This window comes from Podarcis tiliguerta (genome assembly GCF_965153285.1).
Source record: "Podarcis tiliguerta genome assembly, chromosome: 2".
NCBI classification, from domain to species: domain Eukaryota; kingdom Metazoa; phylum Chordata; class Lepidosauria; order Squamata; family Lacertidae; genus Podarcis; species Podarcis tiliguerta.
This window is the reverse complement of record NC_139535.1, coordinates 47,377,550-47,493,825: the sequence shown is the minus strand read 5'-3', so window position 1 is coordinate 47,493,825 and position 116,276 is coordinate 47,377,550. Positions and strand designations below refer to the sequence as shown.

Sequence of the window (116,276 nt, the reverse complement as noted above, 5' to 3'; positions counted from 1 at the left end):
GCTTTGGGGGACAGTTTCTGAAAAATACAATTTGAAGTGCGCAGCAGCAAACTCTCTTTCTTCTGCCACCTATGCCACATTGGGAGGTAGGCTGCCAATTGAACTCCCTGCTCCTTTTGAAGCACATCACTGCTACGCTTGTATCAACTCCATCATTTGCTCCTGTTGTACACAGTGCTGTCTCCTCATGGGAGTTTCAGTGTCAGTGAAGAGAGGTAAAACGAGCTATTGGATCACACCAAAAGTCCTTCAAAATTCCACAGAATTTGGTGAGCAAAGAATATAATTGTTAGAAGAAGTCAGACAGATATTAGCAAGATACTTGTATGCAGGAAGAAAAGAGAAGCAAATTCTAGTTTTAAATTATGGCATGATAAAACTACTTTAACAAAATATGAGCACATACAGTTTTAAAGCATTTGGGGTGCAATCCTAGACACGCTTACCAGGGAGTAATCCCCATTGAACCCAATGTTCAATGGATATACTTAGAACGGTCCTCTTAATATAGTCTTTTTGCCTTCATCTTCAGCCTAAGCTGAGAAAAAGTTCACATTTCAGGGTTTTCTGACAAAACCTGGTGTGAGCCTCTGGTCCTAATATAACTACATATTTGGGTTCATTGAACACATTAAACCATATGTCTTATTTTGTGCATTTGGTTATAAATTTAGCTAAGCCTTGGCAATGCCGATACAAATCTAAAGAAGTGGGGGTATGTTTTTGTAAAAGCTGGATTTGGTGGCATTTTTATTACTACTTTATTTAAATGACAGACATGCTAACAAGAACAGAAGCTTCCAAACTAATCGTGGAGTAAATTATATTTGGTTCTCTTCCTGTGGAAATAAAGTAGATCTTTGGTTTGTTCAAACTAACTCCTTCTATTCTACTAGTCAGAAAATATTTCAGAGGTCCTTTCCACCTGAAATGGTTTCTATCTAATTTATCAGACGCTGACAGACAATTGTATGGTTATTAGGTTTAGGGGGTTTGGGGGGAAAGGGCCTGCAACCAATTCACAGGCAAAAAACTAGAGATGCTCAAAACTGCCCTCCAAACAGGCACAAATTCTGAGTGGTGATTGGACTTTTGTCATCTTGCCAAGAGAGTATTGCTCTGACACCCTTGGTGAACTGCTGTAACAACTTTGCAAGGCACATTAGGGACCAAACCACTCAGATTCAGACAGAGCTGGATGCAGCAATTAGAGAAAGCCCAATAGAGGTGTCTAGAGCACTGTCTGTTCCATCTATACTGGATCAGTTTAGATTATTGTAGCCTGAGGATGTGAACAAGCTGATTGAAGAAGTACAGCCAACCACCTGCCCCCTTGACCATTGCCCATCTTGGCTTCTTAGAGTTAGCCATAAAGAGTTGATGGGGTGGGCCCTGGAAATGACCAGTGCTTCATTGTAGGAGGGGGAATACCACCTGCCTTGAAGGAGGTGGCAAGGTGTTCCCTCCTGGCCCAAGACACGTTATGAAACTATTGTCCAATGGCAAATATCGCCTTTAGGGGCAAGATACTTGAGAAGGTGGTAGCAGTGAAGCTTCAGGGATGATTGGAAACTAATTACCTGGATCAATTCTAGTCCTGCTTCAGACTTGTCCATGGCACTGTAACCACCTTGGTCGCCCTGGTAGAAAACATTTTGGCAAAATGTGACCCTGCTTATTTCTCCTTGATTGCTCAGCAGCTTTCAATACAGTTGCCCATAGTATTGTTCTGACATATGATAATTTAGATCTCGTATAACCCATGTTTTAAAACAGCTGCACTGGTTGCAACTTTGTTTTCAGGCTTAATTTAAGGTGCTTAAAGTCATCAATGATCCAGGCCCAAATGTTTGAAAGACCACTTCCATACCTACAGACCCCCATGTGTGTTAAGATCAGCAGAGGGGGCTTTCTTGGTACTTTTGTTGCCCTCAAAAGCTTGGGTGGTGGCGCTGGCCAGGGAGAGGGCATTATCTGTGGCAGCTGGTAACAATACAGTTTTTGGCAGATGTTGGAGACACACATCTTTACCTGGGCCTTTGACAACTGAGATGCATATTTTCAGGACAAACACCCCCCCCCCCATTTTTTGTGATTACATTTTTGTAATGATAAGGTTTACTATTTTTAAGAAACCTATTTTTAACATTGTATTTTAAATTGCAACCCACCCTGGGACCTTAGAGTGAAGTATGGGTAATAAATTAAAATAACAGTAATAGTAATACTCAGAAGTAAGCCCTAATGCATTCTTCCAAGTATGTAAAGTTAGGGTTGTAGATTATGTGTCTCATAAATATTACAGTATAACCTTATTAACTATTTTGTTGCTGACCAGGGCAATAAGTATCCAAGCTAAGCTCTTGTCAATTGAGCCCTGTTTTTTGCCATTACACTTGCCTAGATTTGCAAGGCACATGAATTGTGCTCAGATCCAGAGCTCTTTCTTTTTCAGATGAAAATACCCTTCTCATCTTGCATCACTTGCTATGAAGGAGTTGTGTAGGTTCCCTTCAAAGCATGGTGCCATACTGAGACTATGGAGTCAGCATAAAATAAATTGACTTTGACACTCAAATAAATTAAATGAAAGGAACTATGTTTCATTGTACTAATTTTCTTATCTAGGCATTTCAGCTGAGCTCTGCGAAGTTTATTACGAATTTTCTCATGCTAGTACAAGACAGACGGAAAGATCATCCTCACCACTTTGCACATTTAGCAAGATTCTGGTAAAATGCACATTTAAAAATAAATATCAGAATTTAAAAAGAGCTCTGAACAGCTGCCTAGGGGAATAAATTGTAGCTCTATTCCTAGAAGAATAAGCAGAATTAGTAGAATAAGGCCTGCTATAGATTTATGAACTAATTCTTAATAGTTTTGGTATTTTAGTACTACAATAAGTTCATGAAAATGTATAATCTGTTTTATTTGTTTTATTATGCTGGACGAATTCTCTTAAATTACTTAGAGCAAAATTGTCTACTTCCTGATGTCATCCATTCTTATGATTGCATCCCCCCTCATTTCTGTTGTCGTTGGCATGTGGTCCAAAGGAAAGCAGAGCTATACATTTGGCAACAACTTGGCTGCAGGGGTTGCCAGCAGAAGACCCATAATATGTCATCCAACTGTCTTACGGACCCCACTCCAGATATGTTTACTCCTTAACCTCCTTAGGCAGGGGGTATGGATTATTCCTCGGGGTTTACTGCTGAAGCTTTCTCACAAATGATAGCATGCGTGCGCACACACATTCACCACGCCTACACACACATGCAGACAGACAGCTGCATATTCAGACAGCCCTTCCACTAGACTACCAATCAGCAGAAGGAGTAGAGTTATTCCCCATCACAGCACTTTGATGGGGTGGAAACAAAGGACGGACAGAGAAGCCCTCTTCTCACTGCAAGGAGGTCTTAGGAATCAGGAAGGGGCCCTCATTCCTGTTTCCTGAGTTTTAAAATCCTGTAGTAGTGATAGCTCTTTTAAAACACTAAGAAGAGATGGCCAATTTGGACACTGAATGCATTTTAGACACCCCAAAATGCCTTAAAAAGCTAGAAAAAAATTGCATGGACAAGGAGCAAACGGAAAAGGGGTTTGTTTGGTTTTAAATGAAAGACATTTTTCTATTTTGGAGAGGTGTGTCTTTGAGGCAACCAAAATGACCTATGGTTATGGACTGTGAGCCTCAGTTTAGCCATCCCTGAACAACCGCAATTCCAGTCTTCCTTCTCAGATGTGAGTCCAATTAAATAACATTATTTTTTGACTTTTTGAAATAAAGTCAAGAATCCCAGTAGTTTTTTTTTAAAGTGTATTTCAGTATTAATTGTTTTAATTGTTCAGCCAGTATTGTTTCTAAGAAATTCTAGGATGTAAAATATGATGGAATGTTATGAATGTACATTTATGCTATAGAAACTGCTGTAATGATCTCATTAATTTGTTTGTTAATCTCTTATTAAGGCTAAATCCTGACTTGCATTCAGCCCATTATGGCTAGACTCCAGTGCCATATTCATTTGGACACTAATCCAAACGTCCATCAGAGTCCTCAATTAGGTCTTCTTTTCTATCTAAAAATATTACTCAGTGCCTAGTAAAGCCAAATTTCTGCTCCAGCCAGGCTTTACTTTTGCAAAAGTTTCTGCAACTTCTGGTAAAAAGACAGTCATAGCAGCATCAGCCCAGTATCCTCAGAATCACCCTGAAGTTTCACCCTTTGCTTGATGTTACCTTTATAAATTTATTACCAGGAAACATGGAGTGGATACAGAGGATCATTTTACCACATGTGCTATACAACATTTGGCCCCATGTCTGCACATGAAGCATAGTAATACATCCTTAGCACTTGGCACGAGGAGACAGATTATCAAGTTATCCTGGAGTGTGAGAAACAGTGGATAATGTCATCATACCTACATGGGATTCCTGCCTAACCCTTATGAAGGAAAACATTGCATTGTGCACCTGAGGGTTTGAAAGGTACTTATTCATCCAATTTATACTTCATTTTTTAATCTAGCTGTCATAAATATATGTCTTATATCATCTATATCTTATACTATTTTCTAAAAATGAAGTTGATGCCAGATCTCAAATACCTTGATGTTTAATACTAAAGGCAAAATAAATTTAACTCTTCTTACCAGAGAGCTATGGTTGAAAACTTGGCAGAGGAGGGGTTATACAGCAACAAGGAATTTGCACTCTAACATTAATAGAAAAACTAAACATCCCAGTTCAAAAACAAAACTGATTTGCTATAAAGCCTTTTCTTTAAGTATTATAATTTATGTATATTATTACTTCTGAAGTGGCAAGACAAACTTCAATGGTGACCTATATTCATCATTTCTTAATCATAAGGAAATTAATCACAAAATAAATAGTGTCTTATCTCTAGGGATCCCCAAACCTTTTTTTAAAAAAATATAATTCAGGCCAAATGCTGCCTTTCATTATATTCTACCAAATGCCAAATTAAAAGTTACCCAAAAACACACAAACTAAGTTTTTGCTTCGTGTTACTATGATGCATCAGCATTTAGGCATTAGTGTATGAGATAATTCTGGGTTACAGTATGTCCCACCCTGAATAAAAATGGATGATGCTTAGGAAATGACTGAAAATACTCTTATTCTGCAACTTTATTTATGTGTCAAGAACTATCTGATCACACTGAAAGTTAGGGGAATTATCCTTAGATTCTTCAACAATGCCTTGGTGCCTTGAGGGTAAGCCTGCAATCCTATATACCAGAGGTGAGACATCTTTGGCACTTCAGAGGTTGCTGGACTCGCATCTACCACAGCAGCATGGCTAATGGTCATGGATGATGGAAGCTGTAGTACAACAACATCTGGAGGGTTTCCTAGTTCTGTTGTGAACCATATATATTCTACATGAATAAAGCTTAATGTTCTGAGTAGACCAATATATGATTGGATTATTAAATGATGCATACTGTGCTCTGTTTGGGGCTGCCTGTGGAAACTCTAGCTACTCTAGAATGTGGCAGACATATTATTAATAAGATCTGGTCCAATGATATCAGGAAAGATGTTGATTTGATCTTTAAAGGCCTGTAGGACCTCAATAAGTGCCTCATCCCAAATGTGTGCTTTCTCCAAATTGTGAGATTTTCAGATGAAGTGACGCTCTCTGGGCACTACTGCCAGCAAAGATAATGAGTAGTGTGCCTTCTATACAATGGTATACATCCTCATGGTTGCATTCCTATTTAGGAATTGGCCCATATGACCAATTCATAGGGGATATTTTAAAATGTTGTTAGCTGCCACAAAACCTATATTTTTGGCCAGATAATGAGAATAAACAAGTGTCAGGTATGCTGCACACAACCTATTCCATGTGGGAAACATGTTTTATTTGTTTAATACATTTATATACCCTACCTTGCATCCATCATGGAACTCAAGGTGACATATAGGAGCATAAATATAGTGTTGAACGTCTCCCAGTATACTGCAAACATGAAATTGCTCTTGAACGTCATAAACGTGTGGCAAGCTTTTAAGATCTCCAGAATTTGTCACTAGGCTGACAAGATGTTATTTTAAAAAATGGGGTGAGTGGTAAGAGGAAGAATTAAAAAAACAACAACAACTAGAGCACTGGTCCTGTTACCTAGGGATGATGGGAGTTGAAGTCCCAAAACATCTGGAGGGCCAAGTTTGCCTATGCCTGAATTAGACTGAAACAGTAGCCATGAGTTCAGTTTGTAGACTCAGTTCCAGGATGGAGATTTCAGGTTAAGATCCTTGCAGGTGCTACAGATAGCAGGTTACACACCTAGGACTCTGAGATGAAAGCACAATGACTTACCTACACCATCAGATGTTCAAACAAGCTGGAAGTATACAACACATGTTCTTTTTTCCTTATCAACTTAGAACAGCTAGGCTGGTATTATCTCTCTTATATGAACACATGCACCTGCCTGTGAAGGGTCAAGGACAATGCATACACCTCCTCTAGCAACTAGTTATGTCTCATTAGGAAGGCATTAACAATTTTGTGAGCCATTGCAATAATTTTTAGCACCCAAAATACTTTGTGCTTTGTAAATGGCAATGACCTCACAGTACAATCTCAAAAAAAGGGTTGCCATTCACTAAATGATAGCTCCTCAAAATGGACAGAACATGGTCCATTACTATTTATCAGTCTGGGGGACAACAGAATTTTTGGGGGGATCATGTATTGCATCACATGCCCTTACCTTCTGAAATCAATGAAATTGGATATGCAAATATGATGTCTATAACCCAAGGTACTATTTTGGCTAGTGGAACAGAACATATTCCTCTGAAATCTCAAATGATGACCAAATTATGATGATGCTTATAAGGTCCATTTAGTATTTACGAAAGCAACATTCTCAGGGTTAAGTTGGTTACTAATCTTATGACTAATTATCAAAAGCTGTAACACCAATTCTGTCCATAGTGCTATCTTCTGATGGACTGTAATGGTTTGGAGTGATAATGCAGGCCAGCTTCATGGATAATCTGTGTCTGTATTGTTGAGAACTGTGTTAGAAAACTGATTTTGTAGCCAGCAGTACTGAAATGCTATGAAAAGCTGGTGTGAATGTAATGACATCAATTGTGCCAACACATATCAAAGCAAGTATTAATATTTGCTTTACACTTAATGCAACAGCTGACTTTTTGCCTCCAGGCCTCCAAAAAGCAGCCTGTTTTTAGATTGTTCACTTGGATATCACATATCTTGAATGTAACAAAAGTGTCAGCCAAAAACGAATTTCTCTGACATACAGTATTTCCTTCCTCTTACCTCTTTGGCATAAAAAGGAGTAAAGCTTTAAAATGAACATATGATTATACAACACATGCTCATTCATTTTCTAGTTTGAATGCCAATTTACCATGAGCAGCGTTCACAATTTAGAGGTCCAGTGTTCAAGCAGATAGGTATTCAGTCCATATTTTCAGCAATGGGGAAAGCACAGGCAGTCAATGTTGGGTTTGGGGTACAGCAATTTCTGCATCCAGGAAGATGCAGGTCTGGGTAGACGTCACAAGGCAAGGCATCTTAACTGTGTTGAAACTTAGGCTGTGGTTCATGTGCCTGTTAACTCTGCATCTAATGTGCTCCCCTGCTGGTTTAGGAAGCGGTGTACACATGACGTTAAACAAAATCCACATATATTCTATTATGTGTCTATCCTGTCATTTCATATGAAATGCTGCATTTTGATGCATTTCTCCCCAACCTAGTTTCTGTATCAACTGAGAAAAAGAACAAATAAATAAAAGCCATGGGTGGTATCTTTACACTGTTGCTATAATGGAAAAGGAGGGGAGGAGATTATTGCCAATTTGGGGAAAGCCGTGGGCTTACAAGCATGGTATATATGCAGTCATTTACTTGGAAATAGGTCACAGTGAATTCAATGGAACTTCCTCAGCTAAGGGTTGCAGCTTTAGACTAAGAGTATGTCCCACAGTTCTTCTACGCAGGATTTATGTATGTATGTGTTTGAATGATTGGGTTGCAATCTATGCAGCCCTATCAAACACAGTAGGAAGTAGCTTCTAGTAAACAAGCAGTTATTTCCAACAAAAATATCATCCTCAGCACTCCACTGCCTAGAAACTGTGCCCAGGGAAGAGATGGGAGTAGCAGATACTACCACTTCTTCCCTGCTATCTTTGACCAAGCACAATCAAAAGGACTGGGCAAGCAATGGTTGCAAAGAGAGGCCACTGCTGCTTCTGATTGCTCACTTGCCACCTTGTTCGCAGAAGTTCTCTCTGCTCACTTACCCTTTCTCTTTCCACGGCATGGGTGGGAATGACTGGGAAGGATTTGCTGTGCACAGAGGAAGAGTGCAGAAGGCGACTAAATGTAATAGTTGCTCCTTGCGCAAGCAGCTGCCTTTACTTACTTGTACACCTGTTTTCTCCCTGTGGACAGAGGTGGCATCTCTCTCTTTTTCGAGGCCAGAGGTGGCCAATGTGATGCCCTCAGCATCCTTCTTGGGGGCTTCGCATTGCTTGGCCACTGTGGAAACAGGATACATGGGCCTTTGATCCAGCAGGGCTCTTCTGATGTTCTTATGTCCTCCAGAGGTTGCTGAATTTCAGCTCCCATGGGATAGCTCAGTTGGTAGAGCACGAGACTCTTAGTCTGAGGGTTGCGGGTTTGAGCCCCACATTGGACCGGAAGATTCCTGCATTGCAGGGATTTGGACTAGATGGTCCTCACAGTCCCTTCCAACTCCATAATTCGATGATTCAATTACCATTGGCCATGCTGGCTGCTGCCAACAGAAGCTGGAGACCATGTTAGCCAGGCCCAACCTTCTCTCCAAGCTACCCAGAGAAACAGCAAGAAATCAGTTGATCTCTACCCACTGCCTCACCTCTTTCTTGGTAGCACTGTGAGGCGAGCTGCCCTAGCTGGAGAAACTTTCTGGCCAAAGCATTTTTTATTTTATTTTTAGGGCGCAATTGGCGAACCTAATAGGCCGAGGAGACCCTTCCCTCAGGTTGACTCATGGCCAACCTTCTCTCCCGCCTAAAACACTCCTTGTCATTGGCGTCGCCTGGCTGCACAGGAAGCTGCCTCAGAAAGAGGAGGGGCGGCCGGGGCAGGTCCTCAGCCAAGCGCCGCGTGCCAGACTTCCCACGCCGCCTCCCCGACCAGGGTCAGCAGCACCACCAGCCCCGCTAGCGCCGCCCAGCTCTCTCTCGGCGGCTGGACGCGGCGGGCTCGGCTGCGCCTTAACTTTACCCCGGCGCGGGGCGGGCTTTGGCTACTTTGGCGGGAGAGGCGGAGTGGGGGGTACGGAGCCGCCCGGCGGCAGGTGCGGGTCTCTTCTGGCGGGGGCGGGGCCGCTTCGCCGGGCTCCTCGGAGCGGGCTCGCGAGCGCCTTTGTGTTGTGAGGGGAGAAAGGAAGAAGCCAGAGCCGGGAGACTACAGCGGAGCAGCAGCCACTGAGCAGCGGGCGCCGAGCTTTAAATGAGCATTCACACCGCGCGGGGAGAGCAGCGCGGGCTGGCTCGGACGGAGCGCGTGTGGAGGCAGCGAGCGCGTCCCCTCGGCTCCAGCAGGTAGGTCGGGCGCCAGGAGGAACGCGAGGCTGGGGAAGAAGAAGAAGAAGCAGAAGCAGAAGCAGAAGAAGAGGGGGCAAAGCGGGAGGTTGTCTGAAGCAAGACAGCGAAGAAGAAAGGCTCTTTGGCGGGCAAGGGAGGAGGGGGGAGGCTCCGAAGAGCCAAAGGGAAACGCTGCTAGCGGGACAAGGCGACAAGGAAAGGAGGACACGGAGCCGAAGGGACCGCTATGGGAGTTGCTCGGAGGCTTGGGGAGATGAGGGTCCAGCCTGGGATGTCAGTGGTCAGGGTAGAATGAGAGGAACCAGAGGGGCTGGATCGGACGCCAAATGGTGATTCTGATCTGGAATCCTCTGTTTAGTGTGCTCTGGACCATGTTTTGGAAAGGGTGGTTCTGCCCTGGTCACTATTTTGCATTGCCCCCTCCCCATCCACACCGTTTCTAATTTTCCACAGAGGGGGTGGAGAATACTAATGATTTGGTTTGCGTTTCTGGTGCGCGTCTTTGGCGCCTCGAAAGGATGGGCAGGTAAACCCAGGCGCGCAGCTGTGGACACTTTCGTCCAAACGGAAGCAAGCGTTTTGCTGCCCACCCATATTTTTGTTTTATCTAGGTCGCCGTCTTTCTACCTGTGGAATCTACCTGTCCTGGACAGATACACTGTGCTGTGCTTTAGTGTGCAAAGACTATCTCAGCAGCTCACAGTTCTGAACTTAACGATGTAAACTAAACTAGATGCCACAATTCCACGTTGTGGAAATGTATGTGGTGAAACAACCATTGGTGTCTACTGACACAGTTTGCTACTGTGTACATAGAGCTTTCTGAAACAGCAACAAAACGATGTTTGAGGTTGTGTGTGTTTTTTTTAAAAAAAGTCTTGCACGAAACATTCACATTTATATAGTTTGAGCAGATGGAAAAGCCTGGTTAATACAAGAGGCTATATAATGTGAAGAAGGTGGATAATATGCACAGGTACCCAAGTGTAGGCTGTTAAAGCGTAGTAAGACTGTTGTAAACCATGTCTGCAATCCTATACACATTGTCCAGATAGTAAGCCCTATGGAACTGAATGGAGCACACTCTGGAGTAGGACCTATAGAATTGTACTATAGATGGAGCCAGCCTTTTCAAAATATAATTGGATCTGGCATTACCCTTCATCAAATACCATTTTGATGACTATGTCTTAAGTTTAAACAAAATTAGGTTTTCTTAGCATGCAAAACTCTTTTATTCTTGTGCTTGCCCTAGTATAAAAAATTATCAGACACACACTGATATTGTGTTGCCAGCTGTGCCCAAAGATTTGCCTTTTCTCTGTGCTGATTGTTGGCCACTTTGTGTTTGCTTCTCATTTGCACCCTGTCATGTTGCCTTCTGCACAGTGATATCAGCAGTGACACAGAATGCTTGAGATGCTCCTGAAAGCCAAGAGCTTTAGTAATGAAGGTCACTGAGCAGGCATTTACCTAATGTCAGCAGAGTCATTCTTGTTCCCAACTTATCCCTAGAGGCAGAGTTCTTTAAGGTACTGAACTCCAGCCTAACCTAAATTTACCTGTAGATTACTGAATTGCAGAACTCTCTGGACATAAACATACAAGCCCCTCAGCGAAACTGATGTACTGCATTTCCCCCTTTTCGTATAGGCTGCATTTATTCAATAGTCCTATGCTTAGTTGGGGCTACCTATCTAATTAAATTCAGTCAGAGTTCAGTGAGTAAACATGCAAAGAATTGCAGTGAATTGCAACTAAATAAAGCATTTTAAAAAACATTTAGCTTGAAACCTTTCTTTTCTGTTGAAGTAGCCAGTCTGGGCAGATAAAAGCAACATTAATAAAATGGCAGCGTCAACTGGAGCCATTAAATTTATATTCGAATGAGTTGATAAATGCATTTTAATGAACCTAGTCAATAAATCATTATAAACATCTGGCAATGATTCAGACAGCTCCACATTATTTCTGTTTGAATTTGGGACAGAAGAATGAGATAAGAAGTCAATGAAAATGTAATTACCAGTGGCATTAATATTTTTCTTAAATGGAATGTCAGGAATGTTAAAACGTTTTATGCATTGATTCAGAAATTATCAGTGAAACAATAATGGATGTTGCATTGCATTTGTAAATGGAGTGGTGTGTGTTTCTTTCATTCAGTGGAATATATTCATTATTTTTTCCCATTGATGTTGCCAGTCTTCCAAAATAAATGGAAATTTCAAATAGAATTGAATAAAAGTCAAATTTAGAACTTACATTAACCTTTGCTTTTATGTAATGTCTAATTGAAATAAGCAACTAATTTCAATTTCAACAGTGAAAGGGCAGTGGAACTTGCTTCTCAGTAGACATGTATAGGATTGTATTGCCAATAGGTGAAACATCACATATATTACCAATGTAACAAATGTTATAGGGAGTACAGAGACCTTTATTCCAATCTTTTCTGATAATTTTTCATTAAAGCAGTCCATGTCATCTTCACCAATGAAGACTTAAATAGGATGATGTGAAATTTAAAAAATAACTTTTTCAAAGAATTGAGATGTTTCAAACCAACGTGGTTGAAGTTTGATGCAGAATTAGAATTCTGAATGATAAAATAAATATATAAAGCATTTATAAACCAGTTCATATTGTAGTTAAGAAGCTATAATTTCTGTTCACTTTACATATTTGCTCTGCTGCAGTGAAATTTATTTAAACATCCTCATAAGATGCAAGCAAACTTTAAAGGAAACCAGGTCAGGAATAGATTGCGGGCATACAATCTATGCAATTTATGTCCAGAAATAGCTACCAGATACAATATGACAAACTTCTTTTCCATGCACAGTTTTCTTTAGGGAAATATATCTTTAAATTTTGCTGTTGCAAGAGTTAATTGCAATATGGTTTGGGACCATTTTATATAGAGTATATAGCTGTCTAGAGACCAATATTGATCTAGCCAGAGTTGAGCACTTTTGAATTCCACTTATTTCATTGGCAGAGATTTAGGAAGACATACTTTTAATTAATGGATCTTAAAACTGCTTAACTGTAGATTGATCGTGCTAATAGCTCATTAATTTTATAAGGCTTATTTCCAGTACAGAGCTCATATGTGAGTGAAAATATGATCCTGAGCACAGATTGGTGCTTAAATAATACTGACTTCTGGATCCAAGCATACTGTTGATGGGATTACAACCAAAACAGTTTAGAAGATTAGTTTTCGGCAAATAAATCTATTGCTGTTTTTATCATAGACAGCAAAGTAACTTGCCTTTGGATTGAAATGACATACAAAACAAATATCTGAAACTGCATAATAAACTTCAATGAGATAGTCATTGAAAATGTTGAATAAGACCATGGTATGTCTTCAAAGACCGGAAAAAGACAAAAGATCTGAAAGAAATCTTTACCATAAAGTTAATAAGAACAGAACCTTTTCCCCTGGCTTTCTTTTATTCTTATTGGGTGGCTTCTGATAGCTAGAGGCAATGAATTACTAATCTTAAAGCAGATGATGTCATCACATTCTTCCACTTGATTGATCATCAAAATAGGACAATAATGGGTTCTGAAGTATATGCCCCATCCCCTTAAAATTACTCATTCCTTGCAGGGACTGCCTGTCCTGTAGTGCTAAATTTCAAGTAAAAAAGTCAACCTAATATGTAAATAAATGTATACATTCATACATTTAAGAATAAAAGACACAATGGGATTTAAACGGACAGAAAACTGCATGATCATCCCCCTATGTGTGTGTGCTGTAGATATGGCTTTCGGAGAATGAATTTTAAGCTCTAATTGAAAGAGGTATGAATGCATTGGGCATTCTCGTTACATTTTGAACCTGTTTTTCAATAAATTATTTTAAACTGGTAGTTTTCACAAATGGTAAGCAATTCATTCTTGATCTTGTTAGCGCACCTAGGCTAACAGGAGATGACTAATTTTCTTATTGACAAAGCTAAATTAGTTTACAAAAATGATATATACTCTTCAGAAAGGTTGAATGGTGAGCTGAATTAACATCCAAATACAATTATAAATAATATAAAATTACATCAGTTGTCTATTATGACATCTATAATTTCAAAAATAATGTTAATAGTATTTTAAGGCTGTGGCCTTAACCCATTTTGCTTACTTGGGTGTAGATTTCAGTAAAAACTAGTGCTGGGTGATGATAACATTTTAGGTGTTATATTATGGGAGAATTAAAATGGGCCTTATTTTACGGATACAATATTAATTTGCAGAGTTTACAATGCATGGTAGCTGTTGATCTGATCCTTCCATATTGAAACAGTATCAGCAAATGTGGGATTATTCTGGAATGGAAAGAGAAAGGAAGGAGACTCAAAGTATGTAAGAGAGGAAATTTAAAGGCTCATTAGAAAATTATATTGTGGTGGTAGACTCTATTCTGGCCTGTCTATGAAATGGCTGGGACTGATTTGGCTTTTGCAATTCTCCATTTGAACGTTCCTGTTTTAATTTAAATTTTCATACTTTATGAGCATTCTATTGTACAGCAAAACAGAAGATTATCAGGGGTTCATTTACCAAAATAAGCATAATGAGTAGACAATGATTGTAATGTAAATATTACCTTTTGAACTCAAGGAGGGTATATGAGAAGGAGGGGTCTATGAGAGAGAGAATAATGAGGAGGGTGTCCTATAGACTCCTCCCACAGGCAATGGTCACAGTGACCAATAAATAGGTTTTTACTAAAGTAATACACATAGGCCTCTTTTCAGTTCAGTCATTTTTAGCAGAGATCATTGAAACACATGACGTCTCCAATGATCATTTGATGTTGTATGCACAAAGATAGCAGATTAGATGCAAGTTAAAGACATCTTAAATTGGAACTGACACAGTATAAACAACTAGTACAGACATGTTCTTAGGCTCTGCTCTGGATGCTCTCTGCAACATCACCTCAGTTCACTTCACTGGAACTTGTGTTGAAGAGGGCTATGCATTTACAGTGAAACAGGATGACAACCTAGCACCCAGATTCAAAGCACTATGCATTGCACAAAGCAATTCTGAAATATGAACCTATTTTTGTACGACATTTTCCTTTGAGTCGAATTGGTAGCAAAAGGTCATTGTATTTCAGAACGGAATGATAAGCCAATAGCTTCACAGTATTTTTTGAGATACGTCTTCCAGATAGATGACTATTTTAAAATAGATCTGCATTTAAATTATTTTATGTCTCAGCAGACCTTGTTTGTTTAGAGGAATCCTTTAAAATCATAGAAAAGCAAAATACATTTTTTTCAGGCTCTTTTAGTAATGATAATTATTTAGTTATGAGCATTAATAATATTAGAGGATTAAAATGGTTTGAAGGTGTGATCATTAAAGCTTGTGAATATTTTCATATGGTAAATTGGTAAGACTTTTTAGATTTTATTTGATTCATTCAAGATGATTAGAGACAGAAAACTCAGATGGCATAAAACTGGTGCAAGCACCATTTGCAGAAAGGAGGATTGGTGTTCACATCCAATAAGATCAGGGTTAGGGTCAATATTTTGCATTCTTTAAATCTGATAAATGGCATGGTTTGTTGACGCAACATTTTAATTGAAGCCAATAATTTGAACCCTGTGGAGATTTACAGAAGAGATAGTCAGCTGAACTGAGAGCGTTGTCTCTTGTTAGTAGGTTCCTCAATCTGTAATTGTTATAATCTAGGAGAATTTGACAAGCACGCTTAACAAGCAGTGGGTAATAGTGATACATGCTTGACCCAATACATGTAAACACTTACAAGCTGCACATAGTAAATTCTTAATATAGTAATATTAAAGCCCCTCTGGAGCTAACATTTGTATGCCGTCATATATACTCTAAAACATAATTCTTCATGGAAAAAAATCTCTTAAATATTGAGTTAGTATTTAATTGAAATGCTCATTTAAATTTTTTTCCTTGGAGTTATTTTTTTGTTCAGTTATTGAATTTAATAAGTGGTATAATTTTCTGGCTCTTGTCTGCATAATGCATTACGAAAATGCAAGTTGAAGGCAAAATGTGAATTTGAGTTCTGGGCCTTCTGGTGAATTTTAGGCAAGCACCAATGATATTGCTATAGTTAGTTATTCCTCAGTCACATAGGCATATCTGGTTGAATTTTAGAATCCCTAGTATGGTGAGAGTAATTCTGAGCCTGATTAATAAGCATTAATTCAGTTGTGGCTTCTTGACCTGGCAATGACTGCTTGAAGAATGACAATGAAAAAGTCATTATTGTGACAGAATTCATTTTGGAAATGCAAGGTCAGTTGTAGCCATGATTTAAGAAGCCAAAAGATGAGGTAATAATATCTTGTGGCACTGTAGTGATCTAATGATGGGAGACAAGACACACTGCTATTATATTATATAAACCTTTCAATATTCTAAGGAAGGCATACATGCAAAACTTGCTACAACTTTTTTAACCAAAAGAATACAACCTGTATTAGTAGATATAAAAAAAATATATGTCCAAACTGTCTTAAATGTATGCTTCTGCCATACAGTTACGAAAGCAAGAGATAAAACAAATCTGATTTCAGGTTAGTTGAGTAGGCTGAATGTCAAAATACAACTAAAATAAGTTAATAGGTCACCTAACATCTAGGGAAATGCTTATTATATCAGAATTCATTGCATCGGGTAAAAAATTCCAAGCTATTTATGATCTATTGCTTTTCTGTTGATTGAATTTAAATGAAAACTTGCAGTTTCAAAGTGTTAGGTGTTTTTAAAATCTTGATAAATCAAATATGCATTTATTTCATTGGAAATCAGAAGCAAAACTATACAATGGCTACATGAGTAAAGTTGTATCCAGAGCCAGGAATGCCTTGAGTTAGTATAGTAAATTTCAGCTCCATACTATTAACTAATGTCATGTTAATTTCCTTTTTAAATATATGTATGTCAAACATAAGGTTAATTAAAGTTAATGGAGTTTTAATACTTACTTTTATGGGCCAGTAATTTAACATGAGTGCAAATATATTTATAAGTAGACTGGGGGGTCTATATACTGTAACAAACCATGGGGACCAAGAGCTGTCAGATGCTACTCTGCGGAGTAATGGCATCAGGTTGAGGGTATTTTGGAAATACTAAATTTAAGGATAAACTATAGACATTCGTTTTTATGCTACATGCTTGATTATACTACAATCTTATAATCTCTTCATGGGGAGCATGTTCTATTGAACTTAATTGTATTACTTTGGAGTAAAAAACTGAAGTACACATACTTTAATGTCCTTCCCACTGAAATCAGTTGGATATTGTAAAATAACATTTTTCTTTATTAAGGTATGGTCTTTCCTCTTGATCCTTTTTGATTTTAATTACCAGCTTTTGATATGAAGGGAAGTGCTGGTGTTCAATATGTACCAACACTGTTGAGAACAGATATGGTGCATTATTTCCTCGGACAACTCTACTGGCAGTATCTGTTGAGAGAAATATTTTTGTTTTCCTTAGCAATTTAAGATGCTGAGAAGGCCTCCATTCATATGTAGAATGAACATGAAACACTATATACCTTTGTTGCTTTTATTGGCAAATGCATTGTTCAGCTTTGCAGCTGAATTTTACTTTCACTAACAGTTTAATAATTTTAGTTCAAAGTAAGTTTTCTTAATGTATTTTCATTATCTCTACAGCTGTAAAAATAGAAAAACTAAAAAATAGAGCAAAATACAACTCAAAAGGACTTGAAATTCATTCTTATAGAAATTTAAACATGCCATTTATAACTCTATTCTCTTTATATTTAATTTTTAAAATAAAAAGGATAAATGTATAAAAGTGTTTTATAATATGTGCATTTATATGTAATGGAATATTTTAAAGAGGGGGAAAACATGAGTTTTCCCTTTAAAGTGGCCAGTATGTTTTTGCTCTGGCAATGCTTATATCTTCTTCGTAGTCTTTTCAAATGAAAATGTAGCAGGATTGGTGTATCTGTTCCATATTTTTTCAGCTGATAATAAAGCGAAGTCGCTAGTTTGTGAAATCACAGAAGTCTATTGCAATTTTAATGCTGAAATATAAGAACTGATTGAGGAGCATATTTTAAAGCAGTCACAAGTATGCAGTGACTTCCTTGCTAGTCCATCATTTTTTCAATTATAATACACCAACTCAATTTTCTTTCGACACAACTTGCAAAGAAGCATGTAATGAGTAGATATTGTTGTTTTTATTACCAGAACAGTCTCCATTTGATTGAATGCTATTTTGCCACCAGTTTACTTTATCGTCTTTCCTTGCCCATCAAGTGAGGCTGAGAATAAAATGTTGTTACTCAGAACATTGGGATTTTGATGGGTTTATATAGCAAATGGACACCCTTTAACATTTCTGCTTCTCCTGAGTTCTTTAAGTCATTTTGAGATATTTTTGGGTGACACCATATTCTTCTGGATCCACTACTGTCACGTGAGGCATCAGTAGTACAGAGTGCTTTCCAGCAGTTGGTGGCCCAACTACAATCCTATCTGGACTGGGATAACTTGGCTACTCTAACCTATGCTCTGGAAACCTTAATACTGAACTATGGCAATGCACTTTACCCAGCTGCCTTTGAAAACAGGTTGGGAACTTTAATGCGGAAAGCAGCTGCCCAGCTGTTGACAGATTTGAGACAAATAGATCACCAATTCTGTTCCCGTTACACAGGCTGCCCCTGTTCTTCTGAGCCCAGTTCAAAGTCCTGGTCTTGATAGCTCAGGACCCCAGTATCTTATGGGGTGCCTCTTCCAATATGAATCTACCCAGATCCTTAGATTGGCATTTGAGACTCTGCTTCTCTGAATGAGGCTTGGAGGGTGATGACAAGGGAGAGGGTCTTTTCCATTGTGGTCCTCTCTGTGAAATGCTCTGCACAGATTGGGCTGCCTACTACCTTCCCAGGCTTTTGAAAGACAAGAGTGGAGTTTGTATCATTGTTATTGTGTTGTGAAAGTTTCCTATTGCTGTTATGGGGACGATGTGTGCTTTTTTATGTTGTATATGGTGTAATATATCTATCTTTTTACATGTAAATTGCTTGGAGACTTTTAGGTAACAAGTAACTATTAAATAGATAATCATAATATTGTTACAGTGTTGTGTGGGGAAGAAGTGGATAAAACACAACAACCATTTATCCATGTATTACGTAAATATCATCAAAAGATAGATGTTGCTTCAATATGTTGAAATGATCATGAGGTTTGCTTTGCTGAAGAGGCTAGTACCAAATGAACTTTAAATTATATAAATGGTTTGAGTTACTGGAAGAACAATGGACAAGTATGCATTTTTTATAATATTGTGCATTCCTCCTTTCCAGTTGCTCATAATTGTTGTTTTCCTGTTGTTATGAATACGTATCTGCATTTTTCTGTGTTCTGTTCATAATGCACAGTGAAGGGCTCCCATTGTACACCCTGACACCGTAGTAAATTAAAATCATCATCAAAATGAACGACAAAGAGTTATATATTCAAAAAGAAATGTAAATAGTAAAAACATTCCCTCCTTGTCTGCAAGGCTGATACATTTAATGGGTCGTTTTCAAATAGTTCAGCATTACAAAGAGCACACTACTGAGAAGGAACTGGATTCGAACCAGATGCTATCCCCCCTAAAAGGTGCTTCACAATCTATGATGTTCTTTCCTCTGTGTTCTTTCTAGGAATACAAATTAATTCTCCTTTGTTCAGGTGCCCGCTTAATCTGATTGGTTTGGCAGACAAAGGAAGTGGAGGTGTTGCCATTTCTTCAAGATCCTTAGTGGGATTCTCAGCCTCAACTGGGAACAGGGACAAAAAGAGAGAGGCTCAAAGCCTTCCCTTGTGTAGAGCAACTGGATTTTCCCTTTCACATTCTCTCTTCCTCTCTGTTCTTTCACATAAAGATCAAGCATGTGTATCCGAATGTTCATGAGGCCCAGTTCTTGATTTAAACAGAGAGAGAAGCTTGGCAAGATACAATGTTGAAAAACAGGGTCAAAATCTGAAGTGACTTACTGCTTCTATTTTTAAATAACTCAGTACACTTAAGTTCATGTGAGATAAGAAGTAAGATCCACATTTTCAGAAAACAACCTCCACTTGATCCAGTTGGTGCTTAAAATGCATGCCATTTGGTCAGTTGTGGTTAAGAGTGCCATGATATTCAGCATTTCACGGATGAAAACATGGACACTGATATGACCCACTGTCCCATTCTCATACCAAGGATCATTGCCTATGGCAGCCCTCTCCTCCATACTGAAGGCTTTCCCCCATCAACTAAATACTGTATTTATCTATTCCCCACAAGCTCCTGAAGGAGGTATTTTACTAACCTGGTCATAACACTTTCCCTTTACTATCAGAGTAGCCATTAGAAGGGGACGCGGGTGGCACTGTGGGTTAAACCACAGAGCCTAGGGCTAGCCGATCAGAAGGTTGGCAGTTCGAATCCCCATGATGGGGTGAGCTCCCGTTGCTTGGTCCCAGCTCCTGCCAACCTAGCAGTTCGAAAGCACCTCAAAGTGCAAGTAGATAAATAGGTACCGCTCTGGCGGGAAGGTAAACGGCGTTTCTGTGCACTGCTCTGGTTCACCAGAAGCGGCTTAGTCATGCTGCCCACATGACCCGGAAGCTGTATGCCGGCGCCCTTGGCCAATAAAGTGAGATGAGTGCCGCAACCCCAGAGTCGGTCACGACTGGACCTAATGGTCAGGAGTCCCTTTACCTTTACCTTAGCCATTAGAAGGAGAACAAGAGAATGGCAGTTCACATACTTTTAGACTCTACACACGTAAGAATTCTAAATCACTATGTTACTCCAGGAAGTAGTTGGAATGTAGAATTTTCAAATGTCCTCCCCTACATAAACATTTGCTGCAAGAAAAGAACTAACATACCAGCAAGAAAGTCTACAGAGCCCAACTCCTGCTATTCTTGTTTCTGCTTACAAGAAGCTTTTGGGTCGGATTCAGCATCACACATTGCAGTTTGCCAGAGAAAACAATTCCCCTTCTCCTCCTATGTACTGTTCTAGGGTTCTTTCAACCCCCCACAGAGCCAATTTGTTCTGCAAGTGGAAGCCTTCACAGAGTGCTTGTGCTGACAGGAATCATTAGGTGAATCCCACCCTTTGTTTCTTTATTTTCAATTTTTTTTTTTTTAAAAAAAAGGTAACCCCCCCCCCCACCCTCTGAAGCGGTACTGGCCATCTTCCCACTTCATTCTGTTGCATGGGGAATTGTATATTCATTTCACGCTCTCCCCAGATGTAATATGTGACAAAGCAGGGCTGAAACCAGAGAAACTCTTAGTGCATGTATATGCACACCAATGACATTTTTAAAAGTTATCCCCAGCATCTCCCCCAAAAGGCAAAATTGAGACAAAATGGGTAAGGGGACTAGAGAGAGGTACCAGATATTGAGGATGGTTGCAGAGCATGTTACACTAACATTTTAATAATTTGAGAAATAGTACAAATTACGTTTGCACATGGTTGTTGATTTGAAAAAAAAGATCACATATGCAATTACTGCCAACATGGCATAAGCATATAAAATGTGAAACTTGAGGACTTCTTTACACAATATGGCTGTAAATGCCAAACCTTATCAGCAACACATTTTTTCACATCATAGAGACAAAAGTTCTTTGGGGTTGTGGATGTGTAAGAATTAGAACAAGTCGAGCAAGTTCACGGCGTGTTGTTTGAACTGCTGCCTTTATATAGCAGCTATATCAGATGAAGCAGCCCTGAGGATGAGTTTGTAACCCATTCATAGCAGTTGCAACAGCTGATACTCTTTGATGAATCTACCTTTGCATGGCTACTCTGAATTTTATCTCCACTGTTTCTGAGGCTGCGCAGGGCCTACTGGATTCAAAGGCAAAACACTGGTGTTTTGGAACTGTGTATGCTTCATAGGATAATCCAATACACATAAATTCTAGTGGGTTGGATCCAGACTTAGTAACAGTTAAAGAAGACTTAGTGAAGTGACTTAAGTTATAATAACTAACCCGAATCGTCTATTTCAATGGCTCTATGCTAAGTATGCAATCCACAACCCGACTAGGTAGTGGGGTTCTTAACAGCAGTGGGGCCACATCAGTTGTCTTGCTGGTCATGCTGTAACGGAATTGGGATAACAGTTGGACCCAGTGTCGTCATGTGAAAGCAAGAGCTAGCTTGGGTCAGCTTAGCTCCTTGTCCTACCTGCTGAGTTCAGTGAAGCTTACTTCTAGGGAAATGGATATGCAGTTAAAGTAGAGCTGAAGTATCAGAGTACCCATACTATAGCAGCTTAGGTATGTTTCGGAAACAGACATTTGAAATGTGACATTTTGAATTTTATACATTTACTGACAATTTTTAAATGTTCAAGGGATAATATAATACTTTTTGGTTCCACCCCACCTCTCACTTGATTCTTTCCTGTCCATACTGTGACAGCATTTCACTGGATAACTGTGAAAATGCCATGGAGTCTGGCAGTAGCTGCATACCAGCAAGAGTGCTATCACACAGAAATGGCCCAGGCATTTTTAATATCGGGCACTGCTGCTGGATTTGCTGTTGCCAAAACACAGTATGGGGAAATTCTAACATACCTCTTCCCATCTCAGTCATCCACATCCTAGGTGGTTATTTCACAATGCAATTAGCTCCTCCAAGACATTATCCACCTTCCCCTACCTGTCCGAGAGAAGAGGCAGAGATTTTGCAACATGCAACGGCATGTTGTTGTCAGCCTTATTGAATTCCATAATGGATTGAGGGTGGGGGCCTTGAAAAGTATTTCAAAATCATGTTTTCAAAAAAGGTTAAAATGGGTGTTTGGACCCAATGTCACTACAACATTGGGTTCAGCCATGGCCACCAACACTTACTGTGAGCCATTAATCTACTCCAAGCTGGACTACCACCTTATGCAACATAGGAGTGCCACACAAACTCTTGCACAGCAAAGAAGCACCATGCAGGTAGGCTTTCTTCAAGGTCGGGGAAAATTAGAGAGGATGGGGGGATGCTGTTAGTTCTGAGCCTCATCCTTAAGCCTTACTGAGTAGGCTGAACTGCACAAGGTGGTGCTCAGAATGGCAGCTGCTGCTGTGCAAGCTTTTATTGTACTACAAAGCACCAGGAGTGGGCTGTTAGTTCCTAAATCCTATTTAGTGTACAAAAATTGTTTTCCTTATAAAACATCCATCATTCTGCCTTCCCCATAACACTGAGTGCACTTGCAAGTGCGAGGATAAATCTAGTTCAGAAACCACTGGATGATTTGTCAACGGGTGCTTTTAAAAAAATAAATTGCACTATTTATTTTCTGCTTGAAATTCCCTAGTTGGTGGCTAAAGGAAATTCTCTGTTGATCCATATGGTGCATAATGAGTTTGTTGTAGTGCTTTGATGTGTGAATGCTTAGATATAACAGAAGGATAAGGGCACTTACTGACTGGGAAAGCTTTCCGCAAATGTTAAAAGGATGGCTTGTGTCAGACAAATACAGATTGAATTGTAATGATTTTTAATTTAATAATGGCAACATCCACTTTCACAATTTGAGAGATAACATTAAAAAGGTAGAAATCTATCATTTCCTAGTTGTATCTTTTATGAATATATTCATCATTTACCTCTCAGAAAATACAATCTGATAGCTGCAGCAGTGGCTAATTAATTTTTCACTGCAATAGGTGTGCAATGAGATTTTTTCTTCCAGATAATTAGTAAGTACTGTAGCCCTGCTCTGCTATTAGATTCACTCAGACAGTTATTCATCACAGGAACTCAAGGTCTGCAGTGAACTGTCACTACACTTATCTGGCTTAATAAAGATAGTTATATAACAGTTGCTTCCCTCTAGCTGATTGAATTTAATTTCCCAAGCCGCCACTGGCTTATAATGCTGAGTGTCGATCTGCAAAAGTGTTTCTCCCCTCTCCTCTGTGCTTTTCTACTTGCATCTGTATTTGAGGGTTATTAGCACAAACCAGCTCAGACTGATGGCTTGGACACCAGAGAGTCTAAAAGCCTCTAATAGCCATAATAATAGAGTTGGTTGAAGGATACTGGTTGCCTTGGCAACTGTGCACGTGCCATACAAGATAATATAACTGCGCTGGTAGCGAAATCTGCACTGCATTTCTATTCCAGGAGTTTTCTGCCATGTTATGTTTTACACAGCATCCTAAATTTCTGAACAGACAAATAATGTAGTTAGCTAAGTTAATAGATTCCTTTTTACGTAAACAAGAAGCCTTGTGTTGTTTTCGTGAGTCCATAATATTTGCCAGTGTGGTGCACAATCCAAAAGCTCGTATCGGTGTCTGCTTATGTGTCAGGAGAAGTTTCTTATTTTTCACCATAGCGTCCACACCTCAATACGTTAAACAAGGTGTTTTTAAAGCTCCCTAAATATTAGGCATGGGACTAAGAGAAATGGTGTTTTGTCAAGCGCGTGCACACACACACACACACACGTGACGTGCAATCTGTGCATGCAAATGAATTTGCTGAATTGTGGCCTCTAGATCTCATAGATTCCTGTTAAAATTATATTCTGTATAAGTCACCGCTTTGGCACAAAGTCACAGAGACAAATAAGAATGGTAAAATTCTTCATACACCAGAAATGGTAAAAAAAATGTATTAAAATTCCTGTTTAAATAATTGCAATAATAAACACTCAGTGCCTTTTGAATGCTCAAATTTCATATTACAATAATCTTTGAAATATGACTCTATAAAAGGGGTGCCAACTCTTTTCTGCCCGTGGGTACGTTTGCATTCCAGAGAAATCGTCATGTTCCCCTGACGTGTTCTGCAAATCTCCTGTCTCCAGCTGTAACCCCATGCACTTTGATTTGGCTTGGGAGAAAGTATTTTATTGGCTTCTCTCAAGACTAATGTCAGTGGTGGGGATAGGACACTCAAAGAAAGGCCTCTGTGTGCAGTAATACATTGGTGCCGTGTGCTCTGTAAGGTAGTATTTATTTGAAGACGATGGGAGAATTAAGGTAAAGAGATAGTGGCTTGCCGAAGGCAAAATTGTGACTTTGTCACTCAGGTGAGTTTTGAAGTAGTTACTTCACAGCTCATTCTCTTAACCACATTACAACAACAGCTTTAAAAATGATCTTAGATGCTACTTCACAACTCTATAAGACAGTTTAAAGACTGTGAGCTTAAAGACAGTGACTTGAAAGGCCGATTATAGCTGTTTTCCGCCCTCCTGGTGAGTGGCGGTTGCGGCCTGACGCGGCACCTCCTCTTTTGCCCAGACGCGCCACCCCATCTTACCCTTTCCCCTTGGCCACCACAAAGGCTCACAGGTTCCAGCCAAACCCATCCATTCAAATAGACCAATCCGTGGCAGCTCCCCCGGGGGGGGGGGGGGGGCTGACGGAATTCTAATCTGGATCTCATTGCTGACATTCAAATCCAGCATATCAGCGACTGTATAATTTGCTTGTTGGGCATTTCTATCGGTACCAAGATAACAGAATTATGAGACTGTATAGCTACAAGTGTCGTGTAGGTGATGTGATAGACTGAAGTTGGCATGTGCATACTCTGTACCCCATTCAGATGCCTGGATCATACCCATACCTGAGGTATCTCTAGGAAAAATAATAGGCACATGTTTTAAACAAGTCAACTGAGTCTGTGAGGCTGCACACCTTAAGAGTTGGGGATAATGTAGGAGCAGAACTGATGATTACCTAGTTCTTAGTTCACACTCTTACAGCCACAATGCTTTCATTCTGATGGTACTCTTTGATGCAGCACCTTTCCTTTTTAGAGCAACATTACAGTCCCATCTCTGTAATCACTCTTCAGCCATCCTCACTACTATGTATGGGAGCTGAATTACTCCCATTCCGAAGGACCAACACAGCTGCCTTTCTGTACACACCAGTAGTTCCCTTCTGCTGTTATTATTTCCATGTGGTTGATTTGCTGATTATATTGTCTCTTTCCCCCTCAAGACCATATCATCATCATCACCATTCTCCTCCTCCTCCTCATTATATGCATGCACTCTTCCTCTGTGTGTTGAGAGTCTTGCATTGCATGGGGTTGGACTAGATGACCCTAAGGATCCATTCCAACTCTACAATTCTATGATGGTGGCAATGGCGCTCAAACTCTGCATGGAATATCTTTATCTATAACTGCATGAAACATATATGACTTATTTGGCACTACAGAAAGGATGACGTGCGTCCACCAACTAAGGCCTCATGATTTTTGATGCAAACTGATTTGTATATGTATATATTATTTAAAAGCAGCCACCCACCTTAGTTTGTGGCACATTTTCCATGCTTCCTTGGTGCTGCCCACATCTTCCATTCCTTCTCTAGAAGGAGAAATGTAGGAATTGCAGTGGTTTTGACTTCAGTAGAGAATATGACTCTTCCTATCATTTCCAGATGAATAGCAAAGTTTCATAATATGCTTGGTAACAGATTAAAAGCAACTGAGCATTGGTTTGGATCCTGACCAAGTTAGTTGAACTTAATTCCCATTAAAATCAAGTAATTGCTAAGTTGTCTCATGATTGCAGTGGGGACAGAGTTCAACTAACTTAATTTATGTTCAACCCACTGGATTTATATATGATTGCTGGCTGCAGATGCCAATTTTGGGGGGGTTTAGCCACTGCACGTTACTTGATTCTCAAACATTTGGTGAAGGATGAGCAAAAAAAGGCAATCTGTGAATCAGCAGGTGTATCTGCTTAGCTTCAAAATGTTGATAAATAGCAATGCCTCGCATGCTTTTCAAGTTCAGTTTTCAGATATATTTTATGCCACTTTTTAACTCTCAGATTAAGAAGAATTGGAAACAGCAACATGGAAAAATGGGCTGAGAATAAAACTTCACTGAGGGAGTGTCACAGTCTTACAATGCGCTTGTTTATCCCCATTCTGTTCTGGGGTCCATGGTTTCCCAGGGCAGCCACTAGTTGAGCAGGAAGTAGGAAGTAGGCCACTGTCCAGTTCACAGCATGCTTGACAATGCATTGCAAACCATGACGAGGGGGATAAAAGAAACACTAGCTGCTGCCAGTTCTCCAGAGGAGACAACTGCTTACTATTTTGAAGGTCTCTAACATACTTCTGGCATTTCAGAACCTGTGTTTCCATGTCAGAATCTGGAATGGAATTCGTATTATCCTGTAAAGTATCCATCTAGCATTGGTTTGTGTATGTCTTGTTTGTGAGATGTTTCCTGCTGAAGATGAACGCTTATGAAAGGAAAGATTTAGAAATGCTTGTTCCTAACACTGTTATCTTCAGTGATTACCTGCAGGTTCCTTTTACTCTAGTCATCAGCTGTGGGTAATTTGGAATGCCATTTTCATATTCCCAGTGAGTTCTGTTCTTCTTCAGCTTATTATCCTTCTTAAATCATCTTGTTGCAATTCAGAAAAGCATCTGGTTAATTTAATGGCAACCCATAACTCCCTTATATTATAACTTCCTTTTCGCTGCCCTGTCTCTTGATATCATTATTTTTTATTTTATTTTTTTGCATCCTTGGAGAGGAGGGTGTGCTTCATTCTGGCTGATTAAAGCTAATTGGGGGAAAGAGTTGTAAGGTCTCCTTTCATTCAGAAACAAACTCATTTTCCATTAAAAAAAATCTTACTGAAGGAGCTGTTATTTGAGCCTGTGTGGTGCTGTATTATTTTTATGAGAATTTTAGTTTTCTTCAAGCTTCTATGGTGAATGGGACTAGTGAATTTTTATCTTTTTTATTGTGGAATTTACAACCCTAAAATTATGAGTGTTAAGCACCCTGCTAGGCATGCTCATCCCTTTGATGCCCTTACACAGGGTCCAGTTTTAACAGCCTAAGCATATTATCTGGATATGTCCCACTAATTTTAACAGACAGTGCTACCACACCAATTCAGGTACTTAATGTGGATCGCGGTATAAAGCACATTACAGAAAAATTGCGCCAGAATATAAGTGCTTAGGACTGAATGTGCCACTAGTGCCTTACCATAACTTGGCCTTCCATTTTCTGAAATTTTTCTTCCACTGTGAAAGAAGCTTCTGTTTTTCTTCCTCATTCTTAGGGCATTTTAGAATGTCTTTATAATTTCAGTGGATTTGGAACTTACTTTCATCATGATGGTATGGCTGAGGGTGGTGTGTATGTTTTGCTTTCCATTAAAATTTATCCAGTACTGAGTTGCCTTCCTAGCTACCCATGCTTCCTCATCTGAAGAAGCCCCATGGGAGGAATAATGGCATGATGTCATCTCCTGGGCTTTACCTGAAGCACTGGGCACCCTGGGAGGCTGCAGAATACACCCCAGAGGTGTGGTTTGTAGAATGAAAAAAAGGACCCAGGCGGTCATTTATTTTAGCATGCCCTGTTTACTATTCTACAGTACTGTCTGACTCCATCAGTAACTTAGAGAACTACAAGGACAGAACCACTAGATAAAGACTGCTTATTCTTGGTGACAGCAGCGGTTTCAGCCTGGCATGGCCTTGGGTGAGCTGGGAGAAGAGATAGCCTCTCGTGCAGTTGGCTGGCTGGTGTTATCAGCCCTAGCCAGCCACGGGGAGCGATGGGGCTTCCCTACTTTAAACTGGCCAATTGGAGGCCAGATAGCAGGATGGGAATTTGGAGACAGACCTGGGTAAACCTGTCTTCTCGGGTCCACCTCCAAAATTCAAAAGCAGGCTGTGCTACTTTCCTGCAATCCATCCACCCCCCTGGTAGATATCTGGCCCTGCCTGAAGGTAAGCAAGCAGTGCATCCATATGACCTTGCTGTGGAGTGAATCTGTCCCTGTATTTGGGGCCAGGGAAGAATTTTCTTTGCAGACCAATCAGGCCGGTCTGGGTTTTTTTCCTACCTTGCAGCAATTGTCAAATCTTTTTGTCACAAAAAGGCATTGGGCTGGATCCTTTTTCTAATGGGGGGGGGGAGGAACCTTATTTTCCCTCTCCTATGGATGAAAGTATCAGGGTACCCTGGTAAGGGGGTCCCAAGGGGAAGGATTCTGTTCACATGGCCAGATGGGGGCTAATGGGCCATAGAACTCCAAACTTGTCCTGGAGGGATCGTCCATATCTGAAGTGTGTCAAATGGGAAGCCCAACTGGCTGATTCAGAGCAATAAACTGGAAGGAAAAAAATCCCAAAGGGGTTGCAACCTGCACCCTATCAAACACAAATCCTCCTGAAGGGATTTGGGTCATCTTAAAAATTTCATAGAGCTTTATCAGCTCCCAGTGAAAGCTCTGAAATGGTGCTGCCTAGCTCTGCCTCATTGAGATCCTAGTTCAAGTTTTCACACATTACCCAGTATGGGCTGGGGGAGTCTGTGAAATTTGAAGGGGCTTGCATGCTGTTGCTTGGGGGGGATTAGCATCCCACTTAACCCCCCACTTAACTTCAGCACCAAGCAGCCTCCTTGGATCTTTACCTTACAGGGAGAAACTGTTTTTCTCCTTCCGCCATAAGGAGATACACCTCCCATGAAAGAGAAGGAGAGAACTTTCTGACCTTCTGTGCCATTTTTTCAAGAAGAGAAGGCATTTTATTTTTGAAAACCTCCATGCTGTGTGTGTTGCAGAGAGCGGTCTCTTCCTTTTCTCTTCATCTACCACTCCCCACGAGTGAGGCATCATCTTGTGAATGGAGGAAGAAAAAATAAACACTTCTCAGCTCACTTTTATTCTTCCCTGAAATGAGCTGGGGAGGAAATTTAGGGATTTTCTTTTTCAAATTTGTAGCCTTTCATCCTCAAAATAAATTTTAAAAATAGGCTGATGATGGGGGGGGGCAAAAAGGCTGCCATTTATCTGAAATATTGAGTGCCTAACTTTATTTTTGTTACTTTTTGTTTTCTAGGTATTTTGAGCTCCCTTATTTATTTTACAAAGTGTTTACCAGTATCATACAGAACATTTTTATATGTGGCTAAACTACAAAGGGTTCAAATGCAAGGGACAAATTAAGGAAATTAGCACAAACAAGGTTTATAATTAGAAAATGGGGTACCTTGGAATACAAAACATAAATATAAGATGCATTTCTAGAACAATCTGTATCCCATGGGAGTAGGGCATATAATTTCTTGAGCTATCATTCGAAGATCAAAAATCTGTTTTCCAAAGGTTGTGATGACATTGACATATTGGCTATGACCAGGGCTTTAAAAAAAAACAAAAAACAGAACTCACCGGTACTCAGTTCTGGCACCTCTCAGGTGGGCACCATTTCCATTCTAAGAGAACGAGGGAGTCATCACAACCTAGGACCATAATATTTTGCCGGTTTCAATTTGTACTTGCAAAATTAATTGTCACAAAATGATTGAAACCTAACACAGTAAACCACAATTTCAGGAAAAGAAAACTACTCAGTAGAAAAGCATGTTAATATATAGTGGGCCAGCTGAAGGTATTCTTGGATGACGTAGACTATCTGAACCCATTCTAATCTGAGTTTAGGCATGACTGCCAAAGTCAGTTTTTGGCCTTGGTTGCCTTTACTGAGAGTGGGACAAGTGTGACCTTGCTCCTGCTTCTTATCTCTCAGCTGCTTTTGACCATGGTATCTTCCTGCTCTATAGGATGGAAATTGGGGGCCCTGTGCTAATGCAGTGTGAGTCCTATCTACATGGCCAAATTCAGCCAAATTCAGAGAGTAGCATTTGGAGAGTTATACTATGGGGTGCCTCAGTGCACTTGTTGTATCCCCAGTGCTGTTTAATATCTATAAGATGCCACTGGGAGCAGTCATTAGATGATTTGAGGCAAAGCACCAAGGGTATTACAGCACTCAGCTCTATTACTGCATAGCATCTGCATCAGGTGAGGGCCTCCAAGCCCTGGACTGCTGTCAGGATGAAGAGGTGGGAGGAATGAGGGAAGATAGGCTGATCTTGAATCCAAGGAAGTCAGAGGGGTTTTGGGTGAGTGGTTCCCATTTCTGAGAAATTGGACAGGATGAAGTTCTGGACAGGATGTGGTTTGGGGGTGCTTCAGGATCCAAATTTGTCACCGATAGGAGAGCATAAGCACAGCAGTGTGGGTATTAGTGACTTCCAAGATTGTCTGGAAACTGCAGTTAGTGCAGAAATTTCCAGCATGGTTGTTGACAGGGATAAGATCCTGCCAGCACATAACACTACTGTTTAAAGGTCTGCACTGGTTACCAATTCATCACTGGCCAGGTTCAAGGTGTTAGGATTAGTACATAAAGCCTTTAGCATCTTGGGACCAGTTTACTTGCAGGATTGCCTTAGCCCATATATGCCCACTCAACCACTTTGTTTTATGGAACTTACACTTTTGCAGGTGCCATGCAATGCACATTCTGCGTTTGTAAGGATCCAGTATTTTAGTGAGGCAGCTCCTACATTCTGGAACTCCCTGCCCATTGACATTAGGTAGGAGATTCACTGTATTCTTTTTCATATCTGCTAACACCTTTTTGTTGTTGTTTAGGCAAGCCTGCCCTGGCATATATGTTTGATATGTATTTTAATCTGTAATTTTAGCATACAATGCATGCATTTAATAGTTGGTTTTATTCATTTTGCTTTTTAAACCTTTCATATTCTTCCTAATCCACTTAGATGTTTTATTTGCAATTAAGGCGCATACACATTTTGTTAAATAAATAAATGCTAGTTCACAACCCAAATTTCAGCGTAAAGAGGAAAATTTTCACATGCCTTCTAAGGGCAAAGAGTCAAGCCTCAACTGCAAGAAAATTCCAGAGGGTAGAAGCCCTGATGGAAAAGGCTTTTCCCTGTGCTCCATCAAGCTTACATCATGGAAACATGAAATTCAAAGCCGCACCTCCTTGACGATCTAAAATGGGATCTGAGGTGTGTATCTAAAGGATACACTCTTCTCCAGGCTGGTGTAAGGCTTTGTAGGTAACAATCAGGCTAAAACAAACACATGTGGTAATTAATGTCACATATTTATGGGCTGTATGCTCTTATTAGTATTTTGCCCTGGCTGGAACTTTTGGAGACTTGTCAAGGGCAGCCTACAATACACTCAGTGTCCTGGTGAGCTAGGCGATGCTAATTAAAGACATTACAATTCTTAGAATTGAACAGCTAAGCTAGGCTGAAGCCAGGAGCACCCTCGGGTTAATAATAATATTCTAATAATAATTTATTATTTATACCCTTCGCATCTGTCTGGGTTTCCCCAACCACTCTGGGTGGCTCCTAACAGAATATATTTAAAAAGTGATAAAATATCAAATATTAAAAACTTCCCTAAACAGGGCTGCCTTCAGATGTCTTCTAAACGTCAGGTAGTTGTTTATTTCCCTGATATCTGATGGAGGGGGGCATTCCACAGGGTGAACGCCACTATGAGAATGCCCTGGTTCCCTGTAACTTGGCTTCTTGCAGTGAGGGAACCACCAGAAGGCCCTCAGTGCTGGATCTCAGTGTCCGGGCTGAACAATGGGGGTAGAGATGCTCCTTCAGGTATACTGGGCCAAGGCAATTTAGGGCTTTAAATCTCAGCACCAACACTTTGAATTATGCTGTAAAACGTGCTGGGAGCCAATGTAGGTCTTTCAGGACCAGTGTTATATGGTCTTGGCAGCCTGTGCAAACCTGTGCCTTCCGGGAGAGTGTGATCCTGTGAAGAACATGCAAGATCATCAAACGACTCACCATCACCAATCCTATCTTATATGGACAGTTCATTTTCTCCTATTTGTCTAATAGCACCAATAGACTGCAGCCAAAGGTTGCTCTGAACAATTTAGGACTTACACTGGTACCTCATTTATGAACTTAATCCGTACTGGAAGTCCATTCTTAAACCCAAACCATTCTTAAACCAAGGTGCGCTTTCCCTAATGAGGCCTCCCGCCGCCGGTGCTCTTCCACCAATCGGATTCCGTTCTTAGACCAAGGTAAAGTTCTCAAACCGGAACACTATTTCCAGTTTTGCGGAGTTTGTAAACTGAATCGTTCTTAAACCAGACGGTTCTTAAACCGATGTACCACTCTGTGTGTGTGTGTGTGTGTGTGTGTGTCAATTATTTGGAAGTTTATGTTATGCATATAATGCTTTGACTTCAGAATGAACAAGACAGACATGTTTTTAAAAACATCTCAAAGTTCTACCAGCTAAAGTCTTTAAATAATAACCAGTTCCTAATAATTCATTCTCTCTGTGTCATGCCCTAAAATGCCTGTTTCCATTGCACTCTAACATTCCCAGGATTCCACCCCATTCTGGAACCAGACCAAGAAACTGAGCAGGTAGAGCAGTGCCAACCCCCACCCCCCAAACAAACTCTTCATATTCATATTTGTTGCTTCATTTAGGTAGGCTCTTTATCTTGGTACTTCGGTGGCATATCTTGCTTTATTTTGTTCCCAATTCCTGGGGCCACTTTTATTTTTAAAGGAAAAGCTTCATTTGCATTTCTCATTGATTTAAGCGAGGAAGTCACAATGTACCCATAATGGTTACTTTTCTTCCCCAACAGAAGTGCATGAAATTTGCAAAAAATCCTGCAGAGATGAAGCTGGCCGAATGTCAGATAGGCACAGAGCGGTTTGTGCTAGGCACCTTTAAAGCTGTTGGAGGTTTAAAGGTTTATGCCAACCTGCTACCTTTTTTTTGTAGCAACAGTAGTCTCTCCCCCCTGACATGAATCCAGAAAATGGATCCCACCAGTTTCTACTTTCTACTCTGTTATCTTTGCATTTTTTATTTTTTATAAAAAAAAATCGGTTGGTTAAGAGAAACAAAGTGATTGTTACTATACGTAATGTTTCTTTGTATACAGGTTGTCATTTCAGGAAATAATACACATTGTAACAGAATTGGTTACTGTATGTGTTCACACAACCCATATTGTTCTCTGCAGCTTAAAACTTTGCTGATAATTATATAACCAGCTGAGTCCCCTATGGGAGTCTGTATGTAGTAGGTAATCAGTCTTTTCTTCTATTAGTCCTTAGGTGCTTATTTATGCAAACACTGTTTTATAGACAATATCCTATGTTTCCTCGTTATTCCGCAATTAGGGTTTTTTGCACATGGTTGCTTATCGATGAAATATAATCAAGCTGATAAAATAATCTCCCGGGCTTAATAGGCAAGATAAAGCAACTAAGTGATCAGCAAGAGAACTAAATTCACAAAGGACTGGTGCCTAAGTCCTTTACGTGTGTATAGTTGTGATTCTATAATGCATGGTACCTTGGGTTAAGAACTTAATTCGTTCTGGAGGTCCGTTCTTAACCTGAAACTGTTCTTAACCTGAGGTACCACTTTAGCTAATGGGGCCTCCCGCTGATGCTGCGCAGCCGTCGTGCAATTTCTGTTCTCATCCTGAAGCAAAGTTCTTAACCCGAGGTAATATTTCTGGGTTAGTGGAGTCTGAACCTGAAGCGTCTGTAACCTGAAGTGTCTGTAACCCGAGGTACCTCTGTATTGATTATTATAATGCATTTAATAACTATATCCCACCCTTCCGTGAATGATGCCCAAGTCGGCTCACAACAACAATACAATTAAAATAATTAAAACAGAAATACATCAAATTTAAAACAAAAAGATGAATAAATAAGTGGGGGTTAAACATGATAAAAGGGCAGTCAAATTACTGTTCTGTATAAACAGTAGCCATAACATAGAGCCTGTGTGGTGGGGTGACTTGAGTGGTGGGCTAGGGCCTGGGAGACCATGGTTCAAAGTCCCACTCATCCATGAAGCTCACTGGGTGGCCAGTCACTCACTCTCAGCCTAACCTACCTCATAGTCCTGTTGTGAGGATGAAATGGAGAGGAGGAGAACTATCTATGCCAATGAATGAATGAATCTTTATTTGCGTCAGCCATAGCAATGAAACAAAAATACAGTGGTACCTCTGGTTATGTACTTAATTCATTCCGGAGGTCCGTTCTTAACCTGAAACTGTTCTTAACCTGAGGTACCACTTTAGCTAATGGGGCTTCCCAATGCTGTTGCGCCACCGCCGTGTGATTTCTGTTCTCATCCTGAAGCAAAATTCTTAACCCGAGGTATTCTGGGTTAGTGGAGTCTGTAACCTGAAGTGTATGTAACCGGAAGCGTATGTAACCCGAGGTACCACTGTTCAATATACAAAGAACAGAAATAAAAAGTCAGTTATATAAAGTAAATTTTAGGGTTTTGAATCAGTAGTCAAATGGTGGATCTTATTCTGCTCATCTTGATCTGCCAAGAGAAAGGACACGGTGGCAGTGGTTGGGCGACGCATAATGACAATAAAAGAGGGGTGGTAATCTCATTCCTCAAGTCTTTATAAAAAGTGAAAGCCAAGTGGCCATCTATGCCTCTTTGAGCTCTTTGGATGAAAGGTGGGATATAAATGTGTAAAGAGGATGGAGTAAATGGGGCAGCTGGCTTTTTGGATATCCCATGTTTTAGGCCTCTCCATGCCCATTTCTGTACCACGTAAAAGTTTTGAACAGGCAGGATGTTGCCGGTAGAGTAACATTAACACATGCTGCTATACTCCTGCTGGGTTGGACTTGCTGTGTCACATCCACACCACAGATTTAAAACTATTTTAAAGCACATGACTTTTATCCCCCAAATTCCTGAGAACTGTCATTTGTTAAGGGTGCCAGGAATTAAAGCTCTGTGGTGGGTAAACTACAGTTCCCATACAGTTAAATGTATGGTGTGGTTTGCACCGAGTCCTCTTTGCTTATTTGGCTACACAGTGCCTCATTTACATCAAATCATAAGCTTTTTACTACTTTAGTTATCTGTTACATTTATATCCTGCTTTTTCCAGGAGGAGCCTCTGAGCAGTGTTTTTAGCTTTAAGACAGTCACATGTAAGAACTGAGAGATAGTGCTTTCACAAAGCCACCTAAGTCAGTTTAACATCTACTGTCAATGTAACAATGATATACTTGCGTTAATTTAGGAAATACAAGAGGTTGCTGGGGAAGGGATCTGATCTATCTAGGAACACGTTGGGAAGCATTAAAATTTTAAATCAGAAAGTGCCACAGATCCAACAATGTTACTCACATGTGGGGGAAATCTGATGATGTAGCCCTTTTTGCTTCCAAACTGAATTAAGTATTTGAAATTTGGTTAGAGAATAAATCACTGAATAGTCCACTTTGAATATCTGGTACCGGAATTTGCTGTACAAAGGTTAAACCAGGTGTCCCATCTCAGACAAGGTCTCTGAGTTCAGGACAACAATTTTATCTCTATCTAGCAAAACACTGAATGTTTACTTCTTGCTTCATTGCTTAAAAGCAATCTCTTTTTTTATTCCAGTCAATTTCATATTCAGCTAGCAATGTATCTTATTAAATTGTTTCCTTTAATAATACTTAACTGACTATTTAATAAAATTACATCTCTTTCTATAACAGATAAGCAAATTTGATCCAGTCTACTGTTGAGATGACTGCTCCTCACCAGAGGATTTTCTTTTGAAACATTTCTACAGTTTGGCACCAGGTGTAAACATTTTTCATAATTCTATAATGGAGTCCACTCTTTATTTCATCCTTTCAGTTTTATATCATTCCTTAGATCACGCTCATATATATATATATAGTTATATATAGATATAGATTAGATATAGATAGATAGATAGATAGATAGATATAGATATATAGATATAGATATATAGATATAGATATATAGATATATAGATCCATGATGATCAGATCCAGTCAAGCAAGCAAATGCTGCTTCACAAATCTATTCAGATAAATAAGGTACTAAAGAATTAAGTAAATAAATAGTTAGGGAGGATAAAGCAGTTTGTGGCTACCTCTTTTGGGCTGTCGACATCGACTGGTTCTGTATTTTCACCTACTTTGTAAACTGGTATCCCTGAATTTAAACCAGGCATAGGCAAACTTGGCCCTCCAGATGTTTTGAGACTACAATTCCCATCATCCCTGACCACTGGTCCTGTTAGCTAGGGATCATGGGAGTTGTGGACCCAAAACATCTGGAGGGCCAAGTTTGCCTATGCCTGATTCAAACCCTATATCCTCATCCTGTGATGATTGGTTTTGCCATCTCCTGCACTTCATGACTTAATTTCAGTTTTATGCCGAGGGTCTCTTAAGGATCATTACCTTCTGCCATTGTTGAAAGGGCTCGTTTCATGTCCAACCACCACTGGCAGGAGGACCCCCAACACTATCTCCTTGCTGCTCCTGCTCATCTTCTCCTCCAGCCATGATACCACAGCACTATACCTCTCCTTTTTGCATGTAAGGGGGCTCCTTTTCATCTGTCTGTCCACCAATAACAGACCTCTATAAAGGAGAAGTAATGGAGAATATGAGAAGAGCTGGGGGTTTTGGTAATTTATCATGGGAAGAGTAAACAGAAAGATTTGTTGGGGTGGAGGCTTAGTGGTGGCCACAGCAGTTTCAGTCCTTTATCTTAAAACACAGTTGTGTTGAGATTTAGAGCTCCTCTTGGCAGCCACTGGCTGACAGCTACATTTTCCTCTTTCACGATGACACATACATAGCTTTTTTCCCCCTAAAGCATTTTTGGAAGGGAGCAGGGCAGTCACCACAATTTTTTTGTGGTTGGTGCCATTTTCTCCCAAAACGCCTCCAATATTGCTACATCCAGGGCATTCATGAGAAAGAAAATATCAGAAGCCAAACAGAGGATGGCAGCAGCAGAGCTTTATTATTATTATTATTATTATTATTATTATTATTATTATTATTATTGAAAAAGTGAAAGTGACAGAATGTGCATCTTTTTGCAATTGTTACCAAATATGTGTGCCTGTACATACATACTTGCAAACCTGAATCTTCTTACACATGTGCTCATGGACCTGTTGTTATGGGGATCTTGACTAGGCTCAAGTGTACATCACAGAGCTTGTTGCAGTTGACCCAATTGTTTTAAATTGCCCGTGTTGTCTTGCCTATTGGAGGGAATGAACAAGGACCAGAAAATTTACTGTGATTAAAACAATCTTGAAACAACACCTAAGGCTGTCAGGTCTCAGTCCTTTCTATGAATGCCCCAGCTGTGTGATGTGGAACAGATAGCAATAAGCGAAAGGGGCTTCTCAGTAGTGGCCTCACACTTGCTTGGCTCCTGTATCAATGTCAGTTTAGCATCAGACAAGCACCTTTTTAATTTCCCCAAATTATGGAGTGATTCTAAAATTTGCTTTAACACAGTGGGTTTTACTGTTCTGCTCTCTCTCACATTAGTTTTGTCCTGCACACATACTTCTTGCTTTTTAGGGATGCATTTTGATCACTTGTGTGTTTTTCTTTAATTTGTTGGCTTATATTGTTGCTGTAATTTTTGCTCTAGGGAACTTGTTCTTAGGAGGACATAAATGAATAAATAAATTTTGCAGTAAACTATAAGTGGCTGAAAGCAGGACATAAAACAAGGCGAGTAGTTTCAGTAGTTCAGTCCTAAAACCATTGGTTGCCAAACTATTGCAGGCATAGGCAAACTTGGTCCTCCAAATGTTTTGAGACTACAATTCCCATCATCCCTGACCACTGATCCTGTTAGCTAGGGATCATGGGGGTTGTAGTCCCAAAACATCTGGAGGGCCGAGTTTGCCTATGCCTGAGCTATTGACTGTCAATCTATTTACAAGGAGGAAAGCAAGGACTTATGTAGTCATTCTCATATGGCCCTGGACAGTTCTCTGAATGGAGAGGTATAGAACGTGGAGCCCCCTAAGGGGCCTGTGGTTTTTTTAACTTTTAACTTATAAACACTCCAGAGTTAGGGATGAGCAGTGAAGTGGCCAGGTTTGCTCAGGGACATTAAAATACACAGATATTGTGAAGGGCTTGAAAAGGACCTCTTCAGATTCAGTTGAATGAGCAATCAGATGCCAAATTCAGTTGAAACATAAAGTGATGCATGTCATGGAAAAATAATCTGAATCACACATTTACAATCATGGGGTCTAAACTAGCTGTGACTGACCACGGGTGAAATATTGGGGTCAGAGTTGGTAGCTTGCTGAAGATGTTGTCCCTGTGTGCAGCAGCTGTGAAAAAGACAAATTCCATGCTAGAAATCATTAATAAAGGAGTTGAAAATAAAACTGCTGATATCATAATGTTGTTATGCAAATATACAATGCAGCCACATTTAGAACACTGTGTACAGTTTTGGTTGCCTCATCTCAAAAAAAGATTATTGTAGAGTTGGAAAGGGTTCAGAAAAGGCAGCCAAAAGGATAAGGGGATGGGGAAACTCCCCTAGGAGGAAAGGTTACAGCATTTGGGACTTTTTAGTTAGAGAAAAAGTGAAAGGAGACCTGACAGAAGTTCACAGCATAGAGGAAGTATATAAAACCTCTACCCCCCCCCCCATAACACTAGAATTCATGGACATTTAGTGAAGCTGAATGTGGAAATATTCAAGACAGACAAAAGGAAGCAATTCTTCATGCACCACATAGTTGAACTGTGGAACTCACTGCCACAGGATGCACTGATGGCCACCAACTTAGATGGCGTTACAAAAGGATTAGACAAATTCATGGAGGACAATGCTATCTATCTCTGTTATATATGATGGCTGTGCTCTGCCTTCACAATCACAGGCAGTTGCCAGACACTGCAGTGCTGTTGTGCCCAGGCCCTGCTTGTGGGTTTCCCACAGGCATCAGCTTGGCTACTGTCGGGACAGAATGTTGTTGGACTAGATGGACCACTGGCCTGATCCAGCAGGCTCTCCTCAAATTCTTAGAACAATTTAGCTTTGCTGAAACGTTTGTTACCATCTGAAATAAATTTGTGCATGCTGATGTTCCCTTAATATTATTGGCTGCTAATGTGTTAATATACAGGTGCCATAACGCGTTGGGTCTTTACTGCTGTAGTGAAAATGGATTTGACTACTTATCTGGCTGCAGTGCACCTACTGCTAAAGGAAGCTACGTCTGCTTATTCTTAGTGACATGTATGCAGGGCCAGGCAATTTAAAGAAAATAACCTCTTATTATCCAAAGAGGAACTGTCTTCAAGCTACAATAAAGCTTTTTTCTTTTAAAAGCAAACCAATAGCAGTTTGTCTTTAAAAAGTGAGCTGTAACTCTAGGGTAATCACAGGTTTGAAAGCCAGAAGAAGAATGCAATTCATACAGAAATCTGAAAGGTAATTATATGGTTGTAGGCAATGGATGGATATAACAAACCAATTCCGCTTCACTAAGTCCTGGAGGAGGTCATTCTACTCCAACCAAAAAAAGAGAGTGGGTGGACCCAGAATGGCTTTTACTGCCCATTTCAGACATTCCCACAGAAACTTAACATGGCTGAGCATCTCTGCACACCACAAAGCCATTACGTTGTTGTTGTTGTTTAGTCGTTTAGTCGTGTCCGACTCTTTGTGACCCCATGGACCAGAGCACGCCACGCACTTCTGTCTTGCACTACCTCCCGCAGTTTGGTCAAACTCATGTTTGTAGCTTCGAGAACACTATCCAACCATCTCGTCCTCTGTCATCCCCTTCTCCTTGTGCCCTCAATCTTTCCAAACATCAGGGTCTTTTCCAGGAAGTCTTGTCTTCTCATGAGGTGGCCAAAGTATTGGAGCCTCAGCTTCACGATCTGTCCTTCCAGTGAACACTCAGGGCTGATTTCCTTAAGAATGGATAGGTTTGATCTTCTTGCAGTCCATGGGACTCTCAAGAGTCTCTCTCAAGAGCCATTAAGTTAGAGAGTGGTTAAAATATTGGCCCCTTGTGGTATAGAGGAAGGCCATGAGGATGTGATATGGGGACCTAGTCCCACATCCCGATAGTCTGGTATACAAGAAGAGCGTGCTATTCTTACAGACCCCTGGCCAGGATCCAAAGCCCTAGTGTTAAGACACATCATCCCAGCCCCATGGCATCTGATGTGGAAAGGCTACATGGATACAGCAAAGATATCACACCTGGGAACAAGGGGGCGCATTAATCTAAATTTTCTAACTGCACGAACTCCCCATCAGATATCCCACACTGAAAAATTAAGCCAAATGAACCAAAGCATGCTTTGCTTCTTGCTTACGCCCAGTGTAAGCAGCAGTTTCTCCATAAGAGTCAGTGGGTTTTTTTATCTAATTAACAGGAAAATCAATGTAAATCCCAAGTCAGTGACACTAACACTGGTACAACAACCACTGGATCATCCTGAGAGTTCTCTGTCTATTCCTGTTGCCTCATCAAACTTGTGTTGGCACAGCTAGTACCTCTCAAACACTGGGCTTCTCCCTTTCTCACCAAGATTGCCTGTTCAGCACAACTCAGCTGGTGGCTTAAACTGATCCATTTATGGTGGAGAGAAGGTTTGGCATGGTGCCACACAGCATCATCATTATTCAGCTAGTATTCCACAATAATATACTTGAAAAACCACATTTTCATCTACTGCAAAACAAAAACAAAAACAAAGTTTGTAAAAGATCTGGAATTGATCCTCAGCATCTTAATTTGTGTGATATGTGCACCATCCAAGTTTCTGAGTGGAAGGGTTGGAGGTTGGTGGGTGAGGTTTAGGAGAAGTCTCTTTTATGCCACTTCCCTCTGACTGCCCATGACAGCAATCATTAGCTGCAGACAAAATTTCATCGCAATAACCAGGTTTTTCCATAGCTCAGGCAGACACGTAGTTCCTCTTCTAATTTCCTACACATCCACAACATCAAAATTTCAGAATATTTGGCTTTAAATAGAAGAAAAGCTGCAAAAGGGCTATCCCTGTGCACATGCTAATAACTCTGACAATTACTTGATGGAGGAGCACAAGTGTCTGTAAGGGGTGTGACTACAGCCACATAGCTTTTCTTAATTTGGGCATAAACCATCATTAGTGTGGAAAGGAAATTGTACATCTGTGATGTTAAGTATCCTTAACAAACTAATGTTCCCAAGATTTGGGGGTGGGGGACACCTTGATTGTAGGGAAAATGTATGCTATGGGTGTGATCTATGATACGTAGCCAAGCAAGAGATATATTTTTTTATGCTGTACAAGAAATATGCTCCCAAAAGATGGTAATTTGCTCCAAAGCAGCAGTGGGAAACTGTGGCTTTGGCCTAATTTCATGCTGTTGGCAGAGTACCTGGAGGGAAAGAAGGGTGGAAGAAGAGCCAAAACAGAGGGAACATAGGAGGGAGGAGATGGGAAGCCATCTGCAAGTCATCAGTTCAGACCTATGGCAAGAGTGATATGTCCCTCCCACAACAGAGAGGAAAGACAGACAGAACCAGAAAGAAAGGACCCAACATTTAGCTCGGACCCCACCTACCACAAGCTTTAGTTCAGCCCTAGCTACTGCAGCTACACACCTCCTGCTGGATTACGCCTCTGTAGGATGCAGCTCTCTCCAGAGAAAGAGAGTTCTTCACCTATGCATTAAAGAGAAGAAAGCCCTGCAAAGTCAGAGAAGACTAGAAGAGAACGGGAAAGCAAGTCGCAACTAGGATAGAGAACAACTATGGTCAGTTCCTCACCATACATTTAAAGCACATTCAATGTACACTTAGAGCACATGACTCTCCCCCCTCCCCACCAAAGATCCCGAGAGCTAGTTTCCCCTTCTACAGAGCTACAATTCCCAGCACCCGTAGCAAGTTACATTTGTATTCCTCTGTTTTTGAAGACTCCTCTCCCTTTATTTTTGGATTTCTGCAAATGTGGGGATTTCACCAAACCCTCTGATACCTGCCTCTTGTGCCATTTTGATTATGAGCAAAGATGCCTAAAGACTGAAAATAAGAGGAAATGTGTAAATCCTTGAGTTCCATCTGTAGAAGGCCTTTCACATAACCCTGAAATGTCATTTGTAGAGGTCCGGGGGGGTGGCAACACAAGAACAGGCCTTTTCTGCAGTGGCTCCCCACTTGTGGAATGCTCTACCCAGGGAGTCTTGCCTGGCACCATCATTATATTTGTTTAGACTCCAGGCAAAAGCTTTCCTCTGTAGCCAGGCTTTTGGCCTTTTAACTGTCTGGGGCCTTTTAGAAGTGGGTGGGATGTTCTCATTCCTCTTGGTTTTAATATACCTATGTGGTGCGGCATGTGTGTGGTTTGTGTTTTTTGTCTGTTTATTTGTTTGGTTGTTTGTAAGTTGCTTTGGGTTGCCCTGGGCAAGATAAAACAACTAACAAATTTAGTAAATAATAAATGATAATATATATTGTAAACATCTACCATGAAAGTTATTTAGCTGTCATAACAGGGAAAGCAAAGCTAAAGGTATTTGATAGACAGCATAGATGCTACAATTCACCTAAAAACATGAAACATTTTATTTATTAAATGTGTTAGTCACTTTTTATCTAAAAGGTGTTTTACGTTTAAAAACATAGACACAAATTCATTGTGCTAAAGAGAAAAAAGATCATATAAACATTAGCATTTCATGAACCAAAGTGTTATGGGCAAAAGTCCAAAGCTGGATAACAAAAAGGTTCATATTTAAAAAAAAAAAATACTGAAAGCATTTATAAAACAAAAATATCAACAACAGCAACAGTAAACAGATTCAACAGATTTAAACTCTGATAGGTTAATAACCTATTAATGCTTATGTTCTTAGATAATCCTCTGCCCCCTCTATCAACTAACGTTTTCACCTCCCAACATAACCATGAAAGACACTCACCCAGCTTTCTTAAAAATCTTCAGTGATTGAGGTTCCAAAATTTTCTCTGGCTTTACACTTAGAAGATTAAGCTGCTTGCTAAAGAAGCTTACCTTTGGTGAGAGAAAGTACATCTAAAATTAGTCCACCTCAGGCTATTGAGCTCCAGTGAATGTTTTTATAAGTGGAAAAAATCACAAAATCCATGACCAGCCACGGCAGCTTATTTCCTCCCCCCCCCCCTTTAAAGCCCCAAACTTTTAATGTACGGCAATTTTGTAGGATCAGAATGGAGAGCATTTATTTATTTATTTGTAGTTCCAGGTTTGGGCAGACATGGGGCAAATTGCAACCTTTCTGGTTTGGTTCTCAAATTCGGCTGATGCCCTGACATATAGGCCAACATCAGTCCCCCATAGCTGGCAGAACACAATGGATTGTGAAGTTGTGATGCTGCAAGCATCACATACCTTTGGGCAAAATAATGTTGTGTTGGGTCAAAGGACTAGTCACAAGGTTCATGCTTTGTGAAATTTCTTTGAATTATACTATACAGAAGCCCAGTCAGAGCTCAGATTGGAAAACGGTAGCAACACAATGAAACAACAACAGAGCAATAAATTACTTGTGTGTAGGCAAAATTATATTAGATCTGAACCAACAGGTTTTCTCCTGAGAACCTTTAGCAAAACGGGACCTAAAATTGCAGTGATGAAAGTTTGTAGGGATGATTTACCAATTGTGCAGCAATGTACTTCCTCCTTGGTTACTTAAACAGGGTGGAGTGATACCGAAATTGTGGAACTGGGGATGTGAAAGCATTTTTAAAAACACAAAAACCAGAATATCCCTCAGAATGTTACATTGTGATGTTCATTCCAGGGACATGATGCCCAACTGACTCCATAAACCCACTACAGTACTACCAAAGGTCAATTTAAAAAGCCATGGTTCTATTAATTGTCAAGAGTTCGAAAGCACATCAAAGTGCAAGTAGATAAATAGGTACCACTCCGGCGGGAAGGTAAACGGCGTTTCCGTGTGCTGCTCTGATTCACCAGAAGCGGCTTAGTCATGCTGGCCACATGACCCGGAAGCTGTACGCTGGCTCCCTCGGCCAATAAAGCGAGATGAGTGCCGCAACCCCAGAGTCGGTCATGACTGGACCTAATGGTTAGGGGTCTCTTTACCTTTTTTTAACCTGTGCTTGATAACACCTCCAAGCACAATGGTCTTGGGAGGCCAACACCAGGTACATACACTTGAAACTAGCTGACTGCTGGGACAGGATGCTTGGAAAATGAGATGCTCAAAACCCATCTATTGGTGACATGGCAAACAAGGTGCCTGGGATGGGAGAAATGTAAGGCCACTGTGAGCTACTTAATTCTACTTCCTCTCATAGACTCCCAATGCAATATTTCCCACCCAAACGCATGACAAGCACACACTAAAAGTAAACATCAAAAAGTTTCTACAAATATATATATGAAAATGTGTTTTTCAGGGGCTATATACTTGCTATTTTACAGTCCAACCCATGCTTTTACCATAAATCTGGATATTTTTCCATATAGCTTAGAAATTAGGAGCTAAATAACTCGGGGCAAGATCTTAGCTCTAGAGATGATTACCATGAACTCCACCCTCGTCTTGGCAATGGATGCCAAGGATGCTATCACTCTCTTCTGACCCTGTGTAAAGCCCAGCCAGCTCTTGCATCATGGCCTTGCAATTCTCTTTCACCGGCATCTTGATTTAAATGTTAGGCTCTTGTCAAAATGTTTAGCAGGTTGGTCCACTCAAAGGTTCCATATAATTTGAGAATCTTCCATATTTCAGATTTCTGTCTGAGTTTAAAGAAAGTGTGTTCAGTTACTTTGCTGTTCAGAGGTTCTTTGTTTTAGAAGGTCTACATTTTAAAAATAAAATAAAATTTTTAATTAGACACTAAATGGTTTTAAGATTTTAAGTTCTCTTATGATCCAATACTGATTTGTGTCTTTATGGAATAAACATAGAAGCAAACACTGTGCTTATGGTTTATATGTTGCTAACGCTAGAATGTCCTTTAATTTCTTCATGACATCCCATTTGTTTATTTTGGACAGTTCCTTTAAGATGGAATGCAAGGAATGGTATCCTTAATTGCCATTTAATCAGGGAGCCTAATTAAGTCTTAGCACAAAACATTTCCATGGGAAAGCATCTACATATGGTTAATTGCAGCTGGAATAGCAATTATAGGCAGTCATGTTGCCCCTCACTGCAGAAACACGAATAGTTCATAAAAATTAGGAATGCTTAAAAAGAGAGCTTAGTTTTCTCAAAGCTCAGAAATTTCTGAAAAATTATCCTTAGTATGAACATAACATTGCTATGGGCTTTTCCTGACAAATAGTTTATGAAATTATTTTTTTTAAAACCTGATTTTTCACTAGATCTTGTTTTTTATATTTTAATGTTAGACTGATATACAGTGTGAACAATCACAAATTACTGCTTATCTTTCAGTAGGATCAGTGTGTAACTACTGGGGAAATATTATTATACTATACTGGAAATTTGAATAAATATTGCATGATAAGGCACAAACCACAAAGGACTTTCCCCCATGCTAATGTGTAAAAAAATTATATCCTAATTTTACTAATGGAGGAGGAATAATAATATAATAATTATAATAATTTATTATTTATACCCTGCCCATCTAGCTGAGTTTCCCCAGCCACTCTGGGTGGCTCCCAATCGAGTGTTAAAAACAATACAGCATTAAATATAAAAAACTTCCCTAAACAGGGCTGCCTTCAGATTTCTTTTAAAAATAGGATAGCTGCTTATTTCCTTGACATCTGATGGGAGGGCATCCCACTACCGAGAAGGCCCTCTGTCTGGTTCCCTGTAACCTCACATCTCGTAATGAGGGAACTGCCAGAAGGCACTGGATCTCAATGTCTGGGCTGAACGATGGGGGTGGGGACGCTCCTTCAAGTATATAGGACCGAGGCCGTTTAGGGCTTTAAAGGTCAGCACCAACACTTTGAATTGTACTCGGAAATTTTAAACAGATTTATACCGTGAATTTGGCAGTTCTAACCCAATTGACCCTGGCCTGCATCTGACCACGTCTTGTCTCAAGTTTGACCAAGCCACTCATGCATTGCTGAGTCCTCTTTTTTAAAATGTTGAACTAATTATACACAAGATTATATACAAAACAGATGTGTACATTTATTATACATTTAAGATTAGTATTTTATGCAGCTATATGCATTGGTGCAGGTATCTGTTTATGTGCTGATTACTTTGAGAAACATGAGGTATAATATCTGTATAATACATGTAAGATACAAGAAGAGTTTTTAGAGGAACAGGTAAAAAATGACAGAATTGGGGGGGGGGTGGATCTGTCCAAGTAAGCTCAGTGCTAAGATATTCAAAAAATCCCTATCTAGAATCACAGAATTCTAGGGTGGGAAGTATACTGAAACATATTTTACTATGTTCTATATATGCTGCAACCTGCCCAGAGTGGCTGGCAAAACCCAGTCAGATGGGTGGTGTATAAATATTATCAATTAATTAATTAATTAATCCCAATCCACAAGCCTGGAATGACCATCATCCAATCTTCCCCACTTCTAAAAGATTATATATTTGTATTGCACCACAAAGAGAGAATATGAGGCATGGGGAGAAGCATTGCATAGACCAAAAATTGGGAGGTGCAAACCAAAGCAGTAATACTTTTAAGATAAAGAGCAAAGTTTAATTAGGACTGAAATAATCAAAGCAACTGGTCATTTAGTTATATGCTGGGGTATATGTTTCCCATTGCAGTTCTGATTTCCAAGTTGGAATTAGATGCATTTATTCACAGGCTAATTTATTATGCTAATTAGTTCATTCACAATTACTGCACCATAACAACCAAAGGCAACTGTCCTCCTCCAGAGAAAGCGCAAAATAATCCCTTTTTGAAAAATGCATTCAGTAATTTTCCGTGTGAATTTCTAGAGTGTAGGGAAAGGGCACCGATGAAAAAGGGTAAAAGGGATTAGAAAAAATATTATGCAAGTCCATTCTACCAAAGCTGGCCAAGTAATCTTCAGAAATACTATGGAAGAATCCAAAAAGAGGCAGAGTTGGAGAGTCTAGTGAAAATTCCTCTGATTTAAGATCTTGTCATCTTCAAAGAAAAAGTATCCATTCTCTATCCCAGTGTTCATTAATTCAGTGGGGCATACTCCCATCGAAGTGGGTATAGGATTGCTGCTTTTTTGTGGCCTGTCTCTGAATTGCATGTGTTAATTGAAAAATCCTTCCTAATGCCATGTTAAACTCTAGTCTGTTGTTGTTGTTTTAAATGTATCTTTAAATTCATATTTTATCCCCAAAATACATATTCAGTGTGTATTTTATATCAACATACACATCTCTAAATTTATTTTACCCTGAAATTGTGAAAGCTTTTGCACATTCTTGTACTGTTTTTGAGCCAAGAACTTTATTGCAAAATTCGGTGAAATGCAAAATCCTAAAGAAAATTACATGTGAATTAGTGAATTACTTCAGGACGTGTAAATTAGGTTAAACCACTTAAAGTGAGATTCTTCTCCATGTCTTCTAACAGCACCATCTTAGACATATCTGTTTAGAATGGGGTTTATTCCAAGGGAAACTATGTATAGGGTTATACCCTAAATGCATGTATATTAAAGAAAGAAAGGGTGTTGGGAGAATACAATCCAGATGAAGTTAAGTGCTTTTAAACCAGGGCAGTCCAACTTTTCATACCAAATGGGCTGCAAGAGTACACAGAACCCAAGGGCTGCACACAACTTTGTTGCATGGGAGGCAGAGTGAGAGAAGAATTTGACACACACACACACACCCTTCATGCTGCCTTCCCAAAGCTGGCTAAGCTTTGAGTAGGAGCTGCAAGCACCTGGCAGAGTCCTAGAGCCTTCCTATCTCCTTTCCAAATCTGGGAAAGTGCTAACTAGATTTGAGGAAGGAGACAGGAGGCCTTTAGGACCTTATCAGAGCCCCCATACCTCCTTCCCAAAGCCCAGCACCTTGCTTACCAGCACAAGGGCTGCAGGGAGCATCAAATGTTGCTGAGAGCCATCAAAATAGGCCTTGAGGGCTGCATGTCGCCATTGGACTACCTGCTGGACCACTCTGCTTTTGAATCCATTGATTCCAATGTAAGACATTCAAATACAGGTATATGCTTAATGTTTCTGTAGAAATCAGTGGGACTTACAGTATTTTAAATCTGGAGTGGCATTCAAGTATTTCCATTATGTACAGAGAACCAACAACAAATAAACTCTGCCCTCTGCCTGTTGCTTGTTTTCACTAAAATTGAGAGTAGGAAAACATCATATAGACTGGTTTTGAACCATCATAAGGGCTGTGCAGCATTCCAACCATAGGAATGCAGAATCTACTGCATATGAAGGAAAATAATGATAACACCTTAGGGCTCACTTGTGAATCTCCAAATAAAATTCAGTGCAAGACATGATCCCAAGGAGAATGCACTGAAATTATCTGTAAGGTGTGCCAACCTCAGCTATTCCTTTTTGGAAGGGAAATGTAAATAGTTAATTGCAGAAAGTATCAGCTGCTTGCTAGCATTAGCTACACCATCAAAGCTTTTATTTTTAAGTTATACTGAAATAATCAGAATTGTTCTAAACATACTGGTAATAGCTTCCCTTCTAGTTAGTGGCCTATGGAGCTTGTGTTTTCTGTCGCGACTGCTCTGCTATCAAATGGTAGAATACAGCCTTACCTCTAGTATTGTCTTATTCATTTCAACAAGGTTATTTTGGAGAAAGGCGTTTCAGAACTGCCATATTCAGTAATACATGTTTTATTTAAAATACCCTTTTATTACAGCAGCTTCATGGAGAAATTGTGGCAGCTGAAAGCTCTGTGAAAAATGGACGTAGTGTTGAAATAAATGGAGAAAAAAGGAACGTGTGTTGCTTTGTCAATATATTAATGAAATTCAATCAGCATGCAAAGCAAAAGAAGGCCAGTTTTCACCTATTGACCTCTTGCAAAATATATAAAAACTTATCTTGAGCTCCTACTTTTTGAAGTGAGATGAAAGGCACTGCTTCGGTTTATCTCTTACCTTCAGAGCAAGCTTACTGATTGTTTGTCCTTATCACTTCAAGCCAGAAACTTACCAAGATTGCTAGACACTTCAGCAGCACACAGTTTTAAATTCCCAATTTGGCAGGAGGTGGAGATTTCTTGTTTCCATTTAAACTGCTTTCATTTCAAAATGAAATCCCATTTAAACCCAAAGGTTTGGATTGAAGCCTGAGGATCAAAAGAAAAGGGGAGAGAAAAAAGAAATTTGGGTTTAACTTGAATTGGTAGCTGAAAAGGTAACAGTCACATTCAATTGCTTTTCAGCTCCAATTTCTTGCACTCAGGCCAAACAAAATCGTCCTCCCTCCCCTGTGTTTATAATAGGACTGTCATATGTTTTTAATTTATTGTCATAGCCTTGAGCCATCATAAAAGATTATACAAAACATATGAACAGACCACTCCCCGCCAGCAAATTGGATCGTATTAGTCCAATGTATCAAATAACAATCACAATCATTATGAAATTGTTGGTCTTACCTTAGCAGCTAGAAAAGGGATATGACATACAGTATATTGTTATGAATTCAGGGATGCCAAACCCCTCTCAACTCCCGAATCCAGTAAGCGTTAGGATTTAATCAAGACTTGGGGTGTTAACCAGAGTGCTAGATACATCTAATCTCTGGAGCCAGCAAGTGTTAAAAGATAACCAAGTCAGGTTAGCCTCCTGGCAAAGTGTAAGGAGTAAGGAGAACAAAGGAATCGGCTCTGTGGGAGATGCAAATGGGGGGTTCCCTTCTCCCTCACTTTACTTGCAGCTAGTGAGAAGGACCAAAACCAGAGTTTATAGCTGAAAGTGTGTGTAGTGTGACCTAGAAGGGGGGAAAGCAGCAAACTGGAGAAAGTGTCAGAGAACAACATTTGAGTATGTGGCACAATGAGTCAGTGTGTCTGGCTGTTAACCAGTAGGTTGGAGGTTCAAACCTGCCCAGGGATAGCTGTGGGCAGAATTCCTGCACTGCAGGGCATTGGACTAGATGAAATCACCAAAGGAAACTTCTGCCAAATATTTTCAAATTTATCTGGAGTCACCATTTTTAGATAGCTATTATTAGTTATGAGGGTCAAGAGGTCATGAGTGTTGGGATACTGCCAGGGAGACAAAGTCCATCATGACTCCATGTCGTCTCCGTTGCGATCCATCGATGTCCCGTAAATACAGTATCAGCAATTAGCGACACGAGCTCCAGAAATAGCTTGCCACATTCCAGAGCTGATGCACGCTCTATCAGCAGAATTCACACAGCGAAAGATGCACGCAGGAGAGCATTATTTACAAGTTTATTCAGCGTTGGTCAGAACAAAGAAACATGACTGCCTGCTTCGGTGTCTCAGGCACAGAGAGAGAAATGAAGCATAGACACAACAGAAACATCCTGTGAACAGGAAATACGCAGGCTGTGACACAAACTTAAAAGGTGGAACGGAAATATCCTAACAATGAGACCATGATTGTGTGTGTGTGTCCTTTTTATGGTTTTCATATATATATATATATCCCAAACCCTATTTCCAGAATGATGTTACATCCCCAAAGCATATGGCAAAGGCCCTCTCCTGTAGCACTGGATCTCCAGCAAATGTGGCAGGAGGCTAGGCCTTGAGTACACAAGCAGGCTGGTGTCCAATGCATTTGAAATGTTTATTTGTTTGATTAACTTAAGTCTGAGACCCAGAGGAAACCTTCCCTGCTGACAATGCAGCCTTCCATTTGAGTGGCTGCATAAGCGAAGGAAGCTCCCCATTCTCTTGCTACCTAGGATGATCTATTGCAGGCTTCCTCAGCCTCAGCCCTCCAGATGCTTTGGGTCCACAACTCCCATGATCCCTTCCTAGCAGGACAGTGGTCAGGGGTGATGGGAACTGTGGTCTCCAAACATCTGGAGGGCCGAGTTTGAGGAAGCCTGATCTAATGTCTGCATCACACAAGCACTAGCAAATATATTGGTGAACATACATGGTTTTCTAAGGATCGCAATAGTTCAGAGAAACTGGGGGGGGGGTGACCCCAAACCAGAGGCAGTCGTTATTTCCAAGCATCTGTGCCAAATTAAGTCATGCTGCTTTTGCACCATTGCATATATTGCCACACTGCCATACTGAGCAAACCAGTTTCATTCTGTAATTCAGCAAAGAGCTTAAAGGGCAAGACTTCTACTCTCTGTCCTGGAGCAGAGATATATTTGCTGAAATGGCATTAGTCTCCTCTGACTAATCATAAACACTCCTATATCTGGTTAACAAGGGCCAAGTTGCATGTTATGTTAGACACAACTATTAAAAACCATGTTTAAATTGGTCACTTTTATTTGGAAAAGAAGTCAGCTATGCATCTGGATCACTCTCCCAGGCCAGACTGGGGGGCTCACACCCATTTTCCATCCCAAAACTATGGCTCTTATTTTACCTTGAAGGGTGCTGTTCAAAATAAAACTGGCCAGCTTAATCATGCCTTTTTAAAAAAGGATGGTTAATTTAGCATGTAGTTTGGCTCCTAGTGCAAGCTTTCCCTTAAAGTATGAACAGAAAGTTTCTGCTCTCAACCTTCCTGATCGGACTGGAACATATTTTGCCAGTGTGAGAAGTGAGCTACACTCTTCCAAGGTTTAGGTTTTTTTTAGGCCTCAGAGTCTGAACTTTGATTTCAGCATTGGCAGTGCTGCTCCAAAAGCAGTTCTCAAAACTCTTCTAGTGGCTAGAAATGGAGCACAGCATCACAGTGCAGACAGGATAGCATGACTTCCCCAAATAGCAACTGCTAGCAGCAATGCTAGATATGCTACAGTCTCCTCATTGTCAGAAGCAAAACATTTTGGTCTCCTTCGTATCTCTTCATTAAATACGACTTATTGGATATTCACTCAGTTCAAAGTGTTAATTGACTTCGGTAGACTTGAAGACAATCGGTTATATGCTAGAAATCAGAGAATTCAGTGATTAAAGAGCAATGTAAAATGTATAAATTTACACTCATGCACATCCTTTAATCTTGAATATACAACCCACCACAACAGATTTTTCAGTACATTTTCTCCTCATACTCAACTTAAGCCAAATTTTCCAGATAAAACATTATTTCTTTTATTTGGAAAATTCGACTTAAGTTGAGACACGGGTAATCAGCTGACTAGCAATACAATCTTATTACCCAGAATCTTGCTGACACCAAGGCATCTAAGAAAAGCTTCATCTTCAGTAGGCATCTTGATCCTCATCCCACTATCTTCCTCGGTTTTCAGAACCATGGAGTAATGGATAGAGAGAACCCCTTAATCTTCACCCAACCACCCACACTTGGAAGTCAATGTTAAATATTCATTCCTATCTTGGGTATAAGGTAGCTGAACAGTTAGTTGGCCAAGGGCAGTATGTTCAGTGGTAGATAGGAGCACTACAGCTGGAAAACTATTTGAGAGATGGAAATTAAGAGGAAATGTGTATTTTCAGGATCCCTAAACATTAAATGTTAAAGCTGTTTGCTAAATAACTGTATATGAAACAAACTATCATTTCTGTACTATAGAAGAAAATTTGGCCCATTAATTCCCAGAAGAACCTGCAGTTTACAATCTGAGAATGTACTTTAACAGCATGTGGATCATTTCACAGGTCAAAAAAACTGAATTCTTTTGTATAATTAACTTGCATTACCCCTTTTTACAAAGCAACTTCAGTTAAATTCCCTGAATTCTCATGTACCTATTTAAATCTCTGTACAACACCAGATTGTAATTCTGGAAGTCGTCTTCTTCTTCTTCTTCTTCTTCTTCTTCTTCTTCTTCTGTTGTATTCTGCAAAGGATTGCTGACACAAAACGAATGCATTCACATCTGAATGCTGGGTAGATTGTATGTGCACTTTGGGACCACTTAGCAAGCACTTGCCAGCCTGATAGCTCAGCTTGTGTTTAAAGCACTGTTCATAGCATCCAGCAAGCAACATCTGCAGAGTGCCTTGCAAGTTATACTGTCATCTGCATATAAATTAAACTGAGAATTTAAAGTGGAGTGTTAGAAACTTCCTTAGGATACAGGCAGGGACTAATGGCAATCAAAGGTTCACACACATTTCAAATTCAAAGTTCCTTCTCTGATGCAATTAAATGTAGCTGATTAGCAATTATCAGGAAAATAATTCACATTAAATATGATATTTATGCTCAAGCTGATAGCTAGATTTCACTCTCCACTTACCATATCATTATTAATAGGATATGTATTATCAACATGGAAAATATACGGAAGATTCCCCAAATCAATATATATATACAGTGGTACCTCGGGTTACAGCCACTTCAGGTTACAGACTCCGCTAACCCAGAAATATTACCTCGAGTTAAGAACTTTGCTTCAGGATGAGAACAGAAATTGTGCAGCAGCAGCGCAGCAGCAATGGGAGGCCCCATTAGCTAAATTGGTGTTTCGGGTTAAGAACAGTTTCAGGTTAAGAACGGACCTCCAGAACGAATTAAGTTCTTAACCCGAGGTACCACTGTACAGGAATGTACACAGGAAGCTTTGAACCTTTCTTCAGTCTCTAAAAAGCATGGGTAGCATTCAACTAAGTTTTACTCAGAGTAGGTCTACTGATATAGGTTCATTAATTTCAGTGGGTCTTCTCTGAATAAAACTTAGTTGAATACTGCCACATGTAGAAGAAGGAGAGGAGGAAACAGAGTTAGAAGGAAACATGTTTTGCTTGCTTGCTTCCAGTAGTAACATCACACAACAAAGTTGGGTGAGGATCATTATATTCATTCAAGTTGTTTATATCCTGTTTTTCAGGTGAACATTCTAAAGCAGTTTACACAGAACTTCATATATTAAAGCTATAATAAAAAGGCAGGAGACAAGCTACAGGGGGGGGGGAGGGGAAGGCCTTGTGTGGTGTAGTGGTTGAGAGCGGTAGTCTTGTAATCTGGGGAACCGGGTTCGCGTCTCTGCTCCTCCACATGCAGCTGCTGGGTGACCTTGGGCCAGTCACACTTCTCTGAAGTCTCTCAGCCCCACTCACCTCACAGAGTGTTTGTTGTGGGGGAGGAAGGGAAAGGAGAATGTTAACCGCTTTGAGACTCCTTAAAGGGAGTGAAAGGCGGGATATCAAATCCAAACTCTTCTTCTTCTTCTTCTTTTGAAAAGCTTTGGCGATTTTAAATTTGGAGTTTTAAGTATAATATGTTGGTATGGGAAACTGTCGTGTAACGGGCCAATGGCCGTAATAAAGATCAATCAATCAATCTTTTGAAAACTCTTTCCCTCAGGCAAAAATGGTTTGTGAGTAAACCTGTGATGGCAAATTAGGGTGCCAATAAAAAGTTGGCCAAAGAAAGAGGAGGGATGGCTAGGCCAGGCCACTTTTTAGGAGATAAATAATGGCCTGCCTGTTCTGTCTTCTCTCTCTCATTCCTCGGGGCAATGTTAGGCAGCTCTGTGGTGGCAGTTGGGAGAGGGGAAGCATTCCATCTGAAACACAGGGAGCTAAAGGGTGGACAGCTGTTCAAGCTTGTAAGATCTTTCCCCCTCAAAAACACGCCTGTTGCTGTTGCAGTTCAAGCTGGTGTGCAGCAGGAGCCCTGTACAGTATTAAGGACACAAAACTCTTCTTAGCACTTCAAATTCTCTTTGCCCTCCTACAAACCAGACTGGGCCAAAGGGCAACCGTTAGGCAGGCTCCATCCACATGCTGCAAGCCTGTCCCCATTTTACATCTGCCAGACTCTGCAGGCTGCTGCATCCCCGCAGCCATAAAAGAGAGGAAGTTATCTTTTTAGTGCTTTGTACTCACCAGAGGGGATGCTCTGTACTATGGTCTAATTTTATTACGGCAATGTTGCCTCTGGAAGTACTGACTTTCTAACATGCTGTTAGGCTACAGGGTGCCATGTCTTGATACAACTTCTTTTGGGGGGGGGGCGAAGCCTAAGGTTTTGTCTTCCTCTTATAGGTGGTCAGCCAAGAATGAGCAGCTGCTTTATGACTCATTAATTCTCTCTTATCTCTCCTATGTATTGGAGGGACAGAAATTATAAGCTCTGGTTTCCTCTTATTTCAGTAGAACAGTCTATCTGTGATTCCAGGCACTGTACATACATTATTGGCCACGGAGCTCTGCATCTTGGATGCCCATATGGGTGAGCCAGTGTCCTTCAAGGAACCACCCCAGGGAAAACAGTTCTTAATCCCCATCTTCCAGCAGACACTAGTCATGAAATACAAGCTAAGCAATGTCTCTGTTGAGCTAGCCTTGTAAAAGCTGAATAACTTCATTAAGAAAGCATCTAAAGACGTACTAAAATATTATTATTATTTAAATTTGTTAGTCACCCCCCCCCCAGAAAAAGTGATCCAAAAGAACTAAGTGTTGGGGGGCATTAAATCCAAGCATAATTAAAAGGTACCTGGCTCTTTGATGACAGATAAAGTTGTTCCTCTGTAATCTCCTGTTTTCCTAACACAGGGAGGATGTGTAAGTGGATTGAATGATGGGGAGGGTAGAAGAAACTGTAACCACCATCCTTTGGGGTGGGGGCAGGACATTAAACTAAAGGAAGGTTCTTCGGGCTGCAAGCTGGCAATCCTAAACAGACTGAGGGTAGAAAGAGTCACTTACGGTAATTTTAAAGGCAACGAATGCCTTTGTATCTCTAACTTACGAAGTGTTTCCTCCGTATTTGTGAGAGACTGGACTAGCCGTTCCCATTTAAAAAGACAGGACAATATTAATCTAATATTGACAATAGTATTCCTCTGCGGATGCAAAGATGACCTTAATATGAAGAAAACATACAGGCTTTGACTCTTCGTCTTTATGCAAAGTCTTTGCCATTGCTACTTCCCGACTGTGCCTTTAGGCACCAGCTAGCCCAGCTGCAGCTAATATAAAGAGTCACTCGTGTAGCAGTAAAGCAGCCAACGGGAGTGGAAGCAGTAATTGAATTGCTGTAGAGAGACATGACAGTGAAGCCTGGGGTTTATTTCTGCTAGGAGCTGGAGAGAATCAGGGCAGTCTGAGACAAAGCGTTCATGTAGCCTCAGGAACTAAAGGCCTAGTTTTTCATGGTTCTCAAGACATGCAAAGGTATAGACCATGTACATTTTTCTAATTCAGGATCTTCCTCATTTCCAACCTAAGATATTAAAACAAAAATTCTCATGGCTGTCACTAAAGTCTGAAATATAATCATTTGTAGTTCTTTTTAATCAGTTCCTAGCACCTTGAGTGCTTCAGGTGGCCACAAGCTTTTATGTTTGACTTGACTAATAAAAGAGTTCAGCTTTCAATGGAATTCCGAAAACAAATTATACCATTTAAGAAGCCAGTGTTTTGAGTATCTTCCACTTCTGTGCAATGGGTAGATGTGCTGCAGTTATCAGAAATTTTAGTAATTCCTTAAATTTCACTTCTGAATTGTTACCTTCAAACACATTTCTAAGAAGCAACTGAGGGGTAAATTAATTCACTTAAGATTGTCAGCATTTCTGGTCAGCATTTCTTCTGTTAACAGTCAAGCACTCCCAACAAATATATACATGAGTTCTCCTACTCCTGCAATTTCTTCAGTTTCTTGAGAAAAGCCTGCTTCCATATAACAAAACTGTACTAGGTTTCTGAACTACCACTGCATTGTTTTAAGAGCATGGACCCTGACGTGTGGACATGTTTGTTTCAGTGGTGCAAGTCTTTTCCCAAGCATGTCCATCTAATGTATGACCTAAGTCTGTCTTTCACTGCATCTAATGTTTCCATAGAAAGTCCTAGCAACATAATGAGTATATTCAACCCCATCTCTGTATGACACTGTTCTGTGTCCAAAATTAAGTGTTTGGAGGCTGTTGGATATGAGGGGAGACCGCAGAAGATGAAACAACTGGTCTTCTGTAAGCAACACAACAGGGAAGCAATTTCCATGCAGCTGAGGAAGTGTATTAAAGCTGACCGTTGTATAGTAACATCTTTGCTTATACTGGTCAACAGTAAACTACTATTTTAGTTACATTTTCCATCTTACCTTGACTTTTCATCATATCATTATAGACTGGGTTGTTTTAAGGTTTGGCAGCAGTGAATTTCTCAATTTTGTGGCCAATGTAGTTTCAAGCTATTTCACTTCCTGCACACTGGGTTGCTGGTTATTATTTATAAATGATTATTAACACATATCGTGCCAACAAAGGCCCATATAGGAGAAGCATTTTAAAAAGCAGAGATATCACCTTGCCAACAAAGGCCCGTATAGTTAAAGCTATGGTTTTCCCAGTACTGATGTATGGAAGTGAGAGCTGGACCATAAAGAAGGCTGATCGCCGAAGAATTGATGCTTTTGAATTATGGTGCTGGAGGAGACTCTTGAGAGTCCCATGGACTGCAAGAAGATCAAATGTATCCATTCTTAATGAAATCAGCCCTGAGTGCTCACTGGAAGGACAGATCGTGAAGCTGAGGCTCCAGTACTTTGGCCACCTCATGAGAAGAGAAGACTCCCTGGAAAAGACCCTGATGTTGGGAAAGATGGAAGGCACAAGGAGAAGGGGACGACAGAGGATGAGATGGTTGGACAGTGTTCCCGAAGCTACCAGCATGAGTTTGACCAAACTGCGGGAGGCAGTGGAAGACAGGAGTGCCTGGCGTGCTCTGGTCCATGGGGTCACGAAGAGTCAGACACGACTAAATGACTAAACAACAACAACAACATTAACACATATATTACTACATGTGTTTCCAGGGTGCCTCAAATAATAAAATAAATAAATAAAAAACATGAAAATAGTACAGTTCAGAAGAGCAGCATAAAGAAGTAGAAGGGCGTATTAGATTTTTTTTTTTAATGGAGCTAAGTTCGTAAATGCTAATCTATTATTTGGCTGTGCCTGCCTCTTAAATACATGAATGTGATGACATAATTTATTTATTAAAGTTTCCCCTAACCTTGACAGGATTGTATGCCATTCATTCCTCCTTTTTAGAGCTTTCTGGTGCTTATTTTTCAAGCCCAGCATTATTTTAACATTGTATACAGGGCTGAGTCAATACTAAATGTCCTGTTTTAGTTCTTTCTAGTTGTTGAAAAAGCTTGTGTTGTGAGTTTCAACAACTCTAACCAAAATTTCACTGTTTTTGTCTAAATCCTGAATACAAAGTGGTGGAACTGTGGTGGAAGCCCCAATAAATAACATCTTGGTTTGGTTAAAGATTTTGGTAATTGTGCCATTCTGGACCTAGAGCATTATGCAAAGGAGTTGGACAGAGTTATGCAAAGGTTTTCACATAATTCTCACACCTAATCAATTAAAAATATGATTTTGCATGCTAAAAAATTGTGATTTGGGAAATCTGAGCAAATATTGCGATTATTGCACTTATTTTAAACTGGAAAACAAAACTGGAAATCTTGAAAACAATGTAGTGATAAAAAGAAAAAAGAAACACTTCATTTGTGCTTCTAATTTTCATCAGTAGGTGGTGCTAGAAATTTGTGCACTGGCTATTTCAGCCACATTTCTATTATTCAGTGATGCCATTAATCTTTCTCCTAGATAAAGAAACTCACATTCATTGTGGGTATTTTTTACAGGTGTCTCAATATTCTGCACACACAAATCTACACTCCTTTTTGAATTAGATTGTTAGGTTTAAAAAAAATGAATTGGGGGCAGGACAGAACATTCTGAACTCAAATTTGAAAGAATGGCCCTTAGGGTGAATTTGGGAATGCAAATAATGTGTCATTGCCCCTGAGAATAGGGTAACGCTATTAGCAAATGTTGGTGCTCATGTGGAATCTGAGTACTATAACCCCTTTCCAACAACCCCTCTTTTTTCACATTTACAATTACAATCAAAAAAGTTAAGGAAGGTTATCTTCCCATGCCCTTTACTTCATCAGCATACATAGAGAAATATAACAGTTCCCAAAGAACTGATTCCTACTTGAACTTGTGAATCAGCAATGTTTACAAACCCAGATGACTGCAAGGCAAGTGATGCTCTTTGGAAGGAAAAAAGAAAGAAATTATTCCATTTCATCAGCTCATCTTTTCATTTCCATCTTAATTGGCTCATCCTTCCATTTTTCTTTTTTGTCTGCTGTGTGATCAAATGGAATAAAGGCAAGAAATATCAATTTTTACAAGACAATAAAATAAAGTGGAAGTTCACCACAGTAAAGTGAAAATTTAATCTAGTGTGGATTATGATGAGCAAAGGAAGCCCAACACATTGAGGACTACAGAGACCCATGAAAATCTCATAAAATTTGAGCTGGTCCCAGTAAAATGCATGACTTGTCTTTACAAAGTCTTACTCTACCAGATTCTGTGTATAAAATGGATTTGATTGTGTAATATAATCACAACAAGCAGAGGGGCTTGCACTTCAAATGGAGGTACACACATTTCTAAAAATGCTGGATGCCAGTGACTGAATGCAATGGTGGACAAAGTGCAGGCACGCTAAATTGTTCTTTACCCAGCAGATTCAAAAAGATTGGTCTAAATACAATGCTGCTTCTCTGAGATGCAACTGTAGAATAAAGGGGAGAACAGTTTAGCTAAGGGTTTATAGAAAAGAGTTCTGATTACTGACATTTTGATTGGAAATAATGGCCAGAAGGCTGTAATTGAAAAGCTAATATATTTGGATTATAATTTATCACTGATGGGTTCCTCATCAGTCATACTGACAGTGCAACAATTGTCCATTAGGCATTCGCTGAGATATTTTTTTAAACCAAAGCTTGCATTCATTATATGCTTAATACTAAATATTCCTTTTATCTTCTAACTCTTTCAAATAATGAAAGTTGAAATGCATGGGTTACATCCAATGCTGGTCCACTCAGAGTAGACCCATTGAAATTAATGGACAGAACTAACAAGTCTATTAAGTCCAACAGGTCTACTTTGAGGAGAGCTTAGTTGGATACTATCCTATGGGTCCGTGTTCTATTTAAAAAATTTTAGTTTCATTGCTATAAGCATAGGCAGCTACTGTGCAGTTCATTGTAAAATATAACTACTTTGTGGTTTGGTTTATTTATTTATTTATTTTTGCATGGAAGTTATCTGAAAGGGCAACAAAGTAAAATACCTTGGGAGGACTCTCCTCTGATGGAGGTTTCTAAGCAGACATTAGATGGCCATTTGCCAGGGATGCTTTAGTTGAGATTCCTGCATTGTATGAGGTTGGACTACATGACCCTTGGGCTCCCTTCCAACTCAACGATTCTGTGATTCCATTAGTACACAGTGTGACAAAGGTATCATAAAAAATAATGTGATCATTATAAACCGCTAGCTGAAATGATCACAACATTTGTGATCATTTCAGCTTCTGATTATGATGGTTCTCTCTGCCTTGTCTTGGTTCATTTACCTGAAATGTGTACTACAAAAGCAATTATTAATGCCATTAAACAATATTGTATTATCGTAACCATAAAGTATACTTGTTGGCATGCATATTGCCTATTTGTTTTTCTTCAAAGAAATCCAGCAGCGATCAAGGGAACATGCAAGTTAAGGTGCAAAGTTAGACCTGAATCCTAAGAAGGTTTCCCTTTGTTTCTTATGTTGTTCAAGTAAGAATAGCATTATGACCAATTCGCAGAGCAAAATAATTGCACCCTGCATTCAGATACTTGAGACACACCTGAATGGTGTCCTAGCGGTATGGGAGCAGCTTTGCAGGGAGCGGTTCCCACAACCCCAAAAGGAGAACAGTCATAGTTCAGTGGCAGAGCACAAGCTCTGCATGCAAAGGATCCCAGGCTCAGTCCTTGGCATCTTCAGGTAGGCCCCAAAAAGACTTGATTTAAATCCTATTGAGCCAATGTCATTCATAGTAGATAATACTGATCTAAATCGGTCAAAGTTCTGACTCAGTATAAGACAGCTTCCTATGTTTAAATGCCTTAAACAGTCCATAAAGTGTAATGATTTGCTAACCCTTTAAAATCCAACCTTTGAGAAAAGATTAAAGGTTTTATTGTTGATTTATTTTTTGTTTATATGGTTAAACCACCTAATTCATAAGATAGATATTGTGATGGTGTTGGTGGGCACTAAAAAAGTATAATAGCCATTGATAAAATCATAACTAGAACCAAATGACTAACAATAAACAGAAATAATTATCTAAAACCATTTGAGAAATTAAAATGTTTTCAACAGATGACAAAACATCAGAATTGTAGGTGTCCATCTAATTTCAATAAGATCAGTGCCACTACGCTGAAACCCTTGAATCAAGTAGAAGATAAAGGAATGTGTGGCTTCTCTAGATGATCACAGTGATCTGGCTGGTGTATAAGGCAGTCTTTCAGGTAACCTGTTCTTTTAAACACAAATAATAATACCTTGAGCTTAGCCTCTGCAGTTTCCAGTAATATGCTGACACCGAGCTATTTCAGGTGCAGCATTCAGCACCATCTGTAATTTCTGAACCAGCCTCAAGGGTAGGTCCATGTAGAGCACACAACAGTAGTCCCATCTAGAGGTTACTAAGGCCTGCAACACTATGGCCAAACTCTCCCTGCCCAGAAACAGCCATAGCTGGATTACCAGCCAATGCTGGAAGGAAGCATTCCTGACCACTGAGGATACATCTACCTCCCAAGCTATGTACATGCTCCTTCAGGAAGGGAGCAACCCCATTAAGAACAGGCAACTGGTCTATTTCTTGAACCTGGGAGCCCCTCACCCACAAGGCTTCTGTCTTTCGTCTTCATTTTATGATTGCTACTTCCTCATGTGTTTTTTCTTAATAACTTAAAAAAAACCTGAGTGTAATTTTGAAAAACATGGTGTTGTGCATTTATCCGTGCATCATTTGTTTTGTGAATTGTTGGGTCTTGACAAATGTCATGAGTTAAACTCTCACTCATTCCAAGAAGGACTCCTATATTTAGATAAAAAGTACACTTTCATGGCTGGTTGAAAATACCTTCAAGTTACTGGAAGGATTTGAATTTAACTGTGATCATTTCTGTGTAAGGCCCAATTTAAAAAGTCTCCTGTTCTTGTTTTGCAGAGCAATACGGACACCTATTACAAGATACCTGTTTGGATTTTAACACACTCAAGCATCACCTCCACTGATATTTTAACAACCCCATCAAGCTTTGGTTGGGTAGTCAACAGCCGCAAAGCTGCTGTCCACGTGGACTGGTGCTGACATTTCTCGTCCAGCTGCGAGAGCCTCTCCATCTAAGCCTAGAGACATGGCAACAAATGGAACAAAAGTAGCTGATGGACAAATCTCCACAGAACTCAGTGATGCCTCAATCACCAATGACAAGCCTAAGACACTGGTGGTCAAGGTGCAGAAGAAAAAAGGAGATATTCCAGACAGAGACACCTGGAAGGGGAAATTTGACTTTCTTATGTCCTGTGTTGGCTATGCGATTGGCTTAGGAAATGTTTGGCGGTTTCCATACCTTTGTGGAAAAAATGGAGGAGGTACTGAGTTCAGTTTATGTAATTAAGTGCTAAATAATTTTGATCAGAATCCACTACTTCCTGTTAATCTTACAAGACCAGCAGCAGAGAAGGGAGAGCAGGCTGAAGTTCTTAACACAGGTCTTTCAAACTGCATGATAATGCTTTTTGGAAAGGCGCGCTAAACAGATTTTACTACTTGCACACTGGATTCCTTGGCCATGATAGGCTATCACTTCAGTGAAGGATGACAATTGATGTATTTCGAGTTCCCATCTGGTTGGTTTGGAAGGCAGCAGAATACTTTCCCTATTATCCATTTGGAGGAGAGCAAAGAGGCTCACAGGGACTGCTCTGCTTATTCTTTGCCTTGTCCCATTCAGAGTGCCACCATGATATACTATTACATTTGGCGGCAGCCACAGCAGCTAGGTTTTAGAAAAAGGATATGCCTTGTGTACTATGAGAACATCTGCTTTTGGCCTTAACGGAAAGCAGTCTCTTCCAGACTAAGTATGGCACCAAAAAGCCAGGTTCTGCAGCCAGGTCAAGGTTATGTCAGGATGCTCAGTAGCAAGAGTAGCTCATTCTTGCTGTGACACAAAGCAAGACCTTCCTGGTGGTATTAACTGTTGGTAAAGACCGTCTGCTCCTATAAAAAACCATGAGGCAGAAACTCTTCTTCAAGTATTCTTTGTAACATGTGACTCAGCTCACACTGCAAAACAGCAAAGCATATCCCTAACCATGCATACGATTAGGGCAATAGTATCAGAGGAGACCTAGAGCAACTAGGTCACAAATAGTGTACATTTGCTTTCTGCTGCAATTAAAGGAAAAATGAATGTTGAATTCTTGCTTAATGATACATATGTTGGTTTTCAGTATAATTGCTCATTTTTTTGTATCCTTTCAGGAGCATTCCTGATTCCATATTTCCTTACTTTAATTTTTGCTGGAGTTCCCCTGTTTCTTTTGGAATGTTCGCTTGGGCAATACACATCCATAGGAGGTCTTGGAGTTTGGAAGCTTGCTCCAATGTTCAAAGGTACAGTGTGGAGTTAAATACATTGCTATTAATACCATAGTAGGTGTTCACATTCAGGTCATTCTTTGATCAATTTAATACTGGCCCACTTTTTCTAGACTAAGAATTCAAAGTTATTTAAGCATATTAAAAGATGCACCAAACCAATAAATATTTATTGCAAAAGAAATAATAAAATTATGTTTACAGAACTCTGAAATTGCACTTTTACAACAAGCCAGTGTAAACTCTGTCTATATGAGATAATTGACCAAATAACCAGGTAGTTCTGCAATTTAATCCCAGGCATCTCCACCCTTTATCCTGTTTTTATTTCCATACACATCTCTTGAATATGGCCAGTGTTGCAATGTATTATCCTCAGTCTCAATTTCTCAGTATATTGTTTTCCAGCTGTAGACTGGCTAAACATTCAGAACCCTTATTTCATTTGGCAACAGAACACTGCTTTCTAAAGATGCACTCTCTTTCCTTTGCCCAACAACCTTAATTTGCTTACTTGTAGTGCACATAGAGACATTTCTTGTGATATCTCTTCCCCCTTCACGTGGTTGCTCCCTGCCCATAGCAAAAGGGTTATCTGACTTTGTAGAAACATAAACAGAAAGTGTAGGGGTTTTTTGTGCTACTCTTCAACCCTCATTAAGAAGACTGGTACCTCAAACTGCAGTTCACGTAACCACTACTTTCTCATAACCATTTTCATCTTAGTATAAGTGCGCAAAAACACAAAGCAATTTTATCTCATTTAGGTTTACATCCCTCCAAATGTACTTATTGTTGTTATATTCTGAAACTCTACTGCTATGAATATGAGTCCTAAAATGCTCTGATGTGCTTTTCTCCCTATAGGTGTGGGATTAGCTGCTGCTGTCTTGTCCTTCTGGCTTAATATTTACTACATTGTGATTATTTCCTGGGCCATATATTACTTATACAACTCTTTCACCACAGTAAGTGATCTTTCTTCTCATGTTTAAAAAACCTTCATTACAGCTCAGCTTGATTAGCTGACCTACTTTAAAATAATAATAATCATTTTATTTATTTTATTTATTTACATAGGGGAGTTTTGCCCCCCTGCTCACTCCTCTCATCAATCCCTCACCAACTTCTTCACAAGTTACTTTACTTGCTGAATTGTCTACCTAATGGACAAATCATTTCAGCTTCTCCTTTCTGTTGCATAGGGAAATGATTTAAATTGGATGAACTTGAAAACTGGAGAACAACAGTTGTGTATGGACATAGATTAGGACCTAATAACGTTGCTAGGAAGTCATGCTGGTTCCTTGACCACTAAAAGTTCCACCCATAGCATTTTGAGATTCTATTATTCCGACAGGTATTATAATGTTTTGGTCCATAAAACACATCATGGCAACATGCTGGCGTAATATATAGCTTTAATTTCCAGAGGCAGCCAGAAGTTCATATAGCAATGGCCTTCCTCTATTCCACAGGTCCATGTATTTATTTTTAACTATTTCTTTACTGTCTCTCACATCAACCTTGAGGTGGAATACAACTATTTCAAAACTTTAGGGCATGTTCACATATAACCAACCACACCATCCTGCCTACCGAATGATGGTGGCAAAGAAATCTTACTTCTCCACTACCATCACATCTGCAAGGAGTCACCCAAAAGAATTGTTTCAAGTAGTGAATGGTGTTGTGGTTTTGTGTGTGTGTGTGTGTGTGTGTGTTTTGCTTAATCTGGACAAGCTTCTTGAAGAACTGCCCCCTTGACTCTTGCACATCTTATCTTCTTAGAGTGAGCCATAGAAGGCTAATTAGGTGGGCCTAGGGAGTGATTAATGCTTTACTGAAAGAGGCATTGGTGAATTCCCTCTTTAAGACCTCCCTGCACCCAGGGACCATACCCTTGATATGCTTGAGAAGGTAGTGGTGGTCCAACTTCAGGCATTCTAGGAGGAAACCGATTCCTTGGATCCATTCCAATCTGGCCTCAGTCCTGACCATGGCACTATAACTGCCTCAATTGCCCTAGTTTATCACATTTTTGGAGAGAAAGATAGAGCGTGTGTGGCCCTGCTAATTCTCAATCTTTCAGCAGCTTTTGATACTGTTGGTCACAGTATCACTCTGGAGCATCTCAGGGAGGTTGGGGGCACTGTACGTCAGTGGTTCCACTCCTACCTCCAGGACCATTATGAGAGGCTACTATTTGGTGTCATGGAAGTTTTCTGTGGTTTCCCACAGGGTCCCATCTTGTCTCCCATGTTATTTAATGTCTAAATGAAGTCTCTGGAAGTTGTCATCAGGAGATTTGGAGTGAAGTGTCCTTAATGTGTAGATGACATCCAGCACTATCTCTTTGTTCTAACTGAATCAGGAGAGACAGTTGGAGATGTTAAACCTGTGCTTGGAGACAGTGACGGGCTGGATGTGAGCCAATAAATTGAAGCTGAATTCAGAAACTACAGAGTTATTATGCACCCTGAGTTCTCACATCCAAGAGCTGGGAAGGACAGCCTGTTTTGGATGGGTTGCACTTCCATGGAAGGAGCAGGTCCACAGTTTAAGGTTCTTCTGGATTCTACTTGTCAATGGAGGCTCAACTGGCATAAGAGGCTAGGAGTGCCTTTTTCCAGCTCTGGCTGGACCACAAGCTACAGCTCCTTTTGGACAGAGATGATTTGGCTATCGTATTCCAGGTTCTGGTAATTTTCAAACTGGATTATTACAAGGAACTCTATATGCGGCTGCCTTTGATGATGACTTGGAAACTTCAATTGGTCCAAAAATGCAGCAGCCAGATGGCTGGCTGGGGTTCCATTTAGATTTCACACAACCCATGTTTTAAAACAGCTGCATAAGTCCAGTACAGCCATAGCCCAGCTGCATGGGCAGCAGGAATGGATGTGTCGGTCTTGTTCTGGTTAATTTGTCTTTTGCATGTGTTCACCAATACATGTATTCTATCCAGTATCTGTGTGCATTTCCCCCTGCACAGATTTAATATTTTAACAATTAAAAGTGCCTCAAGTGCTGGCTTTAACACATTTTCTCCCTCTTTCTTTTTTAAACAGGTACTAGCTGTCTGCAGCAGCTAGAAAGCTTAGCTGCTGCCATACCCATTGAAAATTTGGCCAGAGCTGTCCCTGGGATTGACAGCACATGATTGATGGCTTCCTCCATGGGTTCATAGGGGCAGCCATACATTTTTCATATGAAGTCCCTGGAATGGATGACACATAATCACATCCTGTCAGCCCAAGGGGCTTTTCTGACCCCCGTCTTCAATGCAAGTGGTGTGAGTTGTGCTTTCCAGAGGCTCCAGGTGGCTAGCAGGCTAGCACCTGCTGTTATAAAGTGTGTTAAAGTCAGGCCTCAATCAACCTCACACAAATTGGTTGTGGTGCAGAATTCCTACAGAGACCTGCAATCTGATTGTTTCAGGATGCGCTTGCCTAGGAATTCACACTCAATGCAAGTTAAATTTTTGTTTCAGCTTAAAAAAATAAAATAAAAAAGCATGTTTAGTTCTTCCTAATTGTGAAGAGTAAATCAGAAATGCTGGAAAAAGATTAGATCAGTGCCACTCTTCATGTCCAATAATGTACTGTGTGTCTTCAGAAGTATGCATATATAATAATGTCAAGTAAGTCAAGAACATTTAAGAGACAAAAGTTACAACAGAATATAATTCTTGACAGGCATGAACCCTGTGGAAGCTTAATGCCCTGAAAGATTGAAACCAGCTTAGTGTTAACATTGGCTATCATTTCTAAGCAAGCATGGTATACTAGCTGTTAGCTCTTAAGATGACTATAAAAACACTGATGTTTTTATTCTTCTCTCCCCATTCTTTATCCTTGCCTTTTTAATTAGAATCTTCCATGGAGACACTGTAACAACCCCTGGAACACAGACCACTGTTTCTCAAATTATAGTATAGCAAATACCACCAACATGACAAGTGCTGTTTTGGAATTCTGGGAGTAAGTTGAGAAAAATATTTTCCTCATCCCAATGAATATGTTCAGTTAATTTCTTACTAGATGTATAAGGTCAGCTAAGTTCAAGAAATTTATACATTTCCTCTTTGATTTTAGACGTAACATGCACCAAATGACAGATGGATTGGAAAAACCAGGCCAGATCCGTTGGCCATTAGCAATTACTCTAGCAATTGCCTGGATTTTAGTGTATTTCTGCATCTGGAAGGGGGTAGGCTGGACAGGAAAGGTAAGAACATGTTCTAAAAGCCTGTACATTGCATGTGAGTCAGCACAGAATTCTAAAGCTTCAAAATAGACTAGTCTTGCTGATACATCCTTCCATGAGATATGAATGTTAATGCCCTTTTTAAAACTCTTTGGATACCCCCGTAAATTACTAGAGGGATAGTGGTGCTAGTCTGTTGCAGCAGAAAACATAAAGACACTTCCAACACCATAAATATTAACCAATTTTATTATGGCACAAACTTTCATAAACTTGGATAAAACATGCAAGCTTTAAAGGCGCCACAAGATTATTTCTTTTCTACTGTAAATTGTATTTCAAGCATGTATATATATATATATATATATTCAATTACTGTACAAATTGAACTTTTTAAAAAGTTTTTAAAAGTGAGTAACAGGTAAAGGTAAAGGACCCCTGGATGGTTAAGTCCAGTCAAAGGCGACTATGGGGTTGTGGCGCTCATGTCGCTTTCAGGCTGAGGGAGCCAGCATTTGTCCCACAGACAGCTTTCTGGGTCATGTGGCCAGCATGACTAAAATGTTTCTGGCACAACGGAACACCATGACATAAGCCAGAGCACATGAAAACACTGTTTACCTTCCCGCCAACCTAGCGGTTCGAAAGCACCCCGGGGCTAGTAGGTGGGAAAAGAGCAGACTTAACTATAAAAGGTGGAGGGCGGCAATCCATACAAGAGAACCAAGCATGGGCATGTCTAGCAAGGAGAAGATTCTGTAGCCTGTGCTTAACATGCAAGAAGAAAGAGCAGAGTACTGTTGCCTCTGGCTCAGACGGGGGGCAGTGGAAACTTTTTCAGTTTGAGGGCCACATTTCCTTCTTAGTAACCTTTTTGGTGGGTGGCCACATGCTAATCGTGGGTGAGGCCAGAGGCAAAAGTAGGCAGAGCAACTAATATGAATTTTACCTTCTCTCAGTAAGCTAGTTTCTACACACACTGTTGCACACCTCCTCTGTCCCCCAACAAGGCAAGCAGTAAGTACTGCAGCCAGGCAAAAACACTTAAGGAGGGTGCAAAGCAGGGCTTACAAGAGGAGTGGCTGGGATGGGGGCGTGGCCTAGGAAGAGTCATGGGGGCCTAGTATGAAAGGACAGCACTTGGTCCCTAGGCCTGAACTTCCCATCCCTAGTCTTAGATTCAGAAGTGTACAGCATCAGCACATTTATTTCCCCTGTATTTCTTAAACCTCAGTGTTAAACTCATTGCTTCTAACGCTACGCACCCCATTCTTTGTTTCAGGTAGTGTACTTCTCTGCCACGTACCCATACGTCATGTTGATTATCTTGTTCTTCCGTGGAGTAACATTACCTGGAGCAAGAGAAGGCATTTTATTCTATGTAACTCCTAAGTTTGAGAAGCTCTCTGACTCTGAGGTAAGCATTCAGGCCTGGTAACCTAATAATCCTATGGGGAGCAGTTCAAGTGATGTACTCTTCTGATCATTCTGTTGGAGCAAGTGTTTCTGCATTCCAGATTAAATCAAACCCCCTCTGCTCTCCCCTCCATGTGGTGTTCTGGGCTTTCTCCTGTCCCACCAAAGCCTGTCCCACCAGGCATGTTGCACTAGCAGGAGCCCTTGTGCTGATTTCTGGGCCATTTGTAGTAGTATTGCTCATATTGTCATTGCACGTTCATTATTTATTATCACCTGTTTGTAACTATATATAAACTACCAATCGTAGCCATGTGGACCTGTCTTTGTCCTTTATGACTAGGTATGGCTGGACGCTGCAACACAGATCTTTTTCTCCTATGGTCTGGGTCTTGGCTCATTGATTGCTCTTGGAAGTTACAACCCTTTCAACAACAATGTTTACAGGTAAAGCAGTTACCATTCTTTAGTAACCTAGATTCCTAGATATTGCAGATAGGGAATATTTGATGCAATTCACAGGGCACAAACATAATCCCTCAGAAGCTGAAAGGGAACGATTCTCTCCTGCTGCACACAGAGCACATGGTGTTTCCAGATTCCTCCCATACTGGAGGAGCAGCTGTATTGTTCCCTATTGTTCATGAGATGCAAAGTGGGCAACATCATTCCTTCTAATACTTTATTTGGATGTTTTGGTCCCTATCTGTTTGGGCAGCAAAATGGAGCCACTCAAAAGTATTAGTAGTGGTTTCTACATTTTACAAAAAAGGTTCTCAGCCAGGACCTACATTCAGTGTGGCTTCCACCAAGACCTATGCTTCATTTGGTTAGAGAGGAATATGAAGAAATATCTTATTGAGACCCTATATTGATCTGCTTCCAACTCTCAGCATTTATATGAGAGGATGACTAAACTATGTAACAATAAAGCAATTCAGATGGATCTGGCAACTTTTAGCATTATATAGCATAGCAGGTGAATAAGATAGATTTAAAGTTTATCTTTTCCTTTTTCCCCTCATCCTGACATCTTCCCTTCTTTCTGTGAGTCCTGAACAGCCCTATAAGAATTTCTAGAACTCTGAACAGGACCACTTTTGTTAGGTGCTGCAACATATTGCTGCAGAACCCCACTTTTAATGTCAGAATATCAAACTTCCCCTCTTTGCAGGCTCTTGGGAACTGGGACATCTAGGGCAGTAAGGCTACCTTTGCATGTCCCAATATTCCTGAGCAAAATTCATTCAGCCAGCTCATATCAATGTAATGTGAATTAGTACATTCCCCTGCAAAACAGACACAGTCCTTAATAAGAGACAGACCAATGAAAGGCTTCTTTGTCAAATGAAGAAACTAGCTAGAGTTCACTGATAATTTTTGTATTTAAAAAGTTAATCCTACATATACAGAGTTATAATACAGTATCATAAGCCTTAAACAACTTGCCCTGTCAACAGGAATGTTGCTTGAAATCCTGACTTTGGACAGTTTTACTACCCTCTTCTCTCTCTGTCTCTTTTTTCAGGGATTCCATCATAGTCTGCTGCATAAATTCTTGCACAAGCATGTTTGCTGGTTTTGTTATCTTCTCCATTGTGGGATTCATGGCTCATGTCACCAAGCGTCCTATTGAAGAAGTTGCAAAATCAGGTGTGCAACATCTTAACAGTTTGCAGTGTCTTATTGTTTCATAAGATAGCAGGGAAGACAAGTTACACTATAATTGGGGAATCTGCACTTGAGAGAATACCCCCCCCCCCAAAGTTCATTAGTCCTAATGGTTGTCTAGGAAACTAGAGCGGCATTCACTTGCATAAACAAGGCACTAATACGCTTGTGAGATCGGTAGACATTACCCCAAAGTAATCTGAGAAGTGTCTGCAAGCCTAGTGGCCAACACACCTCACGCCAAGGGTTCAAAAATCAATGTAGACATGCATAAACAAGTAACTACCAGCACAGTTACTTGTTGGAAAGACATAGCAGCTTCATATGTTTATACGAGATAACTTCATAATGCTTTTAGAGTGCAGAAGCTATTGTGTATATAGAAAAAATATATTGTAATTGTTTTTCACAAAAATATAGTTGTTTCTATATCCATAGATATATAGAGATATACATTCATGTGCATATTTAAACCTACACTTTCTAAGCTCCATTTCGTATCTGTCTCAGTTTTTCCAGCTTTGTTATTATACAGTAGTATGAAATGAGATATTAGTAGTAAAATGCCTAAATTAGTTTATAATTAATAAATTGAGCTGTTAGATATTGCGTTAATGGTAAGTGACAATAAATACATTTCCCCCATTGCCAGGTCCTGGGCTTGCATTTTTAGCCTATCCAGAAGCAGTAACACAACTTCCTGTCTCACCTTTGTGGGCAATACTGTTCTTCTCCATGTTGCTTATGCTTGGAATTGACAGTCAGGTAAAATGAAGTGTTATTGTTGTTTTTAAAAACGCTATTACTGAAGACAAATGTCCAACAGTTCATTATATGTTTCTATCAATGCTAGCTGTATCTCTGTATCAATCTTCACTGATACCAGCCAACTTCACGAACCACAGTTCGAAGCTGGCTTGTTTCTCTCTCTAAAAAAAAAAAGTACCGGTAATTAAGACCAGCCCATTTCTTGAGTTTCAAGCATAATACTGAACAAGTTAGTTTAAAAAGGAAGTAAAGACTCCTGATCTCCTGGTTGTAGATGCAGAGGAGAAAAGGGAGGAGAGCACACAGGTCCAAGGCTCATTATGTCAGAATGAGGTCTATGGCTGAACTGGGCCATTAACACTAGTGAACAGTTTCTATAATGGGTGACTATTTAAATTTGTATGCCATCTTTCATCCAGTGATTCTAGGGTAGTTTACAGACAATAAAACAATACAAAAGAACCCAACTAATAAAACAGTAGATTGCAGAACTTTAACAAGTATTTAAATAAGCAAAATGTTAAACAATATACCTAGAATTTTTAAAAAGTTTGCCTGGCTTCAAAAGCATTACATCAAAGAAGTTTCTTTGGAGAAGGCGATGGGACACCACAGCCAATTAATTTTTCCTTTAAAATATGTCTGTGCACTGTGGCTTAGAATATGGAATCCCATAAAGTGAGCCTCCCCGTTTTCTTGGTTCCTATAAGTGGTTCCCTTGGTTCATGAAAGCAGCAGCCTTTGCTGATATTTTTCTCAGTCGCTGAGAGCAGGACTGAAGGCTCTCCACTCCTTGTGTCAAAGGAGAATTGGCAGAAGCATGCTAAACTATGCATTAAAAATGCCTCGTAAAACTTTTTTCCTATAATGTTTAATTCTAACTTTTGTGAATTTGTGAGTTGTGTGTGTGTGTACAACTCACTTTCAATACAATTTAGGCCCCCAAACAATTGTGCCTGTTTTCTTAAACTAAGCAGCCAATTATTATCCTGTCTCATGAGATGATGCCTTTATAGTAGCATAAATTTCCTCACTCTGACTACTTTCAGGATATTGATCTTACCAAACATTGTGAAGGTTTGACCCCCATGTCCCCCATTTACTGTTTCCTCAGAGGACACATTCCTGGTTTGGCTACATCCCTTGAGTGCCCTGGGTTCTCTCCCCCAATGTCCTATGCAAGAAGGGAAGGTACTCACCACATCATCAGCATCAGTTCCATTGGTCTACAGAGTCCTCACTCCTCCCTATTAGTAGTTCAGGTACTGGGCCCATTACATGGATGTTCCCTCAAGCCAGGCTATTATTGACATCAGCAGAGGCAGCTTCTTCACTAGTGGAAGCTCAGCTACCATCTTCGGGTCCACGACCAAGTGTTTCCACGTCTCCATTTCCCTCTGGAATAAGCTTTTGGAGGGGATGCCAGCGTGTTGTCAGGATGTCCATGTGCCAGTGCCAGTGCCAGACCACTTTACTTCTGCCTGGGCAATTCACAAATTCTAAAATTCTAAACTGAGGTCTAGACTCTCGGTAGGAACAAGTTAGCTTAATTATGATTAGTCCAGACAACCTGTCCCACAGATTTTAAAAAGCGTGAGTTTCCTATTTTTAATTTCCGGTGTATTTTAATAGATTCAGAAATGTTGCCCTATAAATAATCCACAACTCATGAAATGAGTCAACATTAGTCTGATCAAAGTATATCAGAACTGGGCATATCAGTTTGCCCTGTTCCAGATGTATCTTGACTATTGATCTGCATCACAACAGAATAGTTTGGGAGAAGAGAAATTGGAGAAGAGATAGGATAAAGCTGGATGTTGCTTTAGCTCAATCTAATGTTGCTGGTTTGGTTTGTGTGTAACCTCTCATTCCACTTTCAGTTCTGTACTGTTGAAGGATTCATAACAGCACTAGTGGATGAATTTCCAAGACTGTTACGCAGTCGGAGAGAAATTTTTATTGCTGGTGTGTGTGTCGTTTCCTATCTGATAGGACTGTCGAATATTACTCAGGTAAATACTATATTGGGAACTTCTTATCTCTAATTTGCTGTGGTCACATTTTCTACTAAACAGAATTATGAAGTAAGAGTCCTCTGTGGATTGCCTATTAATTTAAGAAGGTGGGGAGACAGGAGAGATTCAGCTTTTCCTAATCCTTCAAATGTCAATATCCTCTAAGGATTTGAGATTAGTATAATGCATATATAATATACAATACCTATATTTACTGGCATGTTGTCAGGCTTAATGCTACTCTTAAAATTTTCAGCTTGTTCTATTAAATTGATTTACAACCACTGAGATTCCATCTGTTTTGGCAACTCTTAGATACCCTTGGATAGGAAAAACACATAAAGGCTTGGTTATCATCAGCCAATGACATTGCTGCATACAGGAACAATATTCTATATAGTATGGAATGTAAATAATGCTAAAGCCATGGCAACATTTAAAACCAATACACAAATGGTATATTTAAGGAATCTTTCTTTGTACAAGAGCAAGACATCAACATATTTATTATTCCTTCCCTATCCAATTGTGTGTCTGCTTTGAATTACAGAATTGTAGAATTGCAGCTAACCCAATCCCCTGCAATGCAGGAATCTCAATGAAAGCATCCCTGAGAGATGGTCACCCAACCAGTGTGGTGTAGTGGTTAAGAGCGGTAGTCTCATAATCGGGGGAACCGGGTTCGCGTCTCCGCTCCTCCACATGCAGCTGCTGGGTGACCTTGGGCTAGTCACACTTCTCTGAAGTCTCTCAGCCCCACTCACCTCACAGAGTGTTTGTTGGGGGGGGGAGGAAGGGAAAGGAGAATGTTAGCCGCTTTGAGACTCCTGAAGGGGAGTGAAAGGCGGGAGATCAAATCCAAATCCTCTGCTTAAAAACCTCCAAGGAAGGCGAGTCCACCACCTTACAAGGGAGTTCATTCCGCTGTCGAACAGCTCTTACCATCAGCATATTCTTCCTGATGTTGAGTTGGAATCTCCTTTCTTGTAACTTGACTCCATTGGTTCAGGTCCTACCCTCTGGATCTGGAGAACATCTTCCATGTGACAGAACCTCTAGCTCAACTATTTACTCTTATCAATAAATATGGAATTATCCCTATACCACCCTTCATCTGTGGATCACAGGGCAGTTTACAAAATAAAAATATTACACACCAAATTTATTGATACTGATACATAGTTGGGCAATTTACTGATTATTTGCAGTTGTATGGTCCAAAGGTCACAGTTATCCAGGGTAAGTGATCAATGAATACTCATAAACCTAGAGAATCTTTCCAAGTAATAAAAACAGAACTGAAATAGGAAAGTAAAGGTAAAGTAAAGGTAATATAAAGGTTAAACAAAACAGGAAAGGAAATCTCAGAAGTGTGATGAACTTAACACATTTTATATATTGCAGGGTGGACTATATGTGTTCAAGCTTTTCGACTATTATTCTGCAAGTGGAATGAGTCTCTTGTTTCTTGTGTTCTTTGAGTGTATCTCCATATCCTGGTGCTATGGTATGTGATGCTATAGTATTTTGAAATTTATGAAAACAAGCCAAAAGAATGTAAAATTTTTGTAAAGCAGTCCCCAGATGAAACAAAGTAATAATTTAAAATGTTATGTGTACTTAAAACTGAAATTGTTTTCTATAATTGCCACATTTATATTAACAAAGTAATGCCATCCCTAGAGGTAATTTGAGGCCATCCGAACTGTTTAAGTGAGGGAGATGTGCTAGCTCACTGCATGTATATTGCACTTAGGAGGGAGGAGAGAATTGGGGTTGTTTGATAGCATGTTAACATTTTCAACTGGAATTTAAGCATTTTTGGAAAAAGTAAGTAAGAACTCTAGCACTCGTCAAAGTACTACCATTCATCTACGGTGTTATGGAAGAACTTTTCCTTGATTTGTTTTGTTTTAAACGTTTTATGAGCACTGCATTGCTTATGAAAAGCAGTATCACTTTATAAATGTACAAATTATTAAATCCTTGAAAAGTTTTAAAGTATCAACAAAATGATGGCTTGTCATTTGTGATGTTACTGGCACTATCCAATAGGTGCTTAAAATATCAATGTAAGCACATTCCACATAATATTTCCAATCTCCATAGATGTGCTAGCTGGCAGAAGGCTTTAGAAAATGTTTCCATCAGGTAATGCAGTCAGGAAATTTCCATGCCTAGAAAGGGTATAAGGACTAGAAAAAGACCAATAGAGTGAAATCATATGCACAAAACGTTTAGTGAAGGTTAGATTCCCATTTCACCATTATTTTGCGGATCAGAAATGTTTCACCTATGCAAAGGGGGGGGGGAGAGTAAGTTTCTATCCAGGAAGTTAACAGAATTTGAAGATGCAATCAAACTACCAAAGAAAAATACATTTTCCAGATTATAAATGAATAACAACATAATACCTATATATTTAGGATGAACTAGAACCATGGTTGCAGTCCTGTATATGAAACGCTTAAATCCTATTGATGCAGCTTAGCTGTGCACACAAATTGCAACCCAAATAATAATAATATTATGCTACAAAGAGGCAATAAATTAGTCAAGATTCTGTGGGATGCCCCTCAGATCCAGAGTTCCTATACACACGTATTGCAGCTCCCTAACTTAATGCTTTCAAATGAGCTTTTTCACACCAACCCTGTAAGACCTTAATAAATCTCTTCCATTTTAATGACTCTTTTGTTGACTTCTCTGATTTATTCTCTTCTTTGTTGAAGCATCTTACTGGAGATTATCGATTATCTAAATCTAAGCATAAATTACTTCAAAATCTAGGCTTTTCCCTTAGGGGATTGGCATTTTCCTTCCTCTGCGCATTGTTTCTGCACAAGGAATGCAAATCTGATAACAGTGCCTACTGCTAATGGTCCTGTTCCTGGGAAGTTACATTTTCTTTGCACTCAACCCATAATGTTGAATCATGGGAGAAACAGCTTTCTCATGACACATGTACCCCTTGTAACCAGAACTAATGAAGTACAGTGGTGCCTCGCAAAACGAAAAGAATCCGTTCCGTGAGTCTCTTCGTCTAGCGGTTTTTTTCGTCTTGCGAAGCAAGCCCATTAGCAGATTAGCGGATTAGCGCTATTAGCAGTTTAGCGGCTATTAGCGGCTATTAAAGGCTTAAGGGATTAGCGGATTAGCTGCTAAAAGGCTATTAGCAGCTTAGTGCCTTAGAAAAAGGGGGTGGGGAGCGGGAAAAAAACCCCAGGAATCACAAGACATTTTCGTCTTGCGAAGCAAGCCCATAGGAAATTCGTCCTGCGAAGCACCTCAAAACGGAAAACCCTTTCGTCTAGCGGGTTTTCCGTCTTGCGAGGCATTCGTCTTGCGGGGCACCACTGTATTGGCTGTTGTTTGGATTGTTGTTCATTTCCTCCCTTCCCCATAGACTGTGGGCTCCATTTTTCCAGCGCTAAAACCTCCCCCACTTGGGTCTGATTATTTCCCTGCAGCGAGGCTAGCCCCTGGCTTCAAGGCCTTTTTGGAGCCACCAGTTCTGTAGAACCACCAACACTGGATTGTTAATGGGTTTGGTAGGTTATCTGGCAAGACTCTGATATATTTAAAAGCTTTTCTTTCTCCTAGCCATTCATTATTGGTTTCAACCAACTAACAATTTGTTTGTTTGTTTATTTAGGTGTAAACAGATTTTACGACAATATCCAGGAGATGGTTGGATATAGGCCCTGCATTTGGTGGAAGCTCTGCTGGTCTTTCTTTACTCCAATCATTGTGGCAGTAAGAAACTAAAATGTTAAAGATGTTAAATGCAATTAATGCAAGTCTACATTTTTTTAAAAAGTTCAAATGAGCACAAATAATCAAGAATGCACAGTGATAAGGATGTTGTGCTTTATTTGGATATAACAATGTACAATAATTTATAGAACTTACAATTCAAGCAAAATATTCACAAACTTTTTAAAAGACTACAATGTAAGCTGTGTTTTTTCTGTTCTCTAAATACTTTGGTCTACTTCCATGCCTTCTGGAGAAATAGTAACTAAAATAATTTTAATTAAAGTATACTTAATGAAATTCTAATCTTCCAAGAGTTAATGGAAGGACAACTGCCGACTCGCCCCAAGACACATTATTTTAGAGAATCCAGTGTTTATTTTTAGTGCACAGGTGATGATAATCTAATATAAAAGCTGCCATCTTCTATTTTCTTCTTTCCAAAAACTTTCTACTTTTGTCTTTCTTAGCTGATTCCACTAGCAAAAATAGCTTTGGGCTATTTCTAGCAAAGGGCTAGAGCAATGGTCATAGTGGTGAATGCACATATCATTTTATGATACTGAGAAGCAAAAAGAAAACTACGTAAAGCAGGCTCAAACCTCAGTATAAATATTTGTTTTATTCTGTACATGAAAAATAAAATGTTTGAAAGAAGAAGCAACATGAGAAAATTAAAAATCTATGAAACTACGATTTCAAAATTTATAAATATATATGGTTCAAAATATCCTTTTGTATATCAAAATGCATGTCACACTGCTTAGGGCTATTTGCCAATTCAATTACAAGACAGGTCAGATGATTTAACATGCAGTTAGAGTTTACGAGCCAAATCTTGCAGGGCTCTTGGAAACAGACGCAACAAGTTGGAGGCCTATGAGGGATCATAGTGGTATAGGAATAAATTAATGAGAAATGCTCACATCCCCATCTCACAAGACTAGGATACCAGTGAGCTCTGGGCTGGCTTCCATAAACATCCAGTCCTGAACCAGCATTTTGGAACTATTGCATTAGCACATAACACTCACATTGCCACAGAATTAAGCAAGGAAGAATAAAAAAATAAAAAATACAAATACAAATTAGCTCGCAGGGTGGAAGGACTTTGGAGGAAAGAAAGGAAAAAGGGCACCATCTTCTCTCAGTCTTCTGAAGCCTTTCTCTGTTGCTATATAACACTAAAGGGCTATGCATCCAGCAGATGGGGGAATGTCTTTTAGAGAAAGGGGAAAGGAAGGTTGTTCTTTCCTTCCACCTGAAAACTCCATACACAGCGGAGAGAAATGAGATTTTCAGCTTCGTGGTGGACATCTCCCTCACCTTAATCACCACTGCTAAGAACCCCACCTTTAAGATTCTTTAAACCTCTAGGAGCTTAAACAAGCCTGTCTCCTCCCTACCCCCTGCTCCAATTTCCTCCACAACCCTTTGAACTGTCGCCAACATGTTGTGGCTCCTGGTGGACAGGATGGATACTGAATCTTTGCATTGCATTGCTTTGTACAAAAGTTGTGCATTCCAGAGAATCTCCTGAATATGCAGAAATTACTCCTTTGTCTATGAGGGACAAGTTCAGTATAATTCCTATAAATCTTATATCCGATGAGGGGGAACTAACTAAATGTCTGAAAATACCTAATACCCATAGTGTTACATAGTAATACCTACAGTGGCTCTCTCCAGGTGCACGTCATCCCTATCTCTGAGCATTGCGAGATTCCAGGGTTCCCAAGCACTTTTGGAAATGAGGCACAGCGGAGACTGTGGTGTCTTTATGAGATATGGTTTATTTACACAGATATACAACTGAGCCTGCAATGGAGGGGTTCACAGCATTAACACCCCGAAAGTGTCTTGTTTCTCCCGTAGCCGCAGCCTTGGGCTCAAATAGACATCAAACATGTTCTGACTGTCTCTCCAGCTCGCTTCTTTTTCTCCCAGCTTCTGGCTTACATAACTCAACTCTCTACTGTGGCCTTTTGTCTTTCAAACTAGCCGCAAGCTAGGTGAGGGGTCCAACTCATTTGCCCCTTTCCTTTGTATCCCTTAATGGCTCATTGGCCAGGCTATCACCTCAATGGCTTATATTTTAACACTTGCTGGATCCAGGGCTTAGAGGGGTCTTTGTATACAATCTACTTCCCCACCCTCACCCCAAACTCATAACAGTACCATCAAAAATTGCATAGGTAAAACGGAAGATGTCTGGAATTTTAAAAAGGAAAATAATTTTTCACTTTTATTTTCCTATCCAAGCAAAGAACTACCTGCAAAAACAGCAGCAGCAACTACAACAAACCATAGCTGACTTTTTTTAATGCTTTTACTTCCCCAGGGTGTATTTATCTTCAGTGCCGTGCAAATGACTCCTCTCACTTTGGGCGATTACGTATTCCCGGCATGGGGCCAAGGTGTTGGCTGGTTTATGGCTCTATCATCCATGGTGCTGATTCCAGGCTACATGGCATACATGTTCCTTACATTAAAAGGCTCCTTGAAACAGGTAAATTATGTCTTTAGAACTGTGCCTACACTTGGCAATATGCCCGTTTCAGCAAGCACAATCTGCTGTTGCATTCTTATTTACAATATCAAAGTATACCTCTTGCTACAGTAAATTATCCCTGGGTCAGTCTTTTCTTATGATTTGTCCAAATGTAAATCAGTAGCAATGGCACATATCTCTATATCTACTATATATCAATATGATAGTGATCCCCTAGAGAACTTTCTAGCTCAAGGGTGGACTATAAAACATTTAAATGAAATAAAGATAGGCAGCTAAGCTTCCAGAATATTGCAGCATAGGAAGGCCTCTCCGCACCAGTTGCCCTTAAAAAATGTGACAGGAATACTCAGGTTCTCACCTTCCTTTCTCCTTTCCAAGTAAAAACATGGCTAAATGATTTTCCCACTTTGTGACTGTAAATGTGAGTTCTAGCTGTATGAGTGGGCTTCTCAGTTTCCTCTGCCCCAATTTCATTTCCCTTTGTCCTGTTTCCTCCCAACTTCCACAATCTCTGGTCACTGCTTATGCTGCTTAGAACTAATGTCAGCGAAGACCCTAGCCCAGCAGGCTTCACCAGCATCTCAGCTCAAATCTTTGTATAGAATCTCAGCTGTTACACAGTGCATCAACTGAGAATGGCCACTTACTCAGTCTCTGGGTGGTGGTGGTGGCCCATTGTGGAAGCATCTCGGCTCCATGGAGAAAAGGGCCTCTTCATCATAGCCTGGCCTGTTGGGGAATTTCCCCGGCTGGCCGCAAAGCAGGGTGGGATAGCTCACCATGCACTGGAATTCAAATTGGCCAATCATTGGCCCAAGAGGGCAGTGCTTGGGCGATGGACCGGTATGAAGTAATAAAGTAGGCTGTCTGCAAATCTCAGTTGTTACACAGTGCATGGACTGATAATAGGACAAACATTTTGATTAGGCAAGATTCACTGCTAGTTTACTATTTACTTATCTAAAAATTGTGTTATTGTCCCAAAAATTATTGATACCATACATTGGAAAGTCATTCAGGAACTGTGGCCTCCTTCCCTCCCCCCTTCCTTCCTTCCTATTGCACCTTTCATGAATGACAACTACAGAACTGGAATATAAATTTAATGTAAGGGAAGCCATTCAGATTAAGAACAATGAAATGATTCTCTCTCTCTCTCTCTCTCTCTCTCTGTCTGTCTCCTGTAGCGAATCCAGGTAATGATTCAGCCAAGTGAAGACATTACTCATCCTGAAAACGGACCTGAACAAGCCCAGCAGAGCAACTCTGCAAACAAAGAAGCATATATATAGTCTGGGTCATTGAAATGATACAAAGCTTCCTTTAGGGGGGCAAAAAAAGAAAAAAAGAAAAACCATACACAAATGAAACATGGTTGAATATGACCACAAATTTATGTCTGAGAATAAAATTACCTACCTCTAGTGGCACAAAAGACCATCACCACTATAAGGGAAGCAATGTGGATACGATCAAACCATTTTGTGGGCTTAGTTGTTGACAATGTTTTGTGTTTCCTGGCAATCCATAGACTGTTAACATTTTTATTCTCTTTCAGTAAGAGCTGGATATCTTTGGGAATTTATAAAGACATGTAGGCCATTTTTAATCTACCTTTTAACACAACAATTTGAAGTTTTGTGCAGCTGATTTTTATTAATATATTTCATACTGTTTGAATCCCAAGACTGTTATTTCTGAGAACAGTTAAAACAGAAAGCTGTTTTGTATTCACCAGCAAAGTATTTTTTACCAAGAAAATTTACCAGTGAAAATACTGCCCTTAAAAATGTTGACCAACTTTATTCTGGAGTTGGTTTTTCTAATTTTCGTGGAAATCTTCTGATATACTACAATATACTGGATCATTCATATACAAATGCCATTAACAAGCTATTTTGGGATATACAGTATAGACTAAATTGCACCACTCCCTAACCCAACCTATTGAGATGCCAACATTTAATGTATTATTTTATAGCAATATATCTTTTAGAATATTTTCCATGTTGGCATCTTTCAAAGTATTGGGGTGGTTTTTTAAACAAAAAACAAAAAGCCAGCCGCACAAGTGATAATATGACTACATACTTCAAACTGTGAAGAGTCCCTCCCAAAGGCTGCCATATTTAAAGCTGTACACGTTATCTTTCATTTAATCCAGGTTGTGCTACACTTTTAAGTTGTGTCATTGGCAGGTATAGCACTTTCCCACAAATAGAGAACCAAACAAATAGCTTCTACATCGAGATGCTCCCCGCAGAATATAATTTAGGGCTTTAAAATTAGCACTGCTCTAGTCAGTCTGTTGAAGGTCTTATCAACAATAGAGGTTTTTGACTAGCAAGCATATTATAAAGCACTTTGAAGAAAGAATTTTATTTTTATGGTTTTATTTAGGTATGTATTTTTCATGGGAAAGATGGAGAAGTGAGGGAACGGTCTTGCCATAAACAGCTCCATTCTAGGCTCTCGCTTGCATTTTCCACACAGGCACCTAAAGCTAATGGATTTCTTCCTGTGTGGAAAATGGCAAGACTCAAGAGTCCATAAAGGCAACTCTTGTTTGGCAGCTATGAGACAGAAAGTGAGAATCGTAAGAAAAGTGGTATGTGATGTTTGATTCTAAATGACTGTGACAGAACTGTGCAATGAAACATGCTTTTCAGCGAAACCTTGTGCAACGTACAATGTTAGATAGCACACACTTTATGTAGAACTACTATGTGAACAACATGTTAACTGTGAATGTTGGTTTTTTTGTTGTTTTTGTCTGAAGGTGACAAACATATGTTCTTGCAATAAGGTATTATTCTCAGAATGTCAAGCACATTATTGTAGAAAATATATATATACATATATTTCAACTTAACAAATAAAAAAAACTCATAAAAAGAGTATTGTTTAGTAGGTTCTAAACCGTTTCATACAGTAGATCAACTGTAAAATATTCAGATATCTATGATACATGCTGAATATCTATAGATGAACTCACAAATAAATCCAAATGTCTTGTAGATTTTCAGGGTTTAGGGGGGGAAAGAAAAGAAAACATGTCATACTTCACTTGCTTCATATACATTATAACTGTGAATTTCATTAGACTTAAGATACAAAATTCAGACTTTCTCTTTATTGTTTATGTAACCAAGTCCCATGTTGTTCTAAGAAAAATGCAGTATTCAATGTTTGATTGTAAAACAATTATGACAGATGTTTGACAGATTTGCTCTTTAGCAGAATCCTGTACAAACGTATCATATATAGCACAAAAATAGTGTCGTAGAACTACTGTGTGTAAGCTGTGAATAGCTGTATCTTTTTGTAGTATTTGCCCTTAAAAAAGAAAGAATATATGATCATATATGCTTTTTGCAATAATTAATTATTCTCTAAACACCAAGCAAATTTATCTCTATATAAAAATATATATGTAATATATACATATTCTAAAATATATATAGAGCCTGTTTTAAAAAGAGAGAGTACAGTATAATTTAGAAAACTGCAATGTTCTATGGACCAAATGTAAAATATTTATAAAGATGCATTTTAAATGTCTATAAATGGTGTCCTAACTAAAGCACGGTTGTTATGTAACTTTCCAAGAGCTTAGAAAAAAGAATAAAAGTTATATTATACATTCTATGAAGTGGCTTTAATTTAATTCTTCAAGCAGAAGATTTTGAATGACTCTTACAAAACAATTTTCAGTATTTGAGAGATATCACCCAATTTAGGCATCATATTCCCATTCCCACAATCCATGGTTTTTTGGACTTGGAAATATATGACCAGTTGCACATCCCCTAGCCCTTATCCCTTCTCTTATCAAGTTTCCTTTAGTAGAAACTTCCTGGTTTGTCAAATCACAGTTTCTCCATTGCATCTAAAACCTAAGGCTGGGTCAAATCCCACCTCCACCCCTGCCATTCACAATCCTTATACCACTATTCTTATCCCTCCATGATCAGCAGCATTGTCACCTCCTTGGTCACACTGCCCCAATTGGCCTCATGCACTGCCTCCTTAGTAAATACTTAGGTCACCAGCAACACGACTCATTGGCAGCCAGGAGGAAAGAAGGAAGGAAGTGGTTTATGGGAACTAGAATGGGACTGGGTTATATTCTAGACATTAAGATACATATTTTTAAAAAATAAATAAATTGGGAATTAGCATATTTGAGCCAAATCTTTGCTTTCAGGGGCTTGCAACCTTAAATTAGTGAGTTATCTCTAAGCTGCTGCTCTTTCTCAAGAGAGAAGAAACAGAGTCCCAAGTCTTCAGTTCTGGATTCAGTGCCAATCAATGCATCTCTATCTGCATGCATGAATTTACAATTGCAGCCAAGTATGCATATTCTAATCAGCACAGGAGATATATAGATACACACACACACTTACTTTTCCCACTTTATATAGATACATCATTTGTCACTAGTTCAGAACTATTAATCATTAATGCTTTGAAGCACTGATTTTACATTACAGATGCAAATATAATTCAGTGTAATCTGAAAACGGCTTGTTAATTTTTTCACATTGTGCTTGCAGCCAACTGTAAATATATCTCATACATGCTTGTAATATATTTTATAATAGATATTAATCAGTTCAAAACCTACATAAATTATTGTGAAATAGAACGTTGATATTCCACTAAAGGAGGAATAATGATTTCTGCCAGCATGCCTTATCTCAATGACGGTGGTGAGCAGAATCTAACCTTGGCTTGACATTTTAAGAGGTTTTTTCTTCCTGAGAGGAGCAAAGTTAGGTTCATTTATTTTGAAATTTTCTCTTTTTTTGAATGTGATTTCCTCTGCACAAATATCCTCTTGCTAAATCACGTCCCCTGCATGCAAAAGGGTGCTGCATGTTAGATCTCTGCATCCAGAATCTAGGTATACATGCATGTCTGAAAATAATGTTGGCACAATCATCCTTGGCACTGGTCACCTTTCAGGGAAGCAGGAGTGCATTCAGACTCTTCTTCCCTTCTTCCTTGTCCTACCAGCAACTGATGGTTGGGGCTGCCAAAAGCTAAACATAAGATTGTTAATTAAAAACAATTAAAACATTCCAAAATTTAAAACCTACAAGCAGCTAAAAACACATCAGCATTCTACATGTCTGGGTAGGCTTCTCTAACAAAAAATATTTATAGCAGCCACCAAAAAGAGTACAGTAAAGATGGCTGCCTGATGTCAGGAGCAGAGCTGCATACTGCCTAAGCAGCCTTTCTCAACCTTGGGTCCCCAGATGTTATTGGACTACAACTCCCATCATCCCTGACCACTTGTCTTGCTAGCTAGGGATGATGAGAGTTGTAGTCCAACAACATCTGGGGACCCAAGGTTGAGAAAGGCTGGCTAATGCCAACATCATTTGTAAATAAATGTGAAAATGCCACATGTATCAAAGAAGCTGGATACAATATGTCCGCTTAGTGTCTGTGGAAGGAGCAAAATCAGCAGGGTGAGCCAGCCCACATCTGGTCTCTCACCTTGTGTTGCTTCATTTATCCTACTGCTTCCAAAGTTTCCCATGAAAACTTTCTAAACCCACCCCTACTAACAGTGAGTTTTTATGTGTCTGGAACACATCAACATTGACTACGTTGGAGCTAAGACAGAATGACTGTGTTAGGATTGTGGTTTGTATACATTTTCTGTTTCCTTAGATGATACTCTTGCCCACTCAGCACACTGCATCAGACAAGAGATGGGTTGCTTTAATCTTACTCTTCCAGTCTTTCTGCTGAGATCATCATCTGTCTGTGCACTCACGCTCTGCAAAACAGTAGGTGGCCATGTCACTACATTTAATTTTCTTTCCGTTTGGCAACAGCAACTCAGCAACAAAAGTAAGCCAAGATAAGTTGGTGGCAAGCTTTTTTCAGCACAGACAGTGGGGTGGTGGTGGCGAACGGAAACTCAGTCTTCATATTGTCATATCCATTCCCTGGCTGGTGAGTAGATAGAATAGTGCAGGCATAGACAAACTCGGCCCTCCAGATGTTTTGAGACTACAATTCCCATCATCCCTGACCACTGGTCCTGTTAGCTAGGGATGATGGGAGTTGTAGTCCCAGTTTGCCTATGCCTGGAATAGTGGTTAGAGAAGTCAGTGGGCCCTTGGATTCAACTACCAGTATTATTTAGTGATGGTTGAATGCTATTATGCTTCAGTGAAGCATGACCAAGAAAAGAAAGTGTAGATGAATTAGAGCTAGTTAGCACTATGATATTTCATACTTTTCTGGAGAACTGTCCTCCCTGTCTTGGAGACATCCTGATAGCAAATGGATGTGAAAACACAAAGTGGGAGATTTCCCTGAAGGAATGTATGTTCTCACTTATGTGGAACGTTAGTGGAGCTACTTGAGCCTTAATTCCAATATAATGATGACTCAAGATGAGGGGCAACACAGAAACCTCTAGGAGTGATGACATTTTTTCTGCCTTCAGTTGAATGGGAGCATAACAATATACCCACTTGGTGGTGTCCTAGTGTCCAATATAAAAAGCCTCTATGCATTGTGCTTCTGCTGCCCAGGGTACTTTCTGTCTACAGCCAATACTTTACAGCCTTCAACAACTTTCTCTGAGTTTGGCACCCAGTGCTGTATGGGTTTTTGGAAAGATCCTATGGTGGACCAACCCATTGGATCCACATTTGAAGTTGAACTTTGCAACCAATGTCCGTGCAACTGGTTGCTGTTGACATCTGCCTGTCTAGAGAGACAATGGAGTGTGCCTCGGGGGGTGAAGCCAAACCGCTGTGTCAGCAGCACCGAAGCAGTGACCTGTTCAGAGTGCAAGCCTGGGAAGGATGTATGGAGGTCCTGGGCTGCCCAGAGAAGACTCCCCTCTTGGTCTCACTCATGTGGTCCAAGCCAAAGCAGAGCAACACGTTTGGCACCAACTTGGCTGCAGGAGTTGCTGAAAGAAGACATACAAGGCGCCGCCCAACCATCTTAGGGACTCCAGATTTATGTAGGGTTTTATCTCTCAAAGCTATCCTGGAAGGCGGCAGAGGTTTAGGACCAAAGTTTTCCTTCTCCTAGGTGGTCTGCCTTCCAGGTTGATGAGCCCCATTTGCCCCTAACTTCCCTCTACAGCATGTGCAGAAACCACCTTCTTGACCATTGGACTCACTATTGGTCTCGTCCTCTCAATCCACTGGAGTCTGTTTTCACATGCAGGGGAAGTCCAAACCTCACTGGAGGTTTGAGACCCATTGGCTACACTCACCCGTGAGATTTGGCCTTCAGGTGCTGCATGCTGCTTTCTATATACATTCTTGAGGTCCATTTGGTATTTCTCATTTGACCCACGCTGCATGCAATGTCAGACTCTCCCTATAATTAGCGGGAACAACCTGCCATTATAAGCTGACTTCGTTGCTCTCTCATATAATGTTGTAAGTCCCCTCTCCTCTCCTCTTCCTCTTTATTTGCATCTTTTTATAGCTATGATTTTGGGCTGGGTGGAAGGATATTTGCCTACAGGTCTTTAGTCATGAAATGATTCAGATACGCTCCCTTGGTCTCTAATGAAGAGGTCTGTGAATCTGAGCAGAGAGTGCACACAAAGTTCCTAACAATGTCAATCAATTAAGGGCGATTATGCTGAATAAGAAATCATCCGGAAGAATTTCGCAAAAGAGAGTTTGGCATGCATTCCTTCATGATCAAACACGTTTATAGTACCGCATAAATCATGATGTTTGAGAAGATAGTGGCCACTGATGTAACTAAACACATAATTAATTTTGTACTGTCCAGTTCACTTGTTCCTAGAGGAAGAAATTACCATTCTGCCCAAGCAAGACGGGTCCTTGTGAGTCAGTGACAAAATGACAAACTAGCATTTTGATTTGAAGCCAAGTGTCCTCTAAGCATAAATTTCTCCAGAGGGCTTGTAGTGACTGTCTTAATTACTATAGGTCAAGAAACACAGTTATTAAGCTCAGTTTGGATCTATCAAGATTTGCCTCATGCATGCAGCTGTCCAATGCTTAATATTCTTTTGATCGTGTAATTTTGATAACTTATTTCCTCCTAGAAATATTAAGAAGGCTGCTTCTTTTAGCTAGGGAGGAGCAATTAACAATCAAGGAAAAGTAAATCAAATTAGTCTAATGAATGAGGAGATATTTCTCCTTCTGTTCATCTCTATGCGGTTCCTTAGAAAGGGGAGATATCAAATAACTAGGAGAAATTAAAGTACTAAGGCCGCAGAGATTTAAGCATGTTTCTCTCTGTTGTAGTCCATGAAAGGTCTTCATTTTTGTGACCAGTAAGGCTCCCTTAACATGTTAGCCATTACTAAAATACACCCCACTGTTCTCAAGAGGGTTTATTCACATGTAAGTGCATACAGGGTTGCTGTCTTAGACTGCAATTCTATAAACACATATCACTCCCAGATAGCAGAATTTCTGCTAAAAATGGGACTCACTTCTGAGTAAACAGGCTTCAGATTGCACTGCATATTTGGAAAATAGGGCTTTTGCAGAGGGAATTCACAGGAACTCAGTTCCGGCACCTCTCAGCTGGGTTCTGACACCTCTCAGGTGAGTGCTGTTGCCATTCTAAAAGAACAAGGAAGGTGTTCAAGATGAGTTCCAGCACCTTTATTTCTAGGAAAATAGCAGTGAAAAAGAGTGTGTGCCAACTCGCCATAGCTTTTACCAAGTTTACCCTCACTTTGTGAAATCTCCCATTATGAGAATTCCAGGTGTGCCTTACAACTTTTTTTGCAAAAAAGCAAAAAGATTAGGTCCCCCCGCCCACATTTCTAACATCTTGAAAACTCCTAGACTCCCAGCCTCCTTTCCCCTTCCATTCTTCAAAACTGCACTGTTGACTGCTTTATGTTTGTTTGCTTGCTTGCTTGTTTTTTTTAAGGTAATATATAAAAAAGCAACAAAGTAATAAGCACTTATTTACAAAAATGTATTTCATTAATACAGTACTTTCTTTCCCCAATGGCTTGTGGTGTGTATAAAGTTCTTATTCATGCCCTGAAACTGGTGAATGCAGCTGTTACAGCCAGACTGTGTAATATAACATCACACTTTCTGAGGTGTTATCTAATGGGGCATGCAAAGTTTGAGAGCCAAAGGCAAAGGCCACTCTGGAAAATTGAATCCTGTTGCGTACATCTTGAGCAATGGCAATTTTTGTGTGTTTAGTCACTTACCAAGCCTAGAAATGTTCACGCATATATTATCTTTAAAGACAAATGATTAAGATCTTGGAGTATGACCAAACAAACCCTACTGACAAAACAGATTAACTTCTAGTTTCTCTGCCAGGACCTCCTCTATTCCGTCCTCTTCCTCTAAGGCAGTTTTGGACACATTTAGCACCATCATCATCTTATGACTCACAAATAACTTTCCAAATTACCTCACAATAATAAGAACATGAATTTGTGATTAACCCAACAGATTTTGATAAACATGGCAGACACATTGTAGTCTGAGAATCTACAGAAAACATATCCCCCCCCCCACAAAAAATCTAACATGCAGCTGAATATGAAAAGCTTTTCCAAAGAAGAACATTTTACTTTTCTACTTAACATCTCAATGGCCTGATCCGATGCCTGTTTACTCAGAATTAAGTCCAACCACTGTTCATTGGGGTTTACTCCCAAGTAAGTAGCTATGGGTGGGATTGTGACTTTTAATATCCATGGTTGTCAGTGGAGAGAGAATTCCATAAGGTCAAAGCACCATCTGAAAAGCCGGCTTCTATCCTTTTTAGAAGATAGGTTTCTTACATGGGATTCTGAACAACCTCTTATCTATTTTTATGAATTTATTTAAGGCATTTGTGCACTTCCCCCAATCCACTCAACATCTTGATTGCTGATTATTTCAAATGACAGGAAGACTCATAAAGGGGAAAATGTTTCTTCCTGTAGACTGGATTTAAAAGTGAAAATCAGTAACCTGAAATGTACTCAGAAGCCAGTCAGTAGTCAGTTCAAATCTCAGAATTAATGCTAAGAATGGCAACCGTGACCTAGAATCCTGATTGGGAAGGGAAAGGGAGTTAATAAAAGCCCTGTTCCAGGCTAGAATTATGTCCTGGAATTAAGTGTCTGGAATGGTAATGCACATGCTCATGTTGTGGTTTTTAAATTTTCAGAGCCAAGAGGTGGCAATGCCATCACCCAAGATGGTTGTCTAATTTGAATTACCAAATTCCAACCCATAGGAATTTTAAAACAAAAAGCCAGTGTGAAACTGAAAGGCAGTCTGAAAAATAACTAAGAAGCAGAAAGGCAGTGCTGCAGAGTTCTCAAAGACTGAATGAGAAAAGCTGACTCCACAACAGGACCGGCTGGAGTCAACGAAGTTCTCACTCACAAGGCCACCAAAACAGATAACAAGAAGCAAGGAGGAAGAGGAGGCAATGGACAAGGTAGCTAGCCAGTGACTAATGCTTAGAAAAGAACTAGGGGAAAATGAACTCTGATCATTTAATTACTTAAGGGAGAGACAGGATTGGTAGAGAAATTGACAAATCGTAATGACCCCCACAGAAGCCCTGGATTCAGAGTCCTGTACTTAATGCATGTTGTGTTCCATCATTGCTTGGGAGATCTGGAAGGCAGGAAAGGTGCATGGGATGCCAGATTTGGCATGTGACCAGGATGCGATCATTTATTTCATCCCTGTTCAGATGCCCTACAAACAATAGCCATCTTCAGTTGGTTCCTTTCTCCTCATCATAGTAACATTATATGGAGGAAGTAGGAATGAGTGCACTTACTCTGGCCACTCCATTCCTCTCCATGAGTTGGAGAATGATTGTCTGCAGGAGAAAGTCTGCTCTGCTCAGGTAGACCCATACCCTGAAAACCCAGGCCCTAAAGCACACAGGAAGAGCAGGCTTCCCACTACTGTAGACAATCAACCTCTAACTTACAGAGGGCTATGGTGATGGAGGGGAATTTCCCTACTTCCTCCTCTATAAGATATTGATCAAATGGGGGAAGAAATGCCTCAAGAACCCCTATGGTAAAAGAGGAAGGAAACACGTTTAATGAATAGAGGCGCAGTAAAGAATGGTGCTTTTGGTCAAGAATGGATCTGAGGAAGAAACTGAAATGAACCAATGTACGCAATGGTCACCCTGCCAGAAGGACAGGAATGGAAGGAGATAATGAGCAGAAGACTCAGTTCTCACAGACAGGTGAGGAGAAAAGCATTATCACTTTGGCCTAAGGGCCCGGCTTGGATAAGGAAAATAATACAAAATAATTATGCGCACATGGAAAACTAAATGTCAGGGACAAAACATATAGCTTTGAATAGTCAGGTATTTACAACAATTATTGAGGATCGTTCAGTCATGCAAGTCCTCACCTGGCATCTGAAATGACATTGCTCCAGCTCAGCCTTCTCCCTGGTATGCTATGTATGCTTTTGTGTGCATCATTCCATCAAGTCAATCTCCCTTTGCAGTCTGATATTGTTGCACTGAATCACAGGTTTAGCACTGCACCTTTGATTAGTATCGGGACCTTATACAGTAGCAGAAGGAAAAACAAAAGGAGATTATAGCTGATCTGATGGTAGAGAGACTTCAACATTTTCACTCATGCCCTTAGGAATCCAGCACAAAGTGGCAAATTTTACAGATTACCACAAGATATTTAAAACAGTTAAAAGCAGCAAATTATTCTGTGAATAATCATAAACTTGTTCCATTTCAGGATGGATGAAAAAAATATTATTTAGAGTTAGAAGGAATGCCATTTAAATTTTAGAAACCAAGAAATACTGAAGAGGCTATGGTTATTTTTTACAAGCAAAACAGAGCCCAGAATTGGTTTTCTATTACTAGGAAGGAGAGTGTGTGTTTGGTCTGTAACAATTCCTGAAAAGCTTTACGTCTTTGCTTATACCACTCTCTGTTGCTAGGCAACACTGGGTTATTGATTTTTGTAAGCAAGAATTCATGCCCAGCCCCTGGAGGCTCTTGTTGAAAAGGTGATTGAATGTTACTGCATCTATCAGGCGCGGTATGTAATCATACTCAAAGGTGACTCAGGTGCTTCGATATAAAAATCTACTATAACTAAAATAATAAATATCTATCTGGAGTTAAACAGAAGTGTCAGGTTCTGCTAGGGAATTATTTCTAGGACATTACCATTCCCTGTACTCTGTCAAATATGTTTGCATGAATTAATGACCAAAATAATTAGTCAAAATACCAAGAAGGAATAGCAGCTCACAGGAGAGGTAATATACCATTTTTGGCTCTGGAAATCTTCAGAATAGTTCTTAGTGGACACAATCCATAATTCATTAACCTACAGAGTAGTCCTATTATAGTCAAAGGAATTAATATGAAGGCTCCAGACTGAAATGTTTCAGCAAATAGTAATATATTAACAGGAGGAAGCAGCTTAAATCTTTCTATGCAGATGCATATATTTAGAATTATGCCTGGCATTTCCTGCATGTTTTCACCTCTGCTCATAAAATTATTGTGCAGTGGAAACACCACAGGCTAATGCTTTTCAATGTCCCACAAGAACATGATGATTAAATCTCTATTTCAGATGGTAGCATGAGTTGAGGCAATCCTAAACCCTCCTGAAAATACATGGGCTGGTCTTAAAACTCTTGTCCTCCGGAATTTGAATTCGCAAAAGTGCAATCCAATCCTGTTGTAGCACCACACACTCATGCAAATCCTCACAGATATTGCTGAACTAAGGGTTTTCCTGAACTAAAGACACTCAGGAAGGTTTGGTGGTATTCATTTAAATTAAGGCTACTTTACTTGGGAGCTGGAAACTATTCCAATGGACCCATTTATTTTACTTCCTGGAAACATTTATGGGACTCAAACTGATAGAAAACTGTGTGGAAATAACAAGCTGGCATAAATTCTTGAGCTGTTCCTGACGTCCCTAGAGCACTGAGCTGGGGGGGGGGGCACTTTACCGCAATAGCCACATTTGAAATTACTACATTTATATCACCCATCCAGAGTGAGGGCAAGGAGGGCGGGCAAAAACATTCACACGCTTGTGAGATGGATGGGAAGCTTCTCCCGTGTTTGATCTGCAGCAGCAGTGGGGGCCAATTTTGCTAACCCTAGATACATCTCTGAAGAAAGACCATCTGCTCAGTTGTGGGGAAAGAAGGTGGTTTGGTGAGCAGAAACACTTTACATTTTTATGCATAGAGATATTGTCCATCATCCAAGAATTGGGAGGGCAGATTCTCATGACTTACAGTAGTAAAAACCAGGACACCCCAAAAGTTGTTGAGGTGTTTTTTTAGGAGGACCCCAAAACAGCTGAGCTTTCTTTCAGGAAGCCATTTTCAACTGACTTGTCAATTGTTCAATTGACTTGTCTGAGATCCAGGACAAAGCACTACCTTTCAAAAATCCTCCCACCCCAGATGTCAATTCCCCCTTTGAAATCCCAGTAATGTCTGGGAAAATCCAGACGCATGGCAGCCATTCTAGTGTGGTTTATTTTGTTAGCTTTTGTGCCACAAGATTTGACTCTAGGGAGAAACCCATAAACCCATACACACGTCCTGATCCTCTGATATGCTCTTCCTTTGATTAGTCACTATGCATTATTTTAATCCAGTGTGCATGATTTGCTCTTGACTTCTTAAAGCACTCCCTCCACAAAGTCTTCCTTTTGTAACGTTAATGACATTTGACTTAAATACCTGAGCACAATTGCCAAACAGGAGCACAGCAGCATGGTGTGTGCGTGGAGGGGAGTTATACTGCTCGTTTGTGCCTAGATCTTAGTTTCAGAGCTCCCACTTAGGATACATTTAATTGAAAATGTCCCTTGTTAGATTAGTACATTAGAGACATTCAAAGACACCCCCAATTAGCATCAGAATTAACATAAACATGCAAATTAACACAAAGCAAACAGAATCCTCTTATTTTCTTAGCATGTTACCCCTGAAAGTAAGCCATTCAAATCAAGGATATAAATTCCCAAATTAATCTGCATTTTTTCCTTGGTACTTTTATCTATTTTTTTTATTAGAATCTTTATTATATGTGAATTGAATAGAAGGATGTGCTTATCTCTGAGCAGGGAATATGTGGTGAAGGGGTTTCTTCCTTTGGAGGGGCTAAATGAATGTGGAACAAGAGCACTCGATGGTTCCTGTGGAGAGGATTGCTCCAGGAGGGGAGGGGCACATCTTAGAGAGCAGCGACATCACCAAAAGGAGGCAGAAGGAGAAACAGCAACACCCCCCATGGCACATTAACCAGAAGAGTTTGAAGAACTAAGACTCTGTGACGTGCCACAACACCCTCTCCATACTGTCTTTTGTGCAGATGCCAGAAATGGTTGAGACTTCAGATAAACAATGTATGCAGCGGATGTTCAGTTTGCCTACTTTTCTAAGAAAAACAAAAGGTGTATGTCTTGAGAACTGGATTTGACTTAGACGATGCTCAGTTTAGCTTTAACGCCTTGTTTACATTTAGAACCTTTTCAAAACAGCTTGGCAAAACAGTCCGCTGTTTGTGGGCTGGTGAACTTCTGAACAGAACAGCAGTTCCACCAGAAAGCAATTCAAGAAGTGGGGCAGTGTTGCCAGGTGGGGTGTCCATTTTCAATGTTCCAGCCAGCTAGCCATCTCCTCCACCTAAACAATCCAATCCCCCTCTCCCAATATTCCATTTCTCTTGCTCCTCAGAACAGCCAGTCTACATTCCATGTTGGTCTTCATTGGGCTATAATGGGGGAGGGGCTTTCATTTGCATTTGGAAGCAGATTTGATTGTGTCTATATACACTTTTTGCTTCGCTTTGTTTCTTACTGTACTGAGGGGAGTAAGGTAAGGTAAAGGTAAAGGTACCCCTGCCCGTACGGGCCAGTCGTGTCCGACTCTAGGGTTGCGTGCTCATCTCGCTCTAGAGGCCGTGAGCCGGCGCCGTCCGAGGACACTTCTGGGTCACGTGGCCAGCGTGACGAAGCTGCAGCTGGCGAGCCAGCACCAGCGCAGCACAGGGAAACACCGTTTACCTTCCCGCTATAAAGCGGTACCTATTTATCTACTTGCACTTAAGAGTGCTTTCGAACTGCTAGGTGGGCAGGAGCTGGGACCGAAAGACGGGAGCTCACCCCACCACGGGGATTCGAACCGCCGACCATACGATCGGCAAGTCCTAGGAACTGAAGTTTTACCCACAGTGCCACCCGCGTCCCTTCTGAGGGGAGTACAGTACATTAAATTAAAAAATCTTCCATGTTCTCTCAAACGATATTGAAATAGATTCAACAAAAGATGTTCCCCCAGTGTTGCCTGATAAATATATTTTTATAATCCTCTAGAATTGACAAGGAAGTCACTCTGTGAGCTGAATTGTTCAGCTAAAATATTTTGGTTTCCTTCATTCTGTATTACACTAAATGTCAAATGGATAACTTGTCATAAGACGCTCTTTCCACAAAAGGAGATTCAACAAAATAAGACAGTAGAAACAAATGCAAATATGAAATTATGTGCCTTCTAGCCATATGTAACCTTTATTTAGTCCTTTAGCTTCTCCAAATGACCCTGTGATATTTTCTGCTGTTTCATCATCTCTTGTTTGTACCAAGCCAACCACATAACTCAGGCTTCATCGGGGAAATTGGCATAATTTAGTTTAGCACGTTAAAAGTGGCATCTTAACCTTTCTACAGCCACTCCTGCCCCATTATTGAAAATGATTTCAGAATAAGATGAAATGGCTGACCAAGAGTTTAAATAATCCCATGTGAAGAATGCTGAACACGAAGCCACTAATTTCTACCCCCCTCAAAGACATATTCTACACTGAGTTTCAGAAATGATGGTGCACCTGCTCACCTGAAAATGCCTGCAAAAGGAACCTTTAGTTCTATAGCCTTTGTCCCTCCAGATGCTGCTGAAGAACAACTCCCATCAGCACGAGCAAGCATGGTCTATGGCCAGGGATAAGAGTTGTTCCCCATGCCAGGTGCAAAGGACAGGGCTTCTCCACCAATAATGCCACAAAATGAGTTTTCTCCATTTCTGCGCAACAGTTTGTAACTAGGGCTGGGAGATATATCGATATATCATCCAAAACTAGTCTGAAGTTCACATCGTGATAATTGCTTCATAATATTTGAGCTGGCAATATATTGCGAATCACAATGTGTATAAGGGCTAGGCAATATCTGGTTTTTCAACATCGTGGTAGCTCACCAGCTAAATGTTATCACTAACTAAAGCTCACATCACCAGCTAAACATTGCAATGTTATCACAAGCTAAAGCTCACAGTATCACAATATTGCTAAACATTGCAATCTACCAGAATGCCTGAAAGGATAGAACTATACAGAGGCGAACAGGACATACCACCACGCACTGGAACTTTCCATTATTGTACTGGTATGACAGTCATATTATACAATGAGGAAATGATGTAACTCAAAGTGAAATAGTTGGCATGTTTCTTTCTCAAATCAAGGGTATTTTTTTTAATAGGCAAAGACTGGACAATAATTCTTTTTAAAACAATGTAAATGTGTTTTCATCATATTTGGCACTTCTACATGTTTATATTACGTTTTGATGAGCTAGCCCCCACAATGACAAAATACCTTCTGGGAAAGCAAAAAGCTTTTTCAAGTGACATGTGGCATACTTTCACCGCATAAGTGGATGCTACAGCTGTATCGTGCCACGGGGTAAGTAACAGAATTCCCCCAGTATAACAGTCCTCAAAGACATCTGATTGTGTTTAATACAGCTATACTATTCTGCTGATCTGAGGGCAAATTTAAACATGACAGCTTCCACTCAGAGGCAAAAGAAAACCACTTGTCCATGTTGACACTCCACAGTGGTGGGGATGTCTAAAAGGCACTGTGCTAGCCAATGTGTTCACAAAATCATTTATCCCAGATAATGCATACATTTGAGTATGGAAATTTTGGATACTAACATTTTTAACATCATTCTCATTGCATGAAGCACTACTGCATGGCTAAGTGTTGTTGATTTTTAAATCATCTACAAATATCATTATTTATTCAATCCTTTCCATCTATGAATGGAATACTCTTCAGGCGCTGCATGCTTTAAAATAATAAGCAAGACAAGGAAGGCCCCAGAAAGCACAGCACAAACCATATGGGCCAAGCTGGTGCCATTCTGACTGCACAGAGGAAAAAGGAAAAAATATCCCTGTAAAAGGATTGAGATCAGGGGCACCCAAACTCAAGCGGACCAGGTTGGATGAAGTGTACATGCATGAGGACCGACCAAACTTGTTGAGCTTTTCTTAGGATTGAAGTTGTTGAGAGGTTTTTTTTTACAATTTTACTCCAAAGTTGCTGAGCTTTTTTTAGGATTTTACCCCAGGATATACTGCCATGGGGATCGGATTAAATCGACCAGCGGGCCCAATTAGGGCCTCGAAACAGACTTTGGACATGCCTGGATTGAGATAAATATACCAAATTATATATAAAAGAACTGGTAAGAACTGGTAAGAAATTAACTGGTAAGAAATTAACATAACCACCATATGAAATCACTCTAAAAGAGCCCCAAAGTAGGATAATTATGTAATTGCAAGGTGATTTATAAAGTGTTCCACTTCCACTGCCAAATGAAGTGAGCTATGTCAATAACAATTCTAAAGAGCAAGATGATTCTATAACAGCAAAACAAATTATGAAGTATTCTATCGTGGGCTGGTTCTTTGGCCCATTTTGCTAAATAAAACACAGTTGGATTAAACTCCACTCCAAAGTTCTATACTGGGTTAATTTTCATTACATAAATGAAATACTGAGCCACTACAATTAGATGCACATCTCTCCCTCTGCAAATACATCTAAAGACCTTCTCTGTCTTCAAGTACTGAATCCAAACTGTTTGAATTCAGACTTTGAAGACAGAGGTCTTTTTGCCCCACCCCCCTTTCTCCACTGAGATTGTAAAATGAATATTTAAGATATGATGTACCTATCTCTAACTACAGAGGCTCTGACTGTTCAGTGGTTCGGACAGCCCAGCAGCACATACCAGAACCCAGGAAAAAACATTAAGGAGCCATTTTCATTGGGAAAGTGGAGGGCAGAAAAATGCTCAAGTGCCTCTCCTCGAGACCAGTCAAAACTGCAGTTTCTGAAGACATCTTCTCATTTTAAAAAAGAAAAACACAACCAGGACTCTGCTCCATGTACTCACATGTTACATAGCAGTATATTTACATGCAATGCATAGTTCACCCCGAGGTGCTCTTCAGGACTTGATTTTCTAAAAACAGTTCAATGTAATTGCTTTCCCCTCAGGCAGCTTATTTGATTTTATGTAATCACAGCTTCTAAGCAGGGATTTTGTACTGAAAAAAGTAAATTATTCTGACAACGATCATTTTACCTTTAAACAATCTGGATCTGTTGTCTGTCTAAAACACAATATATGTTTGGATGTGCTTTAATGATACCTGACAGTGAACTGGAAAGGGGAAATTATAAAGGAAAAGAAATGTTTTCAACAGAGTAGGGGAGCAGTACACATTTAGCAATGTTCGTTCTTATTTCAAACAGGTGTTTTCTATCTAAAACTAATGGTGAAAACCTATACAGATGTATTTGGGAATAGGTACTATTGATTTTTAAATTTTGTATTCCACACTATCTGTAACTGAAAATAGTTAACAACAAAATCAATAAAGCCATAAATGACCAACTACAAACATGTGGGACGCGGGTGGCGCTGTGGGTAAAACCTCAGCGTCTAGGACTTGCCGATTGCATGGTCGGCGGTTCGAATCCCCGCGGCGGGGTGCACTCCCGTCGTTCGGTCCCAGCGCCTGCCAACCTAGCAGTTTGAAAGCACCCCCGGGTGCAAGTAGATAAATAGGGACCGCTTACTAGCGGGAAGGTAAACGGTGTTCCGTGTGCTGCTCTGGCTCGCCAGATGCAGCTTGTCACGCTGGCCACGTGACCCGGAAGTGTCTCCGGACAGCGCTGGCCCCCGGCCTCTTAAGTGAGATGGGCGCACAACCCTAGAGTCGGACACGACTGGCCCGTACGGGCAGGGGTACCTTTACCTTTACCTTACAAACATATTAACAGCAAAAGCAGAATAATCAAATAACAGAATAACCACAGCGGAATAAAAGTTAAAATTGGCAGTAAAAGCTTGGGCTTGTCAGAAGTGAAGGAAATGGAAGGGAAGCAACATAGAAATTAAGAGTGTGAACCAGCCACAAACTTCAGTTTGGACCCAGCTTCATAAAACATCCTGTCTTAGTACAAGGTGCTTCATAGGCTGAAAAACTTGGCACAGGTCCATCTGGGTCTGCTTCATTCTCCTGACCTTAACTATTGGGAAATTAAAAAAACAAAAAACCCAACCTTTTGACAAAGTAAATTCTCCAGAGTGGCTAAACCTGCTAAATCACAGGCAAATAGGTCCAGAAACTTTTGATCTAGGTATCTTTAAAGGTTGTTTTCTTTTTGAATGAAACATCTATATGTTTGGGGGCAGAATTGAATCACATTTACAGGCAAGGCCACCCCCTTCTGAAGCCAAGAAATCCCTCAGATTACAAAAGTAACGATTCAGTTGTTTTACCCAGAAAGATGGGTAAAGTTTGCATAATCTCCTCTAGTGCTTGGGAGCAACTGATCTGAAACTTGCACATATGAGAAAGGTGCTACTGGATAAGAACCCTGTAAAGCTGCAAGCAGGGAATTTTCTTCTAAGCACCTTTACATTTGATTTTTTTGTGTGTGTGGTGGGAAAGCTGAAAGAGATTCACTTTCCAGGTAAAATACTCACCTCTGATTACAAGCTTGACCTGTCAATCACAATGGAGTTCACCCTCTCCTTTCTCTAATGTTTGCTTTCCATCAGTCCACCCTGGTGCCATTCCTTATAATATGGTAAACTTAGAGACATTACTTTTAGTGGACACTTGTTTGCAGCATTTTTTTAAATTTCTGGATTGCCAAGGCACTTTGGGGTTCCTGCTCTGAAACATAAAGATCCTGTTTCACCTCTGACAAGCACAAAACCCCTTCAAGGTATCCACTTCAGCTGAAATCTGTTCCTCATTTTCATGAGAGTGGAAATGTTTGCATTAAAATTTTTTTTTTAATTATTTGGATTTCCAGGATCTAGACATTTAAGCCAACAACCCAAACCATGTTATTTGGGTATGGAGAAACGTAGACATTCTGGGATATTTGGTCAATGAAAAAGTAGGCTATGGTCCTCAATTTGCCAAGTCTGCTCTTGCATATTTGCCAATGACAAGACAGCATTGTAAATGTCAAGGTCAGGATGATGATTATTCAGTCTGACATATTACATGCACATCCCAGGAAAATTAGATGGCTCTGAAGACGAATATTACTGCAGATGCCATTCCCCCACATTAGAGTTCACTAGTGAGTTGATCTCCTTTGAGGAAACTCAGTCCTGTGTCAATAGCAATATTGCCACAATGTGCACCAGGCACTGCCATACCTAGCAAAGCAGAGAAGTCCCCCTCAAACCACAAAATATTATCAATAGAAAAAAGAAGCAATACATTTTAGAGTAGAGCCTGCAAACGGAAATCTAATAAATCATCATCATTGTCTCTTTCTGTTTGCTTTGCTACCTTATAGCCATGTGTAAGCTAGCGTACCATAGCTGAAGATGTTGACTGTGCAAGAAACAGGTGATAAATCCATGGAACTAACTGACATGGGCTATCATCGCCTTTTCACTTTATTCAGGAACTTGAAAAGTTAAAGTGAAACCTCTGCTCTAATGGTGCTTTATGTTCTGGTCTGTTGGTTGAGTTTATATTCTTTGTCCATTTTCTACTCTATGTACTATCTCCATTGGCGGAGGCAGTAAGCCTCTGAATACCAGTTGCCGTGAATCACAAGGTTTTGCTTGCAGGCTTCCCAGAGGCATCTGGCTAGCCACTATGAAAACAGGACATGGAACTAAATGGGCCTTTGGTCTGATCCAGCAGGGCTGTTCTTCTATTTTATTTTTGTAAGGCACTTAAGAAACACTGAAATATTTAGAAAACATCTTAACTACCGTAAATCAGATCCAGAGGAACTTCCCCAATGAATGTATTATTAGAGACTTCTCTTCTGGGCTCACTTCCTTCTAGCTTTAAAATATATTGCCAACTCTTAAACCAATCTGTAATTATTTTTCTTCTCCAAGAAGCCTTTTTGTAAATTACCAGGAAAGGTAATCAAAAGATGAATACATTAACAGAACTGTCTTTTATTGCCAAAAAGTAAGGATATTTAGATAAATGGGTCTTGCTTTGTTGATTTTACATTAATGGTGTTGTAATGTGAAGCATTGATTATTATAGCATTACTAGATCATGTATATGTATCTTCCTGCTATATACCTGCTATAAAAAAAATAAAGGGACCCCTGACCATTAGATCCAGTCGTGACCGACTCTAGGGTTGCGGCACTCATCTCACTTTATTGGCTGAGGGAGCCGGCATACAGCTTCTGGGTCATGTGGCCAGCATGACTAAGCTGCTTCTGGCGAACCAGAGCAGCACACGGAAACGGCGTTTACCTTCCCGCCGGAGTGGTACCTATTTATCTACTTGTATTTTGATGTGCTTTTGAACTGCTAGGATGGCAGGAGCAGGGACCAAGCAACAGTAGCTCACCCCGTCATGGGGATTCGAACCGCTGACCTTCTGATCGGCAAGCCCTAGACTCTGTGGTTTAACCCACAGTGCCACCCGCATCCCCCCCCCCTTTTTTTTAACCTGCTATAGATAACGTTAAATCTCGAAGACAGCTGTGAATGCATTACAAATTGCACAGTGTTTGCAGTGCAAGCAACTATAATAATCCTGCAATGTGTGATTCACATGTTTATTATAATTGGTCTATATCCTGGAAGCAAATTGAATTTGGCCTTTGGTGTTTCACAACTATGATAGGAGCCCGAAAATAACAGGCTTATTGCTTTCATTAAATGTAATTTAAATCATAGGCAGGGGAAATGCTATATTGCTCTGCCTTCAAGAGTTTCAAACCTGGTGTGTGTCAATAATGCAGAAGCAGCCTAGGAGAAAGGGCCATGAGAAAATACAGACCTGTGTATTGTTGAACATCCCAGTCTACTTCTGTACAAATAGCATCCGCCAATGCATGACATTATCAAGATATGAAGCAGCAAGGGAAACATTGTGAAAGCATAATTAAATCATGGATAATTATCTTAACCTCACACTGGATAATTATCAACCCTTTGTAAACATATGAGTGGAGTGAAGGTAAATATCATATAGTGCCTGTTTTTCCTTATAGTAGCACCAAAAATGTCACTCTTTTAATTCTATGGTCACTGTTTGGGTGGCCTGTTTCGGTTTCGCTGCATGCCTATATTAGAAAGCGTCATGTAAAATATAGCCATTGTAACAAAATGAATGACAGGGTATGGGATTCAAATGAAAAGTCCTGTTACAAAGGTATGACCCTTCAGTCAAATTGCATTCTTGGATCATTTGTTTTATTGATTTTATTTATTCAATTTATATACCATCCTTTAGTCAAAGATCCCAGGGTGGTGTACAAAATTAAGAATAATAATTTATGCAGCGTTATAATAAAAACATAATTCACAGCATACAGAGCATAATAATAAAATCACTGGCAGAAGAAGAGGAGTGGGGGGGGAGCGCACCAACCCTGGCAGCGCGATCCCGGCGGGATGCCATCACGCCACGCCCCCAGGACGCACCCCAGGACCCCTTGGTGCCGGAGCATGAAGCTCCGCCACTGAATAAAATAACATAATAAGAGTCCCCACATATATAATAAGAGTCCCCACATAGGCCACAGGTTATTTAATGGCCATAGGCCTGGGTAAAGAGAAATGTTTTCATCTGGCACCTAAAGACATGTAATGATGGTGCCAGGTGAGCTTTTCTGGGGAGAGCATTCCACAGATGGGGAGCCACCACAAAAAAGGCCTGTTCCCTTGTTGCCAACTTCTGAACCTCTCAGGGTCCTGAGTCACCCCAGAGCCAATCACCTTGGCATAGATGTTGAAGTCCCCCAGAACCAGCAGTCTGGGGAAATACTGTGACATAAAACCGAGAAAAAAATAAGAAAGGGGGGAAATCAGAATACATAGTGGAAAAGAAAGTAACAAAATGAACCAAGGTAGAGGTGTAAGTGGAGTCAATATCAACTGTGTGTTTTGTATTTGCAGTATTGTTATTGTTTCAAGTGGAAAAATGAAAATGAATTTAAAAAAAATTTTTTTTTAAAGAACTAGCAGTCTAGGAGAACCCTCAACACCATCACTGAGACCAGGTCTGCCAGTTTGGGCAGGGAGACTGCTGGGTATCAAGACAAGTAATAAGTGATTGGCCATGCAAAACCTGGTTGGTCTGAGAAAGGAAGGCGAAAACAACAAAGGCCTTGTGACACACATATTGCTTGTAAATCTGATGACTGAGAGCAGTTAATTAGGAAAAATGTGTTTTGAATAAATTATACTGGATGACAGGCATTCCTTTTAATGTGTTAATGACTTAAACCGTACATGCTTTTCTTGAAGAAATGGATTAAATAATGTTTTAATCCACATAAATTAAGTTGGGAAGTTAAAAGCAACTTCGCTTACAAACAAACCTCTTTCATTGTTGAACTTATTATAATGTCTAGTGGCCTGTGACATTGCTTTGCCATCAATTTTCCTGCTTTGCTGCTAGAATGGGTGCTAACAGTTAACTGCTTTTCCTTTTAATTAAATGAAAATCTTAAGATTGAAGTGCCTATTACAGAAGTCCCATTGTAAATGTAACTTGGCAACCGTCTGGTACCCTTAGAATAAACTATAGCTGCAGAGCATACCTGGTCACACATAACACTAAGCCAAGGTTTTTAAATAAAAACAAACCATAGCTTATGTCTGTGGCTTGTGTTTAATAAACCATTGCTAAGCTGGCTGAGTTTGGATGATCAAATTAAACCGTGGTTGATGAACTAAGGCTTAGTGTCATGTTTGAACCAGGTCTACGTGTCCAACTGGCCCAGTATATGCTGCCAAGAGACATCAGGAATTGGACCTGAGATCTTCTACACACAAACTCCCTTCCAGTTATGCTATCAGGTTGTATACCTAAAATGCATTGGCAGCTCAAGAGCAAGACTGGGACTGAACAGGATCAGTGAAATACGAGTTTCTGAAAAGGTGAACCAGAGTCTGCAGGGACCCTACCACTCAACTGAGCAGCAGGATGCAGGAATTCTCCATTCAACATGTCACTCATCTTCCTTCTCCCATCTGTCTGCTCAGCTTTTTCAGTAGATGCAACCCTACTCACCAGTTGTGTTTACGTCATCACTTTCATATATGAAGAGTATGATGAATATGCAAAGGACGGCACAATTGCCTAGCCTCCGATCTGCATTTAGGGGAAGGAGAATTTACATTGAGGAAAGGCCACAGGAGAAAATGGATTAAACACCCGCTCCTGCAGTCCTTGATCTAAGTTAGCCCTGTAGGAGTGCTAATTTATAGACATACACACACACAGGATATCACCTTCATTTCTCCCTCCACTGGGGTGCTATTTTGATGAAGGGTGGTATATTAGAGGGGGTGGTCCTGGTGAAACATGTTTCCCAAGTCATCTTGCACCTGATATATTGGTGTTGAAGCTTTCGTCTAGTCTATGACAATCTTCAATGCATCTCCCATCAAATCCAGTTAGTTCTTCATGTCCTGCTCATGAAATAATGCTTCAGCTTTTGATTGCACCAGCTTTTTCAGACTTGATGCCCTCCATATGTTGTTGGACTACAACATCCATCATATCGGGTAATTGGCGACACTGGAGTTCAACAACATCTGGAGGGCACCAAGGTGGGGGAGATGAGGATACACCTTCTATATGCTGAGTTCTTCCCACTTACAGAGACAATGGAATTTTCCAGTTCCTTTTACGCATCTTTTTGAATAAATAAAAAAAACAGATTCTTGAGTGTAACAATCTCAGCAACCAGAAACTAACAGGAACTATGGCTAAGTACATTCTGGAAACCAATCTGGAAAGGAGGTTATTTATCATAGTGGCCCTTTTCAGAGCTCCATAAACATTTGTTTCGCTCAAAAGTATTTTTAAACTCAGCCGGTAACACAATAATATATCACATTAAACTGTCCTTAAAACATCTCACTTTGCCTACCAATCAAGCTAATAGCCATGTCACATGAGCACTGCAGCTGGAACAAATTTGAGAGCTTAGGCACCAGCTGCATATTGAAAAACAAAACACCAGAGATGTGTTTGCTGGAAAAGTGGTTGCTTCACTGCCTAAAGCGTGCTCAGAGTCAGCGGCAAAACTCCCATAGATGGTTGCACCAGCATTAGTCCAGCGTTACTGAATAACAGTTGCAAAAATTAACCTTTTCTGTGGAAGGACAATATATTCTCTGACGTTTCTGCCCTGTCTTCCACTTGTTTTGCAGGTGACGAAGGAACTGCCACATGAAATACTGCCAACTCTAATTGCTGGAAATAAAACAACCCACCCTTCATCTTTCTCTAATCCTTCTCCAACCCCACCACACACACACACAAAAAACACCCGAAGTAAATCATCACATATTTTGGAGGCAAGGAGTGGGACCACGGTCTTGCACTTATCAGGAGTCACACATAGAGGATGTGAATAACCTGGATATTTAGTTTATATGTATTTTAATTAATTATAATAGATCTTTTTTCAGAATCCAGAAAACCAAAGCGTATTAGAATGCAGTTACTGTAACTGTCATGCAGATACTAAATAGAGAGCAATTGCAAGAGAGGAGCAATCACACTCACCAATATTAAATGCTCCACACACTCTCTGCATATTCATATCCTTCCTTTGGATCACTGCCAAGCATACAAGAACAGCAGACTGCACACATCTCTGTAGTACTAATGGGCTCATGCCTCACGCCCAGGACACTACCAATTACTCCCTGTGAGGGAGAGTGGGAGGAGACAAGCACTCAAGCAGCAACCTCTCTCACCCTCTTCAGAGGATAACCACCAGCAATGAGTTTTATACGCAGAGTTATCAAATACTAGATCCGGTTATTTTTGAACACTAAAGCTGAACCAAAGTTGAAATATCATATTTCCCCCTCTCCCATTAGCAAAAAAGGTGTCCTGAACACAGTCAAGGATGACAGAGTGGGGTGGTGGAGCTTACCTGACCTCCTGGCAGCAATCGGGGGAAGGGGCAAGGGAGCAGGGAGTCGGTGCTGTGCAAGTGCACCAGCAGGAACACTTTGCTTTGCAAGTGCATTTGCACAGCACAAGCTCCCTGCAACCTTGTTCCCCATAAGCAGCAGCAGCAGCAGCAGCAGCAGCAACAACAACAACAACTCTGCTACTGGGAGGTTGGATAAGCTCCACTGTCCTACCCTGCTGCCTCCTATTGAGATTCTGGAGGTCAAAACTCACCTTTGTCAGTTACTCAGTGGTCTTGGGCAAATCACTTTGCTACAGCTCAAACCTGTGTAACTGACCTCACAGAGTTTAAAGGAATTGAACAAGATTTTAATATGCGTTTAATGGATATGTCCTGCTCTAGAAATGAGCCACAAAACAAATGAGTTTTCTGAAGCTAGTTAGGCTGTTTCTTCTCTCACAGCATTACATGAACAGGAACTGAAAATTGTGTTTTTAAATTTCAGCATTAGCTTTTAGCTGGAGGAAGTGGGTAGGAAATTAATACTGAGTGTTTTAAATAGTTGTTTTTAACTGATAATTTCATTGTCTTGTTCTTTGAGGTTTTATTACAATTTTGTTAAATAAAAAATAAACAAAACATACAGGCAGGAAATATGGGGGAATGGAGCAGGAAGCCAAACAGAAAGAATAGGAGACATAAATGAAAGTAAGAGGGCAAAGTATAAAAGAAGGTCTGAGGAAAGAGAAAATGGAGAGAGGGAAGGCTGTTTTGGCCATGGGGGGTAATAAAGGAGAACAAACGCAGAATCATGTAGTGCAGGGATTACAAATTCCCAACACACCTGTCCTCCAGTTCAGCCTACAGACTCCATTTTGACTCAGAACTAATCTGCCCGTAGTCCATTTTCTCCCTCCTGCTTAATTTTGCCTGTATTTTTTCTGTATGAAAATTGGAGCAGCTTGAGAGAGGGTAGGTTAGCTCTGCAGAAATGCTAATACTACAGCAATGATTAGCTGTAGCTGACAGAATGCTGACCCAGTCAAAGGTGTCTGCATCCAACAAAATCCGCTGAAGAAACGTCAAAACAGATTAATGCAGCAATGCATTCATCTGCTTTTCCCTACTTCTTTGCCATCATCATAAAATGGAGGTAGAGAAGGTTCAGTCAGCGTTAGAATCTGAATAATGAAGGGCTAAGCTACACATTAATAGTAGTAGTACCATGAGTAGTATCGTAGAAGCTTCAAGAGGGGGAGATTTCCAGCCAAGGCACTCCATGGGACATGGGATTTTCACTTTCTCCCACCTGCTGCTTCTCACTAAACCACCACAGCTCTCCTTTTTTCCCACTGAAAGGTTCAAAACATAAAGCAGACCCAGGGCAGGAATCTTGTTAGAACTCAAATAAAAGAGCAGCCGGTCCCTTGCTCCAGACCTGAGCCATCCAAAGCCTCGAGCAAGTGTAGTCGGCTGCCCTCCACTCAGCACAGGCCTGCCATGAGGTATGTGTGATTTTGAGCAGAAAAGCAGGAGGCAGACAAAAGACGAGGCACTTTTATCAAGATTTTCTGTTCCAAGTTGGCTCCTTCTAAAGTGGCTTTTCCTAGGAAAACAGGCCCAGTGCAAGATGTTTTGCTGCCTGAGGAGAAAGACAGTGTTCCCCCTCCCCTGGTACAGAAGTTGACCAGCTTGACAGTTGAATTTTACTCAACACCAGGAATGGGATAATGTCCTCCGTTGCACTAGCTAGCTTAGGGGGTTCAGGGCTGGCCAAGTGGTGCACACAGCAGTTCCCACCCATCCCTCACAGCTTCTCCCACCTCAGGCTTCTGCCTCACTTTGCCTCATGGAAGGGCCGGCCCAGTTGGATAACCAGGTATTTGGTCTTTGTTCCATGTGTACTTAGGTCCTTAATCTGATGGCATATGCAGTAGGAATTGCAACTGTACTTTACTGGGGCAACTTTTTTCTTATTTCTTATCGCTTCCCATTTAATATCGGATGTTATTAGCTTGCCAGTGACATTTTGGAACTCTGCTTTATGATCCAGAAATCAAGATCCTTTGCTGTAAATGAAAACATGTAAAAATGCAAGACTTGGGACTTCTCAGAAAAATCATAGTTGATTTGACATTAAGTGACCTGAAAGATGTAGTTCACAGTATTTCAGGTATTAGACAATTACAGGTTTTGATGGGTTTTACTGGAGCCTTTGAAATTACCATTGCCATCACAAGCTCTCTGCCTAAAACTGGGTTGTACTACTGCCAATAGCAAATTCATTTCCAGTATTTTTTTTAATTGAAATATACTGTGAATTTTGATTCATAAGGTCCTGCAAGTAATGCAATATAATTTGCCATGTACTAATATACATATTAAATTTATTGAAGCAGGATTTAAAAAACCTATCTTACATTTTCTGAATATACTTGGATCAAGGGTTTCCCAGGAAAAAATGAATGGGAAAGTCAGTTTGGAGTGATTATAAAATGGGATTGGGCAAAAATTATCCCCCCATCTTCTAGCCTTTAATTAGGCCACTGCAGCAAGTTAGATCTGGACTGTGCATTTGCAGATTTAAGCATCCTGATGTACACTAAATACTGGGGGCAGAATCTAGCCAAAATGAAGCACTTTCAAATTCTCCCTCAATCTCTCCCACTGAAATCAATTGTAAGTGAAATGCTTAACTTTGGTGGATCGTGCCTTGGGTATTTGTGGCCAAAATTCTGAAATCAACTTCAACAACTAACCTGGTATAGTTTTAAAATGCAGGCAATTCCCACACTAATAATTAAATTAATATGAAGCAACTGTGTGTTGATAATAACTTGCAGTGCATTTATACATGGATTTTGAAGGGGAATGAGTGAGCATCATTGCACATCCAAACCCTGTTTTTTTTAATCGTTCACTCCTTGTTAATTTCCTCCCTGTTTCTATCTGCTTGTTTGTGTGTGTGATAGTATTCTGCAGGCATTTCACTTTGGGACTATAAAGCTCCTGTCCGCCACCGCCACCCCCCACCCCAGTTAACATGCTTTTATATTTCTGCATAAGTGCAAAACTCTAAAGGGTAAGTAGTTGTCAGCCCTGCCAGAGGAACTTCCTACTTAATCCCTAAGAACTGGCAATATGTCTGACTACAGTTGACTCTTGCCCTTTGCCTCCATTTTGTCACCAAGAAGAAAAGGTTGGGGTGGCATGTTCATTGCTCTCCCACCTTTTTCTTAAATAATGGCACAGATACAACTGAGAGCATTTGCAGATCAAAGGCAATTATATTTATTGACTAGCTTGGGGTTCTTAAGCCTCTTTTGAGCTGAGGCCTTTAAAGCGTTCACAGAATAATCACTGATATTTTGCACAGCAGTTCTCAGTTATTATACATAGTCAAAGCTGGTGGGAAATGCTGAGAACAGGCTCGTGTAGGTTAAAAATGTCTAATGGAAGCAGGTTTCCAGAAAAAGAATTTCCTATAATAATTTCCAGTAGGACTCCGCTGACTTTTGTGTGAAAAGAATAGCTGTTCTAATCTTTGGACTAATTTCCATCCCCTTGTGTTCAGCCTTTAGCAGGCTAATAGCCCTGATGCCATCAACTTCTTTTCAAAGCTTTCAGAACTCTTCAGCCAGATCGCCAGCTGTCATTCATATTTGTTCAAATGTTAAGCGCTAGTTTTGCAGCTTCAAGCAGGTAGATTGATCTGCTGAAGATGATGGCCCATTGTGTTGGCCTTTGTCAAGGAATCAACTCCTCCGTTTGCTTCCATGTGCACATCCAGCTGGGTTTTTTAAGTCCCTGTATGCCCCACTAAGAAAACCCTCTTATAAGCTTGGCTTTAGCCCATAAGAAGGTAACAGGGAGGATTTTGCTCATTGGTGGAAGAAACCAAGACCCCCAAATTGGCGTTACACTGAATAGTCAGACAAACTGGGTCAACTTCCCTTTCTCTAAAGGAAACTCAAGCTAATCAGCATAAGGTTCCAATTCTTTAATCTCCTACCTTCTTGAGGACAGAACAAAAAGCATTTTGCTAGGAAGATGGAAAGGCGGGGGGTTGATTTTCTCTCTCTCTCTCTGAGAGAAGCCAGACAGGATGGAATGTTTCACAGAGACTTTGCTTATTGATTAATTAATTAATTAACTAACTACCTTGTTAGGATATTTCCGTTCCACCTTAAGAGGGACAGGCTTTGTGTCACAGCTTGCGTATTTCCTGTTTCACAGGATGTTTATGTTGTGTCTTTGCTTTCGTTTCTCTCTCTCTCTGCCGGAGACATTGAAGCAGGCAGTCATGTTTTACTTTGTTCTGATCAACACAGAAATAAACTTGTAAATAATGGTCTCCTGAGTGCATCTTTCGCTGTGTGCTTTATCTGCTGATAGAGCGTGCACGCCTCTGGAATGTGGCAAGCTATTTCTGGAGCTCGTGTCGCTAATTGCTGATACTGCGTGTCTGTGGGAGATCGATGGACGTCCGGAGACGACATGGAGTCATGATGGACTTTGTCTCCCTGGCAGTATCCCAACACGTATGTCTCGTTGCATTTACAATCAAAGCATAACATAACACAATAGTCAGTGGGGCAGCACAGGTCGGGCAAGTTTGTTCAACCCGCCTTGAACACTGAGTCTCTATGCTGGTTCCTGATTATTATCCATAATATGTTTCATTCAACAAGGTAATGGTTTGCAACATTGAGGCTGACATAATTAAATTGCATGCAGCAGAGTTCTAAGCATGTTTACTTAGAATTCAGTTCAATGGCTTATTCCGCAGTAACTATATTAACAGCACAGTCCTGTGCACAATTATTTAGAAATGAGCTTCAATGAGTTGATTGAATCTGTGACCTGGCCAAAGCATTTGGCTGATTGGGTTGTTTATTAATGTCAAAAATCCTATGTTCTTTTAAAATGTGGTGGAATGTGGTTTTTTTGGGGGGGGTGTTATTGGGTGGTTGTTTTTGTTTTGATTATGTATTTTGTGGTTTTATATTTTGATTTTATTCTGTTAACCGCCCTGAGACCTCTGAGTATAGGGCGGTATATAAATTCAATAAATAAAATGAAAATAAATAAGTAAATGAAAATAAAAACAAACTAATAAAATGTGCATGTTTGGTCAGATGTAAGTCTCATTGTGTTCAGTGGAGCTTACTCCTAAATAAGAGTGCACAGGATTTCAGCTTTAGGTTAATAATATGGCACCATACTTAAATTTCAGTTTAAGAGGCTCTGATCTGTGAAATGTGCCTGTGTTTAAGCCTTTATGAATAAAATCTTTCATTGCTCCTATGTTGTGGATGACCTTGCTGTGTTCTTGAGCTTTGCTGCAGACACTTTTTTGAATGGCCTGAACTCAAATTGACCAAGAAAGTGAAAGGTGTGTTATCTATGATGTCACCTATATGCCACTGGGCTTGCTACGTAGCTAGTTCATAGGAGAGAAATGTAGATTTTGCAGCATTTGGTTGTGAGCGTTGGATAGTGACAAGAGCAGCGCATTTTAGCTATGCTGTTTGAGGGATGCCTGTGGAGAAGGAAGGCAGAGCAAGCAGGAAGGGAAGAGTCGCGAAAGAAGGATTGAGTTTACATCTGTAGCATTTCTGTTCTGCGTTCAAACAATGAATTATGGAGAGATGCACAAACAGATTGGGTTTGTCATAAAAGACTGACCTGGAGGTGACATGGAAACACATGGTGGAATTTGCTAGCGAACAACACCATCCCCCCTCAAGTCCTCTAGTAAAGACGGGCGGTTAAATCCAGTCAAAGGCGACTATGGGGTTGCAGCGCTCATCTTGCTTTCAGGCAGAGCACCCAGGGGAGGGGAAAGATCTTCCCCACACTTTACAGTGGGCTTGAAGAAGGAAAGAAACTGGCATTAGTCTCTCTTGATGATTCAACATCTGGAGCAAAGTGAGCTAATCCCAGAGGATCTGGGGGGAAGTAGGGATCTTATGCTCACTATGAAGAGCTTCTTTGAGTTCTCTTTAATGCATGGTGAAGTTGGTGAGGCAACCTGCATGCTAGGCCTGCAAGTCTGGGGCTTTTGCCAGGCCAGAGTGGGTGGGTTGCCAGCAGTGACCCAGCAATAGGATTTATGGGCTGCTGCCATTCAAACTGTATACCGTATATAACAAAAGTGCAGCACATGTGAAAACGTATTTCAGGCGCATATTATATATGCCAAACTGGTTGTGTTATACACATTGTTTACTCATGATTAAATCAAGCAAAAATCCATCCACTTTCCCTGCTCTTCTAAATTCATTGTATGGCAACTTTCCTCTGAGAATTTAAATAGCCACCCGCTCAGCAACTTTAGGCTGCACACCTGCACATATTTTCCCTGAGATTAAGCCCCATTGAACTCAGTGGAACTACTTCAGAGTAGACACAAAGAGAATTATGGCTAGTTTGACAGCTATAGCCATTCCTGGACCGGGACAGCTTGGCCACAGCAGTTCATGCATTGGTTACTTCCAGTGCTTCTTTTCCCTAGCAAAATATGTGCCGGTACTCACCATGAAGTTGTTACAGTAAACGCCACACTTTCCAACAACGAAAAAAGGGGTGCTGGTACTGTGTACCCTTGAGGACCCCCTGGGGCTCTGTTTACTTCAAGGCTAGATTATTGCAATGAGCTCTGTGTGGGGCTTTGCTTGCGCTTGATCTGGAAGCTGCAGTTAGTGCAAGGAGGCTGCAGCTCAGTGGCTGAAAGGAGTGAGGCCTTGTCAGCCTATAACAACTGCACTCAGAGATCTGCACTGGTAGCTGACCTGCCAGGCAGAGTTCAAGGTGTTACTAGTATATAAAGCCCTTGAGAACTTGGGACCAGTTTACCTATGAGATCGCCTTACCTCACATATGCCCACCTGTCCACTTCAATCAGTGGAATTGGCACTACTACAGGTGCCACATAATACCCACTCCGCATCTGTAAGAACTCAATTGTGGCAGCGAGACTTTGGAACTCCCTGCCTATTGATATCAGGCAGGCACGTTCACTGTATTCCTTTCAGCACCTGCTAAGGCATGCCTAATCAGATATTTAGAAAGTTTGCAGGAGTTCTAATTTGTTTTACCCTGATTTATTGTGGTTTTAATCTTCTGCGTGTTTTAAATTACAGTTGTAATTTTGTTATGTACTGAGTTGAATAGGATTCAAAATGCAGCAGTCTGATTGGTCCTAGAACAATGCAGCAGTATGATTGGTCCGCAGGAGCCACCCAATCCAGCTCCAGCTGGAAGTGAATCTACAACCTGATTTGGCTACAGGAGAATCCTGGAATTAGCCAATCACGTGCAGCCTATTGTGTAAATAATGTAAATAATGTATATAAAGCAGATATTGTGGGGGAATTTCCATTCCTCCTCACCACTATGAGCTGAATAAAGAGCATGGAAATCCACTCTCGACTCCAAGTATATTTCAAATTTGTTGTGATTTTGTTTAAGGTTTAAGGTTTGTTTTTGTTTTGTTTTTTACAATCAAGCAGAATACAAGTTTTATGAAATAAATAAATAAATAAATTTGCACTGACAGTTTCTGTGTCCATTTGTATGACTTCTTCACTCTGTGTGAGGGTAATTGTCTCCTAGAGTTTTCCAGGCCAAAAAAAGGTCACCTGTCTCGCAAAACAACCACAAGTATCATGCATTTTAGATATGCTGTTTAGCAAGGCACTTCCTTGTTTTAATGAAGAAAGCATAACATTGAGGAAATTTTGGCTCAAAGCATCTTAATTCCTCCTTTGCCAGCCTTTGCTTCTCTAAACAGGTCTGTTCACTTCCAGTTGCTAGGAAACATATTTGCTTCACATGATCTGTGTTCTTCTAGAGCACAGACTCCAAGGGCAAAATTATGCTGACAAGAATAGAGCGCATTTTTTCTTTGTGGTGCCCAGTGTCTTTCATACCACATTAAATCTGAGTCCTCTGTACTGAAGCAAGCAGCACTTCTTCTACTCAACCAGGACATGCTTCTGGCCAGGATCTTAGAAAGAGCATTTTTAAAAGGGGAAATCAACAAACGAACTGAAAAGACTAAATTTTTCTTATGATAGTTTCTTACCCTCCCCCCTTCCGCCACCACCACAAAAAGAGGGTATTGCTGCATTTAAATCGTTCACATGCTGCTGTTATTTGAACTGGTCCATTGAGAGAGATTTGTGTGTTTTGTGCTGGGAATTCATTTACTCAAAGTCACTAAAGTTCTGGAATTTTACTTAACCATTTAGGAAGCAATTTTACCTCAGAATAGCTGAGACCACTCTCCCACAACAGACATATGAGGAAGAGGCAGTGATAGTGCCCACTACAGTTTATTGGCTTCCCACAGAAGGCTAGAGACCCCTGCTCTAACTTCTACAGCACATAGGCTCTCAAAGATTTTCACTGCAAAATGTTCTCTTGCTTCCAGTCTGTGTTCCAGGCACAGTCCTTACATTTCAAGCTCTACATGGCTTGAGACCCAGGTTTCTGAAGAAATGCCTGTTCCTTTATCAACGTGCTCATGTACTGAAATGATCTTTAGCAGTTCCCTTTCAGGTGCCCCTGTCATCTGAGCCATCCATAGACCAGGTGAGTGTTGGCGGGTAACAACTACAGAAAATGCTTATCAGTAGTGCCAGCCTTCCCAGCAAATGCCAACATCATGCTTTAGCTGAGATTCCTGCATCACAGGGGGTTGGACTAGATGACCCTTGGGATCTTTTCCAACTCTTAAGATTCTATCTATGATTGTCTGCCAGGTAACAATGTTTTTTCAAGTTCCTGGCTTTTGACATTCTACTTGTTTTTTGCTGCTACTTTTCGTTAGATATCTGGCTCTGTGGTTTTAATTCTGTCTTATTATTGTTACTGTTCTCATGTAAACTGCCCTGGTAGTACAGCTGAAGAGAAGCATGTAGAATTTAATAAACAAACAAACAATCAAGAACCATGTACTGTTATGGACGGGACTGAGATATCACCCTTAGGACTATACCACCCTCCTCTCTTCTATTTTCTGCCCAGCAATAAAGCAGGCATGTTTGTTGGCCCACAATGAAAGTTGAGCAACAGTTCGATTTGTGCTACAAAAGGGAACCTACACAAAAACAGCATGTGGAAAACCTGACTGTGGCATGTTGAGGGGGAAATGGCATTTGAGTCAGAAAAAGAGGGTGAGAGAAGTATACTGGAAATATTAGGCCACTATTTCCTAGCAAATGAGATCACAAATCAGAACAAACAGGAGGCAATTTTCTTCGGCGTTTGTTGGCAATAAAACATGCTCCCTCTTAAAGGTGCTTGTTGCAACCTCAGAAGCCTGGAGGCGAAAGCTTATCAGACCTGCAAAAGATCTAAATGAAACATCATATATTAAAGTCAAAAATTATTATGGATTTATTTATTTCTAAAATGTGTACCCTGCCCATCAATGCTAATAAGCATTCCCATTCTAAATTCTGTAATAGAATGGGGGGATAAAAATAAGTCTGTATCAGAATATTTTGTTAAGCTAAAAATAAAATAAAATACAACTCATTCAGCAATTCCTGGTGCAAAGAAACCTGACCTGGTCCAAAACTGTAGAATTGGAGTGACTTGTAACAGAAGAACTAGCTCCAGCCCCTCCCACTGCACCACAACACAGTTTCTATCTCCAGCAGATAGAAATGAATGACCCATGTACAGTCTCCACTTGGGCTAATT

General features: G+C 40.2%; 1 protein-coding gene and 2 long non-coding RNA genes across 4 annotated transcripts; 1 reads left to right on the top strand and 2 right to left on the bottom strand.

The window, feature by feature from the left end:
• The first annotated feature begins 9,169 nt into the window (after positions 1–9,169).
• SLC6A1 (solute carrier family 6 member 1) lies at positions 9,170–82,318 on the top strand. Of its 2 annotated transcripts, none has more exons than XM_083429177.1 (15): positions 9,170–9,621; positions 62,519–62,946; positions 63,842–63,973; positions 64,826–64,926; positions 67,832–67,941; positions 68,056–68,188; positions 69,450–69,584; positions 69,927–70,030; positions 71,112–71,236; positions 71,907–72,019; positions 73,906–74,037; positions 75,445–75,547; positions 77,696–77,796; positions 80,138–80,305; positions 81,499–82,318. In XM_083429177.1, the coding sequence occupies exons 2-15, from the start codon at positions 62,709–62,711 to the stop codon at positions 81,601–81,603; spliced, it is 1,800 nt and encodes a 599-aa protein (XP_083285303.1). In that variant the 5' UTR covers positions 9,170–9,621; positions 62,519–62,708; the 3' UTR covers positions 81,604–82,318. The 2 variants fall into 2 exon arrangements, with proteins under 2 accessions (XP_083285303.1, XP_083285304.1); XM_083429178.1 differs by lacking the exon at positions 9,170–9,621 and adding an exon at positions 15,146–15,167.
• Positions 29,217–30,188, bottom strand: LOC310670042. Its single transcript, XR_014507494.1, has 2 exons — positions 29,888–30,188; positions 29,217–29,332 (listed from the first exon to the last, which is right to left on the bottom strand). It is a non-coding gene; the product is annotated as an uncharacterized lncRNA (long non-coding RNA).
• LOC310672294 lies at positions 41,870–50,375 on the bottom strand. The gene is made up of 5 exons (XR_014508499.1): positions 49,970–50,375; positions 49,522–49,657; positions 44,950–45,227; positions 43,337–43,428; positions 41,870–42,077 (listed from the first exon to the last, which is right to left on the bottom strand). It is a non-coding gene; the product is annotated as an uncharacterized lncRNA (long non-coding RNA).
• Positions 82,319–116,276: the final 33,958 nt, after the last annotated feature.

What these genes read in the sequence shown, in the direction of transcription:
- SLC6A1 (XM_083429177.1), top strand. Translation starts at nt 62,709, where the DNA reads ATGGCAACAAATGGAACAAAAGTAGCTGATGGACAAATCTCCACAGAA. An exon ending in TTACTCCAATCATTGTGGCA is followed by an intron (nt 77,797 to 80,137) that starts GTAAGAAACTAA and finishes TTACTTCCCCAG; the next exon opens with GGTGTATTTATCTTCAGTGC. An exon ending in TAAAAGGCTCCTTGAAACAG is followed by an intron (nt 80,306 to 81,498) that starts GTAAATTATGTC and finishes TGTCTCCTGTAG; the next exon opens with CGAATCCAGGTAATGATTCA.